The sequence below is a fragment of the Oncorhynchus keta genome, chromosome 35 (genome assembly GCF_023373465.1).
Source record: "Oncorhynchus keta strain PuntledgeMale-10-30-2019 chromosome 35, Oket_V2, whole genome shotgun sequence".
Taxonomy (NCBI): domain Eukaryota; kingdom Metazoa; phylum Chordata; class Actinopteri; order Salmoniformes; family Salmonidae; genus Oncorhynchus; species Oncorhynchus keta.
Window position 1 is genome coordinate 57,706,894 of NC_068455.1, and position 144,179 is coordinate 57,851,072.

At 41.9% G+C, this 144,179-nt stretch overlaps 6 protein-coding genes and 1 long non-coding RNA gene across 17 annotated transcripts; 5 read left to right on the plus strand and 2 right to left on the minus strand.

The window, feature by feature from the left end:
• The first annotated feature begins 3,184 nt into the window (after positions 1–3,184).
• On the plus strand, positions 3,185–12,065 carry LOC118368700 (PHD finger protein 23B-like). Its single transcript, XM_035753012.1, has 5 exons — positions 3,185–3,780; positions 4,839–4,870; positions 5,005–5,097; positions 8,936–9,584; positions 10,144–12,065. The coding sequence occupies exons 1-5, from the start codon at positions 3,753–3,755 to the stop codon at positions 10,335–10,337; spliced, it is 996 nt and encodes a 331-aa protein (XP_035608905.1). The 5' UTR covers positions 3,185–3,752; the 3' UTR covers positions 10,338–12,065.
• Positions 12,066–12,215: 150 nt separating this feature from the next.
• On the minus strand, positions 12,216–22,015 carry LOC118368701 (uncharacterized). The gene is made up of 4 exons (XR_004822406.2): positions 21,875–22,015; positions 12,662–12,875; positions 12,457–12,487; positions 12,216–12,381 (listed from the first exon to the last, which is right to left on the minus strand). It is a non-coding gene; the product is annotated as an uncharacterized LOC118368701 (long non-coding RNA).
• Positions 17,427–50,322, plus strand: LOC118368696 (phospholipid scramblase 2-like). 9 transcript variants are annotated; one of them, XM_035753008.2, is made up of 9 exons: positions 17,429–18,086; positions 18,451–18,558; positions 19,352–19,432; positions 46,080–46,411; positions 46,854–46,896; positions 47,078–47,298; positions 48,070–48,231; positions 48,457–48,618; positions 48,736–50,322. In XM_035753008.2, exons 3-9 carry the CDS (start codon positions 19,420–19,422, stop codon positions 48,760–48,762), a joined length of 960 nt encoding a protein of 319 aa, XP_035608901.1. In that variant the 5' UTR covers positions 17,429–18,086; positions 18,451–18,558; positions 19,352–19,419; the 3' UTR covers positions 48,763–50,322. The 9 variants fall into 9 exon arrangements, with proteins under 9 accessions (XP_052353126.1, XP_035608901.1, XP_052353125.1 ...); XM_052497165.1 differs by lacking the exons at positions 46,080–46,411; positions 46,854–46,896; positions 47,078–47,298 and adding exons at positions 19,933–20,390; positions 20,535–20,577; positions 20,745–20,965 and having other exon boundaries at positions 17,450–18,086; XM_035753005.2 differs by lacking the exons at positions 46,080–46,411; positions 46,854–46,896; positions 47,078–47,298; ... (1 more) ...; positions 48,457–48,618; positions 48,736–50,322 and adding exons at positions 19,933–20,390; positions 20,535–20,577; positions 20,745–20,965; ... (1 more) ...; positions 26,584–26,745; positions 26,900–28,395 and having other exon boundaries at positions 17,470–18,086.
• A 929-nt stretch (positions 50,323–51,251) lies between these two features.
• Positions 51,252–74,570, minus strand: LOC118368695 (activated CDC42 kinase 1-like). 3 transcript variants are annotated; one of them, XM_035753003.2, is made up of 15 exons: positions 74,293–74,570; positions 66,801–66,994; positions 66,517–66,587; positions 65,928–66,113; positions 63,920–64,072; positions 63,516–63,646; positions 63,121–63,267; positions 62,774–62,900; positions 58,947–59,093; positions 56,915–57,009; positions 56,182–56,418; positions 55,773–55,843; positions 53,512–54,017; positions 53,308–53,403; positions 51,252–53,131 (listed from the first exon to the last, which is right to left on the minus strand). In XM_035753003.2, the coding sequence occupies exons 2-15, from the start codon at positions 66,961–66,963 to the stop codon at positions 52,931–52,933; spliced, it is 2,331 nt and encodes a 776-aa protein (XP_035608896.1). In that variant the 5' UTR covers positions 66,964–66,994; positions 74,293–74,570; the 3' UTR covers positions 51,252–52,930. The 3 variants fall into 3 exon arrangements, 2 of the variants coding, with proteins under 2 accessions (XP_035608896.1, XP_035608897.1); XM_035753004.2 differs by lacking the exon at positions 74,293–74,570 and adding an exon at positions 68,804–74,209; XR_004822405.2 differs by having other exon boundaries at positions 52,985–53,131; positions 53,308–53,416.
• A 5,059-nt stretch (positions 74,571–79,629) lies between these two features.
• Positions 79,630–95,907, plus strand: trmt44 (tRNA methyltransferase 44 homolog). Its single transcript, XM_035753014.2, has 11 exons — positions 79,630–80,063; positions 80,211–80,328; positions 80,450–80,669; positions 80,852–80,920; positions 81,033–81,140; positions 81,637–81,708; positions 84,519–84,625; positions 85,118–85,301; positions 85,400–85,748; positions 93,135–93,251; positions 94,518–95,907. The coding sequence occupies exons 1-11, from the start codon at positions 79,727–79,729 to the stop codon at positions 94,766–94,768; spliced, it is 1,932 nt and encodes a 643-aa protein (XP_035608907.1). The 5' UTR covers positions 79,630–79,726; the 3' UTR covers positions 94,769–95,907.
• A 20,989-nt stretch (positions 95,908–116,896) lies between these two features.
• On the plus strand, positions 116,897–121,812 carry LOC118368704 (G-protein coupled receptor 26-like). Its single transcript, XM_035753015.2, has 3 exons — positions 116,897–117,924; positions 118,137–118,250; positions 119,883–121,812. Exons 1-3 carry the CDS (start codon positions 117,257–117,259, stop codon positions 120,118–120,120), a joined length of 1,020 nt encoding a protein of 339 aa, XP_035608908.1. The 5' UTR covers positions 116,897–117,256; the 3' UTR covers positions 120,121–121,812.
• Positions 121,813–122,394: 582 nt separating this feature from the next.
• Positions 122,395–141,508, plus strand: LOC118368705 (carboxypeptidase Z-like). The gene is made up of 12 exons (XM_035753016.2): positions 122,395–122,589; positions 123,677–123,709; positions 124,531–124,748; positions 124,854–125,010; positions 126,793–127,014; positions 127,230–127,459; positions 127,861–128,022; positions 132,198–132,356; positions 133,182–133,320; positions 137,118–137,257; positions 137,384–137,483; positions 139,092–141,508. The coding sequence occupies exons 1-12, from the start codon at positions 122,484–122,486 to the stop codon at positions 139,442–139,444; spliced, it is 2,019 nt and encodes a 672-aa protein (XP_035608909.1). The 5' UTR covers positions 122,395–122,483; the 3' UTR covers positions 139,445–141,508.
• The last annotated feature ends 2,671 nt before the right edge of the window (positions 141,509–144,179 follow it).

Genomic DNA, 144,179 nt, shown 5'->3' on the forward strand with positions numbered 1-144,179 from the left:
TGAGAGTGCGCCAGTTCTACTTGTTGCTCCACATTGACCACAGCATCACTGGTTTTCAGACCTTGAACAGCTGACAACCTCTCAATCATAGGAAATCCCTATTCAAGCGGACCTCCTCTCAGAAGCGAACAGCAAGCTTTGGCACCCAAAACCCAGCATACTGAAGTTGTGAGTGTGGCCCCTGAACGTGACCACCTAATAGCTTCAGGGTTGCCGTCCTTGGTAATTGATACAATTCAGGCAGCCAGGGAATCCTCTATGCGAACGCTGGAGTCCTACTGTCTTCACTTGAGCTACAGTATGTGAGCTCTCAGTCAATACTGACTTTCTATTGGCTACTGTTTAAGCCAAGTGTGTTGAAGAATTACATGCGCTTTCTACCCATCCTTCATGCTTCTAGCAGAAAATGGATCTAAGGCAGTGCTTCGGCCAATCCAGCATTCTTACCTAAGGTGCTTTCATCATCACATGCTAACCAGCCCTTAATATTTAATTTCACCCGCCTCCCCACTCCTCACAGGAGAGTCGTGAGTTGCATACACTTTGCCCAGTTAGGGCATTGAGTGCCTATCTTCCTGCAACAAGAACTGTTTGTCAGAACAGCATTTTGTGTGTTATGGGGAGAACAGAGTGTAAACATTAAAGGTCTCCAGACCATGTGGTAGCACACTCCACCAGGTGTATGGCCACTTCATGGCCCCTGTTCAGAGGGGCCTCCATGGACTCTCTGTGTTGCTGCAAGTTGGGCAACACCCATAACTTTCATGAGGTACTACAGACTCAATGTTATGTCCACTCCACCGGTAGGGTCTGTGGTTCTGGCCATGGCATGCTCTCTCAACCCAGATAAGTGAGCATACTGTGAACCTTGTACATACTTACTTATCAACCATCAGTGAGATGGATGTTCTATACAGCGGCGTTCCACTCTTGGTGCTGTTGAACCCAATTGAAGCTTCATGTTGTATGTTCTAGCTTTCAGCTTGCTTGTGTATACGGTTGTATACCACAGTTGAAAATCTGTGTTACCATGTTGGGTAATTATATTCTGTTGCATCCTGTGGTGGATACAAGGACGTCTCAGGGACTGATCTGGACTAAGTTAAATGGTGAGTTATCCCACTTTGTTGTCCGAACAACATCTTTGGTACATACTTTCCCACCCGTTACTAAAAAGAAAGAGAACGCTGGGTTACGGATGTAACTTTGGTCCTCTGAGTAGAGTAACGGGTCGCCAAGCGTTCATGTCATTCCATCCCCTCTGTTGGGTTCAAGTGGAGTAATAGATATTGTCACAACACACCACCTTTTTATAGTGACACGTCACGTGGGTACAGTAAGGGTGTGGCATGATTTGAAACATCTTTGGTGTGAAGCATCTCAATCACATTGAGGGATTTCCCATAGGTCGTTTGGTGACCCGTTACTCTACTCAGAGAACCAAGGTTACATCCGTAACCCAACATTTTTTTGACAAGGAGGTTAATTTGGGAGATCCTTTTTACTATCGAGGACTGTGAAGAGAGCAATGGGAAAGGTGGATTCAATCAAGGTGACTGGAAGTGGCCTTGTTTTGGTTTTATTTTTAAAAATTGAACCTGTATTTAACTAGGCAAGTCAGTTAATAACAAATTCTTATTTACAATGACGGCCTACCCCGACCAAACCCGGACGATGCTGGGACAATTGTGCGCCATCCTATGGGACTCCCAAGCACAGCCGAATGTGATACAGCCTGGATTTGAACCAGTGACACCTCTTGCACTGAGATGCATCGCCTTAGACCGCTGCGGGAGCCCAATTGGTTAATTGTGTAAATGAAGAACAGAAGAAGCGTGCACTGGATCTGGCCAAATTCCCTACGTCGGAAACTGACCTTCATTGATCTTCAGAGCAGGGCACCTGCTAAAGGAGTTATATCTGGAGTCTCATTAGATATAGATGACGTGTGGGCTTACCTTATTCAGAAAATTCCAGGAGCGGTCAGTGCACATTGCCTGACCCGTGTTGTAAAAGGAGAAAAGCTTATCGATATCATTGTTGTTTGAGGGGACTCTGCACATGTGAAGCTTGGATATGTGAGGTATGAGGAGAGAGCAATTGTGCCCAAACCACTCAGTGGCCACATGTCAAATGTTTTCAGACGGGAGAAGTATGTTATTGAAGAATCTATGAAGGGAAAATGTTGCAACTGTGGTGGGGATCATACTATGGACTTCCTTGAGTGCCCTGTTAGGGTGAAAGAGGTCATGGTGTTGTTGTGGAAAGATTCTTACACAAGGACACTCAAAGTCAACCTTAAACGATTCATTGTTTATTGTCAGTGCGCTGGAGAGGTTCCAACCAACTCAATGCACCATCGTACACATGTCAATCGGGAGCTCTGCCTGGGCAGACCCAGCAGTTGTCTTATATATGGCAATACACAGATAAATTATATTTGCATGATTTAGCATAATTAATTAATCATTACCGTTTTGTTCTATTCATGTGACCGACCAATACTGTTTCATAATATGTGACAGACCAACATCTCACGAGGCTTCTCCTCTCTAAGTGGAGACCTTGAAACCAATATATTGTCTGTTCTCAAAACAATGTCTGTGTGTATAGCCAAATTGCAGCTACTGACAGTTGATTTGTACAGTCAGCCACTTGCATGAACACAGAAATTGGTTTATAGAACAGCAAATGAATAGAACATAGAAAATTGTTATAAGAAAAGCACAAACATTAAAATTACCATTACAGTGTCAAGGATCTGCGTTGTACAGCAGATCTCCTATGTGGTGAAGAGTCGAAGGGGCAAGGGGCCATGGTGCTGAAGAAGATATGGCGGTGGATGCACCACAACCAGTTGCAAATATTTTTTTACGCCAATAAAGAAATCTTGATACACTCATTGTGAAGGTGGATTTTGTAGCATTTATAGTCAGAGTTATTATTTGTACTTCCAAAAAGGTTTTGTGGATCCAAGACTTCCTGGCAGAAGCACTGCAAGGACTACTGTTGACAGAAAATGTACCACCCTCACAGGATCCTTCTGACCCTGAATCGAATTTTGCATTTTAACTGAAAAGCATGTTGATGTAGTTTAGTTAAACTTTTTTTGGTGGTTTGTATGAATATTTTTCCCCCTCTTTGGAGTCTTTGTTATCCACTTGCACAGTAGGTGGCGTAATGCACATCCAATTGTTGCAAACGCCATTCTGCCAGAGAAGAAGATGCCTGGCAAGAGTGAGGCGCGCAAGGGACGATACATATTCTAGTCACTCGTCGATTTTGTTCGTGTTATGGAAAAACGTAAACTTCATCTAAGAAATATGTTACCTGAATGCCTTTGTCCTTTACAATGGATTCACCTGCTGCAGTTTTTTTCCGGTGACTTAGTGCGATAGTTTAAAAAACTAGTTGATTTCCAGGAATATTTATGCAATATAACTGCTGTGACGAAGAAATTAGCTAGTAACGTTAGCTAGCTAACCTTGCTTCTTGTTAGCTAGGTAACGGGCAGATAAGGAATTATTTCTGCAATTGTGGTTGGCTAGTCCGTACCTAGCCGGTTAAACAATCTAGAACTGGGGACCATAATCCAAAAAGTCAAGGAAAGTCGCTTGTCGGAGAGTTTTTGAGTCCTGCGTTCTCGGCAGGGGTGTCCCACACAAAGTCAACAGTCAAGCCGGGAGAAAAACACCCCAGCTGCTAGCTACCTGGTAGCTACCACCACAACGGGCCTTGTTGCTGAGGTGACAATGCTTGAAATAATGTCTGAACACCAAGGTACGTTAAGTGTCAGTTCACATAGTAAATTGATCTAGAGTTGTTTTCTAGCTAGCGGACATGGTTGGTTTTGTTCAAGCCTCCCAGTAAAGCAACTGTTGGTTGTTAAATCACAATGTTAGTTGGTTAACGTTAGCTAACACGTCGCTATAGTTAACTAACGTTAGCTGTCAGTTAGCTAGATTGACTTAATCTGTATCAAACAGTCAATTTAGCTTGCAGAGTTTGATAAACTGTGCGTTTTTATGCAATAACGATAGATAGTGTAGCTAGTTAACGTTTGCTTAACCATGGCATTGATGTGGCTAATGTAAAATAACTGCTGGCAAGCTAACGGCAGCTAGCTAGCAAGCATAACGTTCCAACAAAATGGGGCGTAATGATTTTTGCTTTGCTAACTAACATGTCTTCAACAGTTGACTATCAGTGTTTGTTAGATTGTTACAGTAACTAGTTAGCTATATGATGCTAGCCAAGTTCAAAATTCGGGGTTGAGCCGGTTCCTCATGCCAGCTGCTAAAGCTGGCTCACAATGCATGGATGGCATGGTTCAAGTTTGTACGCTAACGTTATCCAACCTAGCCAGCTAGTTACGACTCAACATTTTCACCCCAAGCACCATGTAACAGTCTTGAATTTGTCGTTGCATCTCTATTGAAGTTATTGACCCGTTGTAAAAAAAAATATAAAGACAACATTGTTGGCGGTAACGTTAGCTAGCTGGCTAACATCGTTACTGGCGAGTAGGGTAGGTATTCACTCGTTTAGGACAACTAGCTAACATCATTGTTAGCTAGCAAACTAAACAGTCAGTCAGTACCCTTGTCTGGTTTTTCATTGCATTAGCGAGCTAACTAGTTGTTCGTTTATTCTCTCGATACATCTCTAGGCCGAACACAAATAGACAGTGGGGAGAATGAGGTTATTATAACATGAATTGAATTGTACTTTGAAGTAATGTATACTTTTTTTCATCCAAATGACTGTATAAAATGTAACCCGATTATAGCTAGCATAGTAGTTTTTTTCTTAAGTTATTGTTTTTTTTTATTATACAGATTCGTTATTGAAGTGCAAAACGGAGACTCTGGTAAGTAGACTTCCGGTGTTGTAGTCAATTTCACCTCCCCCTTAACATGACCACTCTATTTGGTGATGCATGTACGAGTTATTAGCTTGAGTCATGTATGTGTGGATCTCATTCATGTTTTGTTTACTCTTTAGCCTCCAGAGAGGAGAAAGAGGACCGTCGAAGACTTTAACAAGTTCTGCAACTTTGTCTTGGCATATGCAGGCTATATCCCCAATCCAAAAGAGGTAGGTTAACTAGGAACATCAGGACATAAACCCCGTTTCAACTGGCACTTAAAATTAGAGGCAAATTGAAGATGGCTCGAGAGAAACCCGGGCCAGCACAGCCCAGTTTTACAACTGGTGCCAGTTCGATTAGAATCGGGGCTGGTGACGCCATTACTATGCAACCACCAGCTGATCACGAGTGGATGATTACACCACGTTTAGCTAGCTCGCCTGAGCTTGTTGCTGCTTGCTAGCTCATTGTCAGGCGGTACTGCGATAGTCATACATTACACGAATTACCACCATAGCTGAATCCTTAATTAATTTGCACTACACAATACACTTATGACAAGTCAGTCTTCGAATGCTAGCTGCTAGCTACATAACGCTGGCCAGCAAATCAGAGCTGAAACACGCAAGCAAGCTAACGTGAGCTAGCAGGAATTTTAGCTGGCCAGGTCGTATTGAAAGCAAACTATCAAACCCGTCTGGTTTCCTTGTTTAACTAGCTAATAGCAAATGTCATGGCTAACAAAGGTGGAGTGTAGCTAGCTAGCTAACCTGTTGTGCTAGCGACGACGCTAACCGTTTAGCTAGCTAACGTTAGAAAGCTAAATGCATGTCTGAGTCTGTCTGGCAGGAGTATGTGGTAACGTAAATTACAGCATGGTGGGGGCGAATTAAATTATTCAACATAACTTGCTAGCTAGCAACATTAGCGAAGACTGCTAGCAATATGACATTTCTAATTTCTGAAGGAAGTGAAAACTAGTCGAGCTAGCCAACCTAGGCAAGCCCAACCCGGTTGACTTCTGTGTAGGCTTGACACGTGCCATTTTAAACAATTATTTTTTTTGGTAACTAGTGAATTTAATCCCCCGTGGAGTCCAGTTTCATAATAAACCATATGTCCCAGCTGCTTGCCGTAGTTTTGAAGAAATCGCGAAAAAACAGGCCTTATTTTATGACATTTTTCACCTCGCCAGCTCCTATTAGTTCTATTGAGCACCAACGAGCCTTCCGAATGTTCTATTTCCAGTTTGTTTTACGTCACAATGCCTGATTCCCTATTGTTGACAATGAGACCTGCCCACGTTGTTTGTAGTTAAAATGTAAACAAAAAACGTCTCATGGAACTCTTGAGGTCCTCCCAGTGTTTACTATAGGGAAATACAGGTATGTCTATTTTGTCAAATATCTCGCAATGTGTATATTTAGATTTTTTTCGAATTGGATACCATTTTAATCAGGATCCATCTCTTTGTAATTACATAAGGTTGGATAGCGTACTCTGCTATCAACGATCGCCAAGCCTTATGCAAACATAAGCACACATGGCACTATCACATTTGTTGGTGCCATTTAGGTGAAATTCAGTTCTAAGCGTCACTCCAGTCAAAAGTCTCTGCCAACGTTCGATTCCATTCATTAGCTATGGGCTCACGCTAGTGTTCCAGCTTAGGCAACGTTCTTTTGCCAATTTTTAGCCTTGGGTGAATTTTGACTCGTTCTATTGTCCATCCTACTAAGTGCCAATGAAATCTATAGAGTAGCAAGGACAAACCTGTTTTGGTGATTTTATGGCGTATCATCAAAATTAACATCACTGCACATTTTTGTACTCATTCAGCAGTTATCTGATTTAAGTACAATACCATTAGAAATTAATGTTTAAAGTTCCATTTATATTCCTAAAACGTACATTGAAAATTATGCTGTTTCTGCTTCCTGTTGACAATGCATATGGATAAATAGCCCAAACAGTTTGTCCAAATCAATAACCAATATGCAGTAACAGTTTGATGTAATCAAAACATAAAATGTATTATCTAAACATGTTCAACAATAGTAATCATATCACTTTTTTATATTTAACGAGCACCGTATAAACTGCATATGCACCCAAAACACTTGACAAATGGCAATAAATCACTCATCGATTGGGGGGATGCATTGTTGAAACTACCACTACTCAAAAAACACATGGAAACTCAAGATATTTATTTTACCTAACTGACCACCCCCAGAACAGTCAACTACATTTTTGAATGTTGTATTTTGATATCAGAATCACCAAAACTGAAAGAGAAATGCATCACTGTTTTGTCAATCACTCATCGATTATCACGTTGAAATCAATTGCCAGGGGGGCTAGGGAAGGTTGCAGATACTGTTAACTAAAACAGCTCAAAAACCTAATGGAATCACTGGTTAGAGGACAATTTGTAGAAGACTGCTCGCTACATTTTGAACACTTTATGTTAATCACTTCCATCGATATCAAGCTGAAATCATTAGAACGTGGCAAATGTTTGGTGTGCAGCGCTGTTTAAACTTACACTATTCAAAGGCCACACGGGAACTTAGATTTACCTAATACATGGTTGGTTAGATTAGAACTTGAAGGCATATACAGTTGAAGTCGGAAGTTTACATACACCTTAGCCAAATACATTTAATTTTCACAATTCCTGATATTTAATCCTAGTAAAAAAAAAATCTCTGTTTTTAAAACGGTTAGGATCACCACTTTAGTGCCTTGTTGTGAACACAATGCATGGTTTTATTCTGTACAGGCTTCCTTTTTACTGTCAATTATGTTAGTGTTGTGGATTGTAGTGACTGGGTGTATTGATACAACATCCAAAGTGTAACTTCACTACGTTAAAAAAAATATATATATACTGCTCGACTGAGGGACCTTACAAATAATTGTGGGGTACAGAGATGAGGTAGTCATAAAAAAAATAATGTTAAACCACTTGACTTTTTAAGCAAATGTTTACTCCTGAACTGATTTAGGCTTGCCAAAACAAAGGGATTAACTCAAGGTGTTTCAGCTTTCCATTTTTAATTTATTTGTATAAAAACATCTAAAATTGGTATAATGGGGTATTGTGTGTAGGCCACATACCAAAAAAACTACATTTAATCCACGCTAGAGCGTGATGCGGTAAGAACATCCCTGCCGGCCAAACCCTCCCCTGACCTGGATGACGCTGGGCCAATTGTGCGCTATCTTATGGGTCTCTCGGATTGCGGCCGGCTGCGACAATCGGGACCGAACCAGGATCTCTAGTGGCACAGCTAACACTGCGGTGCAGTGCCTTAGACCACTGCGCCACTCGGGAGGTCCAGCCCATAGAAAGTAATTGAATAATACATTCTTAAATGGCAAAAAGGACAGTAAAAAAAAAAGGAAACAAGGTTTTGACGTCTGTCCAAAACCTAGGAGATATTAAAAAAACAACGGAGAAAAAGAAGTCTTGACATTCGTAGAGCAAAATGGAGAATCTCCCCTTTCTACAGTGGGGTCCCATTTAGTTTGTAGCCCAAACGGTTCGGACGCTACCAAACAGAAGTTGGCACATTGATGGTAGAATTCAGATGAGTCTCCTGATGCTTGTGGGGGTTGTAGAGCAAAACGGAGATCACTTCGTGTTCATGAGTCCCTTTTCCATAGTTGTCGTAATAGTTTGAACACTACAGACGTTTACACGAGCAGACAGAATTTTCTTTTTTTTTTAACTGTGTGTGGTTGTGATTATATAATTGTATTTATTTTTTGGTGGATATCTCATGGTCTGACAAACACCACGCTGCTACCTTTAACCGCAGATGCGGAAGTGTGACACTGGCTGAAGAGGTGGATTGAGACTCATCCAATGCAAAAAACAATATCTATCTTATACTGACTGATTTTGATGGATAATTTTATGTAACACAGATTGATGCACCGGTGTGTCAATCAACTCTAGGGGGTTAAGTAACATTTATAACCCTATGCATCAAGTATGGTTTGCCCTATACTGTTTATCTTCCTCATTGGTCTTTCTCTACATCTGTGGCTGTGTAGGAAGGTCCGTGGTCGCCAGCGTCCTCCAGCTCCCCACACAGCTCAGGGGCATCGGGGGAAAGTGGAAGCGGCGGCAGCTCTGGGGGGGCCAGCTGGGGAGACGGAGGCAATGACCTGCACACCATCCACACGTTCGTCCACAAGGCTCGTGCCAACAAGGGTAAGAGCATGCGCCACATGCACTCGGACAGCTCCCTGCTGGACAAGATGCGGCTGAAAGACTCTTTGTACGACAGCCAGGCTGCCAGCAAGGCAGAGCGCAAGAAGGACAAAAAGCTCAAAAAGTTGTCAATGGGTTCCGCCATTGGTGGTGCGGCTGACAGCGGGAGCAGTGGCGGTGAGAAGAGGGCCCGCATCAAGCGCAGCAAAAATCCCAAGCAGCCCAAAGCCCTCAAGAAGCTTAAGAGCTCGGCCACCCAAAGTGAGACAGACTCTGAGACCGGCCACGCCCACCCCGGGGAGCGCTCGGTCCAAGAGCACCTGACAGGGCACAGTGTCTCCTCCCCAGGGATGCAGGGGCTGGCCAAGATGCAGGCAGGGATGCAGGGGCTGGCCAAGATGCAGGCGGAGGAGTCCAACCGGGACGCAGAGATAAGTTCGAGCGAAGGTGAGACATGGATAGCCGACGAGGACATCATGGTGGAGTCAGGTAAGCGATTTCATACTGACCACGCCATGGACAAGAAAGCACAATTTTTATTTTTTTGCTGTAAATGTGTGTGCCCTGTCATTTCCACGCAAAAAAGCCTGATCACTTCACTTCAGCTTTTCTAAGTGTATGGCTACTGTTTTCTGGCAATATGCTTTGCTGCTTGGCTTACAATGGATCGATATTAGTGCACTGACCTGTTCCCTGAGGTCTAAACCAGAGGCTCATACAAGGTTTGCTTTTCTTGGGCATAAATAAGGGAAAATGTGTTATTTTAATTTGAACCTGCTTGGTAACAATAGGTACTTTATTGTATTTGTTATAAGTCACTGAGGAATAATAAATGGGTCATAATTATGTAAATCTGTTGTTTCTATGTAGTTCCTCAGTAAACGCCATGTAATTAGGGGGCCATAAATTAAAACCTCTGTAAACAAACAGTTGAAGAGCTTTTTCTTTTTGAAAACCTTTGCCCCTGTAAGGTGCCCACTGAACCCATCCCTGTTTGTCCCACTGAGGTGCCCCCTCTTACCTCTCTTCTCCCTCCTTCCCTGCCCAGGTGATGACTCTTGGGACTTGATCACCTGTTACTGCGGCAAGCCGTTTGCGGGGCGACCGATGATCGAGTGCAACCAGTGCGGAGTGTGGGTCCATCTGTCTTGCGCCAAGATCAAGAAGTCCAACGTCCCTGACATCTTTTACTGCCACAAGTGCAGGGACACGCGACGGTCGGGGCCAAAGAAAGACCCCTAAAGATAGAGGGGTGAGAGGGACAAAATCCCTCTTATATCCCTTTTCAATCTACCCTTTTTTTCTGTGTACTATTACAACCAAGTTCTTTTCTGCAATGCCAACAGCTGATTGTTAACCCTCATCTGGACGGCAACTGTATTGTTAGTTTTTTTTCTGGGTGTTTTTTTTGACAATCACCATCCCCACTTATTCATGTAGGTTCTTTGTCACGTTCTGCCTCTGTGAAAACTACTAAAACAGGAAGACATTGGAAGGAGATCTTTTTATTATCTGTAACATACAAATAGACACTCTTTTGCTCAGTAGTCTTAGTAAATTGAGACTGGGTTCCTTTTTTTTCCTTTATTGAAATGCTAAGGCAACCGTACAGAGATCCATTTCCTGGCTTTTACATTAAGGTCATAGCATAAGGTGCATCACAAGGTATAGATAATTATTTATTTAGGACATTTGATGGGCTGCTTTTCTGTCAACGTTCAAAGGAAAAAGCGAGCATTTTATAATGGTACATCCACTTTTGTCAGACCCTCTGTAACCAGTGTTCAATGCGACTGCCACACCATGGCAGAGGCACAACAAAAAAATATTTTTTAGGTCTAGAAAGGGTCTCTCGTGTTGTTTTTATTTTTTATTAGTTTCTGTCTATTACACTCAGTACCGCTTGCCACAGTGTTAAGCCCCTATAGGATTTCTCTCATTAGAGGTTTTCTGATTGAAACGATACCATATCAAATTTGAAATGTTCAATCTATTCCATAGAAATATGCACAAACTTGTGCTACAACAGTGCACTAAAAGTCAAGCCCAAACCAAACACCCCTTTTTTTGTGGTTATTTCATTTGAAAGTTAATTGCTTTTGGCAATTGCTAATACACTAACTTTTAAACTAAGGACTGTGCTTTAAAGTTTTTAGATCCAGCCCATAACCAGTAAATATATATATTTTTTAAAGATATTTTTTTTGTCAACTGGTGCAGTATAAGCTTTGAGGAGTGGGTCAACATCTGCTACATCACCACTTGATTACTTTGAGTTCTCTCTGCATGACAATGGAATACCATGACTACCTTTGGTTGCGGTTTGACTTGGCGACAGACTTCAAAGTCCTCCAATGCTTGTTCTGTGCTTTTTTTGTTGTTTTTATTCACATTTGTGCGTTTTGTTTTTCATTAGAGACTTCTGGTTTGGGAGATTGATGTGATTGTTGTAAACTGTTGTGACGGAAAAAGTTGGAGCCACTTCACCTTGTAGAAGTGGCTTGAACATCTTTTTGCATGAATGGTTGTAAAAATATATATTTTGTATTTCTTTCATGTTATCATTTTTTGTTTGTTTAAATGCTCAGAAAATGCTAGTTGAGATTTGTTTCCAAATCAGAGAACATACAAATCCCTCACCCTCATAATTCTCATTCGTGAAACAAAGTAGACTGTTTGTATTGTACAGAAAAGTAAGTTGATATCACCAGAGTTGTGGCAGGTCCTTTTATGTTGGTTGGTTTTACCTTGCTTTTTGTTGGTGGGAGAGTCATGTTTAGTCCCCAAAAAGCAAATGCACTCTCTCCACCACCCTTCCCTTCGATTCTCTGTATATACCCTGTTCTTCGATAACTGTACATATTTGAAAGTGAAAAGAGAGGAAAAGAAAGCCTAGCAGATGTTATATTTTCGGCCTCTGGTATTGTTTTTCTTTAACTGTAGCTTGAAAAATAAAACCTTTTTTGGGGATCACCTGTTCTCTTGTTTTTCCCCAATATATATGTGACTTTGGTAAATATAAGGAATGCATTTTATTGATGTTAGGCACACAGGATGTTTGTCGTTGTACATACACAACCACTAGAGGGTGTTCAGTCCCTAACATCTAAGCAGGTTAAATATCTTAAATATAAATAAATATTAACATGCTTTCAAACCTATTTGTGGGAATTCATCTTTAAAACAACCAACTAACATTCACAATGAATTCTGATTTGAACCGTAAAGTCAGCATTGGATGAGTGGAGATAATTCAGTCATATTCCCAGTAGTCTTCTGGTTCATCCTGCAACACAAATGGATACAAATAAGCCATTTCACCTGTAAATGATGGTCAGTCCTACCTGTTCTGTTTTCTCACCTGTCTGCTCTGCTGGTTGGATGTAAGGGTGCTTCCAATAGAATCCAGAGGAGAGAGAAAGAGAAAGATATTAAATCATGCAGACTGGACTTGTTTGGTGGCTAAAGTGATGTACATTTCACAGCACTGCAATATTGTTACATTTACATCAGTGGCTACTCCTGGTCTCAATGTTACATTATCGCCCACTCCTCGATTGTCTCACCTCTTGTCCTTGGGTTTGCCATGATGATGGGTGGAGATATGTTCCATATGGGGTCTGGGATGTGTTACCGAGGGGCGTTGAAGGTGGCAGACTTGGAACGGCATTCTTCGGCATTCTTCCCAACCCAGGGGTTGTTTCCCAGTGGGGAAAGGAAGGTGAGGTCAGAGAGCTCAGACAGGTGTGGGAAGAACTCTTGGTCCAGCCAATTCACATCCTGAGGAGACAGGGAGGACATGTTCAATCACACCGCATGGAATAACGATAGTTCATATAATACTATTGATCTACACTAAGTGTACAAAGCATTAGGAACAATCCACTTCAATCAGTGTAAATGAAGTGGAGGAGATGGGTTAAAGAAGGATTTTTAAGCATTGACACCACAAGACATGGATTGTGTATATGTGCCATTCAGAGGGTGAATGGGTCAAGTTTAAGTGGCTTTGAACGGGGTATGGAAGTAGGTGCTAGGCACACCGGGTTCAGTGTGTCAACAGTTTCCAGTGTGTATCAAGAATGGTCCACCACCCAAAGGACATCCAGCCAACTTGACACAACTGTGGGAAGCATTGGAGTCAACATGGTTCAGCATCTCTGTGGAACGCTTTAAACACATTGCGATATTTAACAATTTATCAACTTCTTATAGAGGATGAGTATGATTCTATTGTTCACTTGATGAGTTGCTGAATAAGTAACACAATCAAAATATACTGAAATAACTCAAATTCTGATATCATCCAAAAACATACTAGTTGGAAAAACACACAGTCAACGAAAGGAGGGCTACCAAAAGTGTACTTGTTGTTAGAAGTGAATTTGTGGAATTTCTTTCCTTCTTAATGAGTTTGAGCCAATCAGTTGTGTTGTGACAAGGTAGGGGTGATGTATTGAAGAAAACCCTGTTTGGTAAAGAACATGTCTACATAACGGCAAGAACGTATCAAAGAGAAATGACAGTCCATCATTACTTTAAGACACGAAGGTCAGTCAATACGGAAAATATCAAGAACTTTGAATGTTGCTGCAAGTGCAGTCACAAAAACCATCAAGCACTATGATGAAACTGTCTCTCATGAAGACCGCCACAGGAAAGGAAGACCCAAAGTTACCTTTGCTGCAGAGGATAAACTCATTCGAGTTACCAGCCTCAGAAATTGCAGCCCAAATAAATGCTTCACAGAGTTCAAGTAACTGACACATATCAACATCAACTGTTCAGAGGAGACTGCGTGAATCAGGCCTTCATGGTTGAATTGCTGCAAAGAAACCACTACTACAGGACACCAATAATAAGAAGAGACTTGCTTGGGCCATACAACACGAGCAATGGACATTAGACCAGTGGAAATCTGTCCTTTGGTCTGATGAGTCCAAATATGAGATTTATGGTTCTAACCGCCGGGTATTTGTGAGACGCAGAGTAGGTGAACGGATGATCTCTGCATGTGTGGTTCCCACCAAGAAGCATGGAGGAGGAGGTGTGACGGTGCTTTAATGGTGACACTGTCAGTGATTTATTTAGAATTCAAGGCACACATAACCAGCATGGCTACCACAGCATTCTGCAGCGATACGCCATCCCATCTGGTTTGCACTTATCATTTGTTTTTCAACAGGACAATGACCCAACACACCTCCAGGCCATGCAAGGGCTATTTGACCAAGAAGGAGAGTGATAGGGTGCTGCATCAGTTGACCTGGCCTCCACAATCACCCGACCTCAATCCAATTGAGATGGCTTGGAATGTATCAGAACTCAGGTGCAGACAGCTAAAGTCACAGATGTTTACTGACCCAAACAGGGGGCACGCAAAAGACAGGTCAAAGGCAGGCAGAGGTCCATAATTCAGGACAGAGTCAATAAGGTACAGAACAGCAGACAGGCTCGGGGTCAGGACAGGCAGAGGTTCGTAAACGGGTCAGAGTCAGGCAGGTACAGAACAGCAGGCAGGCTCGGTGTGTCCAAACTTTTGACTGGTACTGTATAACATTCTATTAGTTGCAATAATTTTGAACACAGCGTTGTTTTGAGGATCAGTTCATAAACCATGTGCCATGGAATCGGTACATCGGAAATCTCTTCCCAACTATTTTGTCATCTACATGGGACAGGTATACATTTTTGGTCCTTATACGAGACTGGTATACTTTTCTATTTATCAACATTTTCTTTAGCCAATTTTGGTCTTTAATGCTGGGTCGACAGACAACTTCCTTACTTTCTCCCCTTTCCTCTTCCATTTTTGCGATAATGCTGCAATTAGTTGGTTGTATTTTTGAGTCGAGCAGACATTTCCACATTTTGTTAGTTACATGCTTCACCAGTCCCATTTATGATAGAATTTACATGACTTCTTACTAGTAATGCTTTTATTGTTTTAGAAACATTACAAAGCATGCTCAGCCATTTTTTTTGTGTTTTGTTGCAGTAATTTGAGCAACAAAATATAGATTTTTTTCTGGTAAAAAATGTGAATGTTTGGTAGATATTTAAACCTACTAACCACAGTGGCTGGTGGACCAAAAGGTAAATGTTATGTCCTGTTCTCAATCATAGACCATAAGCCATCACCTGGTCAGTACTGTGTACAAGTGTGGCTTCAGAAGACAGACAGACGGACAGACGGACGGACGGACGGACGGACGGGGCGGGCGGGCGGGGCGGACGGACGGACGGACGGACGGACGGACGGACGGACGGACGGACGGACGGACGGACGGACAGACGGACAGACAGACAGACAGACAGACAGACAGGCAGGCAGGCAGGCAGGCAGGCAGGCAGGGATAGCATCAGGTCAGTCTATGCTGTGTGTGTGGCCAACTGGAAAACCTGACGACCTTGTCTCGCTTAATTTCAGCATCGGATTGTGACCTCCAACCACGCACACACTCTACCCCCATACACAGAAATATGAAACAATGGGAAGATAGTGAACGAGAGAGGGAGATAGAGGAGGGGGCCAAAGGGCCTTGCATGGAGCGTACGAAAGGTTTGACACGTTTTCACTTTTCCTCTTTTCCTGACCATGTCCCAAGTATTTATATTCTGGGGCCACTAGAACCACCAAACATAGACTCTAGAACAAGTGCTGATTGATCTCCATGCAAAAATAAACCAACAGCCCTGCCTACTGAATGTGGTCCCTGATAGGCCCGACTGGTAGTATGTCAACAGGGGCATACTACCAGGGGCATACTATTACCTTACTTATCACAGAGCTATGGAGACACAACGTGGGGTATTGCTTGTCACTACCAGTGTGTCTATGTGTGTGTGTGTGGTTGACCCGTGCTCGACTCAGAACAACTCTTCCACCCAAATGTCTGTGTTTTACTGTAAGTGTGTGTCCAGCATGACTTTCCCATGCTTCCCCACCCCCCGTCTGCTGCTCTATAAGTATCCAGCATGACAGTGTGTGCCAAATTTAGACCAAGAGCTGATATATTACAGAGCATGTATGTCTCTGCTCTCAATATCACTGATAATGAAATCCAAGATGAGTCAACGTGAGACAAAGTATTACTGGACATTATTATACACAATAACTAACATGTTCTAGGTAATCGGCCAACTACAGTATTTGGGCTACATACAGTGGCTTTGGAATGTATTCAGACCCCTTGACTTTTTCCACATTTTGTTACATTACAGCCTTATTGTTTCCATTGATCATCCTTGAGATGTTCCTACAACTTGATTGAAGTCCACCTGTGGTAGATCCAATTGATTTGACTTGATTTGGAAAGGCACACGCCTGTCTATGTAAGGTTCCACAGTTGACAGTGCATGTCAGAGCAAAAACCTTCCAGAAGTACAACCATCTCTGCAGCACACCTCCAATCAGGCCTTTATGGTAGAGTGGCCAGGCAGAAGCTACTCCTCAGTAAAAGGCACATGACAGCCCGCTTGGAGTTTGCCAAAAGGCACCTAAAGACTCTCAGACCATGAGAAACAAGATTCTCTGGCCTGATGAAATGAAGATTAAACTCTTTGGCCTGAATGCCAAGCATCATGTCTGGAGGAAACCTGTCACCATCCCTACTGTGAAGCATGGTGGTGGCAGCATCATGGTGTGGGGGTGTTTTTCAGCGGCAGGGACTGGGAGACTAGATGAAAACCTGCTCGAGAGGGCTCAGGACTTCAGACTGGGGCGAAGTTTCACCTTCCAACAGGACAACAACCCTAAGCACACAGCCAAGACAATGCAGAAGTGACAAGTCTCTGAATGTCCATGAACCCGATCGATCGAACATCTCTGGAGAGACCTGAAAACAGCTGTGCAGCAACAACTTAACAGAGCTTGAGAGGATCTGCAGAGAATAATGGGAGAAACTACCCAAATACAGGCGTGCCAAGCTTGTAGCATCATACCCAAGAAGACTTGATGCTGTAATTGCTGCCAAAGATCCTTCAACAAAATACTGAGTAAAGGGTCTGAATACTTATGTAACTGTGATATTTCTGTTTTTTTTTATGCTTCTTAAATTAGCAAAAAAAATCTAATAACTTGTTTTTGCTTTGTCAATGTATTTACATAACTGTGTTGTTGTAGTGGGGACCGTAATATTAGCAACTCTAAAGAAGTATACTTTAGGTTAAATGTTTTAATATATTTTGTCATTTTTTATTGGTATGTTTAGCTCACAAAATATAATTTAAAACTATGCATGTATAAATCATCGAGTCAACTGCTCAGTGGGTGTAAGATTTAACAGCCCTTAAATAAGTCGACATCGTCCTCTTGTGGGTGGATATTGCTTCGACGTCAAAGTTCCAAAAATGAACATGACGTAGTAGGTTAATGAAAACCTGTCGAAATGTAACAACTACACGTCGACTTAATTTTGATAGTATTCTGAAGGAATCAAATTGCTTTCGCTGTAAAACAATGTTTCACCTATTATGATGAGGATTCGCACTACCGTACATTTTATTTAGCTCTGGTCCAGGGCTACATCGTAGCAGCTGTCGGAAGAGCGTCGTCATAACGTTGAACTTTACAGTGCGCATTAATACAGATGTGCACTTCCAGAAAATATTATTGTCTGCTGAAAGTTGTCGGGCCGTTCAGTGTCATTTCTATCACATAGAAGTATTTGCCTATATTTAACTACCCTCTTGGTTTAAATTCCGTAAACCGGTGTATCCACAATTAGATCAATCTTGTGACAGCCAGTAAAGGGGCGGAGATTATGCACAAACTACACCGAAATGACAGCAACGCTTGTAGTTTTCGTATGATACAAAGACACAAGTTGTTTAGCCGATCGTTAATTTTACGCCTGCTACGTTAGTTTTACTGATAGTTTTTACAGGCAAATAAGACTGTCAAAGCAAGTAGGATTCTTCACGTTCTCCTCGGTTCTTCTGGTCAAGAACCACCAAACAACAAGCAATTCCTTTTTGGTTTAAGGAAAGGTAAGAGATTCCTGCCATCTTCCTTCCATTACTTTCACGAAACTAAAGAAAACACACAGCAACAGGCCAGAAAAGTTGTTAGTTATTCGACATGATTGAAAACATTAGGCCACAATTAGTTTATTTTAGAGTGTTTATAGTGATATTGAGCAGTGGGAAACCTAGCCTATTCTACAGTGTTTATTTATGGATGCTTAGTAAAAGATGAATGTATTATCCTGCTGTAGGCTATTCAATATTATTTACCCATCCCCATTGAATGATGACAGTGAGGTATGATCAAAGATAGTGGGTAAATTTAAGATCGTTTACCATAACAAAAAGGTCAGTTCTGGTCCACTTTAACTGCGTGTGTCTCCCATAGACACCAATGCAAGAACCGTTGGGTCTGGTCTACTTAGTTCATTGACATTCATTGAACCAGAAAACAACAACAACAACGAGTGGGTTGTCGCTTCCTCTTCTGTCTCAGGTATGATGACAAGAAACAAACCCACAGAGAGGATTGGTAGGGCTCGTAATTCAAGGTTATTGTGCTTTGAATATATACTCTGAATCATCTAAAACCATGTTTATAAAATGGTTACTTTGGATCCTGGATTACTGTATTGTGAAAATAACTAGTTAACTCAATGTATGTGACTGGAATAATATACAAAGTGGAAAATGCCTGACCCCTGACTTAGCTCACATCCCTGACTTAGCTCACATCCCTGACTTAGCTCTGACCCCTGACTTAGCTCTGACCCCTGACTTAGCTCTGACCCCTGACTTAGCTCTGACCCCTGACTTAGCTCTGACCCCTGACTTAGCTCTGACCCCTGACTTAGCTCTGACCCCTGACTTAGCTCTGACCCCTGACTTAGCTCTGACCCCTGACTTAGCTCACATCCCTGACTTAGCTCTGATCCCTGACTTAGCTCACATCCCTGACTTAGCCCATATCCTCTATACATCTCAAAGCAAAATAAACTGAAGTGTGTGTGTGTGTGTGTGTGTGTGTGTGTGTGTGTGTGTGTGTGTGTATCAAACAAGTTGCATAACCACATGCATTGATGCACGTTTCAGATTTTATGTTGGATAATGTGAAAGGAGAAAGTTTTTGTTTTTATAGCAGTCTTATTGTGAATGGATTGTTTGGAATGGTGGACATGTTTTAGTGTCGTTCTCTCTCTCTCATTCACAACAACCCTGTTCTCTCTGCTCTGTTTTTTTAAATTTTTTACAGCCCTTGACCACTGACCATTTTATTTTTGTCTCCATAGAGACTACGGCAGTGGACAAGAGAGGAAGTCCTCCTGCTATCCACTGTGCGTCCACTAACTAAGTGACCATGTCAGCCCCAGGTAAATGGCTTCTACACCACTGTTGATATCATATTATACTGGGGTTGCTGTTTGCCCCTTGGTATTGCACCACGAGCATTTGTATAATGCTATTATTCCAATGTATTCCAGATAGGAATTTGAAACCAGAGCTTGGCTTGGCATGTAAAAGGCTGACTATGTTGATGTAAGCTTTGAAGATTATTTGGATAATGACGTGGAAAATGAGCTCGGACCATGTTTGACTGATTTTTTTTTTTTTTAAAGAACCTTTCTTCCTTGCAGTTTCCATTGAATGAGTGGTGCAGTGTTTTGGAATCCGTTGGTGTTTATCAATATGGCCCTCCTTTTGTTATGCAAACAGTTATTTCCTTAATGCAGATCTCCAATGCACATCATGAGCCTTAATAACACCAGTTCAAGCTCCCCACATATTTGCATCCATCACTCCATATACATGTTTTGATTTTTGTCAATAAGAATATATTTATGATACCCACTGTTTGTATTTCCTCCTATAGGTTACCCATCCCCTCACCAGGGTCCTGGAAGTTACTCCACGGCACCCTACTCTGTTCCTCATGGTGGGTATGGTGAGCCTAACCATGCTCCCCCACCGGTTGGCTTCCATATGGGCTACAACCAACAACAACCCCACCCAGGCCAGCCTGTGATGTACCAGCCTGTGCCCATGCCCGAATATGGGGTACCTCAAATGGGCCCCAGCCCAGGCTATGGTGGTCCCATGCCTGGGCCCGAGTACGGTGCACCTCAGATGGGCCCCAGCCCAGGCTATGGTGGTCCCATGCCTGGGCCCAGATACGGTGCACCTCAGATGGGCCCCAGCCCAGGGTATGGTGGTCCCATGCCTGGGCCTGAATACGGTACACCTAACTCGGGCCCTCCTGCAGCCATCTCCCCAGCCCCTGCAGCAGTTGTGCCTGTTGGAGTTCCACCTGGTCTGGAGTACCTAACACAGGTAGGTTTGCTTGGGAAGAGTAGCACAACAGGCTGTCAAGTACACTTTCACAAACATCATCTGTTATCACTGTGTAATCTTTGTTTTTCTTCCATGCGCTCTCTTTCTCCATATCTCTCACACTCTCTTCTGTGTGTGTTTCAGATTGACCAGATCCTTATACACCAAAAAGTGGAGTTGCTTGAAGGTGAGCTTGCTAGTCTTATCTGAGAACAGAAGTAAAGGCATTGTAAAAATCAATAAATCATGAGAAGAAAGTGACCAACACCGACCTACTGTTTTCATGTTTAAGTTCCTGCATTTCTGTCCTCTCACCATCCCCTCTTCCTTCTCCCTCCGTTCCCGTCTCCTCAGCGTTCATTGGCTTTGAGACCAACAACCAGTACGAGATCAAGAACAGCCTGGGTCAGAAGATCTACAAGGCCAAGGAGAAGAACGACTGCTGCACACGCAACTGCTGCGGTGCCCTGCGTAGCTTTGACATGAAGATCAAGGACAACATGGACCGTGAGGTCATCCGCCTCATACGACCCTTCCGCTGTGCCTCCTGCTGGTGCCCCTGCTGCCTGCAAGAGGTACGATGGGGCACTGAACCCTGAGACAAATATTTGACTGCTTTGACTATGTAAACGGGACACAAATCAGGAAAAACAATATAAAATCATCATACTGAGTCTTAATGTGTTAGGGGAGTAAAGGGACAGGTCACCTAAAATGCAATTGGTTTATCAGGTTAGCATAACATTGCCATACAACTGTATGAATTACAGATTAATGATGCTAATGCTAAGTTAATGCTGGTAATAAATGCATGCAAACTGTTGTACTGCAAGCCATTTTGGACTGTCCTACAAACTCCCTAGACCGTGCTTTGTAAAGAGTTATGAATGACACTGAATGGTCCTTTCAGTCTGACCCCTCTCCCAGACAGTCTTGATCTGGTGCCATCACTTCACCTTTATGCTGTCTCTATTGACTCACGTTTGCTGGCAGCCTGCCTACAGTTTAGTGGCCTTCACAGGTCCAAACAGTTGGACCCATACCTAAATGGACCTTGGGCTTTTCCATCCGGACCCAATATAAAAATGTTAAATATAGAGAGAGACCTGTTCTAAACTCACCTGGGGACAATTATTAAGCTACTTTATTAACCAGAGCTGATAAACCACAAGGAAGCAAGAGGTGTGCTTTAGTACGGGCTGTGCTGTATGTGTCTCGTCTACTTTGAGTGTGACTGAGTAACATGGGGAACAGGGAGGGGAGACGAGGGCTATAGTCGACTAATAGCTGCTATAACTAGGTTATTTGTCATCCAATATGATCACGTAGTACCTGTCTTGACTGCATCAAACCGGGGGAAGCTAGTTAACCAAGCTAGTTAACCAAGCTATCTAGCTAGCTGGGCTAATTGAGGCTGCATGCGCTTTCTCGCCCCACGCAGTTACAAACAACAACTCCATTCGGAATATAAAGAAGCAGCCTACCTGTTGGCTCTTGGTTATTGTAGCCTATCCTTATCCTTTAACTTTTAATTCCACCTTCCATTGATTAGATATCTCCTCCCTTTTGACGCACACGGAGGCTCTGCTATTATTCCTCGGCGTACACATCACAGACAAACTGAATTGGTCCACCCACACAGACAGCACCGTGAAGAAGTCGCAGCAGCGCCTCTTCAACCTCAGGAGGCTGAAGAAATTCGGCTTGTCACCAAAAGCACTCACAAACTTCTACAGATGCACAATTGAGAGCATCCGCCTGGTACGGCAACTGCTCCGCCCACAACCGTACGGCTCTCCAGAGGGTAGTGAGGTCTGCACAACGCATCACCGGGGGCAAACTACCTGCCCTCCAGGACACCTACACCACCCGATGTCACAGGAAGGCCATAAAGATCATCAAGGACAACAACCACCCGAGCCACTGCCTGTTCACCCCGCTATCATCCAGAAGGCGAGGTCAGTACAGGTGCATCAAAGCTGGGACCGAGAGACTGAAAAACAGCTTCTATCTCAAGGCCATCAGACTGTTAAACAGCCACCACTAACATTGAGTGGCTGCTGCCAACACACTGACTCAACTCCAGCCACTTTAATAATGGGAATTGATGTAAATTATATCACTAGCCACTTTAAACAATGCTACTTAATATAATGTTTACATACCCTACATTATTCATCTCATATGTGTATATACTGTACTCGATACCATCTACTGCATCTTGCCTATGCCGCTCTGTACCATCACTCATTCATGTATCTTTATGTACATATTCTTTATCCCTTTACACTTGTGTGTGTATAAGGTATTAGTTTTGGAATTGTTAGTTAGATTACTCGTTGGTTATTACTGCATTGTCGGAACTAGAAGCACAAGCATTTCGCTACACTTGCATTAACATCTGCCAGCCATGTGTATGTGACAAATAAATTTGATTTGATAGACCATTGTCGCTTTGATGACTTACAGTATGATTGGCCAACAACCACAAGCTACACGTGCCACTCTCGTGAAAAGCCAATAGCAGCAGCATAAGTGGTACAATTTCTGCAGCAGTTGCGTTCGGATCTGTATAGGTCCTTCTGGACGATTCAGTTATATTACACATACCAGAGACCCATGACCATCATATCAGATGTGATGCAGACCTCTGTTGATATTTAGAATTCTGGATCTGGAACTGTTCGTGTCCTGGTTTGGGTCTCTGGTATTTGTGAAGACCTCTACTACAGTACATTCCCATAGTGGTTAGAGCGTTGGACTATTAACCGGAAGGTTGCGAGTTCAAACCCCCGAGCTGACAAGGTACAAATCTGTCGTTCTGCCCCTGAACAGGCAGTTAACCCACTGTTCCCAGGCCGTCATTGAAAATAAGAATATGTTCTTAACTGACTTGCCTGGTTAAATAAAGGTTAAAAAAAAATAAAAAAAGACGTGATGGTCCCTTATGACTGCAGTTTCACACAATTGTTCAGCATCTATGGAGACCTCAAATTTATTTATATAGCCCTTCGTACATCAGCTGATATCTCAAAGTGCTGTACAGAAACCCAGCCTAAAACCCCAAACAGCAAGCAATGCAGGTGTAGAAGCACGGTGGCTAGGAAAAACTCCCTAGAAAGGCCAAAACCTAGGAAGAAACCTAGAGAGGAACCAGGCTATGAGGGGTGGCCAGTCCTCTTCTGGTTGTGCCGGGTGGAGATTACAACAGAAAATGGCCAAGATGTTCAGATGTTCATAAATGACCAGCATGTTCAAATAATAATAATCACAGTTGTTGTCGAGGGTGCAGCAAGTCAGCACCTCAGGAATTAATGTCAGTTGGCTTTTCATAGCCGATCATTAAGAGTATCTTTACCACTCCTGCTGTCTCTAGAGAGTTGAAAACAGCAGGTCTGGGACAGGTAGCACGTCCGGTGAACAAGTCAGGATTCCATAGCCGCAGGCAGAACAGTTGAAACTGGAGCAGCAGCACGGCCAGATAGACTGGGGACAGCAAAGAGTCATCATGCCAGGTAGTCCTGAGTCCTAGGGCTCAGGTCCTCCGAGAGAATTAGAGAGAGCATACGTAAATTTACACAGGACACCGGATAAGACAGGAGAAGTACTCCAGATATAACAAACTGACCCTAGCCCCCAACACAAACCACTGCAGCATAAATACTGGAGGCTGAGACAGGAGGGGTCAGGAGACACTGTGGCCCCATCCGATGATACCCCCGGACAGGGCCAAACAGGAAGGATATAACCCCACCCACTTTGCCAAAGCACAGCCCCCACACCACTAGAGGGATATCTTCAACCACCAACTTACCATCCTGAGACAAGGCCGAGTATAGCCCACAAATATCTCCGCCACGGCACAACCCAAGGGGGGGGCGCCAACCCAGATAGGAAGATCACGTCAGTGACTCAACCCACTCAAGTGACGCACCCCTCCTAGGGACGGCATGAAAGAGCACCAGTAAGCCAGTGACTCAGCCCCTGTAATAGGGTTAGAGGCAGAGAATCCCAGTGGAGAGAGGGGAACCGGCCAGGCATAGACAACAAGGGCGGTTTGTTGCTCCAGAGCCTTTCCGTTCACCTTCACACTCCTGGGCCAGACTACACTCAATCATATGACCCACTGAAGAGATGAGTCTTCAGTAAAGACTTAAAGGTTGAGACCGAGTCTGCGTCTCTCACATGGGTAGGCAGACCATTCCATAAAAATTGAGCTCTATATGAGAAAGTCCTACCTCCAGCTGTTTGCTTAGAAATTCTAGGGACAATTAAGAGGCCTGCATCTTGTGACTGTAGCGTACGTGTAGGTATGTACAGCAGGACCAAATCAGAAAGATGGGTAGGAGCAAGCCCATGTAATGATTTGTAGGTTAGCAGTAAACCCTTGAAATCAGCCCTTGCCTTAACAGGAAGCCAGTGTAGGTAGGGAGGCTAGCACAGGAATAATATGATAACATTTTGGGGTTCTAGTCAGGATTCTATCAGCCGTATTTAGCACTAACTGAAGTATATTTAGTGCTTTATCTGGGTAACCGGAAAGTTGAGTATTGCAGTAGTCTAACCTAAAAGTAACAAAAGCATGGATTAATTTTTCTGCATAATTTTTGGACAGATAGTTTCAGATTTTTGCAATGTTATGTAGATGGAAAAAAGCTGCCCTTGAAATAGTCTTGATATGTTCGTCAAAAGAGAGATCAGGGTCCAGAGTAACGCCGAGGTCCTTCACAGTTTTATTTGAGACGACTGTACAACCATCAAGATTAATTGTCAGATTTAACAGAAGATCTCTTTGTTTTTTGGGACCTAGAACAAGCATCTCTGTTTTGTCCGAGTTTAAAAGTAGAAAGTTTGCAGCCGTCCACTTCCTTATGTCTGAAACACAGGCTTCTAGAATGGCAATTTTGGGGCTTCACCATGTTTCATTGAAATGTACAGCTGTGTGTCATCCGCATAGCAGTGAAAGTTAACATTATATTTTCGAATGACATCACCAAGAGGTAAAATATATAGGGAAAACAATAGTGGGACTAAAATGTAACTGTGAGGAACACCAACATTTACAGTTTATTTGTCAGAGGACAAACAATTCAGTGACCCAGAGACTGGCAGGATGATGAAGAGAGGTGGTGACCCAGAGACTGGCAGGATGATGAAGAGAGGTGGTGACCCAGAGACTGGCAGGATGATGACACCCGTTCAGTTCGGCTGCGGGGAAATGTGATTGTGATTTTCCGACAGATAAGATCTAAACCAGGCCAGAACTTGTCCGTGTAGACCAATTTGGATTTCAAATCTCTCCAAAAACCAGACTGAAGCATTTCGTATACATTGTTTGTCTTCAGGAAGGCAGTGAGTTGCTGCGCAACAGCTTTTTGTAACATTGTTGAGAGGAATGGAAGATTCGATATAGGCCGATAGTTTTTTATATTTTCTGGGTCACGGTTTGGCTTTTTCAAGAGAGGCTTTATTACTGCCACTTTTAGTGAGTTTGGTACACATCTGGTGGATAGAAAGCCATGTATTATGTTCAACAAAGGAGGGCCAAGCACAGCCCCACAGTTACCATGAGAAGCATATTATCTTTGTCATGATAGTGATTGCTACGCCAATATCAGACACCAATACACTCATCAAATTAGTGCCATATTACCTGCTGAAGCGAGCTTTACAGTAAGCCAAGCACATGCTATTTAAAGCCACAGTGTACAGACCGAAGCCTATTATAAACATGGTCAAATACCTTTCAAATGTTGTGTCCCTCAGCTCGAGGTCCAAGCCCCGCCTGGCACCACCATAGGCTATGTGTCCCAGGACTGGAACCCCTGCGTGCCGAAGTTCTCCATCAAGGGGGCCAACAAGGAGACCGTAATGAAGCTGGAGGGACCCTGCTTCGCCTGCAACTGCTGCGGGGACGTCAACTTCAAGGTAAGGGGTCATGAACCGAGGGTGAAAGCGCTGGTCCAATGTGAAGCCAATTTTGAGTTTTCGCTTTCTTTGGGTGAAATCAGTTAACCGTCCTATTTAACTAGAACAAACCTAATATTTGACTTTTATTTTAGACCAGAAAAGATTGGATAAGTTGCGCGTTTTATTGTCTACACACCCATCCAATCCTTTCAGAAGTAGTGATGAGGTGCAGTGGCCAGAAATCTTTGTCTCTGACCCATGTGCTTTTCTGCCGCCCTCGTAGCTGACGGGGAAAGATGGAGGCAAGCCCATCGGCCGCATCAGTAAGCAGTGGAGTGGCCTGATAAAGGAGGTCTTCACCGACACGGACAACTTTGGCATCCAGTTCCCCATGGACCTGGACGTCAAGATGAAGGCTGTGCTCATGGGCACCTGTTTCCTCATCGTGAGTCCATCCATCTGTTTGAATAAAGATATATTCAAGAAAATGTTAGGTTTTTCTAATTCCAGAGCTTTACAGGCGTAAAGCCTAAAACTGAGCTGATAAGATAAGCAGTCGTTGGAGGAAACTTAATTGACATTTTCTTTCCTCTTCACAGGATTTCATGTTCTTCGAGAAGGTTGGCAACACAAAGCAGCGCAACACCGTCTTCTCATAACGTAGGAAAATAAAGAAAGACTGAGCCCTTGAGGCAATGCAGTCTGTTTTTCCGATCCCGTTCGGAACCTCCATTTTTTTCCCCCAGACTCTATAAGAAACTCCTTCCTTATTCAAAAGCTTAGAGGACACTGCCAATCCCAGGACTCTTTGTGTGAAACACAACATGAGTCCTTATCTGATGATGAGCTTACATTTGAGCCAAAATGCCCTCTCTGGACTGTTTCTGTGTATCCATCCAAATGTAAGAATCAGCAACTGGGCTATGAGACATAGGCTTTAGTTGTCTTTCATGGGTTTCTCCACTCTGCATGGAATGTGTTTATCTACGGTATGTTTTGTCATATCTCTATTTTCTATTTGTTTTCTATAACATTGATGTGGGGTTCAGAACAGTAAGCTTAATGGAAAAATACCAGTTATATATTAACCTAACTACATATTCTTTGAGATATCTGTTTTGTCTGTGTGCAATGGTATATTTTACATCATGTTATTTGTAAGCCAAATGTATATGTTAATCTATCTATACTTCACCAGCCATGAAATTATTACTGTAGAAATCTAGGTAATTTCATGATTAGTCTAGTACTTTTAAAGAGATTATAGGATTAACACTTGCAATACACTACTATACTAACTGTAGCAGCTGTGGTTGTATTAGCTGCTTTATTAGATTTTTTAAGATGACCACATACACTACCATTCAACCATTCAAAAGTTTGGGGTCACTTAGAAATGTCCTTGTTTTTAAAAGAAAAGCATTTTTTTTGTCCATTTTAAAATAGCATCAAATGGATCAGAAATACAGTGTAGACATTGTTAATGTTGGAAATGACTATTGTAGCTGGAAATGGCAGAATTGTAATGGAATATCTACATAGGTGTACAGAGGCCCATTTATCAGCAACCATCCCTCCTGTTTTCCAATGGCATGTTGTGTTAGCTAATCCAAGTTGATAATTTTAAAAGGCTAATTGATCATTAGAACATCCTTTTGCAATTATGTTAGCACAGCTGAAAACTGTTGTGTTGATTTAAGGAAGCAGTTACAACTGGCCTTCTTTAGACTAGTTGAGTATCTAGAGCGTCAGCATTTGTCGGTTCGATTACAGGCTCAAAAGGGACAGAAACAAAGACCTTTCTTCTGAAACTCATCAGTCTATTGTTTTGAACGGTAGTGTACATAATCATACAAACAAAGTACACCTGTATTATGATTTATGGTGAAAACTAGAGTAGTTTGAAGGACCATTAATGGGAGAAGACTAATTCTGACTTGGAATGCTTGTACTAAATTTACATGCTAATGAAATATGGGATATTTGTGGATGGATATGTTTATGTACTCTGAAGTGCTCCTTGTCTTGTCCCCTGCTGTATTTGTGACTCTTCTATTGTTTTTTGCCATGCCATAAATAAGAATATACTACAGTATAGGACAAGGCTATTTTTCCCTGCCTCTTTCTCATGACTCTTTCTGCCTTGAAGCTTTGTTTACAGTGCACTGTTCATGGTCTGTGCTGGTGCTCTGGGGACTGACTCAGTGTTTCCTCTCTCGCCCTCCTTCCTCTAGAGATGGGAGTAAACCATGGGGTTGGATCTGTGCCAATAGACAACAAGTAAAACTGAGTTGAGGCACTGAAAGAGGACAATAATATAGGAAAGTTGAGGAAGGACAACAAAAACAGAGATGAGGGCAACGGACGACAGAGAGCGAGACTGACAGGAGGAAGTTGAGGTTAAAGAACATAGGGTCAAAAGTTAATTTTAGCTTGATCTGAAAATGTGCTCTGAGGTTTCGTATGGAGGGTGTGACGCTGTTGCAGAGCCTGTGGAGTCATGCAGAGGCCTAATCAAGTTCTGCACTGCAAAGCCTTGTATTTCTCAAATTTTGTAACAATGCGGAGGGCTCCATATTGACATGACTGGTTGACTGAAGTTGAGGGCGGGAGGTCCTGTATAAACACAAACTCACTTCCTTGACAACTCCCTTCACAACAGCTCTGCGCTGTTCCGTGGAGCACAATAAGTTAGAATGCACTGACTTCTGCAGAGGCCATACTGTATCACCATAAATGCTGCACGGCCAATACAAAAGTCAGATTGACCATGCAGCGCCTTTAACTGTCTGACCTCATATAGCCCGGAAAACCCCAGTCAGGGAAACACTTTACTTTCCCTTGTAACCATGTTATTATATTATTGAAGACATACCTTACAAAGGTTGTGGGTAGTGTACTGGTCCGGCATACAGTTGAAGTCGGAAGTTTACATACACTTAAGTTGGAGTCATTAAAACTCGTTTTTCAACCACTCCACAAATCTATTGTTAGCAAACTATAGTTTTGGCCAGTCGGTTAGGACATCTACTATGTGCATGATATAAGTAATTTTTCCAACAATTGTTTACAGACATATTATTTCAATTATAATTCACTGTATCACAATTCCAGTGGGTCAGAAGTTTACATACACTAAATTGAATGTGCCTTTAAACAGCTTGGAAAATTCCAGAAAATGATGTCATGGCGTTAGAAGTTTCTGTTAATTTACATCATTTGAGTCAATTGGAGGTGAACATGTGGATGTATTTCAAGGCCTACCTTTGAAACTCCGTGCCTTTTTGCTTGACATGGGAAAATCAAAAGAAATCAGCCAAGACCTCAGAAAAAAAATTATAGACCACAAGTCTGGTTCATCCTTGGGAGCAATTTCCAAACGCTTGAAGGTTCATCTGTACAAACAATACTACGCAAGTATATACATCATGGGAGCACTCAGCTGTCATACTGCTCAGGAAGGAGATGTGTTCTGTCTCCTAGTGATGAATGTACTTTGGTTCGAAAAGTGCAAATCAATCCCAGAACAACAGCAAAGGACCTTGTGAAGATGCTGGAGGAAACAGGTACAAAAGTATCTATATCCACAGTAAAATTAGTCCTATATTGACATAACCTGAAAGCCTGCTCAGCAAGGAAGAAGCCACTGCTCCAAAACCGCCATAAAAAAGCCAGACTATGATTTGCAACTGCACATGGGGACAAAGATTGTACTTTTTAGAGAAATGTCCTCTGGTCTGATGAAACAAAAATGGAACTGTTTGGCCATAATGATCATCATTATGTTTGGAGGAAAATGGGGGAGGCTTGCAAGCCGAAGAATACCATCCCAACAGTGAAGCACAGGGGTGGCAGCACCATGTTGTGGGGGTGCTTTACTGCAGGAGGGACTGGTGAACTTCACAAAATAGATGGCATCATGAGGAAGCAAAATTATGTGGATATATTGAAGCAACATCTCAAATCAGTCAGGAAGTTAAAGCTTGGTCGCAAATGGGTCTAACAAATGGACATTGACCCCACGTAAACTTCCAAAGTTGTGGCAAAATGGCTTAAGGACAACAAAGTCAAGGTATTGGAGTGGCCATCACAAAGCTCTGACCTCAATCCTATAGAACATTTGTGGGCAGAGCTGAAAAAGCGTGTGCGAGCAAGGAAGCCTACAAACCTGACTCAGTTACACCATCTCTGTCAGGAGGAACTTAACGTGGGAAGCTTGTGGAAAGCTACCTGAAACATTTGACCCAAGTTAAACAATTTAAAGGCAACACACTCAATTAGTATTTGGTTGCATGTAAACTTCTGACCCACTGGGAATGTGATGAAAGAAATAAAAGCTGAAATAAATAATTCTCTCAACTATTATTCTGACATTTCACATTCTTACAATAAAGTGGTGATCGTAAGTGACCTAAGACAGGGAATTTGTACTCGGATTAAATGTCAGGAATTGTGAAAAACTGAGTTTAAATGCATTTGGCTGAGGTGTATGTAAACTTCTGACATCAACTCTATTTCCATATGAACTGCTGTTTAATGGAATGGGATGTCTTTGCTTCAATGTCCACTTTGCTTACCACTTAGAATGCATTGACAGTACATTACTTAATCCTGAATAGTAAACTAGTATGTACATTGGAATGTAACCATGTGATTGGGAGGAGTAAATAAACTGTTCAGTGGATAAGTGGTGAAGTTGTCGCCAAGAGCGGTCATCCATGGAACAAAGCTTTAGCCTTCATTTGACTTATTGGTGTGTCTCGATGAATAACATGGGTGTGGCCCTCAACGGGGTGGGGTTGTAGATCACAATAGTGCCTTTACATCCAACTATATCTAGCTGCACTGTCAAAATGTCTGTGTCCAAAATAGTCTCCTGTTATAGTGCACTACTTTTGGCCGAATAGGGAACCATTTTGGACGTACAAAGTATCTGTCGATGACTTCTCCATTCTTATCATAAAGCATTGAAGTGGTGTCGTATTTGCTGTGTTTCATTTTAATATACAATGTTTGATTATTGTATTTTCATTTACTGTACTATTCTGTCTACAATGATATACTAGTCTGTGTTTGTGTGTCCAGCATGAACACTATCAAGGAAGTAGCGTTCTAGTGTAATTCGTATTTGTTCATGGGTTGAGTACGGTTTTGACTCTTTATATACTGTTTATGGATGGTGCTCGGTGTGTTGCATTAAGAAAATGGGTCAATCATTTAATTTTGTGGCAATGGAAGCTGTTTTGTATCATTAGTGTCTGTCAAAATAAATGGCAGATGGAAGTTTGCCTTATTCCACCTTGTTCTGAGGGCAGAAATGAATGGGATTGGTTATTTTATTGTTTAGAACAGGTGGAAAGGGTGTGGAATATCTCCAACCTCAGCTAATTTCAAAGTTTGGCTGGGATTGAGTCTTAACCGCATAGTAGCGTGCTTAACATTTCGAGGTCATTTCCAATTGAGCAGACATCGACAGCAGTGGTTCTCAAACCTCTCTTCGGGGACCCCCAGATGTTTTACAATTGAGTTGTAGCTCTGAACTTTACACATTTCTTTTGGGATCCACCCCTGTAAATGTAATTTGCCTGATGACACGCGAGTGAAGGAGAGCTTCGTTTCATAAAAGGGCATTTTCCTCCAAGTTCCCTCCTGCCTCCTCCACGCATTTTGTATAGTATATCTTTCTGTTTGTATGACATCTGGAAAGAATTAGAGGGTGCTCAACCAACGTGAGTTGAGGCGCAAGCTAAAAAATGTGTAAGCATCATTGGAAAGGAAAAGGCGCAACAGCTCGCTCACAATAAAAAAAAATGTTGTTTTATAAGTTTAAAAGATTGACGCTTCGGGCCTTCAATGTCCTTCTTCAAAATGCATTTTGTATGACATTGACAGTGGTGGAAACGCACAAAATGAGGTTTGAACCATCAACCCAGTCTTCAGGAGGTTGGGATTCAACCCCTGAACCACACACTCTTTAACACCAAGCACATCTCTGTGTAGTTGAGATTGACAAAAAAAATGAAATAATCATGCATTGAACACACAAAAACAATTTCCCATTGAGCCGATTCCCATATGCAGTGGTTAATCTTTAAGAATCTATTGCCTCATCCGTACGCCAATCTAAGTAACATAATAAAAAATCCCCATCAAAATTTGTCAGTTGATGCCTCCAGAGTGGTGCAGCAGTCACCACAGATCCAGGTTCGATCCCAGGCTGTGGGAGACCCATGAGGTGGTGCACAATTGGCCCAGCATCATCCGGGTTAGGGGAGGGTTTGGCCGCCCGGGACTTCCTTGTCTCATTGCGCTCTAGCGACTCCTTGTGGCAGGGCCAGTTGACTTCGGTCACCAGCTGGACGGTGTTTCCTCCAACACATTGGTGCGGCTGGCTTCCGGGTTAAGTGAGCAGTGTGTCAAGAAGCAGTGTGGCTTGGCAGGGTCGTGTTTCGGAGGACACATGGCTCTCAACCTTCGACACTCCCTAGTCCATAGGGGAGTTGCAGCAATGGGACAAGACTGTATCTACCAATTGGGGAGAAAAAGGGTTAAAAGTAAGGAAAATAAAAAATACAATCTGTCAGTTTAAACTAGAGATATACATGTAAGCTTTTTGCAAGGGCTGTGTCTCAATCCACCACATCCTTCTATGTCGGCCTTCCGCATCTGCGGTGAAAGGTGGCCAACCTATAGCGATGTTTGTCAGACCATGGTACAAATTCATATTTTAATATTCAGTTCATATCATTACCTGTGGGCCATATCATTACCTGTGGGCCACACCCTTAAACCATGCTTTCCACCCCTTTATTTGTATGTGTTGGGCTATAGCTGAGATTATTCTTTACAGAGTCAAGTATATTTGTCCAGGCCTCAATTGTTCCTTGACTAGCCCCATTCATTCTCGCTGTCAATAATATTAATGTTATAACTTCTAATAGTAACTGTATCCACTTGCAAATTTGGAGAGAGTGAGCCAGCATATTTTTTGCAGCAGTGCTGTCTGCCAGCAGTATTCGTCTATCATTGATTGAGATATTCAAGGAGCTATCATCTTTAAGTCACATAAAAGATGCAAAGCATTTAATATTTACATTCATGCACTTCTAAATTAATTTCCTAATTTTGTCCCAGAAACATTTAACTTCAGGGCACTCCCACATCAGGAGGAATGTGCCTGCCTGACTTATGGGCAGTGGCGGTTCTCGCTTGTATGGCTCCCTGGGAGAACCCACCCCCCAACACAATTTGTGTTGATTTGGCACTCGAGCATCCCCCAACACTGTCAACTAAGAGTCAAGACGAAACCAATTCACCTTGGTGGTGTGCAGACTGGTTTTATATTATTCTTAAAAATGTCACACAAACCAGAAAGAAATGGAACTATGTCTGTGAAACTATATATTCACAGTATTATGAATGAATTGTGGTTTATTTGGTAGCATTTCGTAGTGTGACTGATTATACTAATTGCATTAGTACTGTACAAAGTTAGAGGTGCGCAATTTGATAGATTCCCCCGCTCCCCCTACCTCAGGCTCCCAGTGGGGAGACCTGAGGTCAACCTACCCCCTCCCCATCTCGTACTTCTGAGTGGGAGACCTTCCCAGGCAGTAGCCTGCCTAACTCACAAACTAGAATCAGGGCGTCCACTCCGACAAGGTTAATTGATCCACAGTCCCACACGGTGACATGATATCATTGACGTGACGTGCAAACGAGCGATAGAAAACCTATCATGCAAATTTCACTAATCCAATTGTTTTGTGCGGGCACATCGTGCCGCCCCCAGTAAGATGCCGCCCATGCGACCTATACCTAAATCCGCCACTGCTTATGGGACACAGTGAAGATTTGGAGTTGGGGCCAATTTCATGGTAAAATGTTTCCTTGGTATTAAATGCAGTCTGTGAACAAACTTAAAATGTATAAATTGATGGTTCAGATTATGGGATGCCAAGGTCATATTTTTCCGTATTCTGTTCCAGTTGTTCAGATACAAGTAAATCTGTGGACCATACCTTTTTAATGGCTAGCTCACAATATGAGCTTTCCAAAAGTTGTTTATATATTATAGAGACCAGTCCTTTTAGGGAGCGCCTATAATTTATTTATAAATCCCATCACTGGATGGTTCGGTAGTTGGGTTTCCCAAGGGACTCCATAGGCCAACATAGCTGACCTAAGTTGTAGGAAAAAAAAGATTTGCCTGGTAAAGTGTGTCTTTCAAATCTTGGAATGTTCTCAAACCATTACTGTCCATGCTATTGGCAAGGGTATGGATTCCACATTTGGACCATTGGGGCAAAAGACATCCCTACAGATTGCAAGGAGCTATTGTGAAACAGAGTATGGGCATGCTTGTGCCAAATTGAAATTGTGTGAGAAATAACATGACCAAAGCGTAATTTACATTGTTTAAGGGATATACACAATATATACAAAAGTATGTGGACAACCCTTCAAATTAGTGGATTCGCCTATTTCAGCCACAACCGTTTCTGACAGGTGTATCAAATTGAGCACACAGCCATGCAATCTCCATAGACAAACATTGGCAGTGGAATGGCCTTAATGAAGAGCTCTGTGACTTTCAACGTGGCACTTTCATAGGATTCCACTTTTCCAACCACTCAGTTCGTCAAATTTCTTCCCTGCTAGAGCTGCCCCGGTCAATTGTAAGTGCTGTTATTCTGAAGTGAAACGTCTAGGAGCAACAATGGCTCAGCTGCGAAGTGGTAGGTCACACAAGCTCACAGAACGGGACCGCCGAGTGCTGAAGCTTGTAGCGCTTACAAATTCTCTGTCCTCAGTTGCAATACTCATTACCGAGTTCCAAACTGCCTCTGGAACTTCAGCACAAGAACCGTTTGTCGGTAGCTTCATGAAATGGGATTCCATGGCCGAGCAGCCGCAAACAAGCCTGGGATCACCATGCGCAATGCCAAGCGTCAGCTAGAGTGGTTTAAAGCTCGCGGCCATTGGACTCTGGAGCAGTGGACACACATGAATCACACTTCACCATCTGGCAGTCCGATGGACAAATCTGGGTTTGGTGGCTGCCAGGAGAATGCTACCTACCCGAATGCATAGTGCTAACTGTAAAGTTTGGTGGAGGAGGAGTAATGGTCTGGGAATGTTTTTCACAGTTCGGGCTCCTTAGTTCCAGTGAACAGGAATCTTAACTCTACAGCATACAATGACATTCTAGACGACTCTGTGTTTCCAACTTTATGGCAACAGTTTGTGGAAGGTCCTTTCCTGTTCCAGCATGACAATGTCCCCGTGCACAAAGCAACGTCCATACAGAAATGGTTTGTCAAGATCGGTATGGAAGAACTTGACTGGCCTGCACAGAGCCCTGACCTCAGACACATCAAACATCTTTGGGATGAATTGGAGCGCCCACTGTGAGCCAGGCCTAATCACCCAACATCAGTGTCCAACCTCACTAATGCTCTTGTGGTTGAATGGAAGAAAGTCCCCACAGCAATGCTCCAATATCTAGTGGAAAGCCTTCCCAGAAGAGTGGAGGATGTTATAGCAGCAAAGAGGGTACCAACTCCATATTAATGCCCATGATTTTGAAATGAGATGTTCGACGAGCAGATGTCCGCATTCTTTTGGTCATGTTGTGTATCAGTGAATACCACCTCTTCCATGGCAACAGGAGACACCATATTAATTGAACGGAATAATCATGTTTAAACCAATTTAGGATGGGACGAAATGCTAGTGCCTGGAAATACTATTTAAATTTGGTATGGATAATCCTCCTATGTCGTTCCCTAATTGTTCCCAGGCTCGCTTACCTTGCCATATACATTTTGATTTTATCCAGGAAGACAAGGGAAGCATTGAACTACAGAAATTCAACCGTGGCAATATATTAATTTTGGCAATAGATATTCTGCTGGTTAAAGCAAATGGTTTTATCTAAGGAAGGAAATATATATATTCCCAAATATTTAAAATGGGAAATGATTGGGATTACATAAATAGAGATGGATTCCTCCACCAGTGTCTTGATAGGCAGTAGGGCAGATTTGGTTAGATTTATTTTATAACTTGAAATGGAACTTGAAAATGATCTTCAATGCTTTTGGGAGGGATTAGGAAACAAATGGTCCGATGCTATGAAAGTAGCACTCTTAGGCTACGCACATCAGAGGTGGGTTTGGCGTTGAGAAACGGAAGCATATGGAGAAAAGTACCCTCATACCTAGTGTAAAATATTGTGGATCTTTGATGTTATGAGGCTATTTTGCTTCTACTGGTCCCGGGGCCGTTGTTAAGGTCAACTGCATCATGAACCAGGACATTTTAGCCCAAAACCTGGTTGCCTCTGCTGCAAGACAATAACCCCAAGCAAAATATATGGTAAATTGACCACAAAATCAACATTTTACAATGGCCATTTTGCAATGGGACATGAACCCCATTAAAAACCTGTGGTTTGAATTGAAGAGGGCAGTCAATAAGCACAGACAAAGGATATCAAGTATCTAGAAAGATTCCCAATGTGTTCTCCAATCTCATAAATTATTTTATAAAAAGGCTCCGTGTAGAGTACAGTGTATTTGTAGAAAATCAAAGGTGATGAATTATGAAAAAATGAAACGAGAGGTCAACGAATCCAGCATATATGGACAGTGAGGTATTGAAAATGAGACATATCACAGGAAATATTCATATAACCGTGAAATATAACATTTACTATATTTAACCTGTGTGAAATGTCTAGCAAGTTAGCTGTGAGCGCTAGTAGCGTTTCAACCAGTAACCTCAGTCGCTCCGGCACCTTGAAGTAGTTGTTTCCCTTGCTCTGCAAGAGTTGTGGCTTTTGTGGAGCGATAGGTAACGATGCTTCCTGGGTGACTATTGAAGATGTGTTCAGAGGGTCCCCGTTTCTAGCCCAGTTTGGGGCAAAATGAGAGACGGAAGCAAGTCTATTTTACATATGGACAGGGGTGGTCAAAGACATGAACTCCAGTGGTTTTAGATGTACAGTATATGTCATTTGGACTAGAAGCTATTGAAAATTAGATATGTATGTGAATTAATAACCATATCTGTAATAGGATTAATATTTGTTGAAAATCAAAGGGGAGGAATTTTGAAAATATTTAAAGTGTAACTTTTTTAAGAGAGGTCATGGAACACTTTGCAATTTTCTGTAGACCTGTAGCTAAAATATGGTAGATAGGAAGGTATTTAAAATTACATGTATCACAGGAGATAGTCATATAAAAATCAGTGCAATGAAAATGGCAATTCTAATGGGTGTACTAAGGAGTAGGGCAGTCAGTGAGATAACATCAAGTGGTTTATGTATGTGTCATTGGACTGGAAGCCATTGAAAATCAGATACGTACGTTAATTAATAAACACAGCTGTAATTTGATAACTATTTGTAGAAGATCAAAGGGGAGGCATGTTGATCAAATTAAAGGTGTACAGTCATGGCCAAAAGTTTTGAGAATGACACAAATATTAATTTTCACAAAGTATGCTGCCTCAGTTTGTATGATGGCAATTTGCATATACTCCAGAATGTTATGAAGAGTGGTCAGATGAATTGCAATGAATTGGAAAGTTCCCCTTTACCATGCAAATGAACTGAATCCCCCAAAAAACATTTCCACTGCATTTCAGCCCTGCCACAAAAGGACCAGCTAACATCATGTCAGTGATTGTCTCGTTAACACAGGTGTGAGTGTTGACGAGGACAAGGCTGGAGATCACTCTGTCATGCTGATTGAGTTCGATTAACAGACTGGAAGCTTCAAAAGGAGGGTGGTGCTTGGAATCATTGTTCTTACTCTGTCAACCATGGTTACCTGCAAGGAAACACATGCCCTCATCATTGCTTTGCACAAAAAAGGCTTCACAGGCAAGGATATTGCTGCCAGTAAGATTGCACCTAAATCAACCATTTATCAGATCATCAAGAACTTCAAGGAGAGCGGTACAATTGTTGTAAAGAAGGCTTCAGGGTGCCCAAGAAAGTCCAGCAAACACCAGGACCATCTCCTAAAGTTGATTCAGCTGCGGGATCGGGGCACCACCAGTACAGAGCTTGCCCAGGAATGGCAGCAGGCAGGTGTGAGTGCATCTGCACGCACAGTGTGGCAAAGACTTTTGGAGGATGGCCTGGTGTCAAGAAGGGCAGTAAAGAAGCCACTTCTATCCAGGAAAACATCAGGGACAGACTGATATTCTGAAAAAGGTACAGGGATTGGACTGCTGAGGACTGGGGTAAAAAGCTTGTCCAGAGAAGACACGGTGAGCGCTACCATCAGTCCTGTGTCATGCCAACAGTAAAGCATCCTGAGACCATTCATGTGTGGGTTTGCTTCTCAGACAAGGGAGTGGGCTCACTCACAATTTTGCTTAAGAACACAGCCATGAATAAAGACTGGTACCAACACATCCTCCGAGAGCAACTTCTCCCAACCATGCAGGAACAGTTAGGTGACGAACAATGCCTTTTCCAGCATGATGGAGCACCTTGCTATAAGGCAAAAGTGATAACTAAGTGACTCGGGGAACAAAACATTGATATTTTGGGTCCATGGCCAGGAAACTCCCCGGACCTTAATCCCATTGAGAATTTGTGGTCAATCCTCAAGAGGCGGGTGGACAAACAAAAACCAACATATTCTGAAAAACTCCAATCACTGATTATGCAAGAATGGGCTGCGTTACAGTTCATTTAAGGAAATCAGTCAATTGAAATAAATCGATCGGTTAGCTGCTCAGATAGCAGATGTTTGAAGTTGGTGAGGGAGATAAAAGTCTCCAACTTCAGCGATTTTTGCAATTCGTTCCAGTCACAGGCAGCAGAGTACTGGAAAGAAAGGCGGCCAAAGGAGGTGTTGGCTTTAGGGATGATCAGTGAGATACACCTGCTGGAGCGCGTGCTATGGATGGGTGTTGCCATCGTGACCAGAGAACTGAGATAAGGCGGAGCTTTACCTAGCATGGACTTGTAGATGACCTGGAGCCAGCTGGTCTGGCGACGAATATGTAGCGAGGGCCAGCCGACTAGTGCATACAAGTCGCAGTGGTGGGTGGTATAAGGTGCTTTAGTGACAAAACGGATGGCACTGTGATAAACTGCATCCAGTTTGCTGAGTAGAGTGTTGGAAGCAATTTTGTAGATGACATCGCCAAAGTCGAGGATCGGTAGGATAGTCAGTTTTACTAGGGTAAGTTTGGCGGCGTGAGTGAAGGAGGCTTTGTTGCGGAATAGAAAGCCGACTCTTGATTTGATTTTCGATTGGAGATGTTTGATATGAGTCTGGAAGGAGAGTTTACAGTCTAGCCAGACACCTAGGTACTTATAAAAGTGGTGATCCTATATGTATATATTTCAGTCCTTGACTAACCATTATAACCACTGTTATACAGTTGAAGTCAGAAGTTTACATACACCTTAGCCAAAAGCATTTGGCTAAGTTTTTCAAAATTTCCGACATTTAATCCTAGTAAAAATTCCCTGTCTTAGGTCAGTTAGGTTCACCACTTTATTGTAAGAATGTGAAATGTCAGAATAATACTAGGCAGAAGGATTTATTTAAGCTTTTATTTGTTTTATCACATTCCCAGTGGGTCAGCAGTTTACATACACTCAATTAGTATTTGGTAGCATTGCCTTCAAATTGTTTAACTTGGGTCAACTGTTTTGGGTAGCCTTCCACAAGCTTCCCACAAAAAGTTGGGTGTATGTTGGCCCATTCCTGCTGACAGAGCTGGTGTAACTGAGTCTGGTTTGTAAAGCCTCCTTGCTTGTACACGCTTTTTCAGTTCTGCCCACAATTTTTCTATAGGTTTGAGGTCAGGGCTTTGTGATGGCCACTCCAATACCTTGACTTTGTTGTCCTTAAGACATTTTGCCACAACTTTGGAAGTATGCTTGGGGTCATTGTCCATTTGTAAGACCCATTTGCGACCAAGCTTTAACTTTGTGATTGATGTCTTGAGATGTGGTTTCAATATATCCACATAATTTTCCTCCCTCATGAAGCCATCTATTTTGTGAAGTGCACCAGTCCCTCCTGCAGCAAAGCACCCCCACAACATGCTGCTGCCACCCCCGTGCTTCACGGTTGGGATGGTGTTCTTCGGTTTACAAGCCTCCTCCTTTTTCCTCCAAACATAACGATGGTCATTATGGTCAAACCGTTCTATTTTTGTTTCATCAGACCAGAGGACATTTCTCCAAAAAGTACGATCTTTGTCCCCATGTGCAGTTGCAAACCGTTGTCTGGCTTTTTTATGGTGGTTTTGGAGCAGTGGCTTCTTCCTTGCTGAGTGGCCTTTCAGGTCAATATAGGACTCGTTTTATTGTGGATATAGATACTTTTGCACCTGTTTCCTCCAGCATCTTCACAAGGTCCTTTGCTGTTGTTCTGGGATTGATTTGCACTTTTCGCACCAAAGTACTTTCATCTCTAGGAGACAGAACGCATCTCCTTCCTGAGCGGTATGACGGCTGCGTGGTCCCATGGTGTTATACTTGCGTACTATTGTTTGTACAGATGAACGTGGTACCTTCAGGTGTTTGGAAATTGTTCCCAAGGATGAGCCAGACTTGTGGAGGTCTACAATTATTTTTCTGAGGTCTTGGCTGATGTCTTTGGATTTTCCCATGATGTCAAGCAAAGAGGCACTGAGTTTGAAGGTAGGCATTGAAATACATCCACATGTACACCCCCAATTGACTCAAATTATGTAAATTAGCCTATCAGAAGCTTCTAAAGCCATGACAGCATTTTCTAGAGTTTTCCAAGCTGTTTAAAGGCACAGTCAACTTAGTGTATGCAAACTTCTGACCCACTGGAATTGTGATACAGTGAATTATAAGTGAAATAATCTATCTCTAAACAATTGTTGAAAAATTACTTGTCTCATGGACAAAACTATAGTTTGTTAACAAGAAATTTGTGGACTGGTTGAAAAACTGGTTTTAATGACTCCAACCTAAGTGTATGTAAACCTCCGACTTCAACTGTATATATTATGTTTCACGCAATTCTCTATTGAATGAACATATTTGTCTAATCCTTGAATGAATGAATTTTATGTGCGCAAGCTAGTACAATGCTAGCTAAGCGAACACTTGTTAGTGCCTAGCTTCTAATTCTAAAAGTAATTTCAACACCTGTGCTGTTGGTGGCAGTAACACAGCGTCCTCTCTCTGTCACCAATTGACATCATGTCTCATCTCACAGTGTCTATTGGAAGAAACTGAAATACTTATTTGCTTATTGGGTGTATTGTATGTGCTGTATATCAAACAAGTTGCATAACCACATGCTTTTAGAATGTTGAGTGGCAAATTTACATTATTAAATGTACATTATACATTATACATAGAGTACCACAAAATGAGTCACAATACCCATAGAACCAAGCGGTCAAACAGGGAAATGTTTCTAATGGTTTTTCCACCATTCACTTCTTTCTCCCATAAGGGATTTTAGAAAAATATATGGTGGAAAAACGATTGGAACCATTTCCCTGTTTGACCACTAGGTTTTATGGGTATTATGACAACTCCACTGTGGGGCTCTATGGATGGATGTTTTAGATCTTATGTTGGAGAATTATGAAAGGACAAATGTTGTTTTTATAGCGTCTTATTGTTAATGGTTTGTCTGGACTGGGGAACATGTTTAGTGTCATTCTCTCTCTCTTTCACAACAACCCTGTTCTCTCTGCTCTGCTTTTTATACCCCTAGCCCACCAATCCATCATTGTCCCCCACGATGAAGTCGGGGGGGGCATGTGAATCTGTCTCCGTCCTGTACGTTCATTCATACGTTTTTATCTCAGACAGCACTGGCCTGATTTTGACGAAACTTGGGTGAATGATGCATCAGCCATTTACAAATTACGCTGATTGCCCAGATAATGGCGCTATAACAAGAGACGGAAAATGCAAACTTTGAAAGTTCACGGCCCTCACACGGTTTTACCTAAAGTCATGAAAGGCGATACATCGGTCCCTCTCGTCCAAAGGAACACATTTACCTTTGGATCCATAGGGTCCACCATGATGTATTTTCCTCAATTTAGAATTTTGTGAAAAACAATTAAAATGCTACTCTTTTGGCACCAATCTGCATGAAACTTGATTTACAAAGGTCCAGACCAGTACCTAAAACAACATTGCCGCAATTGACCAATACACATTCATGTGGGCGTGTTCTGGAACATAAATGCATATGAATCAGTCAAGAATATTCATATTGTAACACAATTTGGTATACGTGCTGCAAACAATGTCAAGACTCAACATATGCAAGAACATTAATATCAGTGGTGCCATAACGGGCACATGTTTATATATTTTGATCTGTTTGACTCAGAATGCTGAAATTGGTCTTGCCATAGTTTTCTTTTTGCCTCCATAGAGTCTACGGGAGTGGACAAGTGTCACGTGTGCTTCCTCTCCGGCCTCTAGGTCACCAGGCTGCTCGTTTTGGCGCACACCTGTCACCGTCGTTACACGCACCTGCGCGTCGTCAGACTCACCTGGACTCCATCACTCCCTTGATTACCTGCCCTATATATGTCACTCCTTTGGTTCCTTCCCCAGATGTCATTGTTTCATGTCTGTGCGTTGTTCTTGTTTTGTATTATGGTCTGTTTATTTTATTAAAACACTCACTCCCTGAACATGCTTCCCGACTCTCAGCGCACATCCTTACAGAATGAAGCATCATGGAGTGTTTTTTTCGAGTTAGGTGGGAATGAAGTTGGGTCTGGGAGCTGCTATAGGCTTTCATGCCTCAGCCCGGATCGACAGGCTCTCATGCCTCGACGGGCTCGCTGGTCTTTCATGCCTTCGCCAAGATCGCCAGGCTCCCTTGCCTCAGCCGGTCTGTCAGGTTCCCGCGTACCAGCCGGCGACAGGTTCCCGCGCATCAGCGGGGGTGACCGGTCCGCTCATGATCCCGGGCATCGTCCTTTGGGTTGGCGTTCTGCGCCTGGAGCCGTATGCGCCGGGGACGGGGTACGGTCAGTTATGCTCTCCAGCGCTCTGTCGTCATGCTCCTTCGTCTTAGCCGGATTGACGGCTTTCCTGCGCCTCTGCAGAGGTGACCGGTCCGCTCCTGTTCCCTGGGATCTTCATTTTGGTCGGCATCCTGCGGCTGAAGCTGCATTTCGGGGAGGAGGTTGTCACGCGTGCTCCCACTCCGGCTTCCAGGTCACCAGGCTGCTCGTTATGGCGCACACCTGTCACCATCGTTACGCGCACCAGCGCATCGTCAAATACATGGACTCATCACTTCCTTGATTACCTGCCCCTTTGGTTCTTTCCCCATGCATCTTTGTTTCTGTTTCATGTTCTTGGTTTTTATTAAATCACCCACTCACTCCCTGAACGTGCTTCCCGACTCTCACCGCACAACGCTACGCGTAAATCCGCCTGCCAGCCACTGCTTGTCCACTAAGTCATGGCAGCCCCAGGTAAATATGTTCTACATAATTTAATTATCATATTATACTGGGGTTGTTTTTTCTCATAAATTGCATCTTTGCAGGTAACTGTCTGTGTTCATCGTCCCCTTTTCAGTACATGACTGACGTTACACACAGAAGTTCAACTTTTGGCTTTGGCTGTATAAAGAAAGTAATCGCCGTCTGCTCCCTTTCAACCTAGCATAGAATTACATTTTGTATTACTTAAACAATATAACTGTTTTGGCATCTCAAACGCCTAAGATGGTTGGTCTTTGCAAAATAACTATTTTGGATGTAGCGGTTGTCAGCTAGGATGCTAATGTACATTGACAGGCAGTAGCAAAGGCTATCCAAAAAGCCTTGGGTTAGTTTAAAAAGTATAATACAGTTGATTTGCGACAATTAGACATTATCTTAGCAGGACACTCGTATGAGCCTCAAAATCCAAAGGTAGTCAAATTCACCCTTAAGCAGCATGTAGGCGTTTTTGGAATTCGTTACATTACCATACGTTTTGCAAATTCGTAACATATAATACGAGTTGTTATTCGTGACACATACGAAAGGGGTGATGGACATCTACCAATTATTTATTTAACTAGGTAAATCCGTTAACGTTATTTACAATGACACCGGCCAAACCCGGACAACGCTGGGCCAATTGTGCGTCTATGGGACTCCCAATCACGGCCGGTTGTGATACAGCCTGGATTCAAACCAGGGGGTCTGTAGTGACGCCTCTAGCGCTGAGATGCAGTGCTTTAGACCGCTGCGCCACTCGGTTACCATGCGAAACGTACAAAATGCTGACACCAGGTTGGTGTTCTGCCACCAATTTGTGCCCAATGCCCTCAAGCTGCAATGTTTGAGAACACAAAGGGGTGTAAATGTGAATCTGTTTGACATCACAAACGGTGACTTGAGCCTCTCCTGAATGAATAGATAACTGAACTGGTGTTTTTCTTCACCAGGGTTGTAATCATTACTTCACACCTTAGCTAATGGAAAACGTTTAGAAACGGAAACAAGTTTCTATTGGACAAATTCAGTTAGGTCACTTCCCATTGCGTTCTGTTGGGTTCCTAGTGAATACACCCCTGCTTCTACTCCACATTCCTCGAGGCTCTCAACTGAAACTTTACCCTCTCCCGAATTGTTGAAGTCGGAAAAAGGATGTATGAAATGTCTTATTTCAATACTAAAAAAGACCATCCCAATTTTGACAAGTCAATTCATGTTCTTACATTTAAATGCACAATGTAAAAATGTTCTTTGCTTCCAAAACAAAATATCTTTACTTTCAGTAGTTTACAAAAAGGGAAAGTGCAAACATCTGCTGCTCTCAATCTCCCCACTCTTGGTCTAGGTGTCTGTAATCCAGGAGCAATTTTTCAGTAAAAAGAAAGCTAGTCAACCTTTTTGTTTTCCTACCTTAGAGGTGGAAATGGGTGCAGCGATACATCTGGGTGATTCCATGCCAGCGTAGCCTGGAAATATTTTTGGAATCTCAGATTGTTCTGGCAAGTGTCACATAGTAACTTCATTGGGAGGAAGGATGATTGACAGTATTTACATTTGTATCACAAACCATTTTTGAGAAAATCATGAAAGTGGCAATTTTAGTCCCTTTTTAGACCTATACATGCCCTCCTGTAAGACCTATGATCTGTGAAACGTGCATATGATAGACATCTTGTAACTACTTTTATAGTGTTTTTAAGTATGGAGTTGTCTAGATTCTGAAATGTCATTTTTCACCATTCAAAATATTAATTTTAAGTACCCATTTTGTGTATTTTTTTAGACATTGTTTGCCATCCAGCCACTGCCTGATAAGAATAGTAAGCAGTGGTCAAAATCCTTCGACTGGAATTCGATTCTGAGCAGGACGACCGCAGATTCTTGACAACAGTTAATCACAAATTCCCCTGTTGCACCATAATGAAACTCCCCCTGGGTATTTTCCCCAATAGGATTTTTGTAATGCTATTATTCCTGTGTATTCGAGATAAGAAAAAGCTTGCTGTGTAAAAGGCTAACTACGTTGCTGGAAGCTTAGATTATGTGAAATTACTTTTGTTCCTTGCAGTTTCCATTGAACGAGTGGTACGTTGTGGGGAGTCCATTGGTGTCCAGCAATACGGCCCACTTTTGTTAATGCCATACAATAATTTACTTAATGCAGAATCTCCAATGCATGACCTTTAATAACACCAGTTCACACTCCCCACATTTGCATCCATAACTCCATATTCATGTTTAGCTTTTTACCAATATGAATGTATTATAATACTATTTCATCAGGTTACCCATCCCCTCACCAGGGTCCTGGAAGTTACTCCACGGCACCCTACCCTGTTCCTCATGGTGGGTATGGTGACCCTAACAATGCTCCCCCACTGATTGACTTCCATATGGGCTACAACCACAAACAACTCCACCCAGGCCAGCATGTGATGCATCAGCCTGTGCCCATGCCCGAATATGGGGTACCTCAAATGGGCCCAGGCTATGGTGGTCCTGGGCCTGAATTCGGTGCACCTAACTCGGGCCCTCCTGCAGCCATTTCCCCAACCCCTACCCCTGCAGCAGTTGTGCCTGTTGGAGTTCCACCTGGTCTGGAGTACCTAACACAGGTAGGTTTGCTTGGAGAGAGTATCACAACAGGCTGTTAAATACACTGATTTCACAAACATCCCTCTGCATGGCAAACATACACACAGGGACTTCTGAATGGCACAGCGGTCTAAGTCACTGCATCTCAGCCACAGAGGCATCACTACAGACCTTGGTTCAGTCCTGGGATGTATCACAACCCGGCCATGATTGGTAGTCTTTTAGGGCGGCGAATAATTGGCCCAGCGTCATCCGGGTTAAATAAAGGTAAAATACACAATCCATATCTCAAGGCTTATAAGTCCTTTAACCTGTGTGTGTGTCCCCCCCCCCTTCATCTACACTGATTTAACAGGTTACATTAAGGGATCATAGCTTTCACCTGGATTCACCTGGTCAGTCTGTCATGAAGGATGTTCCTAATGTTTTGTACACTATCTCATACTCTGTTCTGCGTTTCAGATTGACCAGCTCCTTGTACACCAAAAAGTGGAGTTGCTGGAAGGTGAGCTTGCTAGTCTTATTGGAGTACAGAGAGAACAGAAGTAAAGGCATTGTAAAAATCGATAAATCATGAAAGTGACCACCGCCAAACTACTGTTTTCCTGTTTACGTTCCTGCGTTTGTCCTCTCACCTTCCCCACCATCCCCTCTTCCTTCTCCTCCCTCCGTTCCCCTCTCCTCAGTGTTCATTGGCTTTGAGACCAACAACCAGTACGAGATCAAGAACAGCCTGGGTCAGAAGATCTACAAGGCCAAGGAGAAGAACGACTGCTGCACACGCAACTGCTGCGGTGCCCTGCGTAGCTTTGACATGAAGATCAAGGACAACATGGACCGTGAGGTCATCCGCCTCATACGACCCTTCCGCTGTGCCTCCTGCTGGTGTCCCTGCTGCCTGCAAGAGGTACGATGGGGCACTGAACCCTGAGACAAATATTTGACTATGTAACCAGGAAAGAAAATGCATAAAATCATCATTGAGTCTTGATGTGTTAGGAGTAAAGGGACAGGTCACCTAAAATGCAATTATTTTATTTATCCTCAGGTTAGCATTGCTATACAACACTGTATGAAGTACAAGTTAACAATGCTAATGCTAAAAATAAACTCTTGGACTCAAAGCCATTTTGTACTGTCCTACCAAATCCTTAGTGTCTGCTTTGTAAAGATCTATGAATGACGCTGAATGGTCCTTTTGTCAGTCCAAACCCTCTCCCAGACTGTCTTGATCTGGTGCCATCTCTTCACCTTTCAGCTCTGTCTCTAGTGAATCACATTTTCTGGCAGGTGAACCACAGTACATTCTGACCTGTGGCATTATTTAGAACTCTGGATCTGGACCCGCTCGGGCCCCTGATAGGATCTCTGGTATTCGGGTACAGGTGGAGCCGTGAAGTATAGTACATTTCTAAGGTCCCTTATGACTGCAGTGTCAGACATTAGTTCAGTGTCTATGGAGACACAGCCCCACAGTTACCATGTGAAGCATATTACCCTTGTCATGATAGTGATTGCAACGCCAATATCGGACACCAATGCACTCATCAAATCAGTGCCATATTACCTGCTGAAGCAAGCTTTGCAGTAAGCCAAGCACATGCTATTTAAAGCCACAGTGTACAGACCAAAGCCTGATTGTAAACATGGTCAAATACCTTTCAAATGTGTCCCTCAGCTCGAGGTCCAAGCCCCGCCTGGCACCACCATAGGCTATGTGTCCCAGGACTGGAACCCCTGCGTGCCCAAGTTCTCCATCAAGGGGGCCAACACAGAGACCGTAATGAAGCTGGAAGGACCCTGCTTTGCCTGCAACTGCTGCGGGGATGTGAATTTTGAGGTGAAGGGTCATACAGTTTGGGCTTTCTTTCGGTGAAATCGGTTCATAACAGTCCTATTTAACTGAGAACAAACCTTATCTTTGGACTTCTTTTAGACCAGAAAAGATTGGCTAAGTTACCCTTTTGTCTACACACTCATCTAATCCTTTCAGAAGTAGGGATGTGATGAGGTGCAGTGGGCAAATCTTTGTCTCTGACCCATGTGTTTTGCTGCACACTCGTAGCTGACGGGGGAAGATGGAGGCAAGCCCATCGGCCGCATCAGTAAGCAGTGGGGTGGCCTGATAAAGGAGGTCTTCACCTACACGGACAACTTTGGCATCCAGTTCCCCATGGACCTGGACGTCAAGATGAAGGCTGTGCTCATGGGTGCCTGCTTCCTCATCGTAAGTCCCATTTGTCTGTTAAAAAAAAAAATTGAATCACAGAACTTGACACGTAAGTCCTATTACTATGTTGATAAGAGGAAATTTAGTTGACATTTCTTCTTTTCTGCCTCACAGGATTTCATGTTCTTCGAGAAGGACTGAGCACTTGAGTCAAACTCTCTTTCTGTTGCCATTTGCAATCCCCCCCTTTTTTTCTGATTCTGTTTGATACTCCTTCATTATTTGAAACCTTAGAGGAAGCTGCCAATCCTAGAACTCTTTCTGTGTCACACGTGAGGTCTTATCTGATGAGCTTACATAGACAGAAACAGTCCAGAGGCTATCCACCCGAATGTAAGAATCAGCAACTGGGCTATAAGACATAGTAGGCCTTAGTTGTCTTTCATGGGTTTCTCCACTCTCTCCACTGAGTTTCTGTTTTTTGCATTTGTTCTTGGTTATCTATGTACATTTGGGGGTTCAGAACTATATGGAAACTTTACATGTTCTTCAATACTTTTTCAGTATTTTCTTTTTAGTCACTGCCATGGCAAGTATTTCATCATACCAAACTGCTTCAGTTGCAGTATTACATTCTAGATTCTTTATTTTAGTGTTAAATTATGATTACTTACTGTTAATCATTACTTACTTACTGTCACCTGTCAAATCCACTTCAATCAGTGTAGATGAAGGGGAGGAGACGGGTTAAAGTAGGATTTTTAAGCCTTGAGACTGTATTTGTGCCGTTCAGAGGGTGAATGGGCGAGACAAAAGATGTGTGCCTTTGAATGGGGTATGGTAGCAGGTGCCAGGCAAACCGGTTTGTGTCAAGAACTGCACCGCTGCTGACTTCTTCACGCTCAACACTTTCCCGTGTGTATCAAGAATGCTCCGCCACCCATAAGCCACCTTGACACAACTGTGGGAAGCATTGGATTCGGCATCCCTGTGGAACGCTTGTAGAGTCCATGCCCTGACGAACTGAGGCTGTTCTGAGAGCAAAAGGGGGTACGACTCCAATATTAGGAAGGTGGTCCTAATGTTTTGTACTCTCAGTGTATGTTTTTCCAGGTCTCAGTTGTTCCTTGACGAGCACCATTCATTCACGCTGTCAAACATTTTAATGTTACTACTTCTGATAGTAACTATAGCCACTGGGGAAGTGGGAGAGAGTGAGGTGGCTGCCATCTGAGTCAACATCTTTTTTTTTTTTGCAGCAGCAGTGATGGTCAGTGATTCAAGGAGCTATCATCATTAAGTAACATAATTGATGCGAAGCATTGAGTATTTACATTCATCCACTTAAAAAACAACAACTTTGTCCCAGAATCAGTTACCTGCAGGGCACACCTTTATGAAGGAATGTGCTTACCTGACTTAAGGGACATAGTGAAGAGTTGCGGCCAATTTCTTGGTAAACTGTTTCCTTTGGTGTTTAAATAGTGTCATTTTGTTCATGGGGTGAGTATGATGACTCTGCACTGTTTAGGGAGAGTGTTATTTCTATTAGGCAATAAGGGTCTGGTTTCAAACAGTAGTGCTGAAGATCAGCGTGATTGAAATTTAAATGCAAGATTTCTGCATTTGCATTAAACACTGCATATGTCGGCTCAATCGAAAATGACTTTTTGAATTTCAACCATGCGTCTCTTCGGCACTACAGATTGAATCCAGCCCTGGGTCAAACAGTTGTGGTAAATAAAGCAGTTTTGTACCCTTTTTTTCCATTCTGCGTGACCTGCATTTTTACACTTGCGTCTCGATTCAATCCGTATCGCTGGAGAGCTTTGCTGCAGCGCAAAATACAGTTAAAGCCAATGTTCCTGCACTGACGGTCAACGCCGCTGATGCCGGCTCAATCGGAAATGACACATTTCATTCCAGCTACAGCATGTCAGTGTTACGGATTGAATTGAGTCTTAGGTCTGTGATTCAATCCGATCACCTCTTTCTGGCTATGCATCTTTTTAAATGTAATGGTTCCGCATTTGCGGAGATCACATTAAAAATGAACACATCTTCCGCCGTCCGGATTGATTGAATCCTGAACTATGTTTTGCAATTGACAGACGCCACTAGGCCAGTGGCCACTGAGGGTGGTTGGGATGGAGAGAGGTGCTTATGAAGCCCAGCAAAATGACAGACCTGTTAAAAATTGGAGAAACAGATCCTGTGGCCTTACAGGCTTTTCGTCTCCATCCACCTTTTTCCAAGTCATGGGCCTAATTACATTATGGCCCTTAGTCTCATTCCATAACTCTTAACCATTCCTAAAACGGTAGTGGCGATGTGCCAGGAGGGCCTGAAATATAACCAAGTCCTGTAGTAGACAGGAAAAAGGCCGGGACCCCCCCCCTGCTGAGGTGCAGGATCGGATAAGCTCATGTCCTTACCTAGTACTATGGATTCTCCAGCCCTATGTGACCAGCTCCTGTAAAGCTGTAGTTTTAGACAGCATAAGGAGAAACTCACAATTCACCTCAACTAAAGTGGTAAAGGAAGTCAAAGCAGAGAATTGACAAACACTTCCTCTGAAAGGAAATTACATCACTCTGTAGATCATCTTTTGATTCTTACAACATCCCAACTCTCTTGACTGGGTGTAAATTGAGGGGCATGAGTAACATGTACACATCACTCGCGCCATGCACAATTTGTATCAACATTTTATTCAACAAATATAATCAATGCTAATACAATACAGTGCCTTGCAAAAGTGTTCAGACCACTTGAATTTCTTCATTTTATTGGGGTAAAGTGGGATTCAAATGGATTTAATTGTAAACAATCTACACAAAATTCTCTTAAATGAGGATGTAAAATATATATTTTAATGATAAATCAAATATTCATAACTAAAATAGTTGTTGCATACGTATTCAGCCTCTTTGTTTAGGAAAGCCTAAATTAGTTCAGGAGTAAATGTGGCTAAACAAATCACATGGATTTGTTTAATTACTAACTCTTTCTCTGTCCCCCGTACACACATCTGTAAAGTCAAGTATTGAATTTCAAGTACAGATTCAACTAAGAAGCTTTTCGAAAGAATCAAAGAAGGATAATGGAAGTGAGCAACAATAACAAATCAGACATTGAATAGCTCTTTCATCATGGTCAAGTGAATTGTTATGCTGTGGATTATGTATTAAACCACCCAGACATAAAAAATAGTCATCCTGAACTGAGCTGCAGGACAGGAATGAAACTGCTGTGTTGCCATGGGCTACAGAGTTCAATGGCTGTGATGGTAGCAACACTATTGTAGTTAAAATAATAACAAGGCACTAAAGTAACTGCTAAAAAAACATAGAAAAGGAATACACTTTTTGGCTGGAATGCAAAGTCTTGTTTGGGGCAAATACAACATCACTGAGTAACTGCCTCCTTATTTACAAGCATGGTGGTGGCTGCATCATGTTATGGGTATGCTTCCCTTTAGAAAATATTGGGGATTTTTTCAGGATAAAAAAAACGGGATGGAGCTAAGCACAGGTAAAATCCTAGAGGAAAACCTGCTTCCGTCTGCTTTCCACCAGAGACTATGAGAGGAATTCACTTTTCAGCAGTATAATAACCTAAAAACACAAGGCCAAATCTACACTGGAGCTGCTTACCAAGAAGACATTGAATGTACATGAGTGGCCAAGTTAGTTTTGACCTAAATCTGCTTAAAAATCTATGGCAATACTTCAACATTGCGGTCTAGCCATGATCACCAACATCTTGACAGAGCTTGAATAATTTTAAAATGAATAATTGACAAATATTGCACAATCCGGGTATATGAAGCTCTTATAGACTTATCCAAGAAGACTCACAGATGTAAGCGACGCCAAAAGGTGTTTCTAACATGTATTGAGTCAAGGACCTGAATACTTAATGCAATTACTATATTTTAGTTTTTAAAATGTTAGAATTTTTGTATCCCTTTGACAGAGTATTTTGTGTAAATTTTTGACAAAAAATAACAATTCAATCAATTTGAATCCCACTTTGTAACACAATAAAATGTGAAGAAATCCAAGGGGTCTGAATACTTTTGTACGGTACTCTATTTACAAATTCATCATGATACACAACTACTTTTGAGAACAGAGAGGACGTGGCTGTCTGTCACGTCATTAAAAAAGACTAAACAGAATTGTAAAAAGGGATCAATTGTATTTTGGAGGACTGTAATGTCTTTATGGTTCACTTCATATATATTCCATTCCTTTTTCATCAACCATCCCATCTCTTAAATTCCTCAAATAGCTCCTCAGTCCCTCTTCAATTTCGTAAATCTTTATTGTCCTCTGTTTCCAGTATCCCTCCATCCCCACACCTCTCATACTCCTCGTCTCTCCATTGCAGCAGGGGGTGCCTCTCTCTCTCCATCCCTCCTCTCCCTTTCTCCTCCTCCAGTCCTCTCCTCCCGTACCATTCTGAACAGGTAGCGGCTGGCCAGCTGTAGATCCCACTGATAGCGGGACAGGATCCTTAGGCAGTCGTCACGAGAACACAGGCTCAGAGAGTGCAGCTGCTCCATCTGAGAAGGAGGGAGGGAATGAGCGAGAGAGGAGAGAGCACAAGGTTGGTGCATCACATTGAACATTACATAATTTTTGCATTCTTAGTAAACTAGGTTTTTCGATGAAGAATACATTTTGAAGTACATGGAAATAATACATGTATTAAGTATGAATTAGAGTAATTCTGTCGAACCTTGAGTTGTTGCTGGGCCCTTATAGGGTTCCATTCATTGCAGTGAAGTGCGTTCCGAACCTCCTCATTGGTCACTCCATGCACTGCTTCCGTGACCTGACCAATCAGACTAGAGGACCTTAGAACTTCAGGCCAATCACAAATCCTGAATTCTGTAATATGTCTAACAACTCAAGAACTAAAGATCATACATCCATTCAATACCTGTGCTATGAAGGCTTCCCTGGTGTGTTGTACTTGAGACGGGTACCTCTCCCTCTCTCGTTCCCTCACCACCCACTCCTTTTCTTGATTCCTCTCCTTGTCCCCATAGTCATCCAGTGCTGGTTTGGACCATGCCATGTGGGCCATTTTGCCCAGGTCGCTGCCCCCCATAGTCTGCTGCAGCTGGTGCTGGGGTGGCTGTAGCATCTGCTGCTGAGGATTCTTTTGAGGTTGTGGAGGCCACAAGGAACCTGGGGATGGATTTACAGGCCTCCGATCTCGGAACAAGGCCACCTGGGGAATCTTGACGCGTTTGAGGTTGGGCGGGAGCGGTCGAGGTGGGGGGTTGATGCTGGCCTCGCTGAACCGATGGGGATCCTGCTGCACCACAACGCTGCGGGCAACCATGGCGTTGGGGAGGGGTCCACGACGGGGGTTCACCTTGACCCCTCCTAAGGTCCTGCTCTGGGGATCACTCAGGACAGACTCCAGACTCCTGGTCATACCTGGGGACAGATGGATAGTTCTATTAAACATACAGTACCAGTCAAAAGTTTGGACACACCTACTTTATTTTACTATTTAAACATTGTGAAATAATAGTGAAGACATCAAAGTGATGAAATAAAACAAATGCAATCATGCAGTAACCAAAAAAGTGTCAAACAAATCAAAATATATTTGAGATTCTTCAAAGTAGCTCACCTTTGCATTGATCACAGCTTTGCACATGCTTGGCATTCTCTCAACCAGCTTCACCTGGAAAGCTTTTCCAACAGTCTTGAAGGAGTTCCTACATATGCTGAGCACTTGTTGGCTGCTTTTCCTTCACTTTGCGGTCCAACTCATCCCAAACCATCTCAATTGGGTTGAGGTCGGTTGATTGTGGAGGCCAGATCAGATGATGCAGCACACCATCTCCTTCTTGGTCAAAAAGCCCTTACACAGCCTGGAGGTGTGTTGGGTCATTGTCCTGTTGAAAAACAAATGATAGTCCCACTAAACGCAAACCAGATGGGATGGCGTATCGCTGCAGAATGCTGTGGAGCACCCCCCACACAATAACACCTGCTCCTCCATGCTTCACGGTGGGAACCACACATGCAGAGATTTCTGCTCATGTTTCTTGGCCAAAGCAAGTCTCTTCTTATTATTGGTGTCCTTTAGTAGTGGTTTCTTTGCAGCAATTTGACCACGAAGGCCTGATTCACGCAGTCTCCTCTGAACAGTCGATGTTGAGATGTGTATGTTACTATTTGGGCTATCTTCTGTATACCACCCCTACCTTGTCACAATACAACTGATTGGCTCAAACGCATTAAGAAAAAAAGAAATTCCACAAATGAACTTTGAACAAGTCACACCTGTTAATTGAAATGTATTCCAGGTAACTAACTCATGAAGCTGGTTGAGATAATGCCAAGAGTGTGCAAAGTTGTCATCAAGACAAAGGGTGGCTAATTTGAAGAATATCAAATATGTGTTATTTCTTAGTTTTAATGTCTTCACTATTATTCTACTGTCACGACTCCTACCGAAGGTGGCTCCCCTTCCTGTTCGGGTGGCTCTCGGCGTCACCGGCCTACTAGCTGCCACTGATCTTTTTCTTCCCCTCCTTGTCTGTTTATTAGTTACACCTGTGTTTAGTTAGGTTAATTAGTTGGGCTATATTATCCAGCTGGCCCGTCTGCTGGGTGTGCGGGATTGTTTTATGTGTACTCGTGTATACGCCTGTAAGTCACGGTTGTTCGTGTACGTGAGTTATTCAGGATTGTTTAGTTCCCCTGTGTTTTGGGGCATTTGCTTGAGTGGCATCTTTTTCACCTGTGTGGTGAAAAAAGTATAGCGCTACTCTGAACTCTCTGTTTCCTGCGTCTGACTTCTTCCTCTACTACACCACAGGCATTACATCTACAATGTAGAAATAGTAAAAAATTAAAACCATTGAATGGGTTTTGAGTGGTACTGTATACAGTATATGTATTTTGTACAAAATAACTACAGTGTACAGCATGTTGAGGGTGGTTTTCACTATGTAATATAAAACTTGTGACCCTCTGCTCTTGAGGCTAGTACACTACGAAGGGTACCAAAGGTCTAAACAATTAGAAGAGCTGTAATGTGCCCAATTAGCTACAGATTGCTACCCACAAGACAATTATATGTATGGATTGAATATTAGCTAATATTATTTTGAGAACATGTTAGTATCAGTCATATAATAATCAAATTAAGAGTAAATAACTTATTGAAGTTGGTACCTGACATTTTCTGTAAATTGGAGCCGCCCTCTCTCTCTCTATTTGCTGGGCTTCTTCTCCAGTTTACTCTCCTGAAAAGGTCAGAGGTCAGCTAAAAACACAGTATTCAAACAAACATGGGTCAGGGTTGTACACTGACAATATCAAAGGTTCAAGGCATTCATCTTACTTACTCTGCAAGATTTGTTTACCACCAATAGTGGGCCACCAACAAAGATGCAAACAAATGCAGTTTTTACTTGATTTCTATCGATATATGACAACGGATATCTGTAATGCTAAACAAGACAAGGCAACAATGTGGCATTAATGACAGCAAAAATAGTCAGGAGCCCAGGCTAGCATATAGCATGATGATGCTCAACAGCTATATATCAAAGAGTCATCAAAAAGTGGAAACTTGACTGACTCGTCGAGGCATTCCGGCGTGCCCCAGTTACGGTCGGGGTGGGTCTCACTCTGCCCCGTGTGCTGCAGACTGCCCTTCAGGGGGGCCGGGATGAGGCTTGATGCAGCGACGGGGGCTGTGGTGGGAAGAGTAGGGGCGCTGCTGGGGGCGGAGAGGGAGGGAGCAGCCAGGCTCGGGGGGAACCAGCCCACTATCAAGGTCCTTTGGTTCTGGCCCTTCCACTCACACAGCTCCAGACTACAGGAGGGGAACCATACAGTCAAATCATATAAGCTACATGTAGATATACAGTAAGCGAAATAAAAAACACATGGATACAATTTTAAATGGTCACATTAAGAAAAGGCAATCATACAATTCCAACAAATGACATAACAGTTTATTGATGACTTCGAACTACATATTCACAAAAAATGTACTCTCTATAAACGATTATAAAGCTCTCTTATAAAATGTCTTGACATCCTTTTACATAGGACTCTCTGAAAACTTTAGCAAACTTGAGTCAGATCTTCAAATCTTTTATTCTTGGCATCTGACTTGAAGGCCTTAGACCACCCCTCTCAAGAATGACCACAATGTGGCAAAAATGTGAGGATTAGGGTTAACAGTCAATGCAACGGAATTCAGGTTTAAAAGTTTCTCTCTTTGAAGCAATATGTCTAAGTTTAACAATGAACCTCTGTTTCTTCCGATCTCTTTTCTCCATCTCCCCATCCTTCTTCTCTCTTACCTATGGTCTATGATGGTCACTAGGTCGTTGGACAGGAGGGCGAGTTTTCCAGGTTCCACAAAGTCCCGTACAGCACACACCTCCAAAGGCTGAGCCTGGATAGAGAGGGAAGAGGGGAGAGGAAACCATTTTATGCCACTGTCTCGCAGTCCAACCGCCTTTATTTTGGTCACTGGCCATATTGACTCTTAAATGCTAATGTGAACATGCTTGGGAGCCACTTGATTAGAGTGTATTATGTGAGTATAATGCAAATGTGAGCATACATTTATACATATATAATAAATGTACAGTACCAGTCAAAAGTTCAAATGTACAGTACCTACTCATTCAAGGGTTTTTCTTTATTTTTACTATTTTCTACATTGTAGAAAATTAAATGGCACATATGGAATCATGTAGTAACCAAAAAAGTGTTAAACAAATCAAAATATATTTTATATATAAGATTCTTCAAATAGCCACCTTTTGCCTTGATGACAGCTTTGCACACTCTTGGCATTCTCTCAACCAGCTTCATGAGGTAGTCACCTGGAATCAATTTCAATTAACAGGTGTGCCTTGTTAAAAGCTCATTTGTGGAATTTCTTTCCTTCTTCATGCGTTTTGTTTGAGCTAATCAGTTGTGTTGTGACAAGGTAGGGGTGGTATACAGAAGATAACCCTATTTGGTAAAAGACCAAGTCCATATTATGGCAAGAACAGCTCAAATAAGCAAAGAGAAATGACAGTCCATCATTATTTTAAGACATGAAGGTCAGTCAATATGGAACATTTCAAGAACTTTGAAAGTTTCTTCAAGTGCAGTCGCAAAAAGTTAAATAGTTACCAGCCTCAGAAATTGCTGCCAAAATAAGTTCTTCACAGAGTTCAAGTAACTGACACATCTCAAAATCAACTGTTCAGAGGAGACTGTGTGAATCAGGTCGTCATGGTCGAATTGCTGCAACAACAAAAAAACTACAAAAGGACATCAAGAAGAAGAAGAGACTTGCTTGGGTCAAGAAACATGAGCAATGGACATTAGACCAGTGGAAATGTGTCCTTTGGCCTGGAGTCTAAATGGGAGATTTTTGGTTCCAATCGCCATGTCTTTGTAAGATGCGGTGTGGGTGAACGAATGATCTCCGTGTGTTGCGGTTGGAACCAAAATCTCAAATTCGGACTCATCAGACCAAAGGACAGATTTCCACTGGTCTAATGTCCATTGCTTGTGTTTCTTGGCCCAAGCAAGTCTCTTCTTCTTATTGGTGTCCTTTAGTCGTGGTTTCTTTCCAGCAATTCGACCATAAAGGCCTGATTCATTTAGTCTCCTCTGAACAGTTGATGTTGAGATGTCTGTTACTTAAACTCTGTGAAGCATTTAATTGGGCTGCAATTTCTGAGGAGCTGGTAACTCTAATGAACTTATCCTCTGCAGCAGAGGTAACTCTGGGTCTTCCTTTCCTGTGGCGGTCCTCATGAGAGGCAGTTTCATCATAGCGCTTGATGGTTTTTGCGACTGCACTTGAAGAAACTTTTAAAGTTCTTGAAACATCCCGTATTGACTGACCTTCTTGTCTTAAAGTAATAATGGACTGTCGTTTCTCTTTGCTTATTTGAGCTGTTCTTGCCATAGTATGGACTTGGTCTTTTACCAAATAGTATACCACCCCTACCTTGTCACACACAACTGATTGGCTCAAACCCATTAAGAAGGAAAGAAATTCCACAAATGAACTTTTACGGCACACCTGTTAATTGAAATGCGTTCCAGGTGACTACCTCATGAAGCTGGTTGAGAGAATGCCAAGCGTGTGCAAAGCTGTCATCAAGAAAAAGGGTGGTTACTTTGAAGAATCTCAAATATATTTTTATTTGTTTAACACTTTTTTTGGTTACATGATTGCATATGTGTTATTTTCACAGTTTTGATGTCTTCACTATTATTCTACAATGTTGACAATAGTAAAAAATAAAGAAAAACCCTTGAATGAGTAGGTGTGTCCAAAATTTTGACTGGTACTGTACACATAAATATTTACAGTGTTACCTCTGCGACCAGGGTGGTGAGCTGGGAGAAGGTGGGTCGGTTGGAGGGGGTGCAGGCCCAACACTTTCTCATCACAGAGTAGAGTTCCTGAGGACAGTCAGGGGGTCTCTCCATACGCTGTCCCTCCAGCTCCACACGCCAGAGGATCTGAGAGAGAAAAAAAGAGTGGGGAACGTTTAATGACAAAGTCATTGCATTGTTGTGATATTGAAGATGTTTGTGGACACAAACACACACACACACACACACACACACACAATATTGAATATTTGATTTGGTACAAAGGGCTCAAATATTTCAGAGGTCGTACAAATGCTTAGAGCCTTGTGTCCTTTTGAGTCATGGTTCAACTTCAAGTGCTCTACCTACAAGGTGTACCTGATAAATCTAACTCATTAGCTCTCGTTACAAACACTCATTATTTAATTCCCCTTATAAATGATTTGGCGTGTTAATGTTTCCCATATACTGTATCTAGTAATTCATTTATCCTAAATGTATATATTGTTCTTTTCCTATTTTGCCAGTATCATCTCCTGGAAACCAATTCCATGAGCAGCAGCACTTAAGAAGAGCTCCTCCTTAAATTGTAATTTTTGTAAAAATGTGTACAGTTGAGTTATTTTAGTGCATTGCCGTGTTCTGCCCATCTAGAGGAATTAGAAGATACTTTTTTTGTGTGGAAATAGGTTTGAGAGGTTTTGAGAGATTGATCGACTTGGTTCTTGCAGGACTCATCTGCTGAATCATCAGGCAACACAAGGAAATAATGGGATAGGGGGACAATAAACCCAACAAGGACGACAACAAGAATTAGGACATAGACAAACAAACACAAAACCAACAGAGGGAGAAAGACGAAGGTTTTCTGAGGGATTTCTGAAGGATGGTTCAGGCCTTGAGGGAAGCAAGCATTCAGACGAACAAACAAACAAGCAAAAGAACACTTGGAAAAGGAGGTGGAAACATTCTGAACATTGAGAGCGTATCTTAATTTCTGTGTAATGTGTTGTGTCATTGAAAAACACATTTAATATCTTTATTTGTATTATTCATAAAAGTGCATTGTTTAAAAAGTGCATTTACCTATAGGTGCATTATTGAAACAAGTGCTTTCATCAAGAGACACATCACATCATTCTAGAGCATAGTGCATTGTTTAGAGGTCACCGTGGATGTAAGAGGCGGACCAAAAAGCAGCATGGTTATAATTCATGGTTCTTTAATAAAGAAACTATACATGAATAAACTACAAAACAAGAAACGTGAAAACCCGAAACAGTCCCGTGTGGTACAAACACTGACACAGGAGACAACCACCCACAAAACCCAACACAAAACAGGCTACCTAAATATGGTTCCCAATCAGAGACAATGACTAACACCTGCCTCTGATTGAGAACCATATCAGGCCAAACACAGAAACAGACAAACTAGACACACAACATAGAATGCCCACTCAGATCACACCCTGACCAAACAAAACATAGAAACATACAAAGCAAACTATGGTCAGGGTGTGACAGTACCCCCCCCCCCCAAGGTGCGGACTCCGGCCGCAAAACCTGAACCTATTGGGGAGGGTCTGGGTGGGCATCTGTCCTCGGTGGCGGCTCTGGTGCTGGACGTAGCCCCCACTTCACCATAGTCTTAGTCCTCCACATTGTCCGCTTCCGTGGCCTCCTAACCACGGCGACCCTTCTAAATGACCCCACTGGGCAGAGGGGCAGCTCGGGACAGAGGGGCGGCTCGGGACATAGGGGCAGCTCGGGACAGAGGGGTAGCTCCGTACTGGCTGACGACTCTGGCAGATTCTGGCAGACTGGCGGCTCCTGGCGGCTCCTGGCTGACTGGCGGCACTGGCAGCTCAGGACAGACTGGCGGCACTGGCGGCTCAGGACAGACTGGCGGCACTGGCGGCTCAGGACAGGACTGGAGGCACTGGAGGCACTGGCGGCTCAGGACAGACTGGCGGCACTGGCGGCTCAGGACAGACTGGAGGCACTGGCAGCTCAGGACAGACTGGCGGCTCAGGACAGACTGGCGGCACTGGCGGCTCAGGACAGACTGGAGGCACTGGCGGCTCAGGACAGACTGGAGGCACTGGCGGCTCAGGACAGACTGGCGGTACTGGCGGCTCAGGACAGACTGGCGGCTCAGGACAGACTGGCGGCACTGGCGGCTCAGGACAGACTGGAGGCACTGGCGGCTCAGGACAGACTGGCGGCTCAGGACAGACTGGCGGCACTGGCGGCTCAGGACAGACTGGCGGCACTGGCGGCTCAGGACAGACTGGCGGCTCAGGACAGATGGGAGACTCTGATGGCGCTGGGCAGATGGGTAGCTCAGGCGGCGCTGGGCAGACTGGAGACTCCAGCAGCGCTGGAGAGGAGGAAGGCTCCGGCAGCGCTGGACGGAGGAGCTCTGGCGCCTCTGGACTGAGGGGCAGAAGCTCTGGCAGCGCCGGACAGGCGGGAGACTCCGGCAGCGCTGGAGAGGAGGAAGGCTCCGGTAACGCTGGACAGGCGGGAGAGTCCGGCAGCGCTGGAGAGGAGGAAGGCTCTGGCAGGGGAACCGGGGACACCATGCGCAAGGCTGGTGCCATACATAGCCACTATCTCCTATATTTCTGACACTGAGTTGGCTCTAGAAAATGTATCCTATATATTTATTCCTCTGGCAGATGAACATGCCCATTTTAAACAATTCAGAGTCAAACAGAGTTCCAAACAGCCTCTGGAAGCAACATCAGCACAAGAGCTGTTCATCGGGAGCTTCATGAAATGGGTTTCCATGGACGAGCAGCTGCACACAAGCCTAAGATCACCATGCACAATGCCAAGTGTCGGCTGGAGTGGTGTAAAGCTCACCACCATTGGACTCTGGAGCATTGGAAATGTGTTCTCTGGAGTAATGAATCACGCTTCACCATCTGGCGTGATGCCAGGAGAACCCTACCTGCCTGAATGCATAGTACCAACTGTTAAGTTTGCTGGAGGAGAAATAATGGTCTGGGGTTGTTTTCATGGTTCAGGCTAGGCCTCTTAGTTCAAGTGAAGGGAAATCATAACGCTACAGCATACAATTACTTTCTAGACGATTCTGTGGCAACAGTTTGGGGGAAGGGCCATTCCTGTTTCAGCATGACAATGCCCTCGTGCACAGAGCGAGGTCCATACAGAAATGGTTTGTCAGGATCGGTGTGGAAGAACATTTACTGGCCTGCACAGAGCCCTGACCTCAACCCCCTCGAACACCTTTGGGATGAATTGGAACGCCGACTGCGAGCCAGGCCTAATTGCAATACATCAGTGCCTGACCTCACTAATGCTCTTGTGGCTGAAAGGAAGCAAGACCCCGCAGCAATGCTTCAACATCTAGTTCTTCCCAGAAGAGTGGAGGCTGTTATAGCAGCAAAGGGGGACCAACTCCATATTAATGCCCATGATTTTGGAATGAGATGATCGATGAACAGGTATCCACATACTTTTGGTCATGTTGTATAGATCTAACCCTGGGTTTTCTTCTGAGTTACATTCAGATGAGAAATCAGGCCTGGGCCAAAGCAAGGAAAACTGACTCTATAGTGGACTGGCAATCTGTCAGCCAATTGAGAAACAGATGTACTCTCTCGATTAAGAAAGCTAAATCAAGCTACTTTTTAAGCTCTATCTCTGACTCTGCTTCTAAATTTGGAAAACAGTAAATGCTCCTAGATTTTGGAAAACCCCAGCGGTGGCTGTGTACAAATTCCTCTTCTTTCCTGCCTAAGCAAGTTCTGTCTGACTCTGGCATCATAACAATGTGTACAGTGTGTCTACACATACCTGTCTGCCAGATAGCCCCCGCCAAGGCTCCTCACAGTAGGTGAACATCTCCCAGAGAATGACCCCAAACATCCACACGTCAGAGGAGTGGGTGAAAGAGCCCACACGCAGACTCTCTGGGGCACACCTGGGGGGAGCGTGGGAGGAGCGATATGGAGAAAAAAGAGACCGAGCGAGAGAGAGAGATGGAATTACTACAAACTGCCAATCATTTACCAAAGAAAATTCCATAGTAGTGATATCTCCCTTCTCCACACCGGCTTCCATTCGGTCACACTGTTAAACAATCAATGACTGATCAATGATATATCCCCCCACAAACACCCTGATGTTCTCCTTCAGCTCACCAGGCAAAGGGGATACGTCTGTGGGCCGTCATCACGTAGTGGTCTGTCTCCTGGCTCAGGCCCCTCATCAGACCAAAGTCCCCAATCTTCACCATCTCCCTGGAGGCCAGTAGAACGTTCCGGGCAGCCAGGTCCCTATGGATGAACCTGGGGGAGATATAACACAGGCCCACTATACCGGCTTCAACCAGGAATGGTTCAGCATTTTCATTGGCTAGAAGTGTCTTCCTTCCGCCTCTGCTGAAATTTCATTGGCATTACGGAAATTCCAGTCAATTGAGGATAAAACATATGCATGAAGTTGGTTCAAGGAATTGTTGACGTTTAGGGTTACAGTGAAGTTAGTGGGTAAAATTGCATATTCTGTCTGTAGAGTTGGACTGTTTGTGCCTCACCTGCGACCCTCCAGGTACTCCATACCCGCTGCTATCTGGGTGGCGAAGAGCCAGAGGCGTGCCAGGGGGTACTCGTGCTGGCGAGAGCGCAGCATGTCATACAGGGACCCCAGACAGGCCAACTCTGTCACCTGGGAGGATGAGAATAGGGTTTTAAAGTCACTTCTTTATACTACATTTTCCCTCCAATTCCCTGAGTGAATTCTGCGATAAACACAACATCTGAATGACCATTCAATGTTTATTTAAATTGGCATGCCTGTATTTCAATAGCAATTCTACCAATTAGAATATTAGCATATGCAAAGGCCCATGCATGAAAGGATTACAATGCAGAAATAGGAAAAATACTAAATATGTTTTATACTCCACCTTTAAGAGGATAGAGAGAATGGCACTCTCACCATCTTGAGGGGCTGTGTGAGCACTACTCCGTAGAGGCGGATGATGTTGGGGTGGTCAAGAGACTGCATGGTGGTCACCTCCTGGAGAAAGTCTGTCATGGTGTCTGTCTGTCTGGAAAGGCTACTTTTCAGAGACTTCACTGCCACCGGCAGCTGTCATGGCAACAGAAAGAAGAAGGGGAAGGATGGAGGAGTTAGGTGTGCTGATTAATGCCATTTGGGAAAGATTATAATGCAATTTAAATTGCAATGGGAATATACAGCGCATTCGGAAAGTATTCAGACCCCTTGACTTTTTCCATATTATGTTTTGTTACAGCGTTATTCTAAAATGGGTTTAAAAAAACAAATTCACTCATCAATGTACACACAATACCCCATAACGCCAAAGCAAGAACATGTTTTTAGAAATGTTTGCTAATTTATAAAAGATAAATAAACTGAAATGTCACATTTACATTCGTTTTCAGACCCTTTACTCAGTACTTTGTTGATGCACCTTTGACAGCGATTACAGCCTCAAGTCCTCTTGGGTATGATGCTACAAGCTTGGCACACCTGTACTTGGGGAGTTTATCCCATTCTTCTCTGCAGATCCTCTCAAGCTCTGTCAGGTTGGATGGGGAGAGTCGCTGCACAGCTATCTTCAGGTCTCTCCAGAGATGTTCGATCGGGTTCAAGTCCGGGCTCTGGCTGGGCCACTCAAGGATATTTAGAGACTTGTCACAAAGCCACTCCTGCGGTGTCTTGGCTCTGTGCTTAGGGTCATTGTCCTGTTGGAAGGTGAACCTTCGCCCCAGTCTGCGGTCCTGAGCGCTCTGGAGCAGGTTTTCATCAAGGATCTCTCTGTACTATGCTCCGTTCATCTTTCCATTGATTCTGACTAGTCTCCAACTCCCTCCCGCTGAAAAACATCCCCTCAGCATGATGCTGCCACCACCATGCTTCACCGTAGTGATGGTGCCACATTTCCTACAGACGTGACTCTTTGCATTCAGACCAAAGAGCTTAACCTCGGTTTCATCAGACCATAGAATCTTGTTTCTCATGGACTGAGAGTCCTTTAGGTGCCTTTTGGCAAAGTCCAAGTGGGCTGATATGTTCCTTTTACTGAGGAGTGGCTTCTGTCTGGCCACTCTACCATAAAGGCCTGATTGGTGGAGTGCTGCAGAGATGGTTGTCCTTCTGGAAGGTTCTCCCATCTCCACAGAGGAACTCTGGAGCTCTGTCAGAGTGACCATCAGTTTCTTGGTCACCTCCCTGACCAAGGCCCTTCTCCCCAGATTGCTCAGTTTGGCTGAGCAGACAGCTCTAGGAAGAGTCTTGGAATGATGGAGGCCACTGTGTTCTTGGAGACCTTCAATGCTGCAGACAATTTTTGATACCCTTCCCCAGATCTGTGCCTCGACACAATCCTGTCTTGGAGCTCTACGGACAATTCCTTCGACCTCATATGGCTTGGTTGTTGCTCTGACATGCACTGTCAACTGTGGAACCTTATATAGACAGGTGTGTGCCTTTCCAAATCATGTCCAATCAATTGAATTTACCATAAGTGGACTCCACTGGAAATAAGATGCACCTGAGCTCAATTTCGAGTCTCTTAGAAAAGAGTCTGAATACTTATGTAGAAATTGTATTTTTACATTTATTTTTAATAAATGTACAAACAATTCTAAAAACCTGTTTTCACTTTGTCATTATGGGTTATTGTGTGTAGATTGATGAGGGGGAGAAAAGAGTTTAATCTATTTTAGAATAAGGCTGTAAACTAACAAAATGTGGAAAAGCGGGAGGGGTATGAATACTTCACGAAGGCACTGTACTTCAATGCAAATTATTTTTTATTTCTGTTATGCAATTTCTATTGATCCTTTTGAAGGTACAGTATCTTGCCCTGTGACTTTCTAAACTGTCAACCTAGCTCTGCCTTTTAATGTTGGTGAGTAAAATAAAAGTTAAATACTGTCTCACCAGAAGCAACATACATTTGAACAAATCCACTCACCACTCTCCCAGTGGGGGTCTGCCACTCTCCTCTCTTCACCACACCGAAGGAGCCCGTTCCCAGCTTCTCCCCCAGAGTCAGCTCATCGTCCTGGATCAGACAGGTGAGGGCCCGCCCCCCTTTCTCCTGGCCTGACCCCACGCTGCCCCATTGATCACCCCCCTCTGGACCACACCCACTGATAGCCTGGGGGACCAACAGATCAACATGAGTGACAGGTGAGCATTCCAATTATTATGTTGTGTCAATCAGTAATGTCTGGTACTTATTTCAAAGAACTCACCACTACCTTGTAACAAATGGTATATAATAGTAAATTGCATTCTGGAGGGACTTGAGAGATGTTTAACCTTTCTTTAATTAACTAGGCAAGTCAGTGAAGATCAAATTCTTATTTACAATGATGGCCGACACCAGCCAAACCCAGACGACACTGGGCCATTTGTGCTCTGCCCTATAGGACTCCCAATTACAGCCGGTTGTGATACAACCTGGATTCGAACCAGGGTGTCTGTAGTGACGTCTCAAGCACCGAGATGCAGTGCCTGAGACCACTGCGCCACTCGGGAGCCCCATGTAAAGTTCTTACCTTGGCCATCCACGATTTGGGCCTCACGCTGATCTTGAAGTTTTTCACAGCCTCCCATAATCTTCTCTGTCCTACACGTAGACAAATATTCGATATAAAAGATTTGGCCATACATCATATAAACAAGGGTTACACTTCACATGAATACCCTCTTCATAAGGCATTTATAATCCCATGTGAACTATTCATAGTGCATTATAATGCACAACATAGGGGCTTTTCATATGAAGTGTTACCAAAAATAGCTATAGAATCATTTTTAAAAAGGACAACGGTGTACTGACCTGGTTTGCTGATGCCAATCTGTTCGAGGTCAGACTCTTTAACGTAGGCGAAATGCTCTACGCGGGTGATGTTGAGGCTGTCCCGGACACGCAGGTAAAACCTCTCCAACTGGACCTCGGCCAGGAGGTGGTACAGCCACTGAGTGTCCTGTTCCATCAGCATGACCCTGTGGGTCACCACAGCACTAGGCAAACTGGCGAACCAGGGACCCCAATTATATATTAGCAAAAACAATTGTTTCACGTCTTGTCTTATCATCAGGTGAATGATAATGACAAGGAGAAGTAATCATAGTTTTAAAATGAATAGATTGGGTACATAGTTTTTCATTATTCTGACCTCCCCACATTGCATTTCGAAGAGGAAGTGTAAACTCTAACGGCCGATTAGCTAGAAAGTTAACTCCAAACACATTTTTGCTAAAAGCAGCTGTTTAGCTGAGTTAATTAACAAAGGTTAGCAATGTGTTGGCTAACATGTACAGTTGAAGTCTGAAGTTTATATACACTTAGGTTGGAGTCATTAAAACTCGTTTTTCAACCACTCCACAAATGTATTGTTTACAAACTATAGTTTTGGGATGTCGGTTAGGACATCTACTATGTGCATGATATAAGTAATTTTTCCAACAATTGTTTACAGACAGATTATTTCACTTATAATTAACTGTATCACAATTCCAGTGGTTCAGAAGTTTACATACACTAGGTTGACTGTGCCTTTAAACAGCTTGGAAAAGTCCAGAAAATGATATCATGGCTTTAGAAGCTTCTGATAGGCTAATTTACATCATTTGAATCAATTGGAGGTGTACCTGTGGATGTATTTCAAAGCCTACCTTCAAACTCAGTGCCTCTTTGCTTGACATCATGGGAAAATCAGAAGAAATCAGACTAGACCTCAGAAAATAAATTGTAGACCTCCACAAGTCTGGTTCATCCTTGGGAGCAATTTCCAAACACCTGAAGGTATCACGTTCATCTGTACAAACAATAGTTCGCAAGTATAAACGCCATAGGACCACGCAGCCGTCATACCGCTCAGGAAGGAGACCCGTTCTGTCTCCTAGAGATTACGTATTTTGGTGTGAAAAGTGCAAATCAATCCCAGAACAACAGCAAAGGACCTTGTGAAGATGCTGGAGGAAACATGTACAAAAGTATCTATATCCACAGTAAAACGAGTCCTATATCAACATAACCTGAAAGGCCGCTCAGCAAGGAAGAAGCCATTGCTCCAAAATCACCATAAAAAATCTAGACCACAGTTTGCAACTGCACATGAGAACAAAGATTGTACTTTTTGGAGAAATGTCCTATGGTCTGATGAAACAAAAATATAACTGTTTAGCCATAACGACCATCATTATGTTTGGAGGAAAAAGCCGAAGAACATCCCAACCGTGAAGCACGGGGGTGGCAGCATCATGTTGTGGCGGTGCTTTGCTGCAGGAGAGACTGGTGCACTTCACAAAATAGATAGCTTCATGAGGAAGCAAAATTATGTGGATATATTGAAACAACCTCTCAAGACGTCAGTCAGGAAGTTAAAGCTTGGTCGCAAACGGGTCTTCCAAATGGACAATGACCCCAAGCATACTTCCAAAGTTGTGGCAAAATGGCTTAAGGACAACAAAGTCAAGGTATTGGAGTGGCCATCACAAAGCCCTGACCTCAATCCTATAGAACATTTCTGGGCAGAACTGAAAAAGCGTGTGCAAGCAAGGAGGCCTGCAAACCTGATTCAGTTACACCAGTTCTGTCTTGAGGAATGGGCCAAAATTCAAAAAACTTATTGTGGGAAGCTTGTGGAAGGCTACCCGAAACGTTTGACCCAAGTTAAACAATTTAAAGGCAATGCTACCACATAATAATTGAGTGTTTTTTTAAACTGCTGACCCACTGGGAATGTGATTAAATAAATAAAAGCTGAAATAAATAATTCTCTCTACTATTATTCTGACATTTCACATTCTTAAAATAAATTGGTGATCATAACTTACCTAAGACAGGGAATGTTAACTTGGATTAAATGTTAGGAATTGTGATAAACCGAGTTTAAATGTATTTGGCTGAGGTGTATGTAAACTTCCGAGTTCAACTGTATGTCCAGGTCAAGAAAGCTTACCAGCAGCCAGCAGCTCTGGCACTTTCACCAGTCCAGTCATGACCAGTGATAACCTCAAGGGAGGATGCATTTCAAGTCAATTACAAGAAACAGCGCCATAAGCATTGCCTTGTTGCTTTTTCCCAGCAGATGCACCAATTGAATATGCATAATTTAATTGAGAATTCACTCATGTTGTTCAGTGGAGGGACATTAGAGAAAGTCGAAGAGCTGGTACCAAAGGAGGCAGTACCTGTTCCGAGTTGCAATTGAATAACGAGGCAGCCTGTTTTACAGTAACTAGCTATGTTCCCAGTTCACACACAGGCCTCTTGTCATCTCATATCATTGTCTGTCTGTGGACTTCCGCTTCAGGGAATTGGCGCCATAAAACAACCGGAGTTATCAGTGGAGAGAAGGGTGAGTCAGAGGCCTACATTCCTGTATCAAGTACTCTGGCAAACTCTAACCAGTTCTCACATATACAGTTGAAGTCGGAAGTTTACATACACCTTAGCCAAATACATTTAAACTCAGTTTTTCACAATCCGTGACGTTTAATCCCAATGCCTTCGACACGCACTGTCAACTGTGGAACCTTATATTGACAGGTGTATGCCTTTCCAAATCATGTCCAATCAATTGAATTTACCACAGGTGTACTTCAATCAAGTTGTAGAAACATCTCAAGGATGATCAATGGAAACAAGATGCACCTGAGCTCAATTTCGAGTCTCTTTAATCCATTTCAGAATAAGGCTGTAAATGTAACAAAATGTGGAAAAAGTCAAGGGGTCTGAATACTTTGCAAAGCCACTGTACACTGAGTATGTTCACAGACAGACAGACAGACAATGCGAATCACCACATTTTATCATGGAAAGGTGACTGGGAATATGGCTGAATACAAACAGTGTAGTTATTCCCTCCGCAAGGCAATCAAACAAGCAAAATGTCAGTATAGAACAAAGTGGAGTCACAATTCAATGGCTCAGACATGAGACGTATGTGGCAGGGTCTACAGACACTCACGGACTAAAACAGGAAAACCAGCTATGTCACGGACTCCGGCGTCTTACTTCCAGACAAACTAAAAACTTTCTTTGCCTGCTTTGAGGATAATACAGTACCACTGACGCGGCCCACTACCAAGGACTGTGGGCTCTCCTTCTCCGTGACCGACGTAAGTAAGGCATTTAAACGTGTTAACCCTCGCAGGGCTGCCGGCCCAGACGGCATCCCTAGCAGCGTCCTCAGAGCATGCACAGACCAGCTGGCTGGTGTGTTTACGGACATATTCAATCTCTCTCTATCCCAGTCTGCTGTCCCCACTTGCTTCAAGATGGCCAGCATTGTTCCTGTACCCAAGAATGTAAAGGTAGCTGAACTAAATTACTATCTGCCCGTAGCACTCACTTCTGTCATCATGAAGTGCTTTGAGCGACTAGTCAAGGATCATATCACCTCCACCTTACCTGTCACCATTGACCCACTTCAATTTGCTTACCACCCCCCTAGGTCCACAGACATTGCAATCGCCATCCCACTGCACACTGCCCTATCCCATCTGGACAAGAGGAATACCTATGTAAGAATGCTGTTCACTGACTAAAGCTCAGCATTCAACACCATAGTACCCTCCAAGCTCATCATTAAGCTTGAGGCCCTGGGTCGCAACCCCGCCCTGTGCAACTTGGTCCTGGACTTGCTGACGGGCCCCCCCCAGGTGGCGAAGGTAGGAAACAGCATCTCCACTTCGCTGATCCTCAGCACTGGGGCCCCACAATGGTGCATGCTCAGCCCCCTCCTGTACTCCCTGTTCACCCACGACTGCGTGGCTATGCACGCCTCCAACTCAATCATCAAGTTTGCAGACGATACAGTAGTAGTAGGCTTGATTACCAACAACGACGAGACAGCCTACAGGAAGGAGGTGAGGGCTCTGGGAGTGTGGTGTCAGGAAAATAATCTCTCACTCAACATCAACAAAACAAAGGAGATGGTTGATGCACAATTGAGAGCATCCTGTCAGGCTGAATCACCGCCTGGTACGGCAACAGCACCGCCCACAACCGCAGGGCTCTCCAGAGGGTTGTGCGGTCTGCACAATGCATCCACGGGGGCAAACTACTTGCCTTCCAGGACACCTACAGCACCTGATGTCACAGAAAGGCCAAAAAGATCATCAAGGACAACAAACACCGGAGCCACTGCCTGTTCACCCGCAACCATCCAGAAGGCGAGGTCAGTACAGATGCATCAAAGCCGGGACCGAGAGACAGCTTCTATCAGATTCTATCTCAAGGCCATCAGACTGTTAAACAGACATCATAAGCACAAAGAGGCTGCTGCCTACATACAGACTTGAAATCATTGGCCACTTTAATAAATGGAACACTAGTCACTATAATTAATAATGCCACTTTAATAATGTTTACATATTTTGCATTACTCATCTCATATGTACAGTATATATACTGTATTTTATACTATCCATTGCATCTTAGCCTATGCCGCTCTGTCATTGCTCATCCATATATTTATATATTCTTATACCATTCCTTTACTTAGATTTGTGTGTATTAAGTATTTGTTGTGGAATTGTTAGGTATTACTTGTTAGATATTGCTGCACTGTCAGATCTAGAAGCACAAGCATCAACATAATACACACGCAATAACATCTGCTAACCATGTGTATGTGACCAATCAAATTGGATTTGATTCTATTTGAGACAGACACATTGATGCAGCCTGAGGTGCAAGGGGCTAGCCCGGACAAGCACTTTCTCATGTCCAAATAGATTCCCAAAGACAACTCCCAAACCCGCACCCAAATATCACATCAGAGACACTCCATGGAGCAATTCTGTAGTAAAGACATGTGTGCAACCAAACACTGAGGTCATTTCTCACGCACGTCCCATTGTTTTAAATGCCCAGTACATTCAAGAACTAGATGTTTCTGTTTTTTTAATACAGTATTTTACCACACTATGAGGTTGGAATAATACTGTTAAATTGTTTTAAAAAATATGATAACACCCTTTTAGTGTAAGAGCTGTTTGCAAAGACCGCCTGAAATTTCAACCTGTCACCAGGCAGTAAATTAGTTAATAGACCAATAAGAAAGAGAGTTCCAAAACGTTCTGCCAAGAACAGCTAGTTTTCAGTTTTCCCCTCCCCACTCAGACCACTCCCAGACAGTCCGAACAATATTCTTGCTTGAGAAATATATCTTTGCTAAGAAGCCTTTTTTGTCTCTTTTTGACCATTTTAACTGAAAACAATCATAGTAAGGTACCCATAAATTGTTATCCAGAAATGTTACACAGAAATTATTTGATATGAGATTTTTTTTTAAACAACTGCTTTTAGGGTCATTTCGCTTTATGTACACGTGTATACATTTTAACCCGCTCAGCTACTGAATAATTTTGGGTGGTAACTAACCTAATGTAGCAGGCATAAAATAAATGCCTAGATCCACTACATACTGGTTTTGACAAGAAAAAAAAATGTTTTGGTGACTGACTATTGTGGACTGGTCTCTATCTGTTTCATTTCAACCAGAACCTTACAACCTCTGGGTCACAGACCGAGAATTCCAATTGAAGTTCAGCTTATGAACCTTGAGAACATAATTCTCCTAACAGTAACTGGAGACGTCTAAAAACCCACTGGACACATTATCCTTGATAAGCAGGCTTTCTAATAAAAACAGTTTGACAAAGAATCATAATGACACAATAAACTTGTATAACGTCTCCTTACAGAGAAAGGCTCTTGTAACAGAGAATGCATGGACTAACTGACTGACTCAACCAGTACTGTCACCAAACAGTCAACAAAAAAAGCTTCCTGGAAGTTGAATAATTATTTCAGGTATACATGATGTCCTGAATATGCACTGTAACACCAAACTCTCTCAGCCATGACATAACTTTTCCCCTTAGTTAAATAAGTATTTGTTCATAAATCCAAATTCATGCCTAAATTGAGAAGAAAATCACTCAAAAGCTATACACTAATTCTTTGTCAAGAGGAGTTTATCCTGAGCTCACTGGTACAGATGTAGGATCATAATTCGATCACGCTGTTGCAGGAGAACTTTCGTGAAATGCAGGAAATGTAAGACTTGTAGTTTATTTGAGGTTTAAAAAGACTTCTGAAGTTTGTAGCAGTAGCAGTAAATATGAACAACCAAACACAGAAATTTCAGACTTGAGTTTCCCTTATGAAAAAGGTATCAAACACAGGGAATTTCCATGCAAAAGGCCCAATGAGCACTAACACGAAGTTTATGGGAGCACATCAAATTTGGTGTCAAATGAAAGCTAAGAGTATTTAGTTTTGTAGAAATAATTTGCCTTCTGTAAGTTTAAGAAATATTGCCTTGTGTATTGTCATTCTGTTAACAAAAACTCACATATCTTTAAGACACAGAATTTTCAAATATTTCTACCACATGAGGGAGGATAATAAAAGTTCACAGAACTAACAAGTAACGGTAGACCCACCAAATAGTTATAGTGTTTTTACTGATACAAATTTGGTTTAGGATTTATTAAGTGATTAAAACACTTGAGAATTTTACTAAATCGGACCTCATTTGAATAACAGCCACTGTGTAAAATAATAAAACCGAGGGGGATTTTATCCCTTCTGTTACCAAACTTTACATCTGCACTGTTTTTCAAGTAAATGTGTTTTTGTAAAATGTTCAGTGGAAATTGTTAAAATTAGTCCCTGTGCATAGAGTTATTTGGTTTCTTTAACTTTGCAATACAAGTATTTTGTTTGGCATACTTTCAAAAGAGAAAAATAGGAGTCATTCTGTTATCGTGGAATTGCCACCTGTAGGTCTATATAAAATTAGAGTATTGCACAATTGTAATCTATTAGGTCAGCATTAAAATGATTATCCATTTCTCAACTTAGAACAAAAGGCTCTGAATTATCTGGTTCATGCACTCAAAAGTATGCCTTGGAGCTTACTGAAGCACGTTCAAGAACAATGAAGCCTTTCTCTAATATTTTTTTATTTGATTCATTCTTGCCCATCAAAATCTCATTGCCATATTTTCTCATATGGGTTAGCTATCCATAAAAGTAACTCTTTAATTTGTTACACAGGATTTAATATTAAATCAGTAAAAGGGGAGGGTAGAACAGTCCCCAATAATGAATCAATCATTGAAAGTAGACCTACAGGTGTTGACCTATGTGTTATTTAACACAACATAGTCTACTGTAGTTGTGGGACGCCATGGCTTTGTCTTTTAGAATAAAGACTGTGGACTTATTGTATTAAGGCAAGGCTGCTATATGGTGGGGCAAATTGATACCGAAGTTCAGTTAATGTAGATAAACTCTAAATACTAACCGTCAATAAAATGACCCACGGTCCACCAGGGCCACGATCTTGCTTATTTATGAACCCAGCTTTCGGATATGCTACAACAAATCAAGGTATTCCCAATAGGATCGTTAGACCTAGGCCTACGTATAATCCACATCACGTGCCATACTGTTTTTCTTAATTTCGTAAATAAATGATAATATTTTTGATTTTTTAAGTTTGTCGGTTTAATCTCATAGCAAAATATCCTCTCTTCAACTGGTGTTGAAAACTTTAGCAACAGCATTCAGTGTTTTTTTTTGACTACCTGTCCACATTGCTCTCTCCGCCTCTTCCTAGTATTTTCACTCCACCCCTTTTCAATTTCCACCTGTGCAACAATTGCCTAGCCACCTGCCTACACATAAAATAATTGTTATTTCACAAAAATGTATTACACATAATGTGGTGCAAGCGCACCATAATTCAAATTATATGTGGTATAATATTTTCTACTTGGTTGACCAAAACTTTAATCTGATTCAACTTCCCTTTTATGTCTGTTTTCACATTATTATATGTCTTGTTTGGTTTATGCCGAAATGCGCCAGTAGCAATGAGTTTCTTTCACTCTCTTAACCATACCTGTCTGCTCCTGCATAACCAGTCTGACTAGATTTATGCCTCTCGCATAACCTCTGATTTGAATGTAAACCCAGACAGCAACACAGTGCAGTGCCCCCTCCTTGCACCTTGTACTTCCTGGTACTGGTGGTACAGTACCTCCCAGTCACCTCGCTCCCTCTCACTATACACAACACACTAGAAAGGGCATGGAGATCCATTCAAAAGACCTTTCAAATAGGAGTGCTAGTCAAAGAAGACGTTTCCATTTCAAAAACAGCGTAAACGCGTTTTATTTCATGCCAATAACATATGGATATTGGCCAAGATGATATTGTATAATTATATTCAAATCAAAGTTTATTTGTCACGTGCCCCGAATACAGTGAAATGCTTTCTTACAGGCAGGCTCTAACCAATAGTGCAAAAAAGGTATTAGGTGAACAATAGGTAAGTAAAGAAATAAAACAACAGTAAAAAGACAGGCTATATACAGTAGCGAGGCTATAAAACTAGTGAGGCTACATACAGACACCGGTTAGTCAGGCTGATTGAGGTAGTATGTACATGTAGATATGGTTAAAGTGACTATGCATATATGATGAACAGAGAGTAGCAGTAGCATAAAAGAGGGGTTGGCGGGTGGCGGCAACACAATGCAGATAGCCCGGTTAGCCAATGTGCAGGAGCACTGGTTGGTCGGCCCAATTGAGGTAGTATGTACATTAATGTATAGTTAAAGTGACTATGCATATATGATAAACAGAGAATAGCAGCAGGGTAAAAAAAATAGGGGTGGGGGGCGTGGCACAATGCAAATAGTCCGGGTAGCCATTGGATTACCTGTTCAGGAGTATTATGGCTTGGGGGTAAAAACTGTTGAGAAGCCTTTTTGTCCTAGACTTGGCACTCCGGTACCGCTTGTCATGCGGTAGTAGACAGAACAGTCTATGACTGAGGTGGCTGGGGTATTTGTCCATTTTTAGGGCCTTCCTCTGACACCGCCTGGTGTAGAGGTCCTGAATGGCAGGCAGCTTAGCCCCAGTGATGTACTGGGCCGTACGCAGTACCATCTGTAGTGCCTTGCGGTCAGAGGCCGAGCAATTGCCGTACCAGGCAGTGATGCAACCAGTCAGGAGGCTCTCGATGTTGCAGCTGTAGAACCTTTTGAGGATCTCAGGACCCATGACAAATCTTTTTAGTTTCCTGAGGGGGAATAGGCTTTGTCGTGCCCTCTTCACGACTGTCTTGGTGTGTTTGGACCATTCTAGCTTGCTGTTAATGTGGACACCAAATAACTTGAAGCTCTCAACCTGCTCCACTACAGCCCCGTCGATGAGAATGGGGGCATGCTCCTTTTCCTGTAGTCCACAATCATCTCCTTAGTCTTGGTTATGTTGATGGATAGGTTGTTATTCTGGCACCACCCGGCCAGGTCTCCTCCTCCCTATAGGCTGTCTCGTCGTTGTCGGTGAACAGTCCTACCACTGTTGTGTCGTCTGCAAACTTAATGATGGTGTTGGAGTCGTGCCTGGCCGTGCAGTCGTGGGTGAACAGGGGGTACAGGAGGGGACTGAGCACGCACCCTTGGGGAGCTCCAGTGTTGAGGATCAGCGTGGCAGATGTGTTGCTACCTACCCTTAACAACTGGGGGCGGCCCGTCAGGAAGTCCAGGATCGAGTTGCAGAGGGAGGTGTTTAGTCCCAGGATCCTTAGCTTAGTGATGAGCTTTGAGGGTACTATGGTGTTGAACACTGAGCTGTAGTCAATGAATAGCATTCTCACATAAGTGTTCCTTTTGTCCAGGTGGGAAAGGGCAGTGTGGAGTGCAATAGAGATTGCATCATCTCTGGATCTGTTTGGGCGGTATGCAAATTGGAGTGGGTCTAGGGTTTCTGGGATAATGGTGTTGATGTGAGCCATTACCAACCTTTCAAAGCACTTCATGGCTACGGACGTGAGTGCTACGGGCCTGTAGTCATTTAGGCAGGTTGTCTTTGTGTTCTTGGGCACAGGGACTATGGTGGTCTGCTTGAAACATGTTGGTATTACAGACTCAATCAGGGACATGTTGAAAATATCAGTGAAGACACCTGCCAGTTGGTCAGCACATGCCCGGAGCACACGTCCTGGTAATCTGTCTGGCGTGCAGCCTTGTATATGTTGACCTGTTTAAAAGGTCTTACTCACGTCGGCTACGGGGGGAGCGTCCGGACTAGCTGATGCTCTCATGCATGCCTCAGTGTTGCTTTCCTCAAAGCGAGCATAGAAGTGGTTTAGCTCGTCTGGTAGGCTCGTGTCACTGGGCATCTCGCGGCTGTGCCTCCCTTTGTAGTCTGTAATAGTTTGCAAGCCCTGCCACATAAGACGAACGTCGGAGGCGGTGTAGTGTGATTCAATCTTAGCCCTGTATTGACGCCTATTTGATGGTTCGTCACAGGGCATAGCAGGATTTCTTGTAAGCTTATGTAACGGATGTGAAACGGCTAGCTTAGTTAGCGGTGTGCGCTAAATAGCGTTTCAATCAGTGACGTCACTTGCTCTGAGACCTTGAAGTAGTAGTTCCCCTTGCTCTGCAAGGGCCGCGGCTTTTGTGGAGCGATAGGTAACGATGCTTTGTGGGTGACTGTTGTTGATGTGTGCAGAGGGTCCCTGGTTCGCGCCCGGGTATGGGCGAGGGGACGGTCTAAAGTTATACTGTTACACTTAGGATATTTACTCATTTAAAATGAATTGTTATGGTGAAAATAAATAATTGCAATATCAGATTTTGAGTCCTTTGTTTTGTAGGAGTAATGCATTGCTAATATACTATTAATTCACCAAGTGGATTGAGAAAGATAAGGACCCAATAATAGTGTACCAAGTTGTGATGGGATATTTTGTTTATGAATCTAGAGGATGAGTATGTGGAAGTGTTTTAGTACTCGAGACCGAGACAGTCCAGCCAAGACTAAAAAAAAAACATAATTATCAGGCTCTGTTCAGTCAACACATAAAAGCAACCTTATATTTTGACAGGTAGTCCTGCTGAGACCATGGTCTCTTTCACAAATGAATCCTGTATCAGACATACACATCAATACATATCAATACACGATATGTAAAACACAATCATATAAAACAAACACATTTTTAAGTAAAAGGGTCCTCTATCAGCCATCTGAATTGCCATAAAGAGGCATTTACCTAAATCAGTGGAGATCGATGGGATCTCCAGAATTAGCCATCCCTAATGCTCTTGGACCAACGTCCGGTAGCTTGTACATCTGTGGACGTTTATGCAAGAGGGCTTTATAAACAAAAAACAATGATCTACAAGACTTCAAAGAGGGCCAGCCTACATTCTGATACAGAAAGCAATGATGTGTACTGAACTTTTTGCCCATAATAAAGCATAGGCCTAGGCAAAATAGAAAAAGGTTATATCCCAGATTAGTCATTGGTGTGAGAGCACACTTGTGTTGTTTTTGCATGCTGATTTCACATCTTTTCCAAAGCACACTACATGGCCAAAAGTATGTGGAAACCTGCTCGTCAAACATCTCATTGCAAAATCAAGGGCATTAATATGAGGTTGGTTCCCCCTTTGCTGCTATAACAGCCTCCACTCTTCTGGGAAGGCTTTCCATTAGATGTTGGAACATTGCCGCGGGGACTTGCTGCCATTCAGCAACAAGAGCATTAGTGAGGTCGAACACTGATGTTGGGCGATTAGGCCTGGCTCGCAGCTGGCGATCCAATTCGTCCCAAAGATGTTCGATGGGGTTGAGGTCAAGGCTCTGTGCAGGCCAGTTAAGCTCTTCCACACCAATCTTGACAACCCATTTCTGTATGGACCTTGCTTTGAACGGGGGCATTGTCATGCTGAAACAGGAAAGGGCCTTCCCCAAACTGTTGCCACAAAGTTGGAAGCACCGAATCATCTAGAATGTCATTGTAGCGTTAAGATTTCCCTTCACTTGAACTAAGGGGCCTAGCCCGAACCATGAAAAACAGCCCCAGAATATTATTCCTCCTCCACCTAACTTTGCAGTTGGCACTATGCATTGCAGCATTCTTCTGGCATCCGCCAAAGCCAGATTCATCCGCCGGACTGCCAGATGGTGAAGCTTGACTAATCACTAAAGACAACCTGCTCCAGAGCTGTACACCACTCCAGCCAACGCTTGACATTGGGCGTGGTGATCTTAGGCTTGTGTGTGGCTGCTTGGCCATGGAAACCCATTTCATGAAGGTCCTGTTGGTCCTGTTCTGTGAGCTTGTGTGGCCTACCACTTTGCAGCTGAGCCATTGTTGTTCCTAGAAATTTCCACTTCACAATAACAACACTTACAGTTGACCGGGGCAGTTCTGCTGGGCAGACATTTGACAAACTGACATGTTGGAAAGGTGGCATTCTATGACGGTGCCACGTTGAGTGTCACTGAGCTATTCGCTATGGGCCATTCTACTGACAATGTTTGTCTATGGCTGTGTACTCGATTTTATACACCTCTCAGCAACGGGTGTGACTGAAATAGCCGAATACACACATTTAAGGGGTGTCCACATACTTTTGCCCATGTAGTGTATGTCCAATTAAATGGTGCTGGACAGCAGAACCCTGACTTGATTAAAACATATATATAATAATAAGAAACAGTATCGTTCAATATGTTGAGATTAAATATACCACACCACCCTCTGCTGCCTCTTTTTCGAACAACCATATTTTCTATCATGCGCTCCATCATTGCGTCATCAACGAGCGACAAAATCCATTGAACGTAAAAGTTCCCGGAAGTAATTTTGATAAACACACGTTTGCATTTTGTTATGCTGTTGTGTCATGCAAGTCACCCTTTTCTAAACTATGCCGAAACTCTTTGCGATAAAATTGACAGAAAAATCTAATACCGGAGGATTTTGGTCTGCCATTGATGTTTGGATAAAGAAACCACACGTTGTGAACAAACGTCTTTGTGGAGTCAAAGAGACACAGAGTAAGAATGTTGGCTGTGAAGAACTTAGAAACATTCTGCTAACTCATGGAAGTGATACTTCAGAGTCCAAGGATATTCTTACTTTCTTGAATAGTGGCGTTGAACTCGAACATGACCAGGAGAGACTGTGGTCTTTTTGTGTGAGGACATTCATTCCTAAAGTAAACTGTTATGGCACAACTGTACATAAAGATATTATACTCAAAGGTAAGCGTTAAATTACATTCAGCTGATGTTTAAGCTGCTTATCATTGAGTTCTGGCTGACTTTACAACATGTACGCAACACAGGGATTTGAATACAGTCTCATGTGTGAAAGTGTCCTGTGTGTTATTTTTTACTCAACATTTTCAGACTTTAACACTCAAAGAGTAAGCTTCTTACCAGTTGAAGAGAGTGAGGAAGGGACTGCCTCTTTACGGAAGAACAACATCTATCAGATACATCTCCTGGCTGAGAAGGGTGATGAATGGTGAGTGTTTCCATGTTTAACCTCAGTGTCTGCTTCTTCACCCATCCTTCCATTGATTCAGTAATGCTTGGATGCATTGGATAGTGTCTGCACTGATTTGCTCTGTAAATCTAATCTCCAGGACACTAGAGTTACATCTCATGCGGCCTGATGACTGGTTCAGTGACGGGGTGGCCTACCCCAAACTGCCCTGGCTCAGTGGGGAGCTCCTGCCCAAACTGGTGCGCTGGGCCACGGAGAGTAAGACCAGTGAGTTCAAGAGCACCCTGTCTCTCCTGCCAGTAGAGAAGTACAGCATCATGTACCAACAGCTGAAAGACAAGTACAAGGAGATGGTCAAGGTATGGTCAATGTATGATTAATATGGTCAATGCATGGCCAGTGTATGGTTAATATGGTCAATGCATGGCCAGTGTATGGTTAATATGGTCAAGGTATGGTTAATAGTTCATGGTCAAGGTCTTTTAGAGTATAGATTTGTCACAACAGTCCTGAATGCATTAATATATTTGTCTTTGCATAGGTATGGCCTGAAGTGACGGATCCAGAGAAGTTTGTCTTTGAAGATGTTGCCATCGCTACCTATCTTTTGGTAGGTCTCTTCTGTACATGGACAGTAACTACAACAATGTATTTGACGGAATGCTAATATGAGTAAAATGGCAACTCTAATGACAATAACACCATTGTCTATTAATGCACAGGTCCTATGGGGTGAGGAACGAGCGGTGAAGGGTCTGACCGTCAAACAGTCTTTTGTGGATCTTGGTTGTGGAAATGGTCTCCTGGTTCACATTCTAAGCAACGAAGGGGTATGTGTGATAAACACTTCACTAGGTTGGCCAGAACACAGTTATATAATATAACCTGATATGCCCTGGTACTGAATAGTAACACCAGGATTACGGGCTGAAATACTCCATGTGGAAAACTGACCTCTCTAGCAGATCTCCTTTAATTTACAAATGTCCACTGGATGCTTAATCAATGACAGGGTAGCCGGCGAGTCGTAAAAAGCTTTAGTCTGCGTCCCAAGTAGCACTTTATTCCCTATATAGTGCACTACTTTTGAACAGGGCCCATAGTGCACCATATATGGAATAGGGTCCCATTTGGGACGCAGACTTAATCTGTGCCAATTCCAGGCCAATGTTCCATTTAATCAGTGATGTGATTTAACGTCCAATCAAAACGCTGGATATCCGTAATTGAAATTACACACAGGGTAGGTGGAAAGTGTGTCACTATACCCAATGTTCATTTGATGAAGTGATTAAGGACTGACCGTCATGCCTACTTGTGTTTCAGCACCCTGGAAAGGGCATCGATGTGAGGAAAAGGAAGATCTGGGATATGTACGGCCCCCAAACACATCTAGAGGTGAGAATGGGCTATGTGGAACTCTGTTTTAGGATAGTGGGGTTTTTTTTCAGCCTAGATCAACTACTTGACTTAGTGGTGTGTATATACTGCACAAGAACAACAGTTCACCTGACACAAGACTGAATTCAAACATTACACTGGACAATACTCTGGATACATTCAGTAACATAATAAGAATATTCTTAAACATTTTAGTTGCAAGAAAAAACGATTACAAGGGTTTGACTGAGCGGTCTAACAGGTGTCTCTAAGTGACCACACACCTCCAAACTGTGCACAGTTCCTAATTCGTTTCAATGACCTTTTGTGACTCAAGGAAAGAGCTTTCAACTATAAGGTCATTTATTTTGCTCTCCTAGCTTTGCCATTATGGAACTGAGGCAAGCACACATGTAGTTTTTTGTTTGGAACACAGCCTTGCGTCCCCACCATCACACAATTACTGTTGTTGTTTTACGTAATCCAAAAACGTTCCATTATAAATCTCAATATGGGTCAGATGGGCATTGTTTGAACGCTTATTCTTTTGCCAACATGGCTAGCTAAGTTATAAAATACAAACTTACAATGTTTGGGTTTCAAAAGGTACTTCAGGCAAACATATTGTAATTTTGGTGAGTCATGAGTCCATTCAAGTCCGTGCTCTGCGGCAAATTTTCTTCATAATATGACAAACAGGCTCATTCTGTTCAGGACAACCCAGGGAATAATGCATGTCATCCTTGTTTCAAGTTTTAATGTCATGTGCACAAGTACAGTGAAATGCCTTTCTTGCAAGCTCCAAACCCAACAATGCAGCAATCAATGTCAATGTAGCACAAAAATTATATAAGTTAGAACAAAAACACAGGAGAAATAAAAATAAGAAATAAGACGAACACAAGAAAGTAAGAAGCTATATACAGGGTCAGTTCCAATACCATATTTACAATGTGCAGGGATACTTGAGTGGTAGAGGTAGATACAGTGCCTTCAGAAAGTACGCAAGCCCTTTGACTTTTGGAAAGGAACACACCTGTCTATATAAGGTCCCACAGTTGACAGTGCATGTCAGAGCAAAAACCAAGCCATGAGGTCAAAGGAATTGTCCGTAGAGCTCCGAGACAGGATTGTGTCGAGGCACAGATCTGTGAAGGGTACTAAAAAATATCTACAGCAAGAACACAGTGGTCTCCATAATTCTTAAATGGAAGAAGTTTAGAACCACCAAGACTCATCATAGAGCAGGCCGCCCAGCCAGACTGAACAATCGGGGGAGAAGGGCCTTGGCCAGGGAGGTGACAAAGAACCCAATTGTCACTCTTGACAGAGCTCTAGAGTTCCTTTGTGGAGATATGAGAACCTTCCAGAAGGACAACCATCTCTCATGGTTGTGGCAGCATCATGCTGTAGGGATGTTTTTCAGCGGCAGGGACTGGGATCGATGCAAAGATGAACAGAGCAAAGTGCATAGAGATCCTTGGTGTAAACCTGCTCCAGAGCGCTCAGGACCTCAGACTGGGGCGAAGGTTCGCCTTCCAATAGGACAACGACCCTAAGCACACGGCCAAGACAATGCAGGAGTGGCTTCGGGACAAGTCTCTGAATTTCCTTGAGTGGCCCAGCCAGAGCCTGGACTTGATCCCGTTCGAACATATCTGGAAAGACCTGCAAATAGCTGTGCAGCGACGCTCCCCATCCAACTTGACAGAGCTTGAGAGGATCTGCAGAGATGAATGGGATAAACTCCCCAAGTACAGGTGTGCCAAGCTTGTAGCGTCATACCCTAGAAGACTCAATGCTGTAATCGCTGCCAAAGGTTCTTCAACAAAGTTCTGAGTAAAGGGTCTGAATACTTATTGCACTTAATGTACATCCACTGCATTCCAATCAATGACAATCTACTATTTTCAACCCATTTACAGGGACTCTTAGTGGAAAGGGTTCATAGCAGCCTCAATGAACTTAATTTTGAGGGCTTTGTGGATATTTTGTGTTCCCATTTTTTGAAAGCAAACAAAACTACCGCAGTATTTGAAATATTTATGAATACCAGATTAATTCACAAGATATGTAGGTATTATATGAACTATTTCGTTCACCTTTTCAAATGAAGTCATATGACAATCACATATAGTCTAAACCACAATAGATACACATGGAATTGCACATGGTGTTGCGGGGAATCCCACACGTTGTTAGACACGCTCTGCTGTGCTGTACTTTCCCATTGCCGCCCGGCTTCAATGTTTCATCAGAAGACACGCTGCTGAATGTTCCCTTGCATCTATTATTCACTGTGTGTAGACCAGGCAGGAAGTAGCTAGGCGAGGTAGTTGTTCCCATAGGGACTCAATGTACTTTTAGCTAACGGCTCGGGGTTCTTTCTGGTATCCTTATTGTCGGTGATGGGATATGATGGGGTGTATAAAGTTTTTGCCTGAAATCCCTTATTTGCTTTTTATTGTTGTTATTTAAAAGTATAAAACCAGTTATTTCTCTAGTCCATACATGGCAAGAGGCACAAAATGTTGCTTTGAAAAGTATTTTTTTGAATTTGTAATCTCATCTGACTTTGTATTTCAGACCACCCTTCTTCATATCCACTCAGACACTAAATGAGCTGAGATAAACATTATTCTCCTTCAATATTAAAAGTTGGTAACAGAGTTGTTATTTCGTGACAGAAAGCGGCTGGGGGTGTCATAAGCCATTTGTAATTCAAAAATGATTAATGAAAAAAAATCGAATTACTGTCGGCGGTACTTCTCTCTGATCTAAAGAAGCCTGTTGTGCTTTTGGTTGGGGGCCTTTTTTTTCTATTCCAGGAAACGGCAATCACTCCCGGTGATGGCTTCTTATTCCCGGGCACAGACTGGCTGATTGGAAACCACTCGGACGAGCTCACACCGTGGATCCCCGTTATAGCGGCCAGGCAAGTCATCAGCAGAAACAATTTGGCTTAGCCGCCTCAAGTGGCAACTGATCTCTTGAGTTTGAAATAATGTTTTTTTCATGAGTTGGGAAGGGGGAATGGAGGTGTGTTGGTGTGTGAAGTGTCGTGTCTGATGCAGCAGCCACCTGGTGGGGATGTTGAGCTTGGCTCTAACTTTGCATCGACTCTCCTGTTCTGGTTTGAACGCTCCAACAACCTCCATCGATTTGAAATTGTCCTCATCTCCTGCCTTAATCTCACATTTTTCTCACCCCACTTTGAGTCAGTTGTACTTACATCCGTTGTACTTGTGGTATTTTCTCACCTCTATGCTGCCTGCTATCTGTGGTTAGGGCTCTCTTAAAAAAAGAGGTTCCATCATATCTCATTTAAAGTCACCTGGATGAATAGACAATTATAAAGTACATTGATAACTGTGACCAAACCACGTGGTTTTGATGTGTAATTTCGGTCACTTTCCTCCCACTTTAGGTCATCCTTCTCCTGCCGGTATTTTGTCCTCCCGTGCTGCTTCTTTGACTTCTATGGGAAGTACCAGCGGAGACACTGTAAGAAGTCCCAGTATAAGGAATACATTGACTTCATCTCTGAGGTCAGCACAGCCTGTGGGTTCAACACAGAGGAGGACTGCTTGAGAATCCCCTCCACAAAGCGGGTATGCTAATGCTAACAATGACACTTGAACACACAGTACACGCTAATATGTTCATGCAAACCACTCATGTTGTTTTAATCTAACCCCTTGCTTTACAGGTGTGTCTGGTAGGAAAGTCGAGGAGCTACCAGCTGTCGGATGAGCCGCAGGCAGAGGAGGGGAGAGACAAGTATATACAGGGTCGTCAGCCCTGCCCCGGGGTCACAGTTCGAGAGTCAAATGCCGAGGATGAAGCCGAGCACCACCACGACCACTCAGAGACTGACAGGATCCACGGCACCAACTGGGGAGCTGGATTCCAGCCCCGAGAGAGGATCGAGACAGTGCGGAACTGTGCCGCCCTTCCCCGGGACTTTGTAGATGGTATAGTCTTACGTGTGGCCACCTCTCTGCTGGGGTTGACCAAGGACGAAGGTGGGGATGTCCCCGGCACCTGGAACACGGGAGGTAAGAGAATGGGCCTTTAATAGCTAAACTGTCAATCAAATCACAAGGTAATCTCTCCCTCAAAATACAATAAAGTCTCACTCAGTCTGCATTTACATGAGCTCTAATTGAGGTCATAACAGGTTTAGGAAAACAGAACATGAAGTACATATCTGATCTTGGATTTATTACTATTATGGCGTGTATTGGATTGTGTACTACATGGTGTATTGTTGATTCAGTGGAATTCAGGATGATCGGGTGTGTGCAGGAACTCAATGTTGGTGGCCCATCATGCCCTTAACCCACCCCACCTCTTTCTGTATCTCTACCTCTTCCTGTCTATCAATCCCTCTCAGCACCAATAGGAAAGCCCCTGGTGGCGCAGCACAACCCTGCTTTGAACCCTGTCAGCGTTTCATCCTCCGCCATTCGGCACCACATTCACACACTGCCCCCATCTCTCTTTTATCAACCTTTTCCGGACTTTCCCCTTCACACACACACACACACACACACACACACACACCCACTCCCCTGCACTCCCCCCTCCCCCTGTACGATGGATGAGATAAGAAGAAGAAGTCTAGTCAGAGAGAAAAAGGGAGGGAGAGAAAAAAGAGGGGAAGAGACAGAGCCTGTAATCCAGGTTGGAGATGACTGGATGAATAATGCACTCTGGCCCATCTTTTATGCATGAGTCTGTATTTGTGTTGAGGTATTTCTACCAGTTACTTTATGGCGCTGCTCTGAAAAGAGGGAGGATTAGCGAGGGTTAAGCCGGGGCAGCTTGCATGGACAGTGGCTAGCTCCCGAGTTTCAATGTGCCATTTTAGATGGCAAAGCAAAGTGCTACTATTAAAGTGGAACTGACAGCGTTTTAACTACTTTGCAAATATTAAACAAACAGACGATCATATTATCAGTAACAAATATCATATTCCCAGTTTATGCTTCAAAACCATTTGACTCAAAATTCCATGACAGACAATAAGACATTGTTGACATAATCGATGTATGCAGTTCAATGCATGATTTATATAATTCACCAATACATTTCTTGGTAGTCCAAAAACTATTGCTATCAGGTTGTAAATCCCAGCTGGCCTGGTACGTTGTTTGCTGGCTCCACCCATTTGGGATGCGCTGTTTCAGTTTCCATGACTCAATATTCTGAACAAAAATGGAAGACTAACTAAGGCTGAAAATGAGATGATAAATTGTTTAGATCTAGGACAGAAGAATTTATTATGGACTTTTTCAGACATAACATAGGTACAGCAGATCCCCTTATTGTATGGGACACTTTTAAGTGTGCCTTTAGAGGCCATGCAATTCAGTACTCATCAATAAAACAAAAGCAATTTAGATCAAGAGTCCATATTAACAAAGGAAATTGAAGGACTAACAGTACAGTTAGACAGCAATAAACATGGTACCATAGAGGCACAGAATAAGTTAGAGGAAAAACTAAAATAAATGGAGGAACTTATTCAAGAAAGATCCAGTGTAATAGATTATAAAAATAAAGTGAACTGGATGGAATATGGGGGAAAATGCACCCAATTCTTTTTCAATCTTCAATATACAAATGCTACCAAACAAAATGTATTAAAACGTGTTACAAATGATGGAGTCACGCATGATTCAACAAATTATATTTTGAAAGAGGAAGTAAAGTACTTTAAGAATATGTTTTCATTTCAGGCTCCTCCATCTCCACTAACTGAAACTAATTGTATGGATTTTTCCCCTAATAATATTGTAAAATTAATATCTGTACAGAAGGACTCATGTGAAGGCCAAATTACAGAGGAGGAACTGCTTGATGCAATTGGGGCCTTTAAGGATGGGAAAACTCCAGGGCTGGATGGCATACTAGTGGAAGTATACAAAACTTTTTTTGATATACTCAAAGGACCATTATTAGCATGTTTTAACTACTCCTATATAAATGGTAGATTATCAGACACGCAACAAGAAGGTCTGATATCATTATTACTGAAACAGGACCCAAGTGGTATATATAAAGATCCAGTCCATTAAAAAAATTGGAGACCTCTTACACTTCAGTGTTGTGATGCAAAAATCCTAGCAAAATGCTTGGCGCATAGAATTTAAAAAGTATTGTCAGATATTATTCATCCTAATCAGACAGGTTTTTTACATGGACGATACATTGGAGATAATATAAGACAAGTACCGGAAACAATAGAATACTATGAAATATTGGGGACACCAGCCCTGGTTTTCATAGCTGATTTTGAAAAGGCTTTTGATAAAGTACGACTGGAGTTTATAAATGCCTAGAATATTTCAATTTTGGGGAATCTTTTATAAATGGGTTAAAGTTATGTATAGTGACCCTAGGTGTAAAATAGTAAATAATGGCTACATCTCAAAGTTTTAAACTCTCTAGAGGAGTAAAACAAGGTTGTCCACTATCGGCATATCTATTTATTATTGCTATCGAAATGTTAGCTGTTAAGATTAGATCAAACAATAATATTAAGGGATTATAAATCCATGGCTTAAAAACTAAGGTGACATTGTACGCTGATCTTATAAAACCACAATTAGAGTCTCTCCACAGCCTCATAGAGGATCTAGATACTTTTGCTATTCTCTATTGGTAAAATGCTAATTTTACCAATAAAATGGTCTGATGGAGATGTGGACATACTCGGTATACAAATCCCAAAAGAAAGAAATGATCTCACTCCAATACATTTTTATAGAAAGTTAGCAAAAATAGATAAGATCTTGCTACCATGGAAAGGAAAATACCTGTCTATTTGTGGAAAAATCACCCTGATTAACTCTTTAGTCATATCACAGTTTACCTATTTGCTTATGGTTTTGCCTACACCTGGTGACCTGATTTTTAAATGATATAAAATATTCCATCTTATTTGGAACGGCAAGCCAGATAAAATTAAAAGGGCCTATTTATATATCGAATATGAATTCGGTGGGCTGACATTATTAAATATTAAAGCATTAGACCTCTCACTAAAGGCATCAGTCATACAAAAGTTATACTTAAATCCAAACTGGTTCTCTAGTAAATTGGTAAGAACGTCTCATCCTATGTTCAAGAAGGGACCTTTACCCTTTATTCAGATTACACCTGCTCACTTTCGGTTGTTTGAAAAGGAAATCATCTCCAAAATATCTTAATTTTTTAAAACAAGCCTTAGAAAGTTGGTTGCAATTTCAGTTTAATCCACCTGAAAAGACAGAACATATAATACAACAAATATTGTGGTTAAATTCAAATATACTAATTGATTAAAAAAAACTATTTTTCGAAGAATAAAAAAAAAAAAAAAGTATAATTTTTGTGAATGATATCATAAATAGGACTGATGGAGTTATGTCACACATGCAGCTAACACAGACATACGAAAATGTCTGCTCTACCCAAAATTACAACCAATTAATTGCAGCATTACCACAAAAATGGAAGAGGCAAGTAGAAGGGAGAATAAAGTAAGGAACTTGTATGTTGGCCCTGTATTAAAGAACATAAATGGTTAAAAAAAAGTGTGATAAATAAAAACATATACCAATTTCATTTAAGGACCAAAAAACTGACAGCTGTTGGGAAGAGATTTTCGATGTACCCATTCCATGACACATGGTTTATGAATTGATACGCAAAACAACGCCGGATGCAAAACTTCACATTTTTCAATTTAAATTACTATACAAAATTCTTGCTACTAATTGAATGTTATATATATGGGGGATACAATCTTCCCAGGTCTGCAGATTATACTGTGAGGAGGCAGAGTCATTAGATCATTTATTTTGGCATTGTCCATATGTAGCTCGTTGTTGGTCACAGGTCCAGGAATGGCTGAAGAATTGCAACATTTGCCTAGAACTAATGCTGCAGATAGCAATACTGGGTGATTTGAAAAGCCATAGTCAATCAAATAATAATATAATAATTATTTTAGCGAAATTTTGAATTTTGAATTTACAATCTGTAGAAGCTATGAGAGTAGAAAGGTTCAATTCATTTGTGAAGCATCACAGCACAGTTGAAAAATATATGGCAAATAGAAATCCAAAATGGATGATGTTGAGAGATAGATGTGAGAGGTTGAATGCAGCTGAAGGGTGGGACTAATAGCAAGTTAAACCATGTAAAACATACGGGGTCTGTAAAATGTATATAGGTTCAGATCTTTTGTGAAATAGCAGTTACAAATAGAATTCCAACTGGATGGACTTCAGAAATAGAGGAAGGACTAAAAACAAACAAAAAATAACTATTGTAAAATAGACTGTCTTTAAAATGTGTATAAGATGTATAAATTGAAGGTAAAAGCTGAAGTGTTTATTAGTTTACTCCAATTGGGGGATCGGTGGAAGGGTTTGCAGGGAATAATAATAAAGTTATATTCTTTTAAAAAGCATGTATGTCTATATAGGTATGTGTATGTATATATGTCAATATCCATGCGTGTATGGATACATATATATATTTACCCCGAAAATATATGGGGGATTGGAAATGATGCAGACAATTACATTGATGGAACCAATATTCTTTCCACAATATTAAGCTGATCCAACCCTTTAGAGAGAAAAAAAAGTCTGGAAATGTCAAAACAATCTGACTAGAAAGGGCAATGATCACAAGTCAGTCGTAACGTGGCTAATAGGTTAGCGCACATGTGTCAAACATAAGGCCCGTGGGCCGAATAGGACACAAGCGAATATAAACAAGTCAACAGTTGAGTCATCTACTAATTATAGCCTGATTGTGCTCGCATCGGTGAATTCAACTTCAACATATAATGCACATCTGCAAGCAAAGGCTGGACAAATGTTATTTATCTCTTTTGGCCGAGGGGGTGTGGTATATATCTGGCCAACATAACACGACTAAGGGCTGTTCTTATGCACAGCTCAACGGGGAGTGCCTAAATACAACCCTTAGCCTTGGTATATTGGCCATATATCACAAACCCCCGAGGTGCCTTACTGCTATTATAAACTGGTTACCAACGTAATTAGAGCAGTGAAAATAAGTGTTTTGTCATACCCATGGTATACGGTCTGATATACCACGGCTTTCAGCCAATTAGCATTCAGGGCTCAAACCACCCAGTTTATAACAGACCATATACCACATGTATGACAAAACATGTATTTTTACTGCTCTAATTATTTTGCTAACCAGTTTATAATAGCAATAAGGCACCTTGGGTGTTTGTGGTATATTACCAATATACCAGTGCTGAGGGCTGTATCCAACCACTCCGCGTTGCGCCATGAATAAGAACAGCTCTTAGACGTGTTATATTGGCCATATATCACACCCACTCGAGCCTTATTGCCTAAATATATCATCCTATGTACACAAGTGGACATTATAAAGGGCCATGTTTTTTCAAATTCACTCAGGTGTATTTCATGGCCTTTGGCGAATGTGTTTTAATGATCTAAAGTCACGCTGGTGCTACCGCCTGTAAACACACAGTTCAGTTCAAAGTGAATGATGGCAGGCCAGTGTGTAGCTCTGATTGACTATGGTGCACCAGGCTGCGTAGACTCCGGTCCTGGACGAGGAAGATGTTTTTTTTAAAGGTTATATTAATTGGCCAAACGCACGGTCGGTTTCCCACTCTATATCGCTGTAGAATTCTTTTTACAAATGCCCAAATATTCTATGAATTTAAAACGTGAAAATGACCATATTTAAAGGCTCGCTTGTCAGAAAATGTTTTTAAAAAAGAAAGAAAAAAAGGTTTAATTCCTCCAGAGGGTGTATTTGAAAAGATTTTGCTAAGATTTCATGTTACTAAAACGCTGTGAGTTCCACTTTAAGTATTCACTATTTTAGCATACAGGATTAAATGCAGGGTAAAAACAATTCCTCAATGGTTTGAGAGCATTTCTCTCTCCACTTATACAATAGCACTAAATAAATACTTGCTAACCCACAATCAATGTTAGCTGAGCATCTAGCTAGGAGCCATTTAATACACTCAGTAATACGATGTCACCTTGCTGAGTGTACTTTTTAAAGCCCACAGCATTACACAAACACACTATCTATGGACAATCCATTAATAACAGTTTGGGAGGCCAGTCCAGGTCCAAACTGAATCCACATTGTCAATAGCCCCACTTATCCCATTAATCTCTATTAGCATTGTAGGCTCTAGTCTCTTAAGGGCAGCTGTAAACGTAATATTAATCTTATATTAAGGCCCTGGGCCCCCTGGCGTCTGTGCTCTGACTGCTCTTTTGCTGCCCTCTGTTCACACATACGTTGGCATACTATTCCTAGCTACTGTGACCGGCTGCAAACAAAACTTGAGTGTCTTGAATTGTTACGTAATGTGGTACAGTACTAAAACAATCATCTCTATGTAATCGAAGTAGTTTATGTATAATGTCTTTGTATACAAAACCAACAGAACAGTTTTGAAGTTGATAATCAAGAGTGGAGGGGTCTTGATTGATTGACAAGTATTGCGCTGATTTGTTAGTAATGCTTTACCACAGCAGACAAATTACAATGGGTGCCATGACAACTCGTTCTGATATAATATATATGATATAATAAAATAAAATAACAAGGAGCATGAGGGAAGGGAACCAAAGGTAGAATTGCCCTCCCATATGCCAAAGAGAGAAGATTGTCATTTATATCAACCAAAGGTCAACATAGATTGAATTATCCATGGAGAAGGGGAAAGCAAAGACAGAAATACCTTCATGTCCATGAAATGGAACTTAAAAGATTGGCTAGCTGCTCTGCTGCAAACTCAGATGTGAATTTATATCTCGGATTACAAATATTGTGGAAACACCTAGACTTTTTGGCCATGTATATGCATTATCTAAGACCCATGGGGAATGGGTTCGTTTTAATATCTCCCTCAGTGGGGAAATGGTGGTGGTAGGAAATAACAGACAACAATGTCTCAGGATTTATTTTAAAATGGCCGCTGGGAACTGTGCTGGCAAAAATGTCCTCTGTTATTATGAATTTAATTGACTTCACAGCTCTGATGGTCTGACACCTTAGACGAACTGTCAGAGAGAATAAGTTATTTTTTGAGGTTCTAATTTATCACAACTCCCTTGTTGTCTCTGTCTGCTTTCCAAATGGGACCCTATTCCCTTTGTAGTGCACTGCTAAAAAAGCAGTGCACAATAAAGAGAATAGGGTGCCATTTGGGACTAAGCCTTGGTTTCATTCCAAAAGTAACTCCTACCCACCCAAGTCCTTTTCCTACAACGCCAATGTCATGTTCATCACAACCCCATCATATCCTATGGCTTTCTCATCCCTTTGTCCTAGTCCTCCATTATTGAACCCTTAACCACCCTCTTCTCCTTTTTCATTCCAAATTGCACTCTTGGCTCTCTCCTCTCCAGGCAGGCTGTCCGTGAGAGAGGTGGCTGAGTTGTTGGAGCAGGAGACTCTGCAGGTCCTGAAGAAAGAATGTGGCGGTCTGCAGACCCTGCTCAAGAACAACCACCAGGTCTTCAGAGGTACGTGCAGCACAAACCCCGTATCCACACACTCCTGTTAAAGAAGATTGAGCCCCAGAGCGACGGCACCTATTCCCTATATAGTGCACTATGTTTGGACCAGGGCCTAAAGGGTTAACTTGTTAGGGCAGTGGTCCCGTGTTGGGAACATATATCAGCGGAAATTTCAAGTGCGCCACATATCGTTTTTGATAAAACTCTAACTTTCATTAAAATGGACATACAATATACTGAATTAAAGCTACACTCGTTGTGAATCTATCCACCAAGTCAGATTTGTAAAATGCTTTTCGGCGAAAGCATGAGAAGCTATTATCTGATACCATGCACCCTCAAAATACTGCAACGTCACCTAACACGACAGATTTTGCGTTAGCCGGCGCAAACCAAAAACGCTGAAATAAAATATAAAACATTCATTACCTTTGACGAGCTTCTTTCTTGGCACTCCTAGATGTCCCATAAACATCATTTAGGGTATTTTTTCGATTAAATCGGTCCATATATAGCCTAGATATCGATCTAAGAATACTGTGTGATAAACGGGAAAAAACAGCGTTTCATAACGTAACGTCGTTTTTTAAAATTCAAAAAGTCGACGATAAACTTTCACAAAACACTTCGAAATACTTTTGTAATGCAACTTTAGGTATTAGTACACGTTAATAAGCGATAAAATTCATCAGGAGGTGATGTAAATTCTTTAGCTGTCCGTGTCGAAAACATGTCTGAAGAAAGCTCGACCAAAACATCCGGTCGGAGACGGGAGGGAATTGGTTCCCTTGAACCGGTTAGACCAAGAATCAATTGCGAATCAAATGACAAGACTCTAGACAACGTGTGGAAGCTGTAGGCACTGCAACCTCGGCCTACTTTAATTCGGTTCACTTTGAACAATTCCTTGAAGTCGCGGATGGATATTTTTTTCCATTTTCAGTGATCATATTTTCATGCACTTTTCGATGAAACACACGTTCTGTTATAGTCACAGCCGTGATTTAACCAGTTTTAGAAACGTCTGAGTGTTTTCTATCCACACATAATAATCATATGCATATACTATATTCCTGGCATGAATAGCAGGGCGCTGAAATGTTGCGCAATTTTTTACAAAAAGCTGCGAAAAGCTGCTTAAATTCTCGACTTCCTTAAGTTAAGGCTTGCTTCTTTAACCTGATTTACAACAGGCCTGGAAAATACCTAGTCAATGCAAGAAAAAAGGTTTTTACTAAATTCCCCCCTCTCCTCCACTCTTCTTTCCCTCAGTGGAAGGTGGTATGGTCCATATCCGGGACTGGCGGGTACAGGCCCAGAGGCCTAGAGGGCTGCAGGGTACCAGGGTTGATTCTAAGCGGAAGCACCTAATCTCTGGTGCCCTGAAGACCCGGGCCTGCTGGTTCCACGTCCACCACCCTCACGGATGCCCACTGCAGGCCGAGGAGTGTGCCTTCGCTCATGGCCCAGACGATCTCCGACCTTCCACCAGACCACTCAAGAAAATGAAGTGCTCCAACTGAACACTCAATTCAGTTTGGACCATTATTGCAATGTTTTATTTCAATTGTACAATTTTTTTTTGTATTTTTTATTTTTTAGATGTGGAGTTGATGCTGTGATATGATGCTACAAGAATAGCTGTGACTGTCAGTCATACATACATACAGTGCGGTCCAAAATGATTGACACCCTTTGATAAGGATAATTGAAATACCCAGCTATATTGTAAGTGAAAAAATTGAGGAAAGAGATTTTGTTTAACAGTAATATTTATTTTCTCAAAAGGTAGGGGTTGAAATGTTTGACATCTCTAAAGATTCTTATAAATAAAGTAGTCAAAAGTTGAGTATTTGGTCCCATAATCCTAGCACGCAATGACTACATCAAGCTTGTTACTCTACAAACGTGTTGGATGCGTTTACAGTTAGTTTTGGTTGTGTTTCAGATTATTTTGTGGCCTTTTGAAATGAATGTTAAATAATGCATTGTGTCATTTTGGAGTCACTTTTATTGTAAATAAGAATTGAATATGGGACCAAATACTAAACCTTTGACCACTTTATTGATAAGAATCTTTAGGGGTTTCAATTTTGACCCTTACCTTTTTTATCTGAGCAATTCTATTAGAATAAAATAATATAATTTCCCATTTTTGGGGGATAAAATACAGCTCAGTATTTTAATTATTTATTTTCCACAGTCATTATTGCTCATCATTATCAGCAGGTGTCAATAATTTCAGACCCCACTGTACATACATACTTGCGCTTGTAACTAATTCCGCATATCGGAATTTTGAGACCTAAGTCTGGTTAGATAAGTACATTTTAGTTTTTAGTAGTGGAGCTACTCTGCTATTTGGTTTGCAGATCTCAAATATAACATCGCAAATATAAACAATACTGTCCTATTGTTCTTACTACCACACCTTCATTACTCAACTACATACACAGAGGTGCTTTAAGGTCCAAAACGGAGCACAAGGAAGGCCATATTGGCTTAAAACTGTAAATGTCAGGGCCATGAATTATTTGTTGCGTAGTGTTCATGGGGTGTCCCGTGTGTTGCCCTCTGTGTCCCTGTTTTCCCTCCTGTGTTCCTTTACCACCTGGGACCGTGACCCCGTGGCTGAAAGGTCACAGAGGCAGTACATTTACATTTACATTTAAGTCATTTAGCAGACGCTCTTATCCAGAGCGACTTACAAATGTTTATATCCCAGGAGGGCCGCCCAGAGACCACCATAGGGTCAGGAGCTGGGTCTACTGCAGAGGAGTCTCGGGGGTGGGGGGGGCTGTCAGTGCACTCTCTCCATAGACATCTACCTGTATGTCAGTTATGTCCTAAAACACTACACATTTGTTTATTTTTTGTCAGCCAGAGGGCCAGTCTCTTTTTTTAACTTTAGCAATCCTTGGTTCGGCTACCGCCTCGTACCTATGGCTGCGTCACAATGAAGCACAATCCCTCAGGTATTATTTGCTTAAAAAACAGTTTGCCATGACAAGTTGTTTTTGGGTGTGAGAGATTATGCATCAGCGCTGCTAGCTGACAGCGAGCGTGAAGAGGCTTTAGAACTACTTGACTTTCCAAAATCGTCCTATGGGAGGACACGTTAGTATATCAATATCTGTGAGCCCCACCCTCACCCTGTGTAATTTCCCCTGCCATAGTATCGATAGCATACAGAACTGAGCTTTGTCCTATTCACCTGTCCTGGTCTGAAGGTGATGAATCCATAACATTCTGAGGTTTGTTCTATGTTAGCAGGCCGACTGTTCCCCGACCCTCCTGAGGCCTCTGGCTGTGTCTGAATAGTAATGAAGATATACGATTCAGTTTAAGAATAGGAAGGGTGTGTCCCTAATGGGCCTGATCTAAGGTCAGTTTTGCTGGAGCCGCATGGACCGACGTGAACAATACTGAATGCCAATGGCTGTGTTTTTTGATAAAGATGCACTCTAGCTAAGCATGGGAAGATGGAGAAACTATCGACAGTAAAAGCTTTGACTCTGACATTCTCCCTGTAGGTGAAGGAGCCCTCAGGAGAATTAACTTCCTGGAAAGCCAGAGGGAGGGAGTTACGCTGAATTACGCTTTGTGGTCTAAATCCAATAGACATGACAGACATTGTATTGGACCTGGGGGTGGATGTGTGAAAGCTTATAGCACTCAAGACCGATGACTGTTTACAGTCCTACACAGACGAGTGTGCTTTAATGACCTGAGCAAGCTACTAAGCCATAGTGTCTCTTCCTCTATCCATCCCTCCCTTCCTCATTTCCTCCATGCACCTGGAAGAAATCAATCCTTTAAGAGCCCTGCCTGCGTTTCTGCTAAGATCCAAACAGCCAATCGACCCGCTGCCCCACATTTCACCTGGCAATGAGCGTGAAATTATCCAGGAAGTGACACACGCATGGGGCAGCAAGTAGCCTAGTGTTTAGAGCATTGGACTAGTAACCGAAAGGTTGCAAGCTCGAATCCCCGAGCTAACAAGGTCAAAATCTGTCGTTCTGCCCCTGAACAAGGCAGTTAACCCACTATTCCTAGGCCACCATTGAAAATAAGAGTTTGTTCTTAACTGACTTGCCTAGTTAAATAAAGGTAAAAACACAACCCAAACAAGCTGCACTGCTTCTTAACACAGCGCGCATCCAACCCGGAAGCCAGACGCACCAATGTGTCGGAGGAAACACCGTGCACCTGGCAACCTTGGTTAGCGCGCACTGCACCCGGCCCGCCACAGGAGTCGCTGGTGCGCGATGAGACAAGGGCATCCCTACCGGCCAAGCCCTCCCTAACGGCCAAGCCCTCCCTAACCCGTACGACGCTAGGCCAATTGTGTGTCGCTCCACGGACCTCCCGGTCGCGGCCGGTTACGACAGAGCCTGGGCGCAAACCCAGAGTCTCTGATGGCACAGCGGGCGCTGCAGTACAGCGCTCTTAACCACTGCGCTGGGTTTGATTTCTTTGATTTGGTGGGTAGCAAGCAAGAAACAAAGTTCAACTTTGGTTTCAGTTTACTAAGTTTTCTCCAAAGGCAAGAAAAGGGTCTTGTCTGCAGTGTCTTTTAAAAGGGTTCATAGTCAATCATGTGGTATTTAAGACAAAACTTTTCCTCAATGCAGCGACAAGTTCAAAGTTCACCCAACTCCATGCACTGATTCACTGTTCATCCCCACATAATTGTCTTCTCGTAGTCATACACATGTGTACAGTATCTGTTCCCTGTATATCATTTGTGCGTGTGTGTGCGTGCGTGCTGTGTGTGGAGGAGGAAGTCTTAAGTCTCTCCAGCTGGAGAAGGTCTGAGCTCACTCCCTGGCTGGGCCGGACAGGCGGTTGGAACACACATCGAACCCATGTGGTCAGACTGAGGTCATTGGCACCGAGCGGTTCACTGAGCGGTAAACATCACACACCAGAAAGGCCCCAAGATTTACGGCTGTGTTGTTGTGGGGATTTTTTTTTATGATTGGGGGTTTGGCTCGTGAGTGGCAGATTTCATTGTGCGTGTGTGTTGTCACTCATACAGATAAACCTAGAAAAGTTTGAGAAAAGCCAAATCCAATCGTTAGAAGATCAATGAAATATTTAGTCTACTGTTGCTTGACAGGACTTTAGTTGGCTTGTCATCACTATAAAATGATCAATTCCCTCCATAACACTTATCTGATTCCAATTTCCAGATTTTCTTCTCGAGAAAATAATGATTGAAATCATTCTTCCACCACTCCCTAACGAGCGTAGCCACATCTCATGTTACAGCAGCAAAACCTAGTAAACATCGAATGTGACACGAGTAATTCAATTGGCTTATAGGCTAACTCCACAATGGAGATCCAGGGTCAGATCCAAAGCAACAAGATACAAACACAAACTGTAAATGAGTCATTAGTTAATTAGGGATTAGAGTGAAATAAACACGGACGTCCGTTTTGTGTGGTACAGATGCACGAGAGATCGAGGAGCAGCTTCAGAGAAGTTCAGACACAACACAGACTCTTGTGGGTCTTCGTGAAGGGTATGCAGAGTCTACTAGGCCCCTTTCCAAAAACCTGAAGGAAAGGAGGAAGGAATGAAGGATCCATTTGAAAAGTAATTGAACATGGCCCTACGATATGTTAAATATATGCAAATGTTTTTTATTTATTAATTTGACACAGACTATGTACAACCTGAAGGGATAATTAGTAATTGTGCAATAATATCAAATCCTGTTTCTTTAATTTCCCAGTAAATGTTTAATTATTCCCTAACAAGCTAAACAGGCAAAATCATCAGCATTATGTGTAAATGGTCACTGAGCCTACAATGCCATTTGATTTCCATAGACAGCTGGACGACAACTTACTGATCTCATTTGAATGGGATTTTTCTCATTTCTTCATGGTCAGACAAAACCACCAGACACTCTCCTTCAGACTCTAAGGGTTTAACACAAGACCGTGTGCAACAAGATAGCCCTTGCGGTTTCTTTTCACGAGCCAATCAAGAACAATTAACCAAAAAGAGCCAATTGTGTCCCAGATCCAGTGGCTCAGTGCACAGGTTACTCAATATGAGACTCACTCCGACTCCGGGGAGAAGTCTGTGTAGCCCCATCAATCTTGGAGTCTGTGTTTAAAACCACTGTCACTCTGCTCAGCAGTGTAAAACTAAATCCGCTCCGGGAAACATTCCTGGGAACTCACCAGACCAGGAAAATCAACCAAGGATTGGACAATGTATATAACAGTCTAACAGAGTATGAAAAAGACCAGGCGCAAAAGAAAAGAAAAATATTTTGAACATGAACCACTCTCATGACAACTTTGATGACAATGTGGTTGCTATTTTCAATCAGGCACTACTCGGTCAACAATCCCTATTACAGGGAAAGGTAATAATATGGGTCCGTCTTGGTGCTCTATGATTTCAGACTCGCTTTACCCTATGACTCACATAGGACTACTTTCCACTTTCTAAGGTGCCCTTCTTTTCCTCCACACATCTCTGACACACAGCGATAAGAGGGATGAAAGCTGTCATCTCTGGTGCACCTCTCCCCACCTCTATCGCGCCTGTTCCCACGCGATGACGTTGTGTGAGCTGTCCACTACCCCCATGCCCTTTCCTCTGCTCGGATACCTGACGACCTGCCGCTGGAAACCGAGGGATTACCACCTCTACACAGAGGGAGAGAGGGAGTCATGCTGAGTGACACTCCTCCATTCAAACCCATGTTATGTTACATTAATTATTGTTATCACAAAGTTCTGCCTCAGGCTCCAGTGTCTATGTTATGTTTAGAATATACCATGTATATAATTGAAAGTGTCAAGTGTGACTGCCTCATGTCATTGGTAAAGTATGGTACAGACACTTCTTCTCCATGTGTTAATGTTGGTGAGTAATTACACCTCAAGATTAGCCTGGGTTGTTTGTTCTATCAGGCCAACTAATTTTCTCTAATTCTCATGACAAACATGTTTGGCTTGACAATGAGCAGTGGAGTTGGTAAGAGCACAAACAGATCTGGAACCCAGGCTACCTCAAGATAGTTTGCTCAAATGAAAACCAGCACCAGGAACACTGCTCGGATATCAAGGAGGAGGAAGTAGGGATATCTAAGGAATAACCAGATGCATGAATGTTGCATTATGAGGAAACGTTAGAGCTGGACTGAAAAACACAATTAGCCCTAAAGGAAAAACAGAAAGCTATGTCATTTCATTAAGTTCCCCAACCACACACATCATCATTTCCAACTTTCTTCTCCCTGGCTAAATTAAACAAACAATTATTGTGATCCAGACAACCACAAAATAAAGAGAAAATCCCACCAGTTGCCCAACACTAACCCGCCACCAGGTGGTAAGGGTAGGCAAAAACATGTCTGCCATGCTGATCCTAAACACTGGGGCCCCTCAGGGGTGCGTGCTTAGTCCCCTCCTGTACTCCCTGTTCACCCACGACTGTGTGGCCAAACACGACTCCAACACCATCATTAAGTTTGCTGACGACACAACAGTGGTAGCCCTGATTACCGACAACGATGAGACAGCCTAGACCTGGCAGTGTGGTGCCAGGACAACAACCTCTCCCTCAATGTGAGCAAGACAAAGGAGCTGATCGTGGACTACAGGAAAAGGCAGGCCGAACAGGTCCCCATTAACATTGACGTGGCTGTACGGGTAGTGCGTACGGCCCAGTACATCACTGGGGCCAAGCTTCCTGCCATCCAGGACCTATATACTAGGCGGTGTCAAAGGAAAGCCCAAAGAATTGTCGAAGACTCCAGTCACCCAAGTCATAGTCTGTTCTCTCTGCTACCACATGTCAAGTGGTACCAGAGCGCCAAGTCTAGGACCAAACAGCTTCTACCCCCAAGCCATAAGAGCCCCCCTTAATTTGTTTTTACATTGCTTCCGCTTGCTGTTTATCTATGCATAGTCACTTTACCCCTACCTACATGTACAAATTACCTTGACTAACCTGTGCTCCTGCACATTGACACGGTACCCTGTATATAGCCTTGTTATTGCTATTTTATTGTGTTACTTTTTATAATTTTTTACTTTAGTTTATTTGGGAAATATTTTCTTAACTCTTTCATGAACATTGTTGATTAAGGGATTGTAAGTAAGCATTTCATGGTAAAGTCCACACCTGTTGTGTTTGGCGCATGTGACAAATAAAGTTTGATTTGATTTGTTTTGAAAGTCCCACAATGTGCAAAACACTAACTGGGATCACACTTGTTTTGTGCTTTGACACACATGTTTACAGCTCTATTAGGAGGGATATGAGGCGTGAGGCAGTTCTAATTTGTCCAAATAGATTTGTGTCTAAAAATCGAAGCAAATGTAACTCCCTAATTACTTGTCACTTTCACTTTGTGCTATAAAAGAGAACTCAACTCAGAAATGAAAACCTTTGCTACATGAAAAAATCATTCAGCATGGAAATATTCCCTCAGAGAATATGGGCAACTGCTTATCGTCTATTCCAGGAACATTTTGTCTCTCTCATCCTATTCAATTGCTTTATGTTTAGACTATGGATGGACGTGTCTTGAAGAGACAACATTTGAAAATGATTGTCTATTGTTGAGAAAAGCTTTTGAAGACGGTGCTGCTCTATAAGATGTGAAAAATATTGCTCGGTTAATTTTCTTCCTCTAGGAGTTCCCTTCCAGCAGTAGGTAGACCATCACATATTCCCTTGGCAGGGCTTTTAATGGAACGGCTGTAATGGAAAGAGGTGACTAAGAGTAAAAGTGCCAAAGAAACTCAGGCTGTCTCTGCCACTCCACTACCTACCTGTTTGGTCTGTCTGTGTCTGCCTGTTTGTCCATCTCTCTGCCTGCCTGGCTGCCTGCCTGCCCGCCAAATGGCTGTAAATGGATGACCTGGGGAAAGATGGGAACAGCATGTTCACCCTCATAGAAACGCTGTACAAACACTCCCACTAACGCTTCGAACACCCCGACAGCGTCGTTGCGAAAAATAGAACGCAGCGTCATCTGGATATGTGTGCGACAAAAGTTCAACATTCACCTTCTGCTACCATTTCTGTCAAGCCGTCAAGGCATACAGTTTGACGCCAGTCGATAAATCCAACATATGCACCACACCGAACGCACTGCAACTGTCTCTGCAACGCAATGCTGCAAGGCAAATGCAGCGTTTAATTGGAAATGAATGTAATTGTGGTGTACCAAAATACATGACGCTGTCGGTGTGTTCGAAGCGTTACTGCAAACCTGAGGACTCTCACAGTCACAACACTGACGGCACGATGACCTCATTCTGGGCGCAGTAGGCTACTGTTTTTCTGTCTCTTATCTCACTGGGCCCTTGACATTTTGTCCCAGATCATATCACAGGCAAATCCTACCAGGCCAGAGGCAACAGTATAGGAAGAGTCACTTGTACTGTACAATACAGTGAGCTGACCACAGAGAGAACACAACAAACACCTCTAACAAACACCTCTTACATAAAACAGTATGCACTTCATGTCATAGTATATACACACCCTGTCACACAGTATACACATATTGTGTCACACTGTATGACATTGCGTCACTCCACATGACAACTGACATAGCCATTCAATACCTTAATACCTTAATGATATTTGGGTTAGGAAAATGTGGTTCGCTAGCTGATAAAGTGGGTGTTATATTGCCATACACAGCTTTGATGCAGGAAGGGGAATGGGGTTACCATAGATGCCAGACTGGGGGCGTCGTTTCCATGGCATCCAAATCACAGCTGTGGTTAACAAACTGAGACGTAGACAGCTCTTTTTACACAATCGCCCCCAAATATTGCTGTTTGATAACATCTAAATAACATTGTGACAGTGTCACACCCATATACCTTGTGAAAGTGCTGCCTATCTGTTGAGCCAGGCACACAAATAATCATCATAATACACTGTATTTGAACACAAAATGTGTATTTGCCTTTCATCAAGGAGGCCTCTCCAAATACACTGACACAAGCCAGTGTTTAAGCTGGTCAGGCATGTTGTTGTCACGCCCTGACCTTAGATATCTCTGTTTTTCTATACATTTTGGTTAGGTCAGGGTGTGACTAGGGTGGGTACTCTAGTTTTTGTATGTATAGGGGTTTTTGTATGTCTATGTTGGCCTGATATGGTTCCCAATCAGAGACAGCTGTTTATCGTTGTCTCTGATTGGGGATCATATTTAGGTAGCCATTTTCCTCATTTGTGTTGTGGGATCTTGTCTACATTTAGTTGCCTGAGTGCACAACAGTAGCTTCACGTTTCGTTTGGCTGTTTGTTGTTTTTGTTCAGTGAGTTTCGGTTTATTAAAATTATGTGGAACTTTACGCACGCTGCGCCTTGATCTACTCATTTCGACCAGCGTGGCAGTTGTGTCTGGCAGCAAATATGAAAAAGTCAAACAGTAACATGTGGACCAGGGGTGGGCAAAAAGTAACATCAAAACAGAGAGCCACTACTGTAAGCCGTGCTGTTTGTTTATTAAGGGGGTAAGATCGAATCGTACTACACCGGCTCTGACACTCGTCAGATGTGGCAGGGCTTGCAAACCATTACAGACTACAAAGGGAAGCACCGCTGAGAGCTGCCCGGTGGCATGAGCCTACCAGACGAGCTAAACTACTTCTATGCTCCACTTCAAGGCAAATAAAACTGAAACTTGCATGAGAGCACCAGCTGTTCCGGACGACTGTGTGATCACGCACTCTGCAGCCGATGTGATTAAGACTCCAACACTATCATTAAGTTTGCCGATGACACAAAAGTGGTAGGCTTGATCACCGACAAAGACGAAACAGCCTATAGAGAGGAGGTCAGAGACCTGGCCGTGTGGTGCCAGGACAATAACCTCTCCCTCAATGTGATCAAGACAAAGGAGATGATTTTGGACTACAGGAAAAGGAGGGCTGAGCATGCCCCCATTCTCATTGACAGGGCTGTAGTGGAGCAGGTTGAGAGCTTCATGTTCCTTGGTGTCCACATAACTAACAAACTAACATGGTACAAGCACACCAAGACAGTCGTGAAGCGGGCACGACAAAACCTATTCCCCCTCAGGAGACTGAAAAGAATTGGCATGGGTCCTCAGATCCTCAAAAGGTTCTACAGCTGCACCATCGAGAGCATCCTGAATGGTTGCATCACTGCCTGATATGGCAACTGCTCAGCCTCTGACCTCAAGGCACTATACAAAGGGTAGTGCGTATGACCCAGTAAGGATTTGATTGCTTCTTTAATCAGAACAACAGTTTTCAGCTGTACTAACATAATTGCAAAAGGGTTTCCTAATGATCAATTAGCCTTTTAAAATTATCAACTTGGATTAGCTAACACAACGTGCCATTGGAACACAGGAGTGATGGTTGCTGATAATTGGCCTCTGTACGCCTATGTAGATATTCCATAAAGAATCAACCATTTCCAGCTACAATAGTCATTTACAACATTAACAATGTCTACACTGTATTTCTGATCAAGTTCATGTTATTTTAATGGACAAAAAATGTGCTTTTCTTTCAAAAACAAGGACATTTCTAAGTGACCCCAAACTTTTGAACGGTAGTATAGCTGAGTAGATAGGAACAAACTGGTTTTAATACCTGCCCGACATGTCAAAAAACTAAACAGGTCCATTCTTTATGGAAGTAGAGCTGTTCAATACAATCACATTTTACCAGGATATTTTTTATAGCCCTTCGTTCTTTTAAAGACTCCCCTCTTCCTTCCCCAGAGAGTGTCGGAGAGTGGGCAACGACGGCTGAAAATAGATCTTGTCGAGTACAGATGAATCAACGCTGCACCTTATGCTTAATTAAAGATGAACGAGAAATCGGCTGGTGGTGCGGCGGAGGTTTCTAGAAGCCTTCACTTACTTCCCTGATTAGACTTATGTAACACTGGTTAGTTAATACTGCATGGGCCTGTTGAAAAAGTAATGACATCCGAGACTGTGGCAGAATCATTCTTCTGATGACTGCCTTGTGTGAAATTGGGACCCAATATATTGGCAAAGTGCCCGTTTATAAAAGAGAAAGTTGCCCAACTGCAACTACTCAATCACTTACAAAGTACATTTTTATGAAATCACTTTGAATAGATAATGAAGCCCTCCCAAAAAGCATGTCACAGGTTTTGTTTTTCTTGCCTCTCAAGCAACAAGTTACAGTGCCTTCAGAAAGTATTCACACCCCTTACCTTTTTCCACATTTTGTTGTCTTACAGCCTGAATTTAAAATGGATTACATTGAGATTTTATGTCACTGGCCTACACACAATACCCCATAATGTCAAAGTGGAATTAAGTTTATAGCAATTTTTACAAATTAGTAAAAAAATTAAAAGCTGAAACTCCTTGAGTCAATTAGTTAAATAAGTTCAGGAGTAAACATTTGCTTAACAAGTCACATAATAAGTTGCATGGACTCAATAATAGTGTTCAGCATGATTGTTTTATGACTACCTCATCTTTGTAAACCACACATACAGTTATCTGTAAGGTTTCAAACACAGATTCAATTACAAAGACCAGGGAGGTTTTTCAATGTCGCCTATTGGTAGATGGGTAAAAAAAAGCAGACACTGAATATCCTTTTGAGCATGGTGAAGTTATTAATTACACTTTTGATGGTTAATCAATACACCCAGTCACTACAAAGATACAGGAGTCCTTCCTAACTCAGTTGTCGGAGAGGAAGGAAACAGCTCAGGGATTTCACCATGAGGACAATGGTGACTTTAAAACAGCTACAGAATTGAATGGCTGTGATTGGAGAAAACTGAGGATGGATCAACAACATTGTAGTTACTCCACAAGACTAACCTAAATGACAGAGTGAAAAGTAGGATGCCAGTACAGAATAAAAGTATTCCAAAACATGCATCCTGTTTTCAATAAGGCATGAAAGTAAAACTGAAAAAAAAATGGGGCACAAAGGTTAACTTTATGTCCTGAATACAATGAGTTATGTTTGGGGCAAGTCCAATAGAACATATCATTCAGTTCCACGTGTTTTCAAGCATGGTGGTGGTTGCATCATGTAATGGGTATGCTTGTCATCGGCATGGACTAGGCAGTTCTTTTGGGGAATAAAAGGAAACGGAATAGAGCTAAGCACAGGCAAAATCCTAGAGGAAAACCTGGTTCAGTCTGCTTTCCAACAGACAAATTCACCTTTCAGCAGGACAATAACCTAAAACACAAGGCCAAATATACACAAGGCTAAATATACACTTGAGATGCTTACCAAGACAACACTGAATGTTCCTAAGTGACTTAGTTACAGTTTTGACTTAAAATGGCTTGAAAATCTATGGCCATACTTGAAAATGGCTGTCTAGCAATGATCAACAATGAACTTGACAGAGCTTGAAGAATTTAAAAAATAATAATGTGCACATATTGTACAATCCAGGCGTGCAAAGCTCTTGGAGAGTTACCCAGAAAGACTCACAGCTGTAATTGCTGCTAAATATGATTCTAACATGTATACTCAGGGATATGAATAGTTACGTTAACGAGATATTTCTGTATTTCATTTTCAATAAATGAGCAACAGTTTATAAAAACTAGTTTTCATTTTGCCATTATGGGGTATTGTGTGTAGATGGGCGAGGAAAACATTGATTTATTAAATGATGAATTAAGGATGTAACACACCAAAATGTAGAATAAGTCAAGAGGCATGAATACTTTCCAAAGGCACTGTATGTTAAACATATATAACGGCATTGACCAACACACTCACTTACCACAATAACACATCCCAAATGATTATAACAGGTGACATAATGTAGCCGTTTAGTGCTAGTTCAGAGTGCATTATGGAGGCCCTTATGATGTTCAATGAATGTATTGCTCAGCAATGTAAGCATAAGACCTCTTTCTCCAGGCTGAGTGCTGAAGTCTGTTTAGTAGTGAGTGTGGTGCCCAGGGGCTTTGGGACATAAGTCATGCATCGTTCACCCATTGCGTAACACTGGCCCAGCACTTTCCGGGGCCCCCGGTCGAACCCAGGAACAGAGTGGCCATGTCTGGGTGGCGTTGATGGATCTTGATGGATGGCTTAAGTGCCGAAACTGTCAGTTTACTTCTTCTGTATTAGATGCAGGCCGTGTATAACTGCCCGCTAGGACATTTCCTCCCCCTGGGAAAAGGAAAAGGTAAAGAAGTGGATGGGGGACGAACGAGAGAAAAATGTTTATTATGGGAAGAACTGAGAGATGTTTCTTAGAACTCGGCCTTTTTAAACTGCAATCTATTAAATCAAATCAAATCCAATTGTATTTGTCACATACCCACGGTTAGCAGATGTTAATGCGAGTGTAGCGAAATGCTTGTGCTTCTAGTTCCGACAATGCAGTAATAACCAACTAGTAATCTAACCTAACAATTCCACAACTGCTCCCTTATACACACAAGTGTAAAGGGATAAATAATATGTACATAAAGATATATGAATGAGTGATGGTACAGAACGGCATAGGCAAGATGCAGTAAATGGTATCGAGTACAGTATATACATATGAGATGAGTAATGTAGGGTATGTAAACATAAAGTGGCTAGTGATACATGTATTACATAAAGATGGCAAGATGCAGTAGATGATATAGAGTACAGTATATACATATACATATGACATGAGTAATGTAGGATATGTAAACATTATATTAAGTGGCATTGTTTAAAGTGGCTAGTGATACATTTTTTACATCAATTTCCATTATTAAAGTGGCTGGAGTTGAGTCAGTATGTTGGCAGCAGCCACTCAATGTTAGTGGTGGCTGTTTAACAGTCTGATGGCCTTGAGATAGAAGCTGTTTTTCAGTCTCTCGGTCCCTGCTTTGATGCACCTGTACTGACCTCGCCTTCTGGATGATAGCGGGGTGAACAGGCAGTGGCTCGGGTGGTTGTTGTCCTTGATGATCTTTATGGCCTTCCTGTGACATCGGGTGGTGTAGGTGTCCTGGAGGGCAGGTAGTTTGCCCCCGGTGATGCGTTGTGCAGACCTCACTACCCTCTGGAGAGTCTTACGGTTGTGGGCGGAGCAGTTGCCGTAACAGGCGGTGATACAGCCCGACAGGATGCTCTCGATTGTGCATCTGTAGAAGTTTGTGAGTGCTTTTGGTGACAAGCCAAATTTCTTCAGCCTCCTGAGGTTGAAGAGGCGCTGCTGCTGTGTGGGTGGACCAATTCAGTTTGTCCGTGATGTGTACGCCGAGGAACTTAAAACTTACTACCCTCTCCACTGCTGTCATGTCGATGTGGATAGGGGGGTGCTCCCTCTGCTGTTTCCTGAAGTCTACAATCATCTCCATTGTTTGGTTGATGTTGAGTGTGAGGTTATTTTCCTGACACCACACTCCGAGGGCCCTCACCTCCTCCCTGTATGCCGTCTCGTCGTTGTTGGTAATCAAGCCTACCACTTTATTGTCGTCCGCAAACTTGATGATTGAGTTGGAGGCGTGGGTGAACAGGGAGTACAGGAGAGTGCTCAGAACGCACCTTTGTGGGGCCCCAGTGTTGAGGATCAGTGGGGTGGAGATGTTGTTACCTACCCTCACCACCTGATGGTGTGTGTGTGTGGACTTGTATGTGTGGGGGGGTGAACAGGTGGTGAAATCCTGAATATCCTACATATCCGCTGAACAGAAGAGAAAGTGAGAGGAGAGCACTTTCAAAGCACACCTGTTTTGTTTGCCTTAATGATTTACTGTCAAAGGTTGTAAAAGCCAAATCAAACAGAATTTCTCAGAACAACAAACCCACAAAAACAACACTAGAATATTGAGAACTGGGATCAAAAACCAGTGCTCAGATAACCGGCATATCATCAAATGACACTCGCCAGGCATTAGTAATCAATCATCATCAACTCCAATCTGCAGTCTTCCAATGATAGACTTATATTTCTATGTTTACAATAACATTAAAGAATGATGTAACACAGACAGTAGTAGAACATTAATCTATGTTACATAGTAGCTCCATTTAACATGATGATATAATTGCAGGGGGTCATAATATGAATGGGATCATTATCGTGTAGAGACGATTGTTATCACTGTATAGACAACAGTGTCAACAACCTGCACTTCCATTTTACTCCCTCCTTTGCAGAACCAAACGTGATACACTAAACTTTTCTTCAGTAGGCACACAGAAGGAGCTCAAATCTGCCAAATATTTCAGATGTACAATCTGTGTTTCAATCTGTGTTCAAACAAACATATCAAACTTTGCCAGTGGCCGTGTAACCGTTAATAAAACTCCCTAAACATATTTTTGTCACCGCCACACAAATAACATTATACACACATAATCCCAAGTGACCCATTATGTCATTACACCATCCCCTTTTTAAAAGATGTTTGGTGGTGTTTTCTCTATCACTGGTCTAGTTTTTTTTACGAGGGCCTTTTCATTGCGTGCTGCAGAAGCTGTTAGCACTGCCTGCCTACCGGCCACTCCTGTCTGCTAGTTGATTCCTGGGCTAGCTTCAAAGAGATCCTGTCTCCGGATGATAATGAATGCAGCGTGTCTGCCTGTGCTGTGCCATGGCTCACTGTCATTCTGTTCCCACAGTCTCCGTTTACACGTTACTGTAAACTCACTTTGAGTTCAGAGCTCGACTTTCGTAGTCCTCTCTCACTGAATAGCTGCTATGGGCTTTTCCTCAGTTACCTCAGTCACTTTCTGAATTCTGTTCATTCTTGCTTTTAATGTATTTTCGTTGTCTATTTTACTGTAAAGTGTATGAGGACGTTCAAAGCTTTAATTATAAAAATGCTCTTTGAATATAGTTTAATTTGATTTGTTCACTTCTTTGTTTGCGAAAGGGCTGTTAATGGTCAGTCACTGACTGTTCTCACTTCCACGTCCGTCTTGCATGGCATGACCTTATAGCACCGCTATGCTCTACAGGGTGTGAAGAGGACACAGTTAGTATGGTGAGTCAGAAATGTGACCTCTTTCTACCCAATTAAAATGACTGTCTGCATGATGACTCAACAGTTATGAGCAGTCAAGGCAGAGAGTAGGGTAATGCGTACACGTGCTATATACTACTGCTGATATCGTTGAAGAAAATGAAAAAACACATGGATAGAACGATAGATAACCGAATACTGTAGAGAAACCGGGTCATCAATAAAAGAAGAAAGGAGCCCTTTCAAAAGTGACCACACTGTGTTATGGCCGGGTCGAAGGGATTCATTCTATTCATCCAACTGAAAAGGCATTATTTATGCGTCCTGCCTACCTCTCTACCTGCTTGCTCTCTGTCCACACTGTTTGGTCTCCACATAAAAGAGGGTGGCCTGGTGAACAAAGCAAAGGTTTGACAGAGCTCTGGCCACCTGTGGTCGAGCAACCAAAACATTTCATCAGCAAGGGGTTGAGTCAGGCTGTAGTCATGTGAAGTGGGCTAGACCATTTCACCTACTCCTACTGTATGGGGGTGGGTAAGCAAGTCTAACTCGCAAAAAGGAATTTGGTTATTATAGAGAAACACACCTTCTTAGAGGCTATTGATGGTACAGTTTAACTAGGGAAGTGTTGTAATATTAGGGCATATGATACAAATATCATGTGGAATGTTTAGATGTTGGCAAGGTTATTGGACTTTAAGCTTGCAACACACACTCAGGCCATGTCTAGACAGCTCGTGCAGCTTTAGTGTTCTGCTCATGGAATTACAAATGCATAATTTTATTTATTTAACCAGGCAAGTCAAATTCTTATTTACAATGACAGCCTACCCCTAACAACACTGGGCCAATTGTGCACCGCCCTATGGGACTCCCAATCACAACCGGTTATTGAACCTCTAGCACTGAGATGCAGTGCCTTAGACCACTGCGCCACTCTGGAGCCCACGTCTACACTTACATTTAAATGTGTCTACTGTATCCACAATGTGTCCGGATTTCCTTTTCCTGCACTATATTCAAATGCCAGTATGCATTCTACAAACGGTGGAATAAGCTAAATAGATAATAACACAACAACACCTGATGTCAGTAGCTACCTACTGGAGCTAACTACCCAGCTAACCACTGTAGCTACAGTAGCTAGCAAGCAACGCTAAAGGGATTGCAAACGGGTTAGCATAACTCTAGCCAAACCAAAAAGCGTTTTTTGAAATATTAGCTAGCTGGCTAGCATTTATGAGGCCAGTAAGCACGTTCCTCACACGCTAGGAACATATTTCCTCTAACTTTATAATGAAAAGGTGCTTCTCGGTCCCAAAACAGTTTTCTGGAGACTTGTGGGAGGAGTACTGATGGCTTCGCCCACTGTATGTGCTATCGGTAGCCTGATTGTGTCCAGACTGAGGAGAAATCCAAACACAATGCATCCCTGACCACCTCCTGAAGCCAGGTCTGAAGACAATCAGACCACAAACTCATCTTTTTAATACGATTTTCATATTCTGATAGCAGAAATCGCTTGTAAATGTCAAGTGTAGGCAGTTGTGTAGAATACATAAGTACAAATATCTGTACTTTCCTATTTATATTTTTGACAACTTGTACTTTTACTTCACTACATTCCTTATGAAAATATTATACATTTTACTCCATACATTTTCCCTGACACCCAAAAGTACTTGTTACATTTTGAATGCTTAGCAGGACAGGAAAATGGTCCAATTCACACACTTATTATCAACAGAACATCCCTGGTCATCCCTATTTCTGCATGTAGGAGTGTGCCCCTGGCTTTCCGTAAATGTAAAAAACAAGAAAATGGTGCCATCTGGTTTGCGTAATATAAGGAATTTGAAATGATTTATACTTTTACTTTTGATACTTAAGTATATTTTAGCAATTACATTTTCTTTTGATACTTAAGTATATTTTAAACCAAACACTTGTAGACTTTTGCTCAAGTAGAATTTTACTGGGTGACTTTTACATTTACTTGAGTCCTTTTCTATTAAGATATCTTTACCTTTACTCAAGTATGACAATTGGGTACTTTTTTCCACCACTGAGTGTAGACAGTGCGCTGGAATACTGTCAAAAAAGTTACTATTATTACAACTATTAAAAGTGAGAAGCAGAGTCACAGTTGACATGATTCCTTTACTCCCCATGTCAGAGAGGAAATACTGTTCTACAAAATATCTATCTATCTGAATGTTCCGCAATGTTGTTCCCTGTTGAATTTGGCCCATGTCAAAATCTCATTTTGGAGTGGAGTTCCCCTTCAAATATAGAAATCAATCATTGTTTTTATGGTAGCTATTAAGAACAACAACCTGTTGACTTTTTCACAGTCAACTTTTTTATTTATTTATTTATTTTATTTAACCTTTATTTAACCAGGTAGGCAAGATGAGAACAAGTTCTCATTTACAATTGCGACCTGGCCAAGATAAAGCAGTTCTACACATACAACAATACAGAGTTACACATGGAGTAAAACAACCATACAGTCAATAATACAGTAGAAACAAGTCTATCTACGATGTTGGGTAGTATATGGGGCTGGCTGACCAATGAACAAAGGTTAAATAAGGTGCCACACATATCTATCTATAGGCAATTAAAGGAAAACTCCACCTAAAAACAATATTTTGGTATTTGTTTCATAAGTCCGTTGTTGATATAGTCCCAGCATGTTTTTGCTTGTCAGCGATCAAGTTTTCAAGATATGTAACATTCAAAATACAGAAATCATCAATCCGATTGATGCACTTTGTGTCTATGTTTTGAAAGTAAAATTTCTTGTAAACTTGGTTGCTGACAAGCGTCAAATTAGTATGCTAGACCTGAGAATGTAATGCGTTTAGTGTTCCAGTGTCTGGCGTTTCAGGTATGTTGTGCAGTATGCTGTGCAGACCTGTCCCTGACTGCTATTAACTGTAAACACTACAAAAAACAGACAATCAACATCAGCCTAGCCAGTGCCATATATCTAGATCATAAATAAATATACATTTTGTATAAATATACTGTATGTCCCTGGCCTAGCCCAGCTCTATCGCTGCACCCTCATTGGGTTACTTTTCTATTACTTCCTATTCAGGTTCAAATTGCATTGTCAAACCTGTGCCTTAGGATGTTGACTGTATGTTTAAAAAATGATAATGTATGACCCTAATGTCATAGTACAGAGCTGTCTTTTACGTCTGACTCTGCCAATGACGAAGAACTAAGTGACATAATTACCTAAGAATTAAGTGAAGTACAATCATTATTTTCAGAACTATAGGCCTACTTTCAAAATATTTCTAACCTCGGAGATTAGACATTGATCTATACTTGACGGTGTAATGTTCCTTGAGGGTGAGGAAAGATTGACAGTCTTAAGGATTAAATGACCTTATAACCTTATGTTCCTAGCCCTAAGTAACTATCTCTACATCATCAAACCGACTGAATAAGTCATGGGGTGACCTCTGACTCTTAGGTCTCTATTGGAATCAATTACTTCTAACTAACTGTTTTAGAATGTTTTTCCAAACGTTTTCATAATGTATAAACTGTGCTATTTTCTCACTGTCGCTGGACCAGACATGGTTTAGGCATGTAGCTTTTCCAACAGGCACAAAAACGTTAACTTTGCTGCAAGAGAATGCTCATGCCAACTGCACTTGGAATTTGCATCTATCCATATAAATAGGTCGCTTTTCTTGGAATAAACTTTACTCACTGTTGCTCCAGAACACATTGGTGTATAATGTGCCATAGAATGTGCATTCTCCCTACTTCCACTTCCGCGACAACCAGCACTGCAGCTGCATTGAAGGAGTAGCATAAGCAAAGCAATATAGAAGTGCAAAGTAAATGCATTCCTTGTCTGACAGACACCTCTTCATCTCTGTGATCCATTGTCAGTTGGTGCCAATTGTGTAAATCATTGCTCAGGGGACAGTACACATCCACTGTTCTAAATGACATGATGTCAAGTGTGTAATCCCCATTTGACTAACCTGTCAGACTATACCGTATTTTATGTATTTATGCACTTCCAATCTTCAGTAAGTCCTCATAGATCTTGTGCCAACAAAGAATGATTATCATCAATCAAATTTCAAAGCCTGCATTTAACTAGGTCACAGTAAGTGTACACTTAGAGCCGTTATTAATCCAGACCTGTTGTCTTTAAATAGCACGGCTAACAACTCCAACAAAGCAAACCCTCCAAGAACCTTATCTTATTTGGTGCCCAATACTGCGCTTCACACCAGTGCCCACCTGAGGTTTGTTAATGCAGCGGGAGCTGGGAGAGTTATATTGGATGTGACACCCAATCATGGCTATAAATAGCCATCCATTTCCCTCCCAGGAGCTCAGTTATAGCTAGCCCGCTCACAGCCATTTGATCAGTCATTTGTAGGGAGCTGACATTGCACGCTGCCTCACTTCACCTCCCTTAATCTCTGACTCACACACACACACACACACACACACACACACACACACACACACACACACACACACACACACACACACACACACACACACACACACACACACACACACACACACACACACACACACACACACACACACACACACACACACACACACACACACACACACACACACACACACACACACACACACACACACACACACACACACACACAGAATGCATGGGCTAACCGAGGCTGTATAGCCCAGGGGCCCCAGCTGGGTAGGGGGCTATTGGCCAGATCAGCAACCCCCCCCGCCTGCCTCCCAAAATAGCATTATTAGGAACACATCATAAGAGTATCAAACATTTTTTGAATGACAGGAAATTAGCTTTACAACAGCAACATTTTCTCCCGGACTCATGGCCAAATGTTTAGAATAGCATGAGATTAGCTATAAAACTGCACATGTTTCTCTTTGCTCCATGTCAAAATGTGTAGAATAGTAGGAAGTTAGCTGTTTTCCTCAAAAAACAGGGGGAGGGGGACTCATAAAGTGCCTTACCTTCAACAGGGCTGTTTATTAGTTATAATACTAGTCTGCAGTAACTAGCTCATTGATTTAGTACTGCAAATGTGGGTTATATTCACTGATTTACTTGCTTAGAGCTGGAGATTAGTTTTCATGGCCTACATTACAGTAACCATTTACTCCTTTGGTATTGAACTGTTGCACCTTCTATAACCACTGTGGTTATTATTTGAACATCATAAAGAACGATCTTACCTTGTACTCTTATTATCTCCACCCATAACAGCCAGAAGAGGCCTGGCCACCCTTCGGAGCCTGGTTTCCCTCTAGGCTTCTGCATCTGCACTGCTGGCTATTTGGCTAGGCTGGGTTTCTGTATAACACTTTGTGACACATGCTTATGTAAAAAGTGCTTTGTAAAATACATTTGATTGATTGTGTAGCACTGCTTTTACTTGGAAGAGTTATTCATACAATAGAGACAGTACAGGTGGTACATATGGTCTTGCATACTGTCATTTATTCTGTATTTTAACAGTAGACTTACCATATTAGTGATTGTGATTATAAGAGCCAGATGGACTCCGTGGGGGCTGGATTTTATTGCTCCTTGTGGAATAAAAAAAAATAGAAATACATGAGGAATCAATTGGACTAGCTATAAGAGACTATCTGACATTTATTGACCCCCATTGACCAATGACGCATATTAGTCTTTGTCCATTACAAGGCTGCTATTCTGGGCTTTGTAGTTCTAATATATTAGAACTGTTATATTTTCACTTTATTTGACAAAATAAATATATTTGACAATATATTAATTTACATAATTGAGGCCGGTGATGACAGTTATAGTTGCTCTGATGATGGTTATTTTCAGATACAGGACATTTACTGCATTAGCATCAGTGATGAGTTAATCTCTAGCATGTAAATGATGCTAGTAGGCTGTAGGGATGTACAGTACTTTTCCACCAAATGAGGTAAGAGTTATTGCCTCATGAATATGCAAACACATCATTTTCCAGTGTGTCTTTCTTTGACATGATGATATCCAGTCAAATATTACACCAATATTATAATTAAAGAATCTAAACTATTGGGGCTGCATGGATTTCTGCAATACAGGTATGTCTACCTTCTCTTACAATCTTGCATTCATAATTGGTCACATTCGTATTTTACTACAAAACAGTTGAGGCAGATTTCAGTTCTAACAATCGTACACAATTGTTCAGGGTTTGTGAATAATTCATGTCAGGGAAACGGATTTATTTGCCTGTTTCCCTGCATGCCTCTCCAATGTGCAGCTGGTGCCGTTCGACTACGGGAGACGCGAATAATTATTGAATTTCTGTCAAGCAGGCCTATCACTGCGCGGTGTCGCTGAGCCACTATCGATTTGGGAAAGTTAATCATTAAATGAGGACGCAGTAAAGGTGTATATATTCGTTCATTATGAAACATAATTTTGCCATCTCTAGTCTAATGTGTATCACTTCGCAAACACATGAGTAAATTACAAAACGTATCAATGACCCAATGGGGGAAACTTCCCCATATTATAAAACTATATATAGGACATTCTCTTTAGCTTAATGTGATAGCTTATTTTTATTATTCAAACGACTGCGCTAGACAGGGCAGGCTCCCCTAACAGTCACCTTGTTTCTCTAGTACGCATGTTCTGTTTACAAGACAATGCGGCGCGTAGCGGTCCCACTGTGTTCTTGTGGAGGTAGTCGTAGGAGGGAGAGGAGATACGAAACATCAGCCCATGTTGGACCCAAACGCTAAATTACACATACCACTGAATGCTGTTCCAAATACGTGTGTGATCTGTTGTGAGAGTAGAACAATCCACAAGTTTGACTAACGAAATGGTCTGCGGTTCGAAAGGCGCTCCCGCGTCTCCTCACTTCAGCACTCTGGACAGCGCTCCACCAACTTGGAGACCGCGAGACTTGCAGGAGTTCCGTTCTGTAATGAGGACCAACTGGAGATAAACGACGGTGCAATCATGGTGGATATTACGTGTTTATTATTTACAGGTGTATGTAAAACGCAAGTGGACTTTTCGAAGTGAGACATGGACTTTGTGGAAATTATATTCGCGTTGTTCATTATTGTGGTCGCAATTGTCTCGTTGTTGTCGAACTTGCTGGTGCTGCTATGTTTTGTCCAGAGCACCGAGATCCGCCGACAGGTGCCGGGAATATTCACCATGAACCTGTCTTTCTGCAACATACTTATCACCCTTTTGAACATGCCATCGACATTGGTGGGGATTATCGGAAACCAGCAGCCTTTTGGAGATTGCCTTTGCCATACAGTGAGCTTTCTGGAGACCTTTTTGACTGCGAACACTATGTTGAGTATGGCAGCACTCAGTATAGACCGCTGGATAGCGGTGGTCTTTCCCTTGAGTTACTCCAGTAAAATGCGCTACAAGGACGCAGTGATCATGATGTGCTACTCGTGGCTCCACTCCCTCACGTTTTCCGTCATCGCCCTCCTGTTCTCCTGGGTTGACTATAGCCACATTTACGCCTCGTGCACCTTGCATTTGAGCGAGGAGAGCGACAGGATGAAGTTTACAATATTCACCGTCGTTTTCCACGCCACTAGTTTCATGCTCTCTCTACTGATCCTGTGCTTCACCTATCTGAAGGTGTTAAAAGTTGCACGCTTCCACTGCAAGAGGATTGACGTTATAACCATGCAGACCCTGTTCTTGCTGGTGGATATTCACCCAACGTATGTATGTTCCTTTACTTATGAGGTGTGGAATGAATAGCCGTTACAATGGGCTGTAATAACTTTACAGTAGTCTATGATAAGAGGTTATAGCGTCAACCCTGAGGAAACATGCTTAGAAGAAGTTGTTCGAAAAATGTAAGGAAATATTAAATGTATAATGTTTTGTCATTTGTTCTGCTGGACTAATAAAAGTTCATTTCTATTTTCAGTGTGAAACAAAGGTGCCTGGTAGAGCAAAAGCGGAGGAAACAGAGAGCCACCAAGAAAATCAGCATTTTCATTGGGTCGTTCATCATCTGTTTTGCTCCCTATGTTATTACGAGGTAAGTGGATTTCCAGTAAACTGCAATACAGGCAGCTGTACAAACAGGTGTTTTATTCACCTACTGTAAACACAAACTATTAAAGGCATTATAGGGTTTATGAGATTAACACATCACCGGGTGAACAGACTTTGCTCATAAAACTCAGTTAATGAACAGCAAATATATAGGCTATAATCAAATGGTATATACACTGTCTAATAACTTTTGCCACACAGCAAAATAACTGATTGAACAAAGTTCAGTTGTAAGGTGAGGCAATATGCATGCAAGATTGAGCCATATGCATGCACAACAGAAGGTTTAATTCAATTTCACCCAATGAGTTTTTTTGTGTGTTTATGACAATGATCTCCTTCTGTAACTGAAACATCCATCATTAAACAATCCATTATCTGTTGTCATCTAATTTCACTGAACCATGAGATGACATTTAATCATACAGAGAGACTTTAATTACCAAGAATGCACAGCATGACCTAGAGCAGTGGTTCCCAACTCCAGTCCTCCAGTACCCACAACAGTACACATTTCTATTGTAGCCCCGGACAAGAACAACAGTTTCAACTCATCAACTAATCATCAGGACCTAAATGAGTTGAAACAGGTTTTAATTTCTGGGGCTACAACAAAAATGTGTGCTGTTGGGGGTACTCGACAACTGGAGTTGGGAACCACTGGTCTAGAGATGGTAGTTATGGGCAGGTGCCTAACTAGGAATAACAGGGGTTCCATAGAACTCCACATTAATTCAAGAGGAGTGTTTTTAGATGCATCAGTCCGAAACTTTACTTCAGAGCAATAAAAATGCATCAAATAAGATTACATAAAATCTGATGCAGGTGTGTTATACAGACCTGGGTGATAGTTTAGATCCCTAAAACTAAACTCTGGACCTCAAAGCCAGTTCCACTACTTGTTTTAATTGTTCCGCGCCAGGTTTAGACCTGGCACACCAGGTGGCTGCAATTAATTATCAGGTAGAAGAACAGAAACCCAGCTCCGGCTCCCGACCTTGTAGGGTAAGAGTGAAATACCCCTGGTTTAGATAGTGTGTGGGTGTGGGACTCTAGACCCCACCTGACCCCACCTGATAGGTGGGGTCTAGAGGGGGGTGGGGGTGGGGGTGGAATAATGAAAAACATTTTAATGAGGAAATCTGTCTCAGTAATTGGCATGACTTTTAACCTCCTGTGCACACAATGGAAAGAGTCGGAATTACTTGATGAAGGGGAAATTTCTGCTTATTGGCAGGATTTATCCTCTATCACTCAACTGCATGCGTCATTAGCATTTATGCATACCAGTGGGCCATAATAATGTAGCAATGTTCATGTTATACATATTTCTTATGAATAAATATTTTATGTATATTATTATTACCTTTAGTATAATGTTAGTCGCCCACGCTGTTTATCGGCTGAACAATAAAGCCACATTTATTCTGTTCTACCTTGCAACCTTAGAGCCTCATGGCATTTCATAGAATAACAACTGAGTTACCACAAAACACTCTCAATAGCAAACAGAACAACTCGCTGCAAGATAAATACCATGCTTTGAATATGGGATAACATTTGCCCTTTCTAAAAGGCTATTTTCCGAACTCTAACTTGACCTCTGCCTTCTCAGGCTGACGGAGCTGCTTCCCTTCGTGGGCATCAATCGCCACTGGGGAATCTTCAGTAAGTGCCTGACATACAGCAAGGCTGCGTCTGACCCCTTTGCCTACTCCCTCCTGCGTCAACAGTACAAGAAGGTCCTGGTTACCGTCATCAACCGGCTGCTGCGCCGTGACCTGTACCCATCGTCTGGCCACAACAGCTCTCTGGACACAGAGAACGACTACTCTCTCCATAGGATCAGTTAATAGCCCCATTTTGGACATAACAAATATACCACAGACAGACAGCCCAAAAATAAAGGTTTCCTTATGGCAAAAGGGCAGGAGCTGAGATGGTCAGAAAAAGGGATTGTTGGAGAAGAAAAGAGATAGTGAGAGAGAGGGAGATGTTGTGGGAGGAAAAGCAAGAGGGGAGGAGTAGGATAGAGGGAGACAGGAAAACCAGAGGGGTAGACAGAGGAAGATGGCAAGATGGACTGTGCAAAGAATGATCGCATTCGGGGACGTTTGCTCCAGGCTTATTGGTAAAAAAGGAAGTTTATTGATCTATGGTTCACTGGTAGAACCACACACACACACATGATGGCACAGAGCCAGAATCAAATGAATCAATGTTATTGAATCAGCCAGGGGCTCGGGTTGAATCATAAACGGATGAATCACACCATTAGAGACTGAATTATTGTCTCTGCTGAGTAGCAAGGTATGCTAGTGGGCACTTATCGACCATATAACAACCTCTTTATAAAGAAGCTGACATAGCCAAATGTACAGACCTTTTGACACCCATATAGAACGCAGGGAAGTGCTATGAAGGTTATTAATTTCTTGTTGACAGATGCACATAACATACATGGTAGTACCATATGCCGACAGACTGTTGGATGCGACGACTAACGAGGAACTCTGTTCCGGTACGCTGATTTCTCGTCACTGATCAGTTGAACGAATCACAATTTCGCAGGTGCTTACATCTTTCGAATTTCGGTAGGGGAAGGGACATTGGGCCCATGGACTTGCCTGAAATGGCTGAGAGTTTCCGTTTAGAGGGGTGGCGACTTCGCTCGTCACGTTCGTACATTTTCTATCACGTCTCCCCCCAGAACTTAATGGAGCATTTGACGCAATTACTCAAAATGTTAGTTCTGGGTGCCCGAGCTTACAAGGTTATGGACTGTTAACAGTGCATAGGGAGGATGGGAACGCTTAACTAGCCGCTGGCTAGTAGCCATTGGGCCACTGGTGCAATTTCTTGAAGTTAAAATGTGTACTTGTCAATGAATGGTACTCGCTGTGGCAAGTATTGCTAAATAGATGGCCATGTTATGTAGACTATGGACTGTGTTAGACTCATTGGGTTAGACTACTACTGCAGTTGTTCACAATTTCTTCATGTCAATCACTGGAAATGAATGCACTTTGTATTTCTCTCAGAGCTACTAGTTACAGGAGCCAAAGGCAAATATCATGTTTACTATGATATTAGCATGTTGTAACTGAATGTACTACATAAAGATAAGTTTGACTGAAATGGCTTTGAACTACTGTGTATAATACTTTATTTTGCCAAATATCCATATAAATATTTTCCAGTGATTGCTGGTAATGTATATATGGATATTTATAAATACCTGATGTTATCTTTATCAAACTATGTTGCACTGTATTAGAAACGATATTATTTATTTGATCTTAAAATGCTATAGGGGAATAATGTTACGTTCAATAAGTGCTTTAAACACGTTATTGTGTGTGTGCCAGAATTTAATATACAGTATGACTGTTTAGCTCCTATAGTTGCTTTATCAGAACTGGTTTCATTAGACGTATAGACACAAAGTATTTCATACTGTAAGCCACTTGCTGTAGCCTACATTGGCAGTGTGTGAGTAAACATGTTGGTGAAAAATGTGCAATAAAGCTGTCCAATAACAAGCATCATTTGATACCAGGCCATATGAGACAACATAACAGGGACATTTAGAAGCATTATCTCATATCTTAATGCCCAATCTGGCATTTTATCTTGGCAGATGCATCACCAGCTGTTTTGCAGGTGCTAGACTAGAGGCTGCCTGGATACACAATTCAACGTTTGTGTCACCACACCTCGATCGAATAACCCAATAACTAGTTTCCATGCAGTAAGTAGGAGTACAGCGATATTATTAAACGCCTCTGTATGATTGATTGTTGATTAGTTAAAAGGGATCAACGGATTGGCTCGAGCGACTGAAGGGCGGGAAAAATTCATCGAGCAACAAGTATCAAGCCTATTTATTTTATAGAGCATATGTACTGTCGACATACATGTCCAATAAATGAATGCACTTTAAGGTAAGAAATTAAAGGTTAATATATGTGGAAATGGTTGAGTAAAACTGTTTACAGTATAGGATTGGTAAGAGGTGTATTTCAGAAAGTTTATTTGCAGCATGTTTTCAAGCACAATCCTCCCAACTCCAGCCTTCTGCCACTTCTGTCCGGAACGTTTCCCTCTGTAATTTGATAGTCGACCGTAATACTTGTAATAAACTCACTTTTTAGGGAAGCTCTCAACGTTTTCGTGTAATTAGGCGCAGTAGGCTTGAGGTGCCACATCACAAAATATGGAATTTATGCGGAGGAAAATGAAGACTTTTGTTTTTCTGAATGCACTTGTAACGGTTATCTGGTGTGCCTCTCCGCGCTGCAACCCTGAAGACGAATTTCTCGGTAAAGTACTCCGCTTGCTATGATAACACACATGGTGTGTTTTGTTCACAGGAGTGATGTGACAGTGTGTAGGCTATTCCTGAAATATGTTTATCTACAAGGCAATGGTTCATAGGAATTTAATCTAAAACATAGACAAACTATTGTGGCCTATTTTAATTCACAAGCTGCCAACAGTAACAAAAGTAAAAGTAACCTCTTACAGCATGTGTCTTAAATGAGTGCGAAATAAAATGCTTAATTTATTTAGAGAATGATAGGAATTGCAGAGTTATATAGAAATATTGAGGTAGATATTCATCACTACTGAGAGGTCATCTGATCCTAAGAATGAGTTAATTAATATGATTTTACTGACAGACCAACCTGGTCTCAGAGCATTTCGTTTAAAAAAAAACGTAAATCCGATACTTTCTCTTTAGTATCATATGTTAAGTTTTGTATGGTATGTATTAATTTGTGATTGTCCATCAGCCATTTAGTATGACATGTTAGAAAGTACAATTCGTATTATATGTTACAAATGTGCAAATGTACAATATGTTAAGAATTTGCTAAACGTATTCTATGTTACGAATTCTAGCTAGGTGGCTAGGTGACTAACGTTAGCTAGCTGGCTAACATTTAAAGGGTTAAGGTTAGCATCAGGGGAAGGGTTAGCTAAAATAGTTAAGGTTAGGGTTAGGAAAAGGGTTAAGGTTGGGATTAGGGTTACGGGAAAGGTTAGCTAACATGCTAAGTAAGTTACAAAGATCTAAATAGTAGTAAGTAGTTGAAAAGTTGCTAATTAGATAAAAAGTTGTGCGTGATGAAACCTTCGTTTTTGCCTAAAGTAACCATCTGTCTTTTGTAACCATACCAATTGTAACATATCATACTAATTTAAGTGTCTTGGATTTATGTTTACTATATTACGTCTAATCTATGAGATCAGGCTGGACAGGCAGACATTTGTGAGGAGAGATGGTTAAGCCAGATAGAGGGTTCATAAAAACAAACTAAAGTCACCAATAACGGTGTTGATAAATGTTATTCTGCCATCTAGTGTTGAAGGTATGAAATAAACTAACAATGGTTTGTCTTTCAGGTCGTTTTTGCAAAGAACCAGAACCTGAAAAACGTATGTATTTCTTTCATCAAGAAACCCTTCAAACTTATGTAAATGTAATGTGTGTACAGACTTGACTGACAACATCTAGTAAGGTTATTATGGCTTTAGGCGGGCAGTGGGATATTCAATGGGATATTATGGCCTTAAGGCATCTCCGAGCTACCAAGTGTATTTTTGGATGATAAATAGCTGTATGAAATATTCACATTTTAATCTCCAGACATAATAGAAATATTTGGACTTCATCCTTTTTGGTACTGCATAGAGGTAGCTATATATGAGATAATAAAAACGTTTTAATATCAATTTAATATCAGGTTATGTATATTTTCCATGTCAAGGAAATGAGTGATGGTTGCTTACTGAACATCTTAGCTATATTTCTTAAATAAATGAACTGAGAACAAATGTAAAGATACAAGAGGAAAACACCTGGTCAAAACCCCTAAACATACTTATTTACAATGGAGAGAACATATGGAACCATAGAAACCATCTTGCAAGCGAGTTGACACTACGCCCCCACCTGAAAATAATGAATAACAAATCAATTGTTATAAGATTATTTTGCCACCCACATTACAAAAGCATCTCAAGGTCCCATCGAAGTTAATTGCAAAGATTACATAATAGTATGAAACAATACATGGTATTATGAAGTTTTGCATAAAGATGTTATATTACAGCCTTTTGATGTACTATGTGTATTTTATACATGAATGATTCAACATGGTAAGGTATGAGTCTACATTCAGATCAGTCACCATATAGCACTTAATCTCTTCCATCTTTCTGAACCTGCTTCTTGGTTGCCTCTCTCCTCTACCCAGCCAAGTGCGTGGACATCATGATGAACTACTGCGACGACATGTCCTACACCCACACCATGTTCCCCAACATCCTGGGCCACAGGACCCGTGAGGAGGCCGAGCTGGGCCCCGAGTACCTCCTCCTCAGTGTGGTCCACAACCTGCTCAATGGAGAGTGCACCCCGGACATCCGCATGCTGGGCTGCTCAGTGCTGGTGCCACGCTGTGAAAAGGAGAAAGTGTGTAGCTAACAAAGGATAATGTAATAACACTGGATAATGTAATAACGTTCAATAATGTCATAACTTTCATTAAAGTCAGAACGTTTTATTTTATAATGTAAGGTGCTCAAGCCGTGCAGGAGTACCTGCGAGGCGGTGCGTAAGAGCTGTCGCCACGCCTTTGAGGGCATCGAGATGGCCTGGCCCTACTTCTTGGACTGTGACCGCTTCTTTGTCAGCGACCAGGAGGGTTGTTACGACCCACTGGAGGGCCTACGAGGTAACAACCACAGTTTAACTGGTGTCATATCATACAAGTGACTATCAATCTATGATAGAGACTACAATAGGACACTAACTACTGTACAGTAGGATGTTGACTCAAATAGTATTTTCAGACATAAAACAACCACATGAGCAAAATGTACGACTAGAGAGAACCATGTGTGTCAATATTATTACAAGATGATATCAATCTAAAGAAAAATAACACCCAAACCTCCTCTAATAACAGAAGCATCCTTGGAGGGCCAACGGAGAACAGAGATTTATGATAGTCGCCTGGTTGCCACATGAGCCCTTGTGGTAAGGTGACCAGATGTCCCCGATTTCCCCAATTTTAATGGCCTGTCCCCGGCTCGAGTTGTTTCCGAAAATGTCCCCGATTAGCCCCTCAGAAAGAAAAAAGCAACTCTGAAGTTAGAGGGCTGATATTTCCATAATCAAACTTTGTATCCAATCAGATTTGTATGTAAATAATTATGTCTAACACAGTACCAAACTTGTTTGCTCTGCTTCGCCGCTGACCTTTTATGAGAATGGTAATCAATTCTTGTGTTATAATTAATACAAGTAGCCTATTAGAAAGGAACATAGCGAAAATGTGTAGTTAAATATTGTTCCATGCCATTGTTTATTATATTTCCGTGCAGCTGCCCCCACGTAGGCTTTTGTGACCTAGAAAGGATCTATATTTGTAGCAACTATACAAAGCCCTCAAAAAGAACCCATAAGCAAGATGTTAGAGATTTGACAACTGCAATACATGACCCATATGGGAACACATACAAATGATGTCACTTTATGTCCACAGGCAATGCTGTTATCATATCTGCCATTAATATCTTGACTCAAGCAAGATATACTGTGTGCTTTTTAACAAGTCTATGAATTCACGCGGAGAAGTGATCAGTCTAACTTGAGTTCCGTACAGTTTGTTTCTCTCTGTGGCTGCAACCAACGCACACTCCAGCTGTGAAATTGCTCTCAATGAGTGTTAATGAGTCCTCTATTCCTTTGTACTCTCTCTATTTAACTTCACAGCTACTCTTTCCCACCATAAACAGGTCCTACAGTAGCCTATACCGACAAAATAACAGTTGAATGTTCATATAGCCACTTCCCAGAAACATATCATAGATATGAATTTACATATTATACATACAATATGATATGGTTATAGATATGCACACAGATGGTGGTATAAAGTTTTACATAACAGTTTTTAGTGTAGTATGAAATCTGTTTCCAAACCGATCTTAGATTCTAACTGAAACACAAGCTGATGTCTGGCAACCCTACTAAGGTTTATAATTATTTCCATGCAGATATTTATGTTGAACTGATATCTTTGGTCTTATGTCTCAACTTTGATTGGTTGCTTACCTTTCAGGTCTGGCACATTTGCCTAAATGAGCACATTTATATAGAAGTGCAGACCGGGGCTAGAATGTAGACTTTTCACTTTCTCTAATTCGGCAGTCTCCTGACATTTTACAGGGCTTTACTCGGCATGAGATGAAAGACTAAGGCCGTATTTGGTAAAATGGTATTCTGATATGGATCCAATTTATTTAAGTGAGGCGGTTTATTGAAGCATGGTTATGCTTTCAAATGTAAACTTTTCTATGACATTGAATCAAAGTCACGCTTGCTAGTTAATACAAAAGTGACTTAACTGGCTTGGAACACTATTGATCTTTATATCGTTGGCTACACTTTATAACAACTTTTACGAATAAGCCATTATTATAAAAATGTCACCATCTCTTCTTTCTCATAGTGACACAGGAAGAAGACCAGGCCAGTATAGATAATACCCCTGAGGAGCCTCATACTGTCATCCAGTTTAGCTATCAGTCTAACACCCAGATGAACAGCATCCTGAAGAAGACTGCAGCGCAATGCCCCGAAATCGCCACAACTTACAGCATCGGCCGCAGTGTGGAGGGCAAAGACCTGCTAGTGATTGAGTTCTCAAACAACCCTGGAGTACATGAATTACGTGAGTACAAATGGTCCTCAAATCTACAGTACAGTGAGAGGGAGTCCTCGGTTCAGAGTTCAACCGGAGATAGTGTGTCTTTTTTGATTGTTGCACTAGACTGTAAGCTGCTGTCTTGGCCAGGTCTCCCTTGAAAAACAGATCATTCATCTCAAGCGACTTTCTTGCTGAATAAATGTTAAGTAAGTCCCTATCCTGTTGCCTGATATCAACAGTTGAACCGGAGATGAAGTACATAGGCAACATGCACGGGAACGAGGTGCTGGGTCGCCAGCTGTTGATCTATCTGACCCAGTACCTGTGTTCAGAGTACCTGCTGGGGAACCAGCGCATCCAGAGCCTGATCAACACCACGCGTATCCACATCCTGCCCTCCATGAACCCTGACGGCTATGAGTTGGCTGCTGCTGAGGTCCAGGGCACCAACGACCCCGAGAATGAGGAGGTAGGTTGAATCAATGTTGTTGCTATGTTATTTGAACGTAATTCCAACATGATGGTGAATCAACATGGAAGACTTATTGGCTTTGAAAGTATACACACATTCTACCAGGTTTTTGCCAGAATTCAACGGCAGGTCGGACGGAACGTTAAGTTTATTCTGCACCACAGGAGGTTGGTGGCACCTTAACTGGGGAGGTCAGAATTGTGGTCATGGTTGGAACAGAATCAGTGGAATCGTATCATCAGACACATGGTTTCCATTATTATGAGCTGCCTCCCCTCAGCAGCCTCCTGTGTTCAACACTGAATTCACATTAGCCAACAACACCAATCAAATATCAATCATATAATATTCACTGCTCGATACTTACAGTATACTACCCACTGTATGAAACTCTACAGGCTCAGAACTACTACAGCTGGACGCTGGGTCGAGGTAATGCCCAAAACATTGACCTGAACAGGAACTTCCCTGACCTGACCGCTGTCGCCTACGGCCGCCGCAGACACCGGCATTTCCGTAGCGACCACATCCCAATCCCAGACGCTTACTGGTTTGATAAGGTACAGTATGAATTCCTATCGATTTATATGCATGTGTGCATTGATTGTGTGGTGTTTATGCTACTGGATATGAATACATGACAATTGACAATGCCTTATTTTGGTGTATTTTGGCATTAGGACAGACAAAGTTTATTTACTGTTTAACTGATTTTTGTTCCCGAAAGTGAGGCAAAAAAACAAAACAGAAAAACAAATGAATCCAAATTGATACCAAGTGAGAGGGTTTTTCATAAATAGTGGAGAAGGAAAAAATGAGTACTTTACCACATTGTCCTAAGCACCTGTGCAAGCTCTAGACCTAATGTGGGTTTCAAGAGTTATATTATTTCAAGTGAAAATCTACGCTAGGAAATTGTGTTATTTTGAAAAAGAATGCAGATGATGTTACAATGTTAATTGTTATAATCATGGGAAATTAAGCAATGGGCAGTATATCTTGTAACAGTTTCTTTATTCTGAACATATCACTGATAAACATCAATAGCAGTATTATTAACATATGATGTATAATAGGATACAATATAAACTGTGTGAAAAAATTATTGACTTAATGTATAATCAGTTAATTCCTTAAATGTATAGCCTAACTCGACTTCAACAAAATATTAATACAATACAAATATTAAAAGGCCTATCATAGACGAGACATTATAGGAGAAATAGACTACTGAATGTAAAGAGGGCCAATCATTCAAGTTAGGTCCGTCAAATGAATGCAGCACGGGAAAAAGTACAATCCAATCCCTGTCATCTACAGGATAATAACATAATTTAATGTTCAGTGGCTTGCGAAAGTTTTCACCCCCCCTGGCATTTTTCCTATTTTGTTGCCTTATAACCTGGAATAAAATAGATTTTTGGGGGGTATGTATCATTTGATTTACACAACATGCCTACCACTTTGAAGATGCAAAATATTTTTTATTGTGAAACAAACAAGAAAAGGACAAAAAAGCAGAAAAATAGAGCGTGCATAACTATCCCCCCCCAGATCAATACTTTGTAGAGCCACCCTTTGCAGCAATTACAGCTGCAAGTCTCTTGGGGTATGGTTCTATAAGCTTGGCACATCTAGCCATTGGGATTTCTGCCCATTCTTCAATGCAAAACGGCTTCAGCTCCTTCAGGTTGGATGGGTTCCGCTTGTGTATAGCAATTTTTAAGTCATACCACAGCTTCTCAATTGGATTGAGGTCTGGGCTTTGACTAGGCCATTCCAAGAAATGTACATGTTTCCCCTTAAACCACTCGAGTGTTGCTTTAGCAGTATGCTTAGGGTCATTGTCCTGCTGGAAGGAAGGTGAACCCCCGTCCCAATCTCTGGAAGACTGGAAGACTGAAATAGGTTTCCCTCAAGAATTTTCCTGTATTTAGCGCCATCCATCATTCTGACCAGTTTCCCAGTCCCTGCCAATGAAAAACATCCCCTCAGCATGATGCTGCCACCACCATGCTTCACTGTGGGGATGGTGTTCTTGGGGTGATGAGAGGTGTTGGGTTTGCGCCAGACATAGCGTTTTCCTTGATGGCCAAAAAGCTCAATTTTAGTCTCATCTGACCAGAGAACCTTCTTCTATATGTTTGGGGAGTCTCCCACATGCCTTTTGGCGAACACAAAACATGTTTGCTTATTTTTTTCTGGCCACACTTCGGTAAAGCCCAGCTCTGTGGAGTATACGGCTTAAAGTGGTCCTATGGACAGATACTCCAATCTCCGCTGTGGAGCTTTGCAGCTTCTTCAGTGTTATCTTTGGTCTCTTTGTTGCCTCACTGATTAATGACCTCCATGCCTGGTCCATGAGTGGATCATTTTTTAAATAATGGATTTAATGGTGCTCCGTGGGATGTTCAAAGTTTCAGATTTTTTTATGACCCAACCCTGATCTGTACTTCCCTACAACTTTGTCCCTGACCTGTTTGAAGAGCTCCTTGGTCTTCATAATGCCGCTTGCTTGGTGGTGATGCAGACTCTGGGGCCTCTCAGAACAGGTGTATATATACTAAGATCATGTGATAGATCATGTGACACTTAGATTGCGCACAGGTGGACTTTATTTTAACTAATTATGTGACTTCTGAAGGTAATTGGTTAAACCAGATCTTATTTAGGGGCTTCATAGCAAAGGGGGTGAATACATATGCATGCACAACTTTTCCGTTTTTTATTTTTTTGAATTTTTTGAAACAAGTTATTTCATTTCACTTCACCGTTTTGGACTATATTGTGTATGTTCATTACATGAAATCCAAATAAATATCAATTTAAATTACAGGTTGTAATGCAACACAATAGGAAAAACGCCAAGGGGGTGAATACTTTTGCAAGGCACTGTATATAGGGTAATAGAGTAGAATATTCAATTTTTTTCTAATTCAAGATTGATTGACAAGAAATAATTGTAATAAAAGGAAATGTTAATGTATAATGAGTTCATTACCTGAATGTATCATATACTGTAGCCTATAGGCTTTAACAAAATATGTGTAAAGGAGTGCGTAAATGGCTGCAGGGAAGTCAGGCGCAGGAGAGCAGAAATGGGTAGCAAACGGGTTCCCTTTATTGAGGCGAACAGAACACGGTACTAAGAAAACTAAACATATAATAACCCGGCGCAAACCAGCCTGGAGTACACATACATTTACATATAACAATTCCACACACAGACATGGGGGGAAACAGAGGGTTATATGCAAAACGAGTAATGAGGGAATGCAAACCAGGTGTGCGGGAAAACAAGACAAAACAAACGGAAAATGAAAGGTAGATCGACGATGGCTAGAAGACCGGTGACATCGACGGGCGAATGCCGCCCGAACAAGGAGAGGGACCGACCTTGGCGGAAGTCGTGACAATATGAATAGGCCTATCATAGACAAGGCCTTTAATTTGAAGAAAGAGGGACAATCATTCAAGTTAGGTCTGTCAAATGAATGTAGCTTTGAAAATAGTTAATTTCAATCTGGCCATAGAGTATAGCCTATCTATCGTATAATCTACAGAATATTTGTTTTATTTAAAATGTGCAATTAGAAGCATCATTCCATTACAGAGTAATCTTTATTAAATTTGAGGTCAGTAGGCCTATACAGTCAATCACTCACAGCATCCTCCTTCAATTGCCTCATCCGGCTGCTAGGAAAAGCACACACCTTGGAGATAGTCGACCACATCATTGTGGAGGTCCTTATCTGCGCGAAGTTTGTGTGTGCCACTGGCGATGCATTTTGCAGGATATGCTGTTCTCGGTGCACATGATAACTTCAAACACATTCTGTCTACAGGCAGTAGGCTTCTGGTCAAATGTAAGTTATGATTCGCAAATCATCATACAGCAGACACACTTCAATGTCATCACTCATTTTGACTTCAATTTGGTTTTGCAAAATACTCTCAGCTTGCACTGGGGAATGCTGAGGAATGCCCTGATCTCTGGCCAGTCATTCGGTTTGATGATGACATTGTTGTTTTGGGTTATTAATTGAGGCGACGGGCTCAATTATGCTGGCATGCAAGAGAAATTAAACGTCTTCAAATACATGTCCCGAGCATGTGTCACTGTTCAATTAGAGGCATGAACATAACAATCGGATGATCTGAAGGGCTTAGGTATTTTATTCTCGCGTATCAGTTTGGGAAATCTTCAAGGTAGAGCGGACAGTGCATTACAGAAAAAGAACAAAGTACCGCATAAATTGAGAAGGGTGCAATTGTGGCCTGCAATTTGGGGCTTTCCTGCATCTGCAGGAACCCCGCTTTATACTTCAATTTGTCAATTTTTAAACTAGGACAGGTGGGAGGCATTCATGCAGGAACCAATGAGATGCTCGATGGGGGGTGATCATGAAGGAACCAATGGGATGCTTGAGGGGTGGCATTCCTGCAGAATCAGGAATGTCCACATGCAGGAACGCCCTGAATAGCGGGCTGCAGTTGCACACTATTGCATTTTTAAAAGAAAAGTCAAGCAGGGCATCCATTAAATAGTAAATCAAGTTTGTGTGTCCTTATTGATGTATCGTCAATATTTGATATCAAGATATGTAATTGAGCTTTGAGCTTCACCAATCATTTCCTGTTGTCATGCCATCATTCATTTTTGTTGTGATATGACCAGCTGAAGATGGTGACATATGATTTATAAGCCGGTCTGTATGTGTTTCAAATAAATCAGGTAGCTCCAGAGACATACGCAGTCATGAAGTGGATCAGGTCCATTCCCTTTGTGCTCTCAGCTAACTTCCACGGAGGAGAGCTGGTGGTGTCCTATCCCTACGACCTCTCCAAACACCCACTAGAGGAGAAGATGTTCTCCCCCACGCCAGACGAACAGGTATGTAGGACTGACAGCAAAATGTATCCTTCACTCCAACATGAACAATACTCTCCAGAATGGACTGCACTCTATGACCTGAAGTGTGTCTATTGCAGAGAGCTGTCCAATTGATTGTTCATGCTCTGCATTTATGATGATTCATTACCACATTCTTGAGAAAAAAAGGTTCATTTTGGAGATTTCCTTTGCGGTCACATGTAAAGGAAATGTATCTTAGCTGCAAACAAATCAAACTAACATTTCAAATCTATTTTTTTTTTAATTTATCTGTTATTTTACCAGGTAAGTTGACTGAGAACACATTCTCATTTGCAGCAACAACCTGGGGAATAGTTACAGGGGAGAGGAGAGGGACGAATGAGCCAATTGTAAACTGGGAATTATTAGGTGACCGTGATGGTTTGATGGCCAGACTGGGAATTTAGTCAGGACACCGGGGTTAACACCCCTACTCTTACAATAAGTGCCATGGGATCTTTAATGACCGCAGAGATTCAGGACACCCATTTAATGTCCCATCCGAAAGATGGCACCCTACACAGAGTAGTGTCCCCAATCACTGCCCTGTGGCATTGGGATATTTTTTAGACCAGAGGAAAGAGTGCCTCCTACTGGCCCTCCAACACCACTTCCAGCAGCATCTGGTCTCCCAACCAGAGACTGACCAGGACCAACCCTGCTTAGCTTCTGAAACAAGCCAGCAGTGGTATGGAGGGTGGTATGCTGCTGGCAAGGGTGGTATGCTTCTATTTAACAGTAAACAGAACTTGCCGTTATCTTTTTTTATGAACGAGAAAGACATGTTTTATTTTTTTGCTGCAGGTATTCAAGCAGATAGCGAGAACATATGCAGATGCCCATGCCACCATGTCAGGAAATAACTCTGAAAGGTGTGGGAGCTTTGGCAGCATCGGCCAGGACGGAATCATTAATGGAGCAAAGTGGTACAGTTTCGCAGGTGGTGAGTTTAAAGTAACTGTCCAGTGTTTCCAGATTTCTAATAAATATGACCTATAAATATAGCTGCGAGCAGCATTGAACAGGGTTCACAGGATGACAGAAAGGAGACAATATCAGTTGGATAACAAAGCAAGCACTCCATCATGTAGGAACTATCTCCCTTTATGTGCCATCAGTGAAAGCATTACTATGTTTATCTCTCAAAACCACAAGGATGACACACGTGAAGTTTAGTCTAGTGCTGTAGCTTGAAATACAGCAGGTATTCATTCTTAAAGTAATTACTTAATGTTTTGAGTTTATATACAATGCTTGGGACAATTTCACTAATGCTAAGATTTGTTGAATATTTTCATCTTATTTTCATGATATTTCACGTTGTTCGTCTGCATAATTTATATCTAGCATTTATTTGCATAAGACAAAGTCTGCTTGATCAATAGTTATTGGTGCCACTGGTGCCAATGACCTCTATAGTGCCACCAGGTGCAGCCACCTAGGGTTGCAGTGACTATAGCCACACAGATTCTAAAGGACATATACATAAGGTTTACATACCAAATTTCATGGCTCCATGTCCATCAGTTAAGTTCTTATAGCCCTGGTGTGATATGGTGCCATCTAGTGGTTTAGCGTGGCCGACTTTGAATGCAGCAACTAATCATTCTCAAATTCATCAGAGGCTAATTCATTGAGTATATCTGGAGTCAATCTGACTTATTAGGGATGTGCATCTCTCCTTACAAGCACGATTCGTTATGCATCTAGATACAAGTGCTCCGATACGATACAGAGACCATACTTTTCGTTTTAATCAATTTGGTGCGATTCAGTTTGATTAGTGGAACGAATCGATGTGCTTCGGTTTGATACGATTCATGTGTGTCTAGGGACCTGAGCTAAGCCTTAGGGCAGACTGAGCATCTACCACTATGTGATAAGGATGGGCTATTTATGTTTTTGTCCCCCTACTTTTTATCTGAAATCCACATCACCCACTGATTAATTTGTCATATAGCAGATTCAAATGTTTTGAGCTAGTAACATGTCAATATTTATCTTTCAAAATGAGCTATGACATACAGTACATGGCAAATTAATATAACACAGCTTTTGTTTTCACCCCGTCTCAAAAGGTAATGGTTTTGACCGTTTGGAGCTTTACTGAGGAGAGGTGTCCAACCAGTGCGGCTCTCAAAAAGTATTGCTGTCCTTGTTATGAAATGACAACTACCCTGTCCATGTAAAAATGACCAAATGCACTGACTGGTTAAAGCAGAACTACCAAAAATATTTAAATCTCATATGCAATTAAATCCATAAAAGTTTGATAGGCTGAAGGATAGGACGCATCAATTTAGTCACAACAGATTATCTGTATTTTCAGAACAAGGTTTCGTAGCGTTTTAATCGATTTTCTTACCTTTTGGATCGGTTTGGGCTCCCGTGGACCGATGCACTCATATCTTAAACATTTGAACCGGGATTAAACATTTCAACCGGGGCCGATGCTTATCAGCGAATCGATACATCCCTATTACTTATGATTCATGAGAAGTTTTTTGTTTGTTTGTGTTTTTAGCATTAGGATAATATGCTAATGCTAAATATGATGTGCTTGCCATATTTGAATGCAGCAACAATTATTTTTCAAAACCATTAAAGACTGATGTAATGAGTCTAAATACATCATCTGGAGAGAATCTGATGTATGGTTCATGAGGAGAAGATGATTGCAGATGATTTTGAGCGTAAGCGTTTCATATGCAAAGAATGAGTTGTCAAAAATGTCCTTGTTTTTTGAGATATCAATACCAAATTCAGTGTCTTAGGGACATCCATGATAGCGAGTTTCAAGTTGAATAGGCCAAATGGACATGTTTAAATGGACACGTAAATGGACACGTAAAATCTGATTTTCTCAAGCTAAGTTAAGACGTAAATAAAGGTTACAATTTGTAAAAAAAAAAAAAAAAATGCACCATGGGCCTACATTCTAAATGTCGTGCCATTTGGACTAATGGTTCATGAGAAGATTTTTGAAAGTTTTCTTTAGCATATTTTAGCGTATTAGCATATGTACTCATATGCATCTACTGGTATTGTGTGGACATCTTTGAATGCATCAACGTTATTTTATCAAACTCTTTAGGGACTATTGTAATGAGTCCAAATACCACATTTGGAGTGAATCTGACTTTTAGATGATTTTTTACCATTTTTAATACTGAACAAAAATATAAACGCAACATGTAAAGTGTTGGTCCCATTTTTCATGAGCTGAAATAAAAGATCCCTGAAATGTTCCATAAGCACAAAATGTTTCAGCATGATAATGCACTGCCCCATGTTGCAAGGATCTGTACAGAATTCCTGAAATCTGAAAATGTCCCAGTTCTTCCACAGCCATTGAAGAGTAGTGGGACAACATTCCACAGGCCACAATCAACAGCCTGAAGGAGATGTGTCGCACTGCATGAGAAAAACAGTGGTCACACAAGATACTGACTGATATTCTGATCCACACCCCTACCTTTTTTTTAAAGTATCCGTGACCAGATGCATATATGTATTCCCAGTCATGTGAAATCCATAGATAAGGGCCTAATTTATTTATTTAAATTGAATGATTTTCTTATATGAACTGTAACACAGTAAAATCTTTGAAATTGTTGCATGTTGCATTTATATTTTTATTCAGTGTATTTTAAGCATTAGCATTACATAGTCAAAAACAAAAAAGTTCATTATTAATAGTTTCCTTATTCTTTAAGATATCAATGCCAAACTAACATGGCTCATCATGGTAATGTCTTTGATGACCCTAAAAAGTTTCAAGTTGATAAGCCATTGTGAAGTGGATTTAAAAAGGATTTAAATGGATGCATAAAATCTGATTTCCTGATTTATCACTAACTCAGACATTTCTTAACCAACGCCTTAGCTTTTCTCAAACTAAATTAAGAGATGTACCATGGGCCTACTACATAAAACATGTGGTGTTATTTGGTCTTATGGTTCATGAGAAGTTTTCCCAAGGTTTTCCAAAATATACTATACTGATGGACCTTATGGTTCCTTGATACAAATGTGTTAATCATCAGGAAAGACACCTACATACAATGTTTCAAGTCTATAGGTCAAATGGGGCGACAGATATGAGGGTTTAAGTGAGACTGCTAATAACAGCGCCGCCTATAGGCCAATCAGTGCCATTATTTTTGACCAAGTTACATATGGCCTGAAGTATGTGTGTCAAATTAGAAAAAAGTTACCAATCTATGCTTGAGTTATTTGACCATATCAAGGGGATTTTTTAAAATAATAACAATAGGTTTCACAGCTTCGCTAATTGGAATAGTTTTCCTTCCAAAAAAGCTAATCTCAGGAGCCTTACATCATCCTCTTATGAGAAAATTGCAAATATTAAATAAATAAATAAATACATTCTCCACTTTAAGCTTTGGCCACGAATAGCATATAGGAGTGTAAGATGAGTCAACAACATTATTTGGGTATGAGTTAACAGAATATTAACTTTTATAAATTAGATTTTCAGTGGACATTTAATTTTAAAAAACAACGTCAAATCAGTCGATAAGTCTAGAACTGTTGAAGTGAATGTACAACATTAGATTAAAATAGCTGATGAAGGCTCAATGAAAACCTGCACTTACTAAGCAAGTTGTATTTTGAAGTATGAAAGCCACCTGGTGGTGCTTCTAGTTATTGTCTTTCTATGATGATGAGTTTGTCATTTCTTTCACTGGTACATATTTCCTCTTGTAATGTGGCCAGGTATGCAGGACTTCAACTACCTCCACACTAACTGTTTGGAAGTGACGGTGGAGTTGGGCTGTGATAAATTCCCAGCTGAGGAGGAGTTATACACAGGCTGGCAGGACAACAAAGAGGCTCTGCTCACATTCATGGAGTCGGTGAGAGACCTCAAACCCAGCAATTCATTCCAAAACATCCCCCAATCAACCCTTCTGTTTTCAATCACTCCTTTTAACAGATCTGAGAGGACTTCTCCACTAACACTGCTTCTCAATGTTTCCCAGGTCCACCGTGGAATAAAGGGAATAGTAAAGGATGCGGATGGGAATGGAATCAAAGGTGCAAGGATATCTGTCCGAGGAATAAGGCATGACATCACAACAGGTAATATCTATAGTCTGCCTTACAGATTGCGATTGGTCATTTTTATTGCATGCTTTGGGAATCTAAGTGATAGTTATTAGATGAATACATACATTTGAAGTCAGAAGTTTACATACACTTAGGTTGGAGTCATTAAAACTTGTTTTTAAACAACTCCACAAATTTCTTGATAACAAACTATAGTTTTGGCAAGTCGATTAGGACATCTACTTTGTGCATGACACAAGTAATTTTTCCAACAATTGTTTACAGACAGATTATTTCATTCATAATTCACTGTATTACAATTCCAGTGGCTCACAAGTGTACATACACTAAGACCTCAGAAAAAAAGTTGTAGACCTCCACAAGTCTGGTTCATCCTTGGGAGCAATTTCCAAACGCCTGAAGGTACCACGTTCATCTGTACAAATAATAGTGCGCAAGTATAACACCATGGGACCACATAGCCGTCATACCGCTCAGGAAGGAGATGTGTTCTGTCTTCTAGAGATGAACGTACTTTGGTGCAAAAAGTGCAAATCAATCCCAAAACAACAGCAAAGGACCTTGTGAAGATGCTGGAGGAAACAGGTGCAAAAGTATCTATACCTACAGTAAAACGAGTCCTATATCGACATATCCTGAAAGGCCGCTCAGCAAGGAAGAAGCCACTGCTCCAAAACCGCCATAAAAAAGCCAGACTACGGTTTGCAACTGCACATGGGGACAAAGATCATACTTTTTGGAGAAATGGCCTCTGGTCTGATGAAACAAAAATAGAACTGTTTGGCCATAATGGCTATTCTTATGTTTGGAGGAAAAAGGGGGAGGCTTGCAAGCCAAAGAACACCATCCATGGATATATTGAAGCAACATCTCAAGACATCAGTCAGGAAGTTAAAGCGTAGTCGCAAATGGGTCTTCCAAATGGACAATGACCCCAAGCATACTTCAAAGTTGTGGCAAAATGGCTTAAGGACAACAAAGTCAAGGTATTGGAGTGGCCATCACAAAGCCCTGACCTCAATCCTATAGAAAATTTGTGGGCAGAACTGAAAAAGTGTGTGCGAGCAAGGAGGCCTACAAACCTGACTCAGTTACACCAGCTCTGTCAGGAGGAATGGGCCGAAATTCACCCAACTTATTGTTGGAAGTTTGTGGAAGGCTGCCCGAAACGTTTGACCCAAGTGAAACAATTTAAAGGCAATGCTACCAAATATTAATTGAGTGTATGTAAACTTCTGACCCACTGGGAATGTGATGAAAGAAATAAAAGCTTAAATAAATCATTCTCTCTGCTATTATTCTGACATTTCACATACTTAAAATAAAGTGGTGATCCTAACTGACCTAAGACAGGGATTTTTTACTAGGATTAAATGTCAGGAATTGTGAAAAACTGAGTTTAAATGTGTTTGGATAAGGTGTATGTAAACTTCCAACTTCAACTGTAGCTTTGAGGATTTTAGTAGTAGTTTGAAGTAGTTTCATTTTCTATAATGCTAAAGCTCTAAGAGATCCCATTTTAATTGTGTAAAATAACAGTCATGTCCTGTTTGAGATGTCAGGCTGTGTGTAACCCATTGAGTCAAAAGATCCTCTCTCCCTTCCACCCTTTCTTTCTAGCTGAAAACGGAGACTACTGGCGCATGCTAACTGCTGGCATCCACATCCTGACTGCCTCTGCACCAGGCTACACCAGGGCCATGAAGAAGATCCACCTCCCGGCACGCATGCAGAAAGCAGGCCGGGTGGACTTTGTTCTGCAGAAGGCAGTGGTGGAGCCTGACATAGAGGAGGACTATAACATCCCTTCCATGGGAACCTATGAGCGCTTTGACCCCTACAACCAGTTTGAGCGCTATTCCATTAGGGAGCAGAACCAGAACAGAGAGGAGAGGCAGGAGAAACCATGGTGGTGGAGCTACTTTAGCCGTGCCCACGGATCTGCTCCCACCTGGCTTCTCAGAATTGATTAGAGCTTCTCCACTCCAATAAAATAGAATATTCTATGGCTAATTCTATGGTTCTCGTTCCTCCTATAGCCCTCTTTCTCAACTCTGGTCCCTGAGTACCATCAAGGTTTGCAGATGTCTGTTACAACTCAATACTAGCAAACATAATTCAATTAATCAACAGCTTGATAATTAGTTGAATCATGTGTGCCTGTATAGGGCTTGAATAAAAAATGTGCAACCCTGGGGTTTCTCGGGGACCAGATTTGAGAACACTGCATTACAGGATCAAAGGCTACTATTTGAGTTGAATATGATTTACATAATCTTATCATAAAAGTAACACATTTTAACATTACCATTATTATCCGTTGCATCAAACTTGTCATAACTGAATTTAAAGAGGAAATAGCTAGTTGGCTGGCCATCAAGTTGTTCATGATAGCAATATGTAAATTTAACAAGGCATAGTTCATTTAAAGTGTTTTCTCCTAAAGGTAGCCCCCATTCTCAAGCTTTTGCCCTGTTATGCTGCTTCACTTTATGCCCATAATGCAACACCGGAAGGTTGAACGACTCAAACCATTTGTCTCTCCACTCTCACATATTTGTGTTTATAATAAAACATGATTAAATAACAATAACTATTGCTACTACTGGCTTTTTGTATGTTAAATAAAAGAGAGAAACATTGTTAACACATTCTCTTCAGTTAAATTTGACCTCCCTTTAAATCTTCCAAAATGAGGTAAGTTCAATTCTTATAACACTGTAAAGTATCTAATTCTCAGACAGTCACAGTTCCACTTTATAATAAGTGTTCCCTAAAATGTGTCTACATGGTAGTAAATGGGTCCCTAGTCTCTTTAAAATATGTAATGAAACTCATTGGCCATAAGAGGGCAGCCTAATTTCACTTGTTGTTGCCCATGCTACATATTCAACTGAACTGCCATCCCAGGCAAGACAACCATTCCAGCCAACCCCATACTGCATCCCCCGTCTCTACCACACGACCACGTATAGCATCTGTTAAAGTAGAACCAGAGGCAGTGATATGTCAGTCTGGTACCAGTCAACCGTGCTTTATGAACTAGAAAGTGTGTCATTTCACATAGCGCTCGGCATCAATTTACTCTTGTGGCTCTAGTTGTTATCTTCAGTATTTGTCTTACATTTTACCTAGATATGAATTGATCTGAAACAAAATGTTCAGTCATATCTTGTAATGTAATTGATGTTAAGTAATTGATGTTAACTTGTGAATATCATTAAGGTAACCCCTTAACAGGTATGCCAACACTGTGCCTGTTCCTTGAAAGAAGAGAACAATCTAATTTGCTAATGGTAAAGGATGTTGTATAGGCTTGCAATAGCTTACATTATTTAATACCAATGTACACCACTCCACAGTATTCAGCTAGCAATGAGAATAAATGCTTTCTTCAATCTCCCCTACATACATTTGAGCTGATGTTCAGTTATGATTAGTAAACGGAGGTCTAATCTGATTTGTGTTTGTGTATATTTCCAGATGTCAGCATTCCTGACATACCAAACAGTTGACCACTGTCTGCTGTACTTGCTAGGCTGTTGTCCCTTGACCCTATCTGACCAAACATTATCTCCTTGAATCACAAAGCTAGACCAAACCCTGGCAAACACGTCCCTCATTGAGCCACTGCTGGTAAGAATTTATAAGCACTTCAATAATGCATAAATATACATTATTTTAAAGGGATTATTCACACAAATTATGAAATGACTTGTGTGTTTCATTACCTTGAAAGCATGGGCAAAGGGAGATTGCTACCCACACTTTGTCAAACATGGCTTCACACAGACCCTTTTAGAATTCATGACCAAAAATGTATTCGAGTGGATGGATCCCAATTAGCATTTTAGTGTTTGCATGCACAAATCATACACATTGCATAGTCATTTTTCTTCTCAGTAATATTGTAATTTAGGTGGTCTATCCCTTTTAGATAACCCAATGGCATGGACTTCTCTTTCTTGCTCCACAATGATGTGCATTTATCATTCATGTAATTCAGTCTGTTATAAATAAATAACACATAACATTTACATTTTAGTTATTTAGCAGATGCTCTTATCCAGTGCATTTATCTTAAAGCTACATGTAACCTTTTGGGCGACCTGACCAAATTCATATAGAAATGTGAGTTATAGGTCTTTCATTCCCATTGAAAGCAAGTCTAGGTGCACTATGTCTAGGCTTCCTGTTCTTAAATTTAGTTTTTGAGAATGCACTTCCGGTTTTGTACACCAGCGTCAAAAACTGAAAATACAATATTTTTGGTTATGGAAAAGATATTTCACAGCGGTTTAGATGGAACAATGATTCTCTACACAATGACTGCTTGTTATGTTACATAAACAGAAATTAGGATAAATATTATAATTTTAGCAACCATGAAATGGCATGGCAATTTCTGCATAGTACATTTTTAAAATAGCTTGTGGGACAACCACATACAGGTAACTGACATAATGGAAACACTTGAGTAAATGAGGGATACAAAATATTTTGAAATCAGGTGCTTCCACACACGTGTGGTTCCTGAGTTAATTAAGCAATTAACATCCCATCAAGCTTAGGGTCATGTATAAAAATGCTGGGCAGGCCATTATTTTGGCTATTATTTTGGCTACCATGGCTATGCCCTCATAGGATAACAATACCCCCATCCACAGGACACAAGTGTTTACTGAATGGTTTGATGAGCATGAAAACGATGTAAACCATATGCTGGCTGCCTGAGTCACCATATCTTAACCCAATTGAACACTTATGGGGAATCCTGGAGCAGCGCCTGAGACTGTTTTCCACCACCATCAACAAAACACAAAATGATGGACTCATGGATGAATGGTGTATCATCAAAAGCAAATTGTATTTGTCACATGCTCCGAATACAACAGATGTTGACCTTAAAGTTAAATGCTTACATACAAGCCCTTCAACAATGCAGTTTCAATAGAGTTCGAGACACTTGTAGAATCTATGCCAAGGTACATTGGAGCTGTTTTGGCTTCTACACCTGCATTGCTTGCTGTTTGGGGTTTTAGGCTGGGTTTCTGTACAGCACTTTGATATATCATCTGATGTAAGAAGGGCTATATACACACATTTGATTTCAATTTGATTTGATTCTGGCTCTGGGTGGCCAAGTGACCTATTAAGAGACTTTATGTTGGTGTTTCCTTTATTTTGGAAGTTACCTGAATCTCAGTAATGGTATGTGAATGTTTTCTCAATCAGCAAAGTCAGTGCTAGTAGGAAAAAAAGTATCAAGTGCAAGTGTTAGTTCAGGAAATGCAAGTGAGTTATTTTCTTTTGGGGCGGGGGTAAGGGGGGTGGGTGGGGGGTTCTATGGGATTATTTAGCAAACTCTTTGAAGAGGTAGGGTTTCAGAAATTTTTGGAAGATGAGCAGAGACTTTGTTGTCCTCAGGTAGGTTTGTATAAGGTTTGAGCATATCCTGAAGGTACACATCTACATGAAAGTAGGGTACTGTAGATTAGAACAGAGTTTATTTGTCTTTGTTTAAATCCGGGGTATAAGCAGGATAATCAACTCCCCTTCTATGGAAAATACCACTTTCCAATTTATGCCTCGGGAGCCGTATCACCTCCTGCGTCATGGTATATTTCCATAAAACTGCACAAAGCATCATTGACGATCCCGCACAAAGCCTCATTGATGATCCCTTACATAACACAAGAAAATATAGCAGAAATGTTTCATAGAAAATATGCACTGTGTGTGGACACAGTGGACACAAACACTGCAGGCCTACCGACTCTTACTGTCGGCCTACACTGACATTAGGCTGCTCCTGTACGTCTGACTGGACTGATGCTCAAGACAAACTGAACAGCGTGCACTGTTCAAACTGATATCTCATGGGCCTGAGGCCAGCCAAGGACTTCCTCTCTGACTATGAGAGAGGGAATAATGGGAAGAAGGTCACATGCTTCCTAGTGAGTCTGAGGACAATTCTATATGAGATTGACCTGTTTGCCTTGGTGGGACCTGCTCATGTGAGTTGGGGTGCTGGGTCACCAATTATTAAGGAAGGCTGAGAAAGTTTCATGGAGCTGCTCTTATCTGCTATGTTATGTTAGCATCGGGCTGCTTAGGTAGGTAGAGTCTACTGCAAAGCAATGCTTCAGTTCAGTTCAATGAATCTGCTGCTTTTATTCTCAAAGCAGCTGTAAAAGTGTCTTCCTCAAGCCATATCTACTTCAGGACTGATTATGAACACAGCTGTCTACTCAAAATAGTTACAGCTCTCAGGTGAACTATGAAGTATTTGACTATCGGTGTTTAGATTCAATGCTATGATCATGTTGATAAACAGTACTGTAGGCCTACTAGGGATGTAACAATGAGTTTCAAACTTGGTTTTGTTCAATGTCTTTTTTCTCTTGCTTTACTTTTAAAACAAAAACAAAATAAGATGTCATTTATGGTACCATCAGTTCATGTTTTTGAATTCAATTCAAAACCCAGACTGGTGGTGCCTCTGAATGGGAATGGGATGGGGCATAACCACATCACTGTTGTAGAAGTGTCCCACCAATGCCCTACATAACCCTTTCTTGTTGAAAATAATTAAACAAACTCAGATGCCCCCACAGTCAAAACAAACAAACTTTAAAACGGTGGTAGGGATGTACCTTTAATGTCCAGTCCACCATTTCACAAACCCCCCCTACCCCATTCACATTC

Coding starts and splice junctions, on each gene's coding strand:
- LOC118368700 (XM_035753012.1), top strand. CDS start 3,753: ATGCTTGAAATAATGTCTGAACACCAAG. Junction 3,781..4,838: donor AATAATGTCTGAACACCAAG/GTACGTTAAGTG, acceptor TTTATTATACAG/ATTCGTTATTGAAGTGCAAA. Junction 5,098..8,935: donor ATATCCCCAATCCAAAAGAG/GTAGGTTAACTA, acceptor GTGGCTGTGTAG/GAAGGTCCGTGGTCGCCAGC.
- LOC118368696 (XM_035753005.2), top strand. Junction 20,966..26,156: donor GCCCCTGCTGCCTGCAAGAG/GTACGATGGGGC, acceptor TGTGTCCCTCAG/CTCGAGGTCCAAGCCCCGCC. Junction 26,319..26,583: donor GCGGGGACGTCAACTTCAAG/GTAAGGGGTCAT, acceptor CCGCCCTCGTAG/CTGACGGGGAAAGATGGAGG.
- LOC118368695 (XM_035753003.2), bottom strand. CDS start 66,963: ATGCTGATGGAACAGGACACTCAGTGGCTGTACCACCTCCTGGCCGAG. Junction 62,901..63,120: donor AGACGTATCCCCTTTGCCTG/GTGAGCTGAAGG, acceptor CGCTCCCCCCAG/GTGTGCCCCAGAGAGTCTGC. Junction 53,132..53,307: donor GGGCCCAGCAACAACTCAAG/GTTCGACAGAAT, acceptor CCTCCTTCTCAG/ATGGAGCAGCTGCACTCTCT.
- trmt44 (XM_035753014.2), top strand. CDS start 79,727: ATGCCGAAACTCTTTGCGATAAAATTGACAGAAAAATCTAATACCGGA. Junction 80,329..80,449: donor GCTGAGAAGGGTGATGAATG/GTGAGTGTTTCC, acceptor TCTAATCTCCAG/GACACTAGAGTTACATCTCA. Junction 93,252..94,517: donor CAACCACCAGGTCTTCAGAG/GTACGTGCAGCA, acceptor TCTTTCCCTCAG/TGGAAGGTGGTATGGTCCAT.
- LOC118368704 (XM_035753015.2), top strand. CDS start 117,257: ATGGACTTTGTGGAAATTATATTCGCGTTGTTCATTATTGTGGTCGCA. Junction 117,925..118,136: donor CTGGTGGATATTCACCCAAC/GTATGTATGTTC, acceptor TTCTATTTTCAG/TGTGAAACAAAGGTGCCTGG. Junction 118,251..119,882: donor GCTCCCTATGTTATTACGAG/GTAAGTGGATTT, acceptor CTGCCTTCTCAG/GCTGACGGAGCTGCTTCCCT.
- LOC118368705 (XM_035753016.2), top strand. CDS start 122,484: ATGGAATTTATGCGGAGGAAAATGAAGACTTTTGTTTTTCTGAATGCA. Junction 132,357..133,181: donor CCCCCACGCCAGACGAACAG/GTATGTAGGACT, acceptor TTTTTGCTGCAG/GTATTCAAGCAGATAGCGAG. Junction 133,321..137,117: donor GTGGTACAGTTTCGCAGGTG/GTGAGTTTAAAG, acceptor TAATGTGGCCAG/GTATGCAGGACTTCAACTAC.